Raw genomic sequence first — 121,896 nt, 5'->3', positions numbered from 1 at the left:
CCAGGCTGCTCATCACCAGGCACAACCACCCCTGAGCAATGACCTTGGCTTGGTGCAAGCCAAAGGCCTGGAGGTGAAAGGCTCCATTGCTATAGTGCAGGAAAACGTTACTCAGCAGTGCCTGATGTACGTTTCTATTCCTACTGCTCTTCCACAGCCCACATCCGAGGTGACACGATGCTGGGGATCTCGGGTGTGATGTACTTGTCTCCTCCATGTCCACTAAGTGTTGGTTTGGAGATTTTTCCTGAGCATACACAATGCTCTGGGTGTCCTATCACCTTGAAAGACCATTTACAATTGGCACCAGCATCAAAGTCTCAAATAGCCTCACCCAGACACTCTGCTCCCAGCAGCATCTTGTTCTCTGCATCCTCCTGCCTCCCAGCAGCTGCAAGCAGCACAATACACACGGTGTAAGTAAAGCAGTACTAAGGCAGCAGCTTCACTGCAGGTTTTTCTCCTTGCCTGTTTTTGAAGGTAGTCTTCTCCCCCAAAAGCCACAGCTCTCACAAAAAGGAGTAGTTACTGCTGCTTCCCGTGGTGGCTCAGAGCAGTGGAAGTATGTAGCAGTTTAGGTTGAGAGTATTTCAGAAGTTCCTCATGCAGGGAATAATCAGCTCACAAGGAACTGAAGCTGAGTGGCATTTAATAAAGATCAGGTAGGCTGCAGCACTGTGAGCTGTGAGGCTGCTGCAGGCAAGGCAGCAAGGTGCAGTGATGGCAGCAATGATCTTTTACCCACAGATCACATTTATAATGCATAAAGAAACTTCAGATTTTCTGGGGTGAAAGAGCCACTTTTAGCATATGTGAAATTAACATTCATACCTATGCTTCATCTGTTCCCAAACCTGTTCGTTGTATCTGCTATTGTTTTTAATAGCTGAATTAATGCAGCAGTGCTGAATGGCTGCACACTGAGCCCCTCAAGTAAGCGGCAAGTTCCACAGCCCTGGAAAGGTGTAAAATTCCCCTTGAGGTGTGATGGAGCAAATCCTTGAACCAAGATGAATGAAACAGGGATCATTTCTAGGAAGCGAAATACCTCCCACTTCCCACCCTGCTCAAACCTTCACCTTCCCACAGCTACAGAAACCCTTGGTATTCATTGTGTTGTCTTGCTCCCACAACGCTACAAGAGCTTGGGCTTTGAATGGAGAGTCCAAACTACAAAGAGCTTCCGTGCTGCTCATCCAGTCCTGTAGACCCAGAGTGTGAAGCTCTTGGGAGAGCTCAATCTGCAGTAACCACACGCTTGGAGCTTGACAGACCAAGGTGACATTTCCATCTCCTTCCTCCCCTCCTGCCTCCTGCCCCCCATCCCACTGTTTCAGAACTGGACTACCTCGAATCTCCATTTTGAACACTTCCTTTGCTGGAATAACCATCACTATTTCCATAATGCTGTTTGTCACATGAATTTATTGTTCTTTTTCTTTACACGGCAGACAGACAACAGAGCTTTCAGCCCTCAGAGGAATGGTCAGAACCCACAAACCAACCAGGTTCCACCACATCTCCACACGGTTGATTCTGTATAAGCATCTCAGTATCAGCCTTGTCCCGAGAGCACTGCGGAGCTACCGGTGTCACTAATTCCTACATGCAAAACCTGAGCTTGTTCCCCACCCTCTCCTTGGATTTTCATGAGAACCTGGGATATTGGTCAAGAGCAAAATTCCACGTTTCAGCAGCAGGCACGGGGGGAGCTTAAAAATTTGCTGCAAAACTGTGAAAATCTGCCTTGGGCAATAAAAAATGGCAAACTTTCCTGAATTTACTGTGGATAAATAGCAGAGCAATGACACCATTTGAACTGATCCTTCTTTTCTGCAAGAAAAAGCAATTCCCCCCCCCCCCCAACCTCCTGCTTTTGTTATCTGAGGGAAAACAAGGAAAAGTCTGGTGCAACCATGGGGTGTTTCTTGTCAGTGGCGTGGGTATTCTTCTGCCCCAGCTTCGACGCCTCAGACAGAGCAGTACAATATAAAGCTGTGTGCTCCGGTCTCTTGGCTGAGTAACCCGCGTTATAAAACTGTAAAAACAGAGCATTTACAACCAGGAAGGACATAAAGACGTGCTTTGAAAAGTGTAAATACATATTTACAGGCTGATGTGAGAAAGCAGAGTTCCTCTGGGGAAAACAAATGTTCCTATATCACAATTTACACACTTCTCTCCTTGAGTTTGTCCGTTACTGTAGTTAATACCACACTAAAAAAAAGCAGCAAGAATAAATTGCACAAAAGCGACCTCTTCTAACCTCATTGGTATGCCTTAAAGGCACTAAACTCAGCAGCATCCGTGCCAGACACTCTGTACTGAATTTCACTTACTGTTGCTGGAAGTTGAGGGGATCTCAGAAGAACGGAGCGTTCAAAGCAGGATTTGGGCTGCATGGCAAGAATGCTCTTCCCTGGCAACAATCCTTGTGTGACCAAGGAACGTTTATACACTCAGGGTGATCTCTGCACTCAGGAAAGCAAGGGAACATCATACCGGTGCTTTAAGACAGAGGAGACTGGAGCTAGATTTTATTAGCTCCGTATATTCAGTTTTCAGATGATCTAGATGCTGTCCACACACGCAGGAAGAGAATTCCTGTTTGAAAGAACAGGGTTTACCATACTAGTACTAGATGATGAGAGGAAGGAGAAAACATGGAGAGAAAATACATTAAAACTTCAGACATCTTGTGCAAAACTGAAGCGAGCTGAAGTGATCAGGGAGCTCTATGTACACGCCAGCTTCTCTGAGATACGCCTAAGGCCAGGAACTTGATTTCTGTGCTATTTGACCACGGTTTACCAAGCTGCCAAGCAGATCTGGATACTCGCTTCCAACTGGTTTGGATGGATGATGAGAATCTCAGTCTTCCCAGGCTACTGCGAACAGTTTCAGCCTTCTTTTGGGATTGCTACATCACATAGGGAAAGAGGAAATTATTGCTAGCAGAAAAAGCTCAAGAGGGGACAAATCCTAGAGCCAGAGCAGCCAGCAGTGGCAGGGGCTCCCCCCACAAAGCCTGCACTCAATGGTATCAGTCTTGAACTTCCAACATGGAAAGGGATGTAGCTTTTTATGGCTCATGTAGTTCTCAGCAGCTCAGCCTTCCCCCAAACCACAATTGCACTTAGAAAGCCTCCAGCAGGGGTTTATCCAAAAAAATCTGTATCTGGGTAATAGAAGATCCTGAAGACCTTTTCTTTCCAACTCAAACAACATGTAGCTAAAACGATTTCACAATGCACAAACCCAATGGTTCTTGTTTAAAGCTTTTGGATTCATGTTGAACAATTTGATTCTCAGCAAAACTATACAAAATTAACTGTTTTCAGTAATTTCATACATATATATTAATATATATGTCATATACATATGAAGATATATCTAAAATTGATCTCTTTTTTTTCACTTTTCCAGGGAAGGAGTATCAACCGGGCACTTAATTTTTCTTACCTAGCTTGTGCATACACAGATGTATGCTTATCTGTGTGGAGTGCAAAGGCAAGGAGAGGAATAAACTGGCTGAAATAGGGGAAAAGAGGGCAATCACCCCCCTGGACTCCTTGAAAAACCCCAAACCCGGATGCTACCTTAGCAGGGATCCTGCAGTAACTTATCTTGACAGAAGGAATCCTTCATCTTGTGTTGAGATGAAGGGGTCTGGGGAAGCACCCCTGGTAGATGATGCACCAGTGTGTGATTGTCACCATTTTGGAACAAGAGGTAAGAGACCTTTTTTGCACTGTGTTTTACCAACTGACCCATGTGGTTCTGCAACTTGTCTATCCTGGCTGCCAGCTACCTTCATGGATGTCCTCTCTGCTGGACCACTGTAACAGAACATGCTTGCATTGAGGGCTGCAATCACAAGCTCTGTATCTAAGGAGAGATGTCACTTGGTACTGCACAGCAACATGCAAGTTTGATACTCTAAATAAATCAATCCTGACTATGACAGGAGCACCAGGCCGGCAACAAATGTAATGGTAGCTTTTGAGAAATGGATGCTTATCCCTTTATGAAACTGGGTGACCAGTGCACTTCACAGGTGGACTTCCCAAAAACTAGTGGGTCCTGACCCACTTGGAAAGCAATGGCATTATGCCCATTAAAGCTAATGGTACAAAGTCAAGAGACTGGGATACCCCCAGACTTCAGATGTGGAAACCTCAGTAAAACCTACCACTCCCCTCATGGATTTCCATGGGATGCCCCATTCTTTACCCGTTAGGATGTAAAGCAGGAACTAAAAGGATGTAACAGTCTTTTCAGAATTGAATTGCATAGTATGTTAAACCCCTCTGTGTTCACCAGGAGGAGGAGACTCATCCAGACCCATCAACCCTCTGAACACGCTTCATCTGCCTGCAAGTGTCTGAACACTTCTCGACGCTGGATGGGGACATGCGGACTCCATGCACAGGGGACCCCGAGATCACCCCTCACCAGCAGCCACAGCTCATCACTCTCTGGAGAAGGCAGGAGGCCTGCTCTGTGCTCTCTCCCTCTGGAAGGAAGGACGATGTGACAGCAAGCAAGCCAGTGCTTCCAGCAGAAGAAACTACTGTCCCTGTTACCTGCTGAGGGACCTGTCTCACCTCGTGTGAGAAAAAGCAGGAAAGGATAATGCTTGAGGATCACTTCACCTCACCTTTTCCAAGTTCTTAGTACCTGAAAACACAGAGAGTTGCATTTAATCAGTGTCAGCTTTAAGAATCAGTAGTCAGAGCACCTGCCCCGTTACCCTGAGCTGGGAGCAGGGAGAAGATGCCCCCGATTTCACTTCTGTGTAAAGTCAGTTCTGTGTTAAGGCTTCCCACAACTGAACGGTCTATGCCTTAGGGGGGGACGTTAACATTTCCTTAGCAAACACCCCCATCATTCAGGAGATAATAAACTTCACAATCTCACTAATTTGTCCCCCAGAAGTTATTTTTCTGAACATACTTAACAAAGAATAAATTTCAGGCTGCAGCATCTTGATTTTGCTGGCACAGTTTTAGCTTTACACATGTATCATGTTCCTTAGCTGTTACAGCAGCATAAAGGAAGTATCTGTGTGTTACAGAGAGGGAAATGAAGCAGCAGAAGACAGTGTCTTGTGTAAAGTCAACCAACAGGAAATTCATTCAGCTTCACCAACGCCACTGGGCCAGGTCATTAATTTGTCCCAGCCCCTATAAGCTTCATTACATCAGTTTATCTCACCACAATCCCAGCTAGTGTTTTTGTATATTATTGTAACAGTGCAATTTGCATTGTAATAGTGGTCCTGGAGCTTCTGGCATCCAACCAAAGCAGCCAGGCACAACACACATTTCCCAGGCATACTTTCTTTTGGTCAGAGCTAGTAATTCATTCAGCATTTACACATCCAGCTTAAAAGATCTCAGAGCACTTTACTCTGTACTACGATCAGATACAAACAGCACTTTCTTCTAAGATGGGGACAAACCTCATCCTTACCAAAATCACCACCATCTTCCAGCCTCCTCCTCCAGCACCCAGAGGAGCAACAGAACACCTCATGTCTTAAAAGCTCACAAATGAATGAAAACTCTCCCCACATCTTCCATGGGGCTAAAGAGCTGACCCTGCCCCACCAGATCCTTTTGATCCAGAGTATACAAGTACACATCAGTAGCGAACACCGTGTCCCTTGTGCTGGATTTAACCCACTTCTGACACACCTCTCCTGCTCTACACCTCCTTTTGCCATCAGTGACCACTTACAACAAGGGCAACAACACTGTGGCTTTCCTGAGGCTCGGGTAATATCTGTATCTGGTATCTCCTGTATAGCATCTCCTTGCTCACAGAGGCACAGGATAGGCAGCCCTACGCATCCTCCCGCGGCAGCACCCAGCTGCATCGCCCTACCTGGTGTGGTTGGACATGCAGAAGAGTCTATTCCTTAAGGAAGTGGGGTGCGATGCAGTTGGATTTCTTGCACTGCCTGGTGCTGGTGTTATGCGAAGAGGAGGAAGGACATCTAGAGGCCATGCGGAGCCTGTAACTGTACAGAGAGGCAGAAGAAACCCATACACATCCATTAGGGTACTGGGGGCATAAAGCAGAGACTTGGTTTAGGGCCCTATAGGGGCTTTACTAAGGTGTACGTAAAAACCATACACTCACCCACATTGCGGGTGTTGAGAGGGGCTTCTGAAAGCCAGAAGGAGTTTTGCCTTGTTCTGAACTTACCCTGATAAAAGTTTTTTAAGCACAAAACACACAGTATCAACTGGAAGCAGCATCCAGGCTCCCACCGCATGTCCCAGACCCTCCAACTGGGACTGACAAATCCACAGCGATGTAAAGAGCAATGAGAAGAGTCACGGTCTGTTTGCTCAGGACAGCCCATGGGAGGTTTTAAAATACAGATTTACATAAAAGAAACGTCACTTTCCATAAGCATCATAGCAGAGCTGGTCACTTTTCCCAAGGTTAAAGCCTGCACCATGCTTCTGCCACTGCAGCACTGACAGAATTGATGCTGACACACAGAGGCCACTGCAGCGAGCGCTGCCCCAGGGCCTCTAGTGCATGATTATTTCACCTCAAATCTAAAACTAACTGCAAGAATCCCAAAGGGGAAGTGAAAACCAGAGGTTTTATTTGAGCTGCTTACATCTCCATTGACTGTGATGTCAATAAGCGTGAAAACATGAGTCAAAGCAAGGGAAACAGAAGGGTTTATGGCGCTGTTCGAAACATACCACCTCAGCTCAAATGCATACCCGAGTTCAACTTCTTACACTAAAAGACACAAAAATCACCCATTTCTTTACATATTCAGCATCTTTTGCCATCTTGGGCACCCTTGCGCCTCTCTGGTGTGTACAGATGCACGTCAGCTCCCCCCTCACCTCCCAAACCTGCTGTAGTTTCATCTCAACCTTCCATACACAAATCCTTTAGAAGTCCCACCAAACCCAACTGCTCACGTTCTGCCAAAGGAACAGCTTTGGAACATCATTTCATTACACACCACATCAAAGCAGAGGTAAAAATCAGGGGGTTTCTCCCGGTTATTTTTAGAGTCCAACGTGCAGCCTTTCAAGGAGATTCCAGTTGTTTGTCCTTACACCCAGGTTACACAAGCACCAAGTTTTCCATTACGACAGAGAAGCAAAACCACAGACGTTCTGAAGATTAAGCACTGCCATTCTTCCCAAATCAGAGTTTGTGGTTAAAATCCTCTCCCACTGTTTTGCTATTGTTATATGCACATCCTACTCCGCAGGCATTGTGAATGCAACACTGACGCATCCATCTGGACAGCAAGAACCACAAAGTGGTAACAAGGAGGTCACCAAAGGCTGGATTTTGTTGTCCCATGTAAGGGCAGTTACAAAGGGACACAGCAGAATACCCCAAATGAGTTAAGTTTTTTGGCTTCAGTTCTTCAACTACAAGAGAGAGATTCTGTGTTCTTTTTATTTGGTTTCCATTTAAGTAATGCTTCATGTCACAAAATTCATTCTGACTTGTAGAAGTCCTACCGCCACCAACATGTGTGCGTTTCTGCATGCAACGAGACCCTGTGGGACACCTCAACCAAAACAAAACCAAAGCCTCAAATCCAAAGAGACAAAGAGAAAACCTGACCTGCATTTTCAGATGCACATTCCTCATCCTCTCCCAAAGGGAGATCCTTCATCCCCTAATTCCATCTTGCTTTAGAGCAAATAGATCATTGGTTTATTGTTTAGAAGTCAAGGATTAGAGGAAGAAGACAAAGAGGGACTGTTTTTCTAGATAGAGACTGGACTTCTTCATGACAAAGCACTGGCAGAGCCGTGATCCTTGCTTTACCAGAGCAGTGAGGAAAACGGAGCCCTGCTCTGTCATGGCATTGAACTGGACTGAGAACTCCGTGTTTAAAGAGACTCCTTAAAGAAATGCTGGATTCCTGCTGGTTTAGGAGGATCTCCCAGGGTTTGCCAGGGAAGCGGATCCCGGAGCAGGGAGGGAGCTGAAATGCCCCCATCACATGCAGAAACAGCTCTTGAGATTACTAATTTTAGCAGTGTCACTTTGCACCTGCTTCCACCATCACCCGTGCAGGGCAACTGGAGACAGGCAAAGGCAGAGGAATTCCCAGGCGCCCTGTGCTGATGCAGCCGAGCAACAAGGATTTATCGGGAAGGGGTGAGGGGCTGTACCCCAGCCCCACTGTGCACCATTGTAGCACACCCTACACTACACCAGCTTGGCCAAGGCCATTGTTCAGGAACAGCCTTAGCCAGAATAAGCTGGGGGGAAAGGGTGGGAAAACAAAGGAACAGCATCAGAAAACATGCTATGCTAACAAGGGCACAGAGACACAATGTTAGACAGCAGGAAGGACTCATCTGCAGCAAGTTTTCTCTGTCAACAGGGTTTTCAATTAGGATAAACAGCTCTGGTAAATGCGGTAGCTATGCCGTAAGTTAAATCTACACCAAAAGTTAAAGGGTGCTATTATTTAAAAACATAGGGCCCAAGCTTCTCTCTCGATTGAAAGCACACCCCAACTAAAGACAAATCGATGTTGTGAGACTCACTACAATAAAAATACACTAAATCCCATGTTTTAGTCTCCTATCTTTGGACCTGAAAGTGTTTTGCTGTATGAGTCAGTCCTATAATCCCCGTTTTAAAGCTGCAGAACTGAGTCAGAAGGATAGGGATTTGCCAAGGTTGCCCAGAAAATCTGCAGTCTTAAAGCCGAGGCAGGAACAAAGGTGAAGGTTCTGCTACCACCCTTGGGACTCTGCAGTGTTAAACTGCCTACTGAATACTTAAGCTTCACCTTACTTGTCTAAACCAAATTCGTACTTCCATGCATCTTCCCAGGCCACTGAAGCAAGCAGCACACACAGAGTGCGCAGCAGTGAAACTGCCAGCTCCCAGCACACCCCCTTCCCTCAGCCATTCCCAAAATACATTTGGTATTTTTCATGCAGATCACCTTCTCTCCTACCACACTTGTGCCATCAGTGTTCTTCCCAGTTCCTACTTTAGGTCACTAGAAACGTCCCAGAAACATCAGCCATGCTACCATGGGGAATGAAGGCTGAAGGGATCCGATGTTGCTGGTCACACCAGTGACATTCAGTGAAAGTCAATGCATAAAACACTCAAGTAACTGAAGTTCACATTTTACCTCAATTAAAGTGTGTTTTTCTTGCAGGGCTTCTACACTCAAAAACCCCAAGCATATGGACAAGCACTGCAGACATGCACTCCAACTCACTGCACAAAAATAGATAGGGACGTGGTCTATCAAAAGTGTCTCCTACTCTTAAATAAAACTACATCTAAGCTGACACAGAAGAAAGCAGACTGGGAGAAAACAAAGAGATCTGGATGCTTGAGCCCGAGTTCTTGGCTTTGCAGAATTAGGGTAGGCAATTTTACAGGCCAAAGGCAAGGAAGGGAGTTCAGAGTCTGGATAACAGAGTTCTGAGCACTACGCTCTCAGCAAGAACTAAAGCATGGTGCTGCTACCACCACTGGCATGTACTCTCTTGCACTAGCATATTGCTTAATGGGAAAGTAAATACACAAAACAAGGACTTGGAAAACCATCAACCACCAATTACATGAACAATTCTTATTCTTGTTCTTATTTAAGTGAAACAAACTCTTCAGCAGAACAAAAGGTTTGTCCATAGAATTCCTGGAGGAGGACGTCCTGCCTCTGCGTACCAAAACTGGGGGAGCAGCACTAAGCTAAAAGGACCTTAACGTGCTGTACTGCAGCTATTTTGAGACATACATTTATGAAACGGGTGAAAAAGCTGGAACACGTCAGACTTTATCTTGCGGTCAGGTGACGCTGAAGGACAGAACATGAGTATTATGATTTTATGGTCAGGCCTTTCATGAATCTAAACTGGAAAAACCTGTTACTGAGATCCTTTGCATTCTCAGCTTTCAAGAAGATTCCTAGCAGCATGCTAACCACAGTGCTTCAGAGAAATTGAGAACTTTAAAGCACCACTGCTCCCCCACTGTAACTCCAGAATTGCATTGTTTCATGCATGTGCTCTAGAGTTCAAGTTTCTTCATTGTTGACTTACTTCCACTCCCACTAAAACCTGCTTCAGACCACTACTAACTGCAGTGACAAACACTAAGCCAACACTGACACTGCTGAGCAGAATAAATCCCACACCAAGCCTGAACTCAGCTAGGGAAATACCCCAGATTGGTACCATTTTACTTAAACATCCCTAGATTTTCAGAAGCTATATACAGTAGCCACTTTACAGAGATTCAGCTCCGGAGCTTTCAGGAAATCAGTCCTTGGTGGTACCTCAAATTGAGCTCAGACATTATTAGTTTCTTTAAGAGATCTTGGTCTAGGTCTATAAATTTAGATGAATAGTATCACATCCTCGATTCATCTTCCTGCCCTTTTAAAGCAGCACAGAGCATTGTGCAAGGCAGAAGGCAAAGAATGTTGCATTAAAAATAGCAGTACTCAAATACATGGTCTACACTGTCAAACAAACTACTCATTTGTTTAAAAGATTCTATCTACTGAATCACATTTATGACAGGAAAAGAATGAGAAAACTTTTACCATACGTAGGGAAGACTTAAGTAAATTTTATCTTTACACAGAAAGTTACTCTGAAAGAGCTCGAAATGATCACTGAAGGGCAGCAGAACTACTATGAGCCTTCAGTCCTGCACATCTCATTACATAGAGAAATCACAGAACAAAAGGTGCTTTCAATTTAAAAAGGGAGATGAATCAAAGCATTCGCTGTAATGAATGGGGAAAACACCTTCAAACTCCAGTGACAGCAGAGTTTCAGTGTGTAACCCACAGCAGCTCAATGATGGAAGAATTCAGTCTCTCTCCTCTTCCTGCCTCCTTCCACACTACGTTTAGCAGAAATCACAGCGCCTAAATGAAACACTAAGGGAGTTCTCCCATCAGGTCACAGCTGGAACATGACTAAGTGCTACTCACAAGATCTGCTCAAGAGAGGGTTTGCTCAGTCTGAGCACTTCCCAATGCAAACTGCCCCCAGGACCCGTGATGGAGCAGTGCCCGTGCCCCATGGTTCAGTGCCCTGCAGTGAGAACAAACTGAGCTCTTCTGTTCCCACTTGCTGCCAGGCCCTCAAATACCCTCAGCAGGCAGCACATCCACTGCTCTCTCAACAGAATCACCTCCCTGAAACAAAATCCTCGTGTTTACCATTGGCATCTAGGCACCAGCACTGCCTAAACTGCAGAAGGCCCTGAGGCAGGCTCTGCAGAGACAGACCCACAAATGAGATTAGTCTCCTTTTCTTGACTGACATGGGGCATTAGGAGCAGTGGAAGTCTCAATTCTCCTGCTCACCTGAAGGGCAGCACACCTGCAGTGTGCGATCCCACCTTGCATCACACGACCTGAATGCTGAGCCCACACTTCTGAGAAATGGAACATCACCCACCGAATAACCAAAGCTGTTTCTCGAAACCCTTTGGCAGTTTCATCCAAACCAGGACTGAGAGACCCTGTTTGGCTTGTGAAACATACAAATCTCACAAAAAAATAAGCAGATATACACATCATGCCTGTCGCTGCTTACTATACTATGTCCCACAAACCATTCCAGCTATGAATAAATTAAGAAGATGAAGCAGATACGTATCTCTTAACAAAAAAGCCTCCCTCCAACTTGATGCCTGGTCTAGCTTCCCTTTTCCAGTGTTTTACTGCCTTGTATCTGTGGAAAAAAAAACACAGCAGTATCTCAATGCTCTTTTTCAAACACATGCTTTGAAAAGCACACTCTATCAAAAGCATTTTAAAAGTCTTACTAGGAGAAGTAAATGTGCAGGAGCTGCAAAATGAGAATGCAAAGCAATGAAGTATGCACAGGAAGGAGTAGTCAGAAGTGCCTCAATAGCAAGAAAGCTTCCTCTGAACTAAGGAAGAGGTTTATAAGTGGCTGAAGAGATTGGTGCAGAGGAATAGGACGCAGGTACCTCCTTTCCGAGTTCCACCAGCGATCTCGCGTTAGACCCTGCTTATACCAGCAGTTTCCTTTCCCACTATTGGGTCCAATACCTATTTTAATCATTCGGGTGACCTCTGCCTGTCTGCAAGTGATGAGTGCACAGCAGCACCGACTTCAGCTGCACTTAAGTGTTAACTCAGTATTCATTTCATTCAAAAAACAACTTACGTTGCAAAGTCAATATCCCAAAGCAAGCTTAAGAAATGACATTGAGACACTCATGTATATGGCATAAAGATCCATCTTTAGTGACATTAACGTTTAGAATTGTCTTATTTGGTGTGTGTAACAGACCATTACTGTATCATGCCTCTCTTACAGTATTTTATTTGCCCCTTGCTCTGAAACACAATTACTTTCCTCACTTTCCCACTCTTCCACTGCTGGGAGGTCCTAAACATACCCCTTCTATTAAAGAGCTGCTATTCATTAGAGAGCAGCTCTGCCCTGTGTTATGTCATGGTTTCTACCCAAAATACAGTGTACAACTCTGGAATTAAAATCCATCCCATACATCAATAGAACACTGTGGGGGTTCAATGCCATCAGAACATCAGCTTTTTTGAAATCTCTTAAGCATTTTGATTTGTACTTTGTTTCCAAGTGTTTTCTATGACATCTCTTGAGCAGGTGTGAACTCTCAGTTCACTGATATTGCAACCGTCCATCCACAAAGCTTAGATGAAGCAATCTGCTTCAGAAAGTAACTCAGACTATTGTGTAGGTGAAGCTTTACAGGGTTCCCATTAGATGTCTGTGAGGTTTAAGCTCAACAGCTCCTAGCCATTCTCTTCAAAACCCGAGCTACATCCTAAAACCACCAAACACAATGTAGCATTAATTCTACAAGCATTGATATTCTGTTATAAATATTGCATAAGGGTGACCCCAAATCAGCTTTGCTCTATATTGGTATTAAAGTATCTTCAGTTACTACTATGAAATTTCAAGCTAGTCCCAAGAGTTTCTTTCTAGTTCTTTACCAGTTTAACTAAACAGCTGCTGTAGAAGTTTACCTCTTTTTCACAACTCACCACAAAGCTCAGATCCAGAACAGCATGCACTTGGTGCTCAGAACCTATCCTTTAGATCATTTTCAGCAGGAATAGAACATCATGTGACTCATTCAGATCACACATGCATTAAATAAAAGCTAGAATTAGTATGCGAGGTCTTCCAAGTTACGTATTTTAGGCCATTCACAAGCTATTTGTCTGTCACAGGTTATCACTGGCAACTCAGCTGAACTTAACTCCAGTAAAAGCTGGAACTGGCCCCATAATTTTGGAGATGAAGTCCCAAACCTCAGTAAGAGGAGTGCTATTCATTTCTGCACTCACACATCAAATTGCCAGGATCTAGTTTTCTACATTTCCATGAAGAAAATCATCAGGAACTAAACTAAACTTCAAGTAAGAGGCTTGTAATACCAAATGCTGACAAAACATAGTATCAGAAATACACTACCCTAATTCAATTACAGGTGCCTTACACAAAGGAAGGGTGAGGAGCTTGCAGATCAAGGCAGGAAACACTGTATGCAGGGTGTCAAATACCACAGTCAAGACATTCTCTGATATGAGCTGGTTTTAACTCCTTCTAGTAAGCTGGCTAATGAGTAATCACAATGTGATACATCTCCCATCTCCACACACACTGCAGCATTACTGCTTTTATTAAACTGACATTTGATCGCCAGCAGCATGTCAGTCTTGTGAACAGCACAAGTTTTATTGCTTTCAGTGCCCATCTGGATGCATTTCAAGCAACGTCAGCACTTTGCGTGCATCATTACAGCTTTATTGTTGCATTCAGATCATAAAGAGGCAGTTATAGAAGCCACAAAAATTCAACTGCGCAGATGAGATGCAACAGTAACTATAAAGTTCTAAACTTCCCATCTATGATGAGGTGCCTATTTAGGATTGAAACTTGTTCCCTGATTATCAGCTCTCACTTTGGAATAGAGATGTCCACCATACAGCCCTCCTCTTGAGAACTAGCACGTACAAACACATGTGAACATCTCAGTGTAGTAGCATCCTTGGGTCACCAGAGATTTAATATCACAGCAGAGAAACAGCAAAGACAATGGCAACAAACCTCTGCCATCATATTAAGGATTGAAGGATGGAAACTGGTTTATTTAGGATCAATTCACTGCTAGACATCTCTAAGAAACCCTTACATGGTGATCAAAACACCAACATTGCAGCGAGATCAAACACCAACCGGTATTTCACTTGTCAGCAAGAGATGAAAGATGTGGTAACAAGTAGGTAAGGGGAAGTTTAGACCCCATCCTCAGCAACTTCGAAACTATGGAAGAGTTTTTACCTTTTTATGTTTCCTAATTCTATCTATCCAAATACAACTATGGGTATGCAAACCAAAATGTTTTCACTTAAGTAAATATAGCAAAACCTAATCAATATAAAAAACCTTTACTGTGGCTGTCCTACCACGTAACCACTGCTGTGAGCTAGGATAGAATTCACCTTTTCCATCACACTGCAGCTACCAAACTGCAGTGTATAGTATCCCAACAGAGATGTGCCTGCAAAAACACCCAGGGAACAAAGTTAGAACTCCTGCCTCATTGTACCAGAATCTTCCTCTTTGCTAAAATTCAAGGAAAACTTGGCTCTGGAGAGGATAACGAGTTCAAGGAATACGTCACATCAGAAAATAACAACGGAGTTCTTGCCAAAGAATCTTACTCAAACAGAAGTATTAATTTGAACAGACAACTGCATAAAATATTAATTTACTACTGGATCAGTAATGAATATGTTAAGAAATTGGCTACTGTAATACTGATGGTGTTAATGATACTACATTATTCCATCCAACCAGACGCTTCCAGCTCCACTGCAGGAGGCAGAATGTACATCTTGGTGATGGAATACAACAATCCAAAACTCTCAGAACCAAAACTCTTCACACGTACCTTATAAATTAAACTATTTCACACGTTTCAAGCACATCAAATAGAACAGTACAGTACAAAAAAAGTTAAAGTATGTCATTTTAATCAATACAAATTTATTGTATCCTCAATTAAAAATAAGAATCCAGGCCTAACTCAGAAGTGTCAAGCTGCTATAAAGTTGCTCCAGTGACATGGGTGTAGACCATTCAGGGATGCAAGCACACTTAATTCCTTCTAGATGTACACTGCTGCTTTGCTCCTGGTCCATCTCATTTCCATACAAAAGGCAAGTTTCTCACAAGTTTGTAAAAAGTTGACTTTATTGGTTACAGTTATATAAAAATGTGTCAGGATAGTTCCATCTAGTTGGTCATTAAGTGCTTGCAACACCACCAAGACTTACATACATCTGCAACTCACTCGATGCATTGTGCTGGAGGAGAAAATCCCCCTTCAGTTGCTTACCTGCATTTACAGTACCTTCAGCAAGGCCACAATGTTCAAAAGCAATGACAACCCCACTTTTACATCAAGTTGTAATTTTTAATGTTTTCATTAGAATAGTCTTTATATCACTCTCCAATAAAAGAAACAATATAACTAACAGCAAACTTTAATACAGGAACATGCTCCAAGATTAACAACCCAAAAGGAAAACAAACTGAAATTGATGTAAAATGTAAATCACATATAGTACAATTGAAGTGTCCAAAACAATTTAAATAATTTTAAATATTTTATTTTTTTTAAACTTGCTACAAATGCTTTTATACAGTATTTCAACATAAAGTCCCCATAACAGAAATGTAACAAAATGGGAATGATAGTGAAAGTGAAAGTTAAAGTGGCACAAATTCACCAAACAAAGTATTAAACTACAAATTTTAAGAGGTAGATTACTTTTTTAAGTCAAGAACAAAAAATAAAAGGGGTGTCTGTGTAAAGAAACGAGTCACTTTTCCATCCATTCTGTCATTAATCTTGAAAGCTGCATGAACACGAGAAACAGCATTTCCACAAAAAGCTGTTATCAACAACAGACTAATTTGTTGTCTTAAGTTATTAGATAGAGGTGTACAACCTTTCTGAGTAATTATATATTTAACTTTCAAAATATACAGGTATGTAGTCCTGGTCTATAGCCTTCTTATCGATAAAAAGATACAATGCATTCATTATATATATGGTATTTAGAAATTGATATCAGTATTTCATTGCTATATAAAGTTTCATTTGCATGTATAAATAGGAATTTGGAAAAAATCCATAAAACATCCAAATCAGGCTTTTCCCCCATTGTATACTGGATATCTAAAAGACTCAGAAAGCAAGGAGGAGGAGGTGGGAAGGAGATTCTGTGGTGCTAGGTTGGCCTCTATTGATTCAGTTAGACAAAAGAGACTAAATACATGACAAAAATACTTTAAGTGCAGCAACATTTGTTGTCCCTGAATCTACACTGAATTATCAACAAAATCAAGGATCCTGCTTTGCCAAATACACCACTGACCTGCCTGCGCGCCACTCATGAAGGTACAGACAACTCCAGGATCTAAGCAAGCACAAAGGTAGATTTGGTTTAGTTAATCCCACTATTTTTTTGGTGGTTTCACATGGGTTTTGTTTTGAATAGTACCCTTCTAACTGAATCATCCATGAGCCAGCCATATGTGTCAGGCACGGAGTAAGACAACCTAAGCCTGACCCTGACTATTAGCAAGAAGCCTGAAGGCAATTTTACGATTGTGAGTCAGCTTCAGCTGGTTTCGCAAGCTTGGTGGATTTCACATCCATTGGCGTAGTGCTTATCCTAAGTTGAGCATGCAACAGCTCTACCATGTCATTAAGGGATTTTGTTTTGTTTTTACAGGAGATTCCTAGAAAATAGAAGACAAAAAACTGAAGATAAATGACAAAACAAACTCTTTGTGAATGGAATATGTTTACACAGAGAAACTGAAAGGTGGAAAACACATCTGGAGACAAATATTACATGAAAAAATATTAAGATTTCCTGGAAAAAAGAAAAAATACAGTGCCTGCACAGAGCAGAATCAAAGCCCGTGCTGACAATAGCGTATGAAGGCAAAAAAGTTCTTCATACTGTATACCTGATAGAAAACCAAAGTTGACTACACAATCTAGATCTATGAACATTACTTACTGCAGAAACAAAATGCAAGAGTTCTACTAGCATTAACTATTCATTAAATCAGTCAAGGCTGCAAGCTGCCAATGTAAACCAACAGCATTTGAGAGAGTCAAGGAAATCTTAACCCAGGTCAACTGTGATTTACTCCAAATACTATTGAATGCTTTCCATATGCACCAATTTCCAAGTACTCCATTATTCTGCCCAAGGCCAAATGATTTAATTTAGATGGAAAGATGTGTCATTTTAGCCTCAAATTCTACTGGTCTGTTCTGGCACCATGTAAAACAGAGTTTCACACAACACTAAAGGAGCGGCTGATGAGAATTAAGTAACATAGAGATGTTTATGTCCCAAGAGAACAGGCCTGGTAGATGTTTCTTGTTCCTTAAAGGCATTTTTTTTTACCCCATTAGTCTCCAAATTCCAGTAACATTTTTCTCTTTCAACACGTCCTAATTAGGGTATTGACTATTTAAAGTCAAGTTCCCCTTTAGCGCTTTGAACAATTCTGTTATATTGAACCTTTACTTTACAAAGCATTTCCTCAACATTTTCACCTAGGAGGTCTTCACCGTAAGACACACAAGCTGCAAAGGCTGGATTCTGACACTTGATAAATCCTCCTTGTTCTGAAGGAGGCTGCCAGTTCCTCCACTGTCAATTACTTCGATTGAAGAAATAATACCTTCAGCCACAACTCTAGTGTTAAACACAGCCACGCACTGCAATTACCAAAACCAAAAGAACTCCTAACTACCAGCGAGCTTTGTGGAGGTTACTGGGCAAATCACGCACCTGTATTCAACTCCAGCAGGCTAGGAGCATGTTACTAGCAGTTACAGTTTGGAAAGCACCCTACTGATCTGAGAGACTACATGAAGACGTAAGTCGGGACTCAGGCACATAGATTAAGAGTTTATTTATTTATTGATGTATTATGCTTTCTTGTGATTAAAATGGTTCTTCGCAAAAAGAAATAGAACTTTCATTATAAAATTTGTTTATACTGCAACGTAAGAACATGAAACTTCTAACAAATTTACATGTTCATGTAAGTTTTCTTACACATCTACTTCCCTTCTATTAAGTATTCACTGATCTGACTCAATATGCACATACATCTTTGAAGTATTTGGTCATGGTTCGGTTTTTAAAAGATATGCAGAGAATGCTTTTATTCAAGACCAACAATGCAAGTCATTTTAGTGAGCAAAAAATGCCATCATGATTTGTAGCTTAGCCAACCACCATAAACTAAATCTAGAAAGATTTTAGGCCCCCGTATATGCCAGGTATCAAATACAAGCTCAGTGTCTCCCATACCATTAAGTTTAATGACGTTCAGTTTATTTGCACTCAGGTACTGACATTTTTTTTCCAGAGTTTTCAATTCAGTTTATAATTAAAGACATTCTCTATACAAACTATGTATTATTTCATGACAACATGAAAGAATGCATCCAGTATGTACATCATACCTCAGCATGACAGCTATTTAACCAGGGTTTAAGAAAAAACTTTTTTATTTAAGTACGAGAAACTCAAAAACAAACAAAAAGACCACGAATTATGGCAAACCAGCAAACAACGTGCTCCTGTGCTGTTTCAACTTCAAATTAAATGCTTACCTGAAATCTTTCAGTTCTTGCTTTGTACTGCTTTCATCTCTTTTGTTTTCTGCTGCCTCTGCATTTGCCGCCTGCTGTAGGCTTCGTGTAATAGGTCCTCCAATCCTCTCCCTAGCTTTCACCATGAATCTGTCTGCCTTTTTCTTACTTGCCACAGCAGACTTGCTTGACAGAACAGCTTTGTTATTCCTTTGTATTCTGACGTGCAATTTCCGGGAGGCTTTGCTAGAGATTCCAGAGGAACTGTTCTTACCAACCCCCTTAGTCTTTTTCCCATCAACGTGGGACATTCGGGACACCCTCACAGGACTAGAGTTCCTCAGTGACGATGATGAATTTGGTTTTTTAGAGCGAATGGAAGGTACAAATTTAACGTTTTGTTTTGATTTGAAGGATGCAGAAGGAAGCTGGAGTTGGGCAGGTCCTGAGGTGCGTGCTCTGGTCTTGCCCAGGTGAGGCTGCATGCTCTGCATTTTGATTTCTGCATCTGCTGTCCGCCTGCGCTGGTTACTGCCTTTCTCACTGCTTGCAGGTGAAGGACTTGCACCCTTTTTAGAAGAATTCTTTTTAGAAGATGGAGAGATGGGTTTTTTGGGGCAGCTAAATGATGCGTGCTTGTTCAAACTGCCAATGTAAGTAAACTCTCTATTACAGTAGGGGCAGATGTGAGGGTCTGACTCGGACGGATGAGTTTTCAAGTCTGCCTTCTGCTGGGCAGCTTTCTTTTTTTGCAGAATAGCTTTCTGGACAAGCTGGTTCTTCTTTTTCAATGCACTGATTTTGAGTTTGTTTGAGGACATTTTGCTAATCTCAACATTGAAATTAAGTCTTTTAGGCTGACCCATACGTCTAAAGGCGTTCTTCCCAGGGCCAGCTATAACCAACATGCCATTCTTGGGCTGCACCGTCTGTTTGAGCGGTACTGGATTCTTTTTAGGTGTGTATCTCTTTTTATCACTGGCAGATGCACAGGCCAGTATGTGTTTGTGTAACTCAGGCATGTTATCAACACTCTTCCCACATTTTGTGCATCGAATGGCAGTAGTAAAAGTCTGCGGAATATTGTGGGTAGTGAAGTTTGTTGCAGTAACTCCAATCCCCATAGGATTACGATGGTGATACTGAAATGGAGGTGGTTTAAAGCTTGGGTAGTGTTGATTGAGACCCATACGAACATCTGGATCTTTAGATTTTACTCCAGAAGCCATTATTTTTATAGTAGTATAAAGCTCTTCAGAGGAATCATTCAGATCTTCATCTTCCTCCTCTTTAGAAGGTTCCAAAGAATCTTCTGACAGGCTCTGCATGTGCTCCACATTTGCCTTACTGGGGTCAGTAAAATTCTGGGGTCTCAAAGTCCCACTTTCAAACTCATGATGTGTGCACTCTTTGTCTGGATGGAGATCCCGCTGATGCTGTTGCAAATTGCACAAAAAAGCAAATTCCTTTTTACAGACCGAGCAAACAAAGATATTTCCTACCCCGTGAAGCAGAAAGCGATGCTCTGACAAGTCTGTTTTATCCCTAAAAAGCTGTACACAGAATTCACATTTGAAGGGCCATTCTTCAGCATGAATGGATAAATGCTTTGTTAGGTCTTTAATGGAAAGAAAAGGTGATTCACAGACATTGCACACAAAGCTTTTGTTGAATGTTTCCTGCACTACTCCTGATTCACCTGAAGTATGAGGATCTTCTCTTGCTTTCTGCTGTTCGGTTTCAGCTTCTTCTTGTTTTATTATTGGGAGAGTATTTTCCAGATTATCAGCAGAGGAAACAACAGAAGAAACTACAGAAAGAGGAGGTGGAGATGGAGATGACGAAGATGAAGAAGAGGAGAAAGAGGAGGAAGATGAGGAGGAAGATGAGGAAGAGAGTGTAGGAGGACCAGGTGAAGCAGCAGAAATAAGAGGTTCAACAGAAGGAACAGGAGATGGAGAAGGAGAAACTGTAGGTGAAAGAACTGGTAGCGGGGATTGGGTAGTAGTGTTAGAGAGTGGCGATGGACAAGAAGAAGTGTTAGTGGCACTGGCAGAGGCTTCTGGAATTGATAAGGGCATTGTGGGAAGGAGGGGAGGAGGCGATGTAGCAACTGTTAACATGGGTGGACAGGGAGGTGGGGAAGGAGGATTGGTTGGTGTTAACAAAGGAGGCAGCTGGCACATGGAAGGTACAGCAGATGCCTGTGGAACAGGGGAAACGGAAGAACTAAGGGGCTGAGCGTCAACAGAAGACAATGCAGACAGACGGGGATCCATGTCAGGTTCTGTCTGAGGCTCCAGGGATTTGTTCGGGCTCACACTCCTGTTCACCCCGAGTGTGCTGTCTGTGGCTGCATCCGTCCCATTATACTCATTCAGCAGAACTTTCTGTAACATGCAAGTGGTTGGTTTCTTCTTTTTAACACCACTACAGGTTGGCTGTATGGAATTTTCTTTATATTCCCTAATTTCAGCATCATTGCAAGGCTTCTTATGCACACTTAAATCTAAAACAGATTCCCAGGGAACCTGATTCTTATTCTTGGTATCAGACCTTTGTTTCACACCACTAGATAAATCCAGTGGCTGCTGGTTGCACACACTGCCAAAAGTCGGAGCTGCTGTCCAGTCTTTTGATATTTTATAGTCTTCAAAGCAAAGAGGGCTCAAAGTCTCTTTCTCCTCCCTTCCAGTCAAGCTCCAAGCAGGTGAGTTGCTGTGGCTTTCTAACTTTGGCATTTTTGAACCCCGAATATTATCATTCCACACAGTTTTTCCCTCACCTGATTTGACAAAGTCTCGAAGTACTGGACTGTGCTGTGGAGAACTGGGAGGGGAGCTGGTCCTTCTTTTAAATCTACTGGATACTGAAGGCAAAATAGGTGAAGATGTAACAGAAGGTCCCAGTTTAGGGATCTCTCCTGATGGATTTATCTTCTTACTGTCCTGTGTCTGAAGAAGCTGTTTTAATTTTGACGACAAATAAACACCTTTTTCTTTCTGAAAAGGTAAGCTTTCTGTTGAAAGGCTGAGAGGCAGATTTAAGGAACTAGTAGGAGTTACAGGTTCTGGGTTTATTTCAGTTTTTATTTTTGGTACAAGAGGAGGGCTGGCAGTTCTCCTCTTTTTGGATTCATTGCTCCCATTGCTAGAGGGTTCCTTAGGAGGTTCATTCACATGCGTCTGTGTAACCTTTAAAGTTGGGGAAATTTCCACTGTGACTGGACTGATGATACAATTTAGCCCATACAACTCTGCAGAGTTGGACTCCATCTGAATCACATCACAATTGCTAGTGCTGCTGTTGGACTGAATTTTACCATCAATGTAGTAATTTAAATTTTCAGAGATATTGCTGGAAATATCCATAATATAGACATCGTCTACCTCACCTTCCTCTTCTATTTCTGTACTTGCTATATATACACTCTGGACTGGTGGGGCCTGCTCTGTCTGAAGTGGTGGCTCTTCAGTAAAGAATCCTTTTCTTCTGACACCTTTGGGAATAAGATGACGCTCATGAACCCTACGCTGATGCCTCCGCATGTTGGTGTGAGTTCCAAAAACCTTTTTGCAGTATTTGCATGGATGTAATTCTTTGGGCTCCTTATTTTCCTCAGCAAAAGCAGAGTTTGACATTTCTTGGGAAACCTTCTCAGAATCTAAGACAACAGAGTCTTGCACAAGACTGGAAACATTCAGGTCATCTTTAAGACCATCATCCACAATTACTTGGTTATCAGCAACATTATCCAAGTGTTGTGAGGACGTTAGTGTTAAGAATGGTTTCCTTTTTGGCCCTGCCTCATGGCGTCGCTCATGTCTTCGCCTGTTAATCTGAGTACCAAAGGCTTTCCCACAGTATCGACACTTGAAAGCATGGTTAACAGTAGATATATGGATGTGCATGTGGCGTTCAAGTCCTTGCTTTGTTGTAAACTTCCTCTCACAATGCTGACAGGGAAACATGAATGTTTCTGGAACATCCCCATTTGACTCACCTCTTGCTTTTGGAATTTTCACAACCAGTTTTTTCTTTGGAGAGCTTTCTGGAGATTCTTCTGATGTACTCTTTTGCTCTTCCACGCAGTCTATCTTCTCTTCACATACCAAAGGCATTTCAGCATTTTCTTTAGGCATACTGGTATCTTCTATCTCCTCTTCATCTTCCTCCTCTTCATCATCCTCATCATCTTCATCATCAAAATCATCTGATGCACAGTTTATTGCTTCTTCTTGTTTATCTTCAGTTACCGTTTGTGGTTCACTGGTAGGACTGGGGATCATCAGCTTTGGAAGTACATCCTGATTTACCATTTCCTGAATTACGGCTGTTTGTTCCAGGGACAGTACAGCAGAAACAGAAGGTGCTTCATCTTCCTCTTTGTGACCTGACACACGGAGTAGGAAAAGAAAAGCATGAGACATTTTTACCAAACACTTCCAAGTACACTGCACCTTTCTTCTGCCTTTTCTTCTAACATAGCATAAACAGTATTTATATTATGACACCGATTTCCATTAAATAACAATAAATACTGACTGTATAACTAAGCTCCAAAGACTCTTCTGTTCTAAGAAGTCTGGATTTACATCTAAGTTTTACAGTACATTTGGTTTTCCTGTTGTCAGTCCTGCATGCTTAATGACATACTTCTGATACCAAAGTTCCCTACTAATAAAAAAGTCTGGGCAAAAGATAGAAACACGTTCACTTTGCTACGCTAACAAAACATGCTAACATACTAAACAGGACAAAAAGCATCCCCTATTCAAAAAGATAGTTAGAAGGATAAAAAATAAGATAAAATACTTAAGAACTCACCCTCTTTAGAGTCCTTCATATCTGCAGCAGTAGAATCCAAATCAGCCTTTTTCTGTTTTGTATCCACTGCCTTCTTTCCCTTTTTACCTTCCTGAGACTTCTTCTTTCCTGAGGAGAAGAGATGACCAACAGTCATTATTCCTGCTCAACAATATTTGCTTTTTGTATTTAAATGGCAGAATTAAACCCCCCAGCTTTGGAATATAATACTTCCCTAGAAACCCCATCTTCCTGAGGAATACAAATGATGGATCAGTAAAAAAGACAAAGAAACAAACCTCCAGAGCCCAAAAGAAATTAGAAGACAACAGTGAATGTCTAAAACCCTAAGACTCTGAAATACTTTACTCACTTTCAAAGCAAGAACAGACTATAACAAAAATGTGTTGTCCAGAGTTAACCAGCTCACACCATACAGTTACCCAATACCTCCATATGGCTACTGAATTACTGTATCCATAAAAGCATATGGAAAATGTGAAATGTCTTCATACAATGCTAATTGGAAGATCTGATGAAGTGAAACCCATGGAGGCTTCCCTACTTGTATGAATATTCTGAATAATGACTTGAAGAGCTGTAATAAAAGCAATGAAGTAATAACATTATGAGAAAACTAAAAGTAATCTTGACCAAAAAGGCAAAGACAATAAAATCAAACCAGATGGAACTCAGTAACAGTACAACATGAAGGTATTTGATCATGTCCACCAACACAAACAAATTTTCTAATGTTTTCTGTTGGCAAAATTAAGAGATTAGATTAGTTCCACAGGATGCTGAACACAAGGAAGATTAGGGGAGAATGGCATTACGCAAAGACTTGATCAGTGTTGCAAGACGTACGGACACTGTAACTTCTTTTACCAATGCACTGCACCGTTACATCTGCTGATTTTTTCCATTAATCTTAAAAATTCAGTCCTGTAACATATAGAAATTACAGGAAGAACTGCAGTAACAAATGAAACTTTAAGGCCTTCCACCTCATTCACTGCAAAGACCACATTCTCCAGATAGAATGGTTATTTTACATACATCAATGCGGTTGAGACATCCACCTCTTCTGAAACTTCACACTTCTACACAGTACCTCTTAGGAGTGAGAACTGTTCAGAAGAAGCAAGCAAAATTCCTCCTTCTAACACAAACTCCTTCTCTAACACTGAAAATGCTACTTTAACGCACTGACCCTTCCCTGTAATCAGAAGTGTGCATCACAGCCCCAAACCCATTTCTTATTTAGAAGCACATTCTTCCAACCCACAATCCTGTCAACAAGTTCCTCCTCTTTTTTTTTTCCTTGAAAATATTTTTTCACATCTTGAGCCAAGAAACTGAAATGCCTTTTAAAAAATGTTCCTCTGTTCAAACTGAAAATGTTCGAGTATGTAGCCCTCCAACAGAACAGATCAGAGACAGGTCAGCTTTAAAAGGAAATGCTTGGGTTTATTTGAACATTCTATTCTATCTAAGTAATTATCTGGATTTCCTCTCAAGGAGCTCAGATTTCACAGGCTCTCCCCACATTCTGGAGTGTTTCCATTTCATGTATATAATTACCCTTGTGTTAATTTCCTAATTCCAATTCAACGGCCTTTAGCCTGAGAAACTGGCAATAGTCACAGAATGGATTTATGTCACCTTTGCAAAATACACACACACCCTTCCTAAAGTGAACTAGCAATTATCATATCCTCAGATACTATAACAATCCCTGTGTCCAAACAGCCCATAATGAACCAATACTGGTTTATCTGATGATTCAACATTTGGTTGTATTTTATACCAAACACCTACAAGTTGTGAGAATATGCAGCGTGGATTTTAGTGTTCACACAGGTATAAGGAATTGAAGAGCATCTTTCTGTGAGAGGCTACTGAACGTCCAGCTTGAACAGAGCTTCTTGGTATCAGCACCACTAATGTTTGTAACTACAACTCCCAGTACCAAGCCTGAGTACGAAGTATTTCAAACAAGCTTCCAGAAGTCAGCTGAAACCACTCTTGCAATGTACAGTAACACAATCCACCTACAGTTCCATTTCTAGGTAAAAGACCCAAATGTGTCAATTTCAATATATCCTGAAGGAATAAAACATACTTCACAATACACCTTAGGACCAACCTAACAAAACTAGGTAAAAGATCCAAACGTGTAACTTCAATACATCCTGAGGGAATCAAACATATCTCACAGTACACCTTAGGACCAACCTAACAAAATGTATTCAATTGCTAGAACCCTTTAAGAGCTGACGTTTTTCCTGCAGACTGCTCAGCATTTCAAGACCAACATCAGTATCCTGACTTAAGTGACTGAAAACATGAAATTCTAGATTTCTCTCTCATCTCTATAAGTGAGAGTGGAAATAAGAAGGAAAAGATGGGTCCACAGGCCCCTCTCATCTGTGCCAAACTCAGCCACAGTTAGAGATAGTGCTCTACTAGACTGTGAAGCATATGACAGTATTGCAGATGAAGTCACAGGGCAATTCTACATTTAGTTCTAGAGCAGCACTGAATTTAAGCATAATGACGTGTTACCATTAAAGCCTTCAAATCCAGACCCAATTCTTTTTTCTAACAGGACTAGAAACAAATTGTGCTCTTTGAAGTGTGAGGTCAAGACCATAAAAGCAACAATAAAAATCACTCATAGGTGTTAAAGCATGCACAGGTTTTCCAAAGCACTGTCCATTTATGGGATGTAACATTTACAGTACTTCAAATCCAATTATAATCTGGGAAATCACTAAAATAGCAGGATTTGTACACAAAATGGAGTTACTCAAGTCACATACTTCCTTATGCTATGGAAGGAAGATCATCTGCAAGTTCTCCTGCCACACTCCAAAAAACCAAAGATGCAACCTGCTCACAATGCAGCCTGCTCAATTGTATGGCTGGAGGTGGTTTGATTTCTTGGCCCTGAAGCATAAATGCATTTGAAAATTCATCTAGCACCTAACTGCCCTTACTCAGAAGGGCAAGCAAACTTGCCAGTTAAGTGTCTGACAGTTATCAGCTAGAAACAACCACCAGTTTTCAGTGTTTTCCTTGGACCAGCTTTAGCTTGTTCATTTATAGGCTGCAGCATTCTTGTAAAGGTTAAAAGAATCCACTGTACTCAAGCATGGCAATGACTGTCCCAGATGAGTCCACTTCATGGCCCTGAATGTTCAAAAGCAGATGCCCAGGAACAGAATTTAAGACCAGAGTAATAGTAAAGTGGTAATTCATTGATATACTCTCCCAGCTTTCACAGATCAAGACTTCAGGAACTTTTGAAGATGTTTAATAGCTTTTGCTAGACTTTCTTCTATGAATTCCCAACATCCATACACACCTGAAACATTGGTATCATTTTCTTCCTGCAGATTTTCAATGAATAACACAACCTACTATTCTGATATAATGGGTACCACAGGGAGTAGCCAAGAAGGTCTGCCCCTTAATTTTCCTACTGTTTCAGATGTCAAGCACTAACAGAAGCCTGCAGGAAAGGGAAAATGCCTCAGAATACAGAACCTGGTGGAAGCCTGAGTATAAGTACACACGTGCACTTACCATCAGGTTCCTGAAGGGTCCTACATGGCTGCTACTGCCAGCTGGATCCTCCACTTGGTCTAAACAAGAAAGATACAGGAATGAAACACAGGGAAAGTGAAATGGAAACAATGACAAAAGAATAAATGAAGGGCAGAACTTCATATACGTGCACGTGCATTAAAAGAATTGCAAAAGAAAGATGCAAAGGAAAATGAGTGAAAGAAACAGATGAAAAGCTACTTGTCTACAGTGACAAAGATCAAAAGAGGAATGCATCAATTTGGCTTGCAACTTCTTTTTAAAATATAGTCCTTTTACGCCCTTTCCTTTCACTTATGCTGCAGATAGCTCAGCACAAGCATTATCTGCCTTTAAACCTTCACAATACTTGTATAACATTTAGCCCAAAAACTGCAACAGCCACAGGTGATCTCATGCTATTGCCAATGTCCGGATAATCATTAAGTCCCACTTACTACAGGAGTTCAGATGAGAACAGAGTAAGAATTCAAGAGAGAGGAGTAACCTTTATTTGGCCACACTTTATTGATCAAACCAAGATACCTCAAAGCAACCTACAGTTAGCTGTGCTTGTATTTTTGCTCTTAACCAGAATACTAATGGAACTGTGAAACCAGAGTTATTTCTGGTGGGATGGGATAAGCATACTCAGACAACAGGAGGCAAGAAGTTAAACACAGTGTTTCTATACACTTGGAGCTGAATTCTATAAGTAAATGCTACTAAACTATACAAGCTGCTATTATGTTTAATAACCATTAAGTGCAGCACCATGAGACACTGGCACAGGGTGCCCAGAGAAGCTGTGGCTGCCCCATCCCTGGCAGTGTTCAAGGCCAGGTTGGACACAGGGGCTTGGAGCAAGCTGCTCTAGTGGAAGGTGTCCCTGTCCGTGGCAGCGGCTGGAGCTGGAGGAGCTTTAAGGTCCCTTCCAACCCAAACCAGTCTGGGATTCTACATTCACAGTTACGATCATAAAGCAAGGATACTCACACCTGACCTCGAACAGTTTTGAATCACTTCCAAGAAATCTGACAGACACTGGCCTCCCCCAAAAGATTGTGTTTATAAGGGAAAAGAATCACTGGTGTAAGTTTCTGGTACTCCTTTGAAATCCGTAGCCAACAACTAACTGCAGCCCAGTAACGTATCTACCTCATACCCCACCTGTGCTGTCTCAAAGTACCACAGATACCTGCCCAAATCTCAAGCCTCCTGGAAAACAGTGCAGAACAGAACCCTTAAAATGCATTCTTAGGGCACAGGTGAGTGTGGCCACCTTGGAAAGGTATGGCCAAAAGGAAAAGGACAGATTTGCATTTTATACTCTGGCAAACAAGGATCCCCACATGGTTTCATGATGCAAATTACAGTGTAATGACATAAACTTGATAGTCAAATCCCTTTGGGACTGGTTCAGATTAGTGAGAGTTTGCATCAATCCCATTCTAGAATAGTATTTTGGCATTGAAGAGAATGAAATAAAGGATAAGCCTATATACAAGCTAGAAAGTCCTACAGAAAACTCAGCAGAAGACAACAGCATAATCATTTCCACATTATTCTGATTAATGAATTCTACAATACTGATGCCGCTTGATTTTTTAATTTGAGAAACTGCTTGCTGTGCACCAGAATTCCTCTGTTTCTATACCCGGAATGCTGGTAGATGTCCTGCTTTTCAAGTACATTCCTTAAACCTTCAGGCATCTGTAAAAATCTGACTACTTGTTTGTTCTGGAAGACAGGCTAGAAAATATGAATGCCCTTTGCACACAAAAGCAGCCATGTCCAAAATAACAGCATAAATGGCTCCAAAAAATTAAACCCAAGTTGTGTTGGCTGCAGGAGCATGAAAAAACACAGAAACATGTTGCAGTCACTCTCAGAATCTTGTCCAACTTGGAATGTCACAGCACATCAATGTTAAAGACCTTACATATTTAATAAATGGAATTTATTAAACAGTAAATTAAGTAAGCACCAAAAAAATGTATTGAAGTCAAGATGCCCATTATGAAGCTGTGAAGTCTGAGGCTGTTCTTTTAACGTGTTTTCCCCTGATGGCTTTTATGTGTCTTCATTTTGGGGTTTGATTTTTTTTTTCGTTCCCCCATTAGCCACAGTTCATCACAGAGTGAAATCCTGTTTACAAAACCTCTCCTGCTATCTGCCAGCACCTGCTCAGGCAGCAAAGCCAAATCATGAACTACTTGGCTGACTAAATAGCAACATACCTGTGTGTTAAGAGCTGCTTACAGACACTGGGAGGACTGAAGAACTCTTTCTAATATTCAGGAAACCTGGTACATATGACATGCCTGAGATATACATATATGTATATATATAGATATATATATGAGGATTATTCGTATTATCATTGGGATTACAGAAATTTGCTGAAAACACGATGTCATACTCACAAGGTTATGCAAATATTTTATTTCAAGATCTAAGCCAACAGCCACACATCAAAATAGACACAAGCTCATTGCACAGCTCCTCATCCACATTTGAAGAGTTAAGCACTGCAGACTTACACCTCTACCACATTACTGTGGCAAAGAATATTTGACTTTTAGCATTCACCGTCTCACAATTAATCCATTTTTAAACTGCTGTCCAAAGTTTAAAGTGATTTAGGATAGGTGAGTTTATTCACTATATTGTTCAAAGTGTCACACTGCAAATTACTGGAGAGAGAGGAAATGAGCATAGAAATAGCAGGGATAAGTCACAAAATAGCAGGGACAAGTCATAAAGCTAGCAAATATTAGGCTAGGGATTGAAAAGATTACACCCCTGAAAGAAAACACCCCAGCAATTCTAGTTTGTTGATGTTACTTAGGTGTTATAACATTAACCTCCAATATTTCTACATAATATTACTGTTAATACAATACCCCAAAGTTCCTTTTAACTACTTACATTTACATATTGATTTGAAACTTGACTAGAACAAGCTGAGCTGTGTTTAACTTCTTGTGTACTTCTGAACACACACACACACACACACGTTATTACCGGGGGGGGGAGAATGTCTTTTGAACTCAAAGCTTCCAACTTGAAACAAAACAGAACATGAAACCACTGCCCACCAAATGCTTTGGGGGAAAAATGCTCTTGTACTGGCAAGCTAAAGTACTAGAGAACCCACCAGGATGCTTCCTGAGACCCCAAGGCTCAGATACGCAAGTGATGCCAAAGAACAGCTTTGATGGTAGATTTTTTTTCCACAGGCTGAACTGGTATGAGTCAAGGCAGAAAAAAACTTTTATTTTTATGCCATTGTGAGTGTAAGAGATGCTGTATGAGTAATGTCTTCCAGTTTGGCTATATGTGTGTGTTGCACGCACACATGAAACCCTTTCTAACACCCTCTGGCAGAACTTTTCCCCTGGGTTGGAAGGTACCTATCCCTCTGATTCAAAAGCAAGACCAAGTATGAGAACATTAACTGACTTTTCCATCTTCAAGACTAAATCTTTCTAAAACTGAAATTAAAACAATGTAAAAAAGACACCAAAGCAGCACATTCTTATTCAGATTCCAGCAATTCTAAGGGTGAAATTCAAGCTACAGGAGGCACAGATCCACAGATCAATTTTTGAAACACGTGATTAAAGGGCATGTCAAATCTGAATGGACACACAGGATCATCAAGAGGCCTATTTCAACAAGGCCTATTTCAACAATGCTGTCAAGGATGTAGGAAAACCTGCAGAAAAAGGCAAAATTTCAATGTGGTTACCCTGGTTTCCTCAATCTATACGATAAAGAATTGATGGAGCATTTTCCTTGCAACACCATTACAAAAGCAGCAGATACAAGTAGACCCTGGAAGTATAATCTTAGGTACTGTTAAGAAAATGAAACACTAAAATGGACATGGGATGTTTCAGTGTCCAAAAACTACCACAATGTAACTTTAACTTCTGATTCCCAAGAATAATTTAAAGCCAGAGAAGGCAGCGAGGTCTCTGAAGAGAAACTGCATGCCCTGTTGTTTTAGATAATCTATTTTCCTCACTGTAATTTGAAACACAATCTCCAGTACCACTACCTCTGTTTGAAGACCACAAACAGCAGCAGCAGAGATAAAGGGCTGCTTGACAAGAATAAAGGCAAATGCAGTGAGCAAAGGCTCTTCTGCAATTTCTTCCAGCATCAACTCTTCCTTAAAAAGACACTTTCAAGCTTGCCCAGTAGAAGCAGAAGAAGAGGAACCAAATAAGCATGGAAGACAAACTTCACAATAATTCTATTAATATCAAACTGCTTGTTGTATAAACATAATGCTACACATTAACCATCACCCTGCATACAAAGAGTAGCATTTTAATCACTGCATTTTCCAACCAGATTATGGAAGTTGCAGTAACGTCCTGCCTTGAGAAGACATTTCAGAACACCTGAAGACAGATGCACATACACCCGTGTATATGTATTGAAATGGTTGTACCAATCACTAAACAGCCATTTTGCAGAAAAATGGAGTCATGCATTTACGGAGACTGTTAATATGACATTTGCATAACATGAATTTGTTGCCATGGAAAGCATAGGAAAATTCTGAGCTGGGCTATTTAAAACACCAATTCCTGCAAGTGTTTGGCAAAGTCTCCACTTCAATGATAGCACTGAAGATCCTGTTACTCTATCTCAATACAAACTTCTTGAATTATATAATAACCAGTACAAGAAACATTAGCATGGCATCATAGGGTATGCCATGCCAATGTAAAGAAATGATGCAACAGTTTGCAAGAAGCAAAAGGGAATATACTGCCATTATGTGGAGTTCTTCATGACCCCAGAAAAGCTCAGCTGAATTTCTTCACAAAATTCAAATGTAAAAAATCATTTAGCCTGAAAAATCCTATGAAGGGAAATCTTAGTATTACATATGTGATATTACACTAGTCCTCAAAAATTAAAATAGGAATTCTCTTCAGTAGTCTTCCTACACTTCCTGGTTTTTAAGTTAATTATGTACCATCTTCCTCTGTAACAGGAAGAGGGGCAAAAAGCAGTTTATATTATCTGTTTGCAGTAGTATGCCATCCACATTGGCAGCACCTCGTGCAAATTATTAATATGATATGCCTTTTGACTAAGCTGAGTATAAATCATAGGAAGTGTTAAGTTCATAGAAAAGAAGACTTACTCATCTGTCGTGGTTTAGACATTATCCATAATGACTTAAACGGTACAGAATGCCATCTAACAACTACCAAATACAGCAAACAAACATGTACAGGGTTTAATTCTGTGCAGTTTTCACCCACATGAGAGCTGTGATGACACTATTAAATGTAAATAATTAAACAAGGAGCTTTCATCTTCCCAAGATTTAAAATGTTATTCCTGCCCCATGCCAGTATTTCTAAAACTGAATTAGCAGAGCACACAAATATGCGCTCAGACTTGCCCTAGAATTTCTCCATCACTCAACACAGTTGTGTATTTCTACCTCCTACCCTCCCCAATAACACAACCTCCCACCATTCACTACAAATTCCTAGTAAGTCACTTGATAGCCAGCCGCCACAGGCACAATGACACAGCCAACCCTCACAGAAAACGTGATCAACAGCCTTCCCTCATTATAATCCATTAGGTTTTAGTTTGCTAAGCATTAAAACAAAAGCAGTAGTGAAAGAAATGACAGCTGGCATACAGATTTTCCAGAAATAACTGGTGCTCTCTATATTTAGCCAGTTTTTATGGACAATTCAGTTAAAAATAGAGCATCCAAAGTACATATTTAAATACAGAGAATTATTCAAAAGTTGAATTTATGCTTCAACAAATGTGAGCTTTTACTTGAATCCAGAAAATGGTGCTTCCCCATTCACTACATCTCTCCTTGATATGTTTTTCTACCCCTGACAGGAAGCTAAACTCTGATAATTAAGAAATAACATGCACTCTGACAGCATCATCTACAAGATAATGCAAATGAGAGACCTCACACAAAAACTTGCACCACAAAGTTTAACAGGATCACTATTAGATCAGCCTGCCTTGATCTGTAATAAATAACACAAATATTTGCCATGGCTCTGTCTGGATCACTAAACATTTGAGAGGGTTAGATTAAAAATACCCAGGGGTTTTAGCTCAGTTATCTTTAGCAGTAACTACTTAGGACTTTAGAACTACTGTCAAACTCTGCTGTTTGACACACTGGATAGATTCAAAAACAGTGGTGACCACACCAATAATGACATTTAGAAAGAGAAAATACTAATAAAGAAGAAAGAAAAATGAAAGGACTGCTGAGTCCACATGCAGACCCCAAAGCTGATGCCCTTCAGACACTGCTGCTAAAGGTGTCCTTCCCCTATGAAGAGCAGTTTCACTCCACCACACCAAACAGAACTCTTGAAAGGTGAAAAACTGCAATTGCTTGGAAGACCAAAAGCACGGTTTATCCAAACGTTTGTCCAGACATGGGCTGTGGCTTTACTTGGAGAACGCAGCTGTACAAGGGCTACAATTCCCAGGAAACAGAACTGCCTTTGTATCAAACCGGAGCATGGAATTACTACAACAGGAGTCTCTAACACTGAGGAAACAAGAGCAAAGCCTCTCACAGATGCAGGATCCAGACAGTGCTGCTACTGCCAGATTAAATCTCTATTATAAAATTAAACCCCTCAGAACTGCTACAAGGTCACACTCAACATTTTCTATTTAATGCTCTCACATTTGTCCAGTTATTTATATTGTTATTTTTTTCCAAATGAATTCTTTTGTTTACCAGACATACAACATGTCATCTGTCAGAAATCTTCCTCCAACAATACAGTAAAATATTCTCAGTGAAATCACCCTCTTCTCTTCTACAATGTATTTCATTCCCTCCTTGGCATTCATTCCCCATTTTCTTTCCTTTAACCTAATTCTCTTATTTTAATTCGGTACAACTTGCAGACATTATCTCTACTTTGGGGACTCAAAAGGGAAAAACACAGCACAGAGTTTTTGTTGAGGTAATTTTTTTTTTACTGTTATCAGCAGCAATCCAACAGATTTGTAATAGAATCCTATCCTGTATTTCAAGAAGGGAAAATTACTTTGGAAACAATATTCAGTGGTACTCCCCAAAGCACACACCCCCTTATTGCCCTCCTGTCACCAGCACACCCCAAAGTGCCAAGGTATCAGCTTTGGCATGCAATGCAAGCCTGCCTTAAACAGCATTTCTTCTGTACAGTTTTAAAGGCTATTATTTACTGCACACACAGCATTAACAACTTCCCCGACTGTTTTGCTCAAACACTAAGAACAGATGTAAGAACAACATATATCAAATGACACACACTCAGATTTGTACAAGGAAAACACCACAATTACCAGCTTCAGCAGAGATGACAGTAACAGAATTACCAACTACAAACTATAGTAAATATGTAGTGCGCTTTCATCAGTCCCCATTAAAAATCTTAGAGCATTTCATGAACTGGGTTTCCAACATAAGAAGGAACTGTTAACAAGCAGCTGCTGTCATGACATTTGCAGCATGAAAATTTTGCTTCTCCGCATCTGTTAAATTTAGGAAAAACCTCATGTCCCTCCAACTTTCCAACCTCAGAGTGACAATCCAAGGTCATGAGGCAGAATATCACTGCAGGTTCTTTCTAATACATACAAGTAGATAAAAGAAGAAGGTAAATATGTACAATTGTTATTTTAAGGTACAATACAGACCCCAAATCATTTTTATCTGCTGAGAAACTGAGATGTGCTTAGGTTCCTCTGTGAAACCAAGCTCTTCATTCACTTCAGCTGCAGCTCACTGGTAATTCCTTTGAGAAATGCTTTTCAGTCCTCTCTGATAGTAAAATATACTGACTTGTACTTCCAAAGGAACTCAAACCATAATGCTCCAGTTGCCCAACCAGAGCATGTCTCAAGATGCACAAGAGCATACCACAGAACAACAGCAACAGTTGGTGCTTAAGTTAACAGAGCCAACAACAGAAGTTACTAAATTTTTTGTTTTCCCCAAACCAGATGACAGCAATTTGGTACCTGCTTCATTTCTGAAACCAAGTCAGGTCTATAGGCTCAAAGTCACTACAAGGAATGGCAACTTCCTCCATTTTTCAAACAATGTGAAAAGAACCCACAGTCAGAGCACAAATGTATGTGTCTTCTGCTCAGTTAACTACTATATTCAAGATTAACCTGTTCAGATTAAATTTAAGATGGGTAAGTTTTTGGCACACATCTTTGCATAGCATAGGATATCAGCAAGAAAGAAAACTTCACTGAAAAGTAACCCGCATCTTTTCATTTGCAGGCAAGGAACTGGAAAAAACCCACAGCTCTGGACTATGAGCGTGGAGAGCCAAGAGACTGGAGGTCGATACTGAACAGTTAAGGATTCGGTAGCTGTAGCGAAGTTGCAGCACAAAATCCAGTTGGCTTTTGCATCCCCTGAGACAAGGGTCCGTAAGATTGGAACCACTGGACTCTCTGCTCTTCACCTGCAACACTGTGGGCAAGGCAATTTTTTTACTCAATTCACTGAAATGGAGCATGACCTACTTGGTAAAAGCCCCAGACAGCTCTAATTTGGCAGCAGTGTCACACAAATTTCCTTTCAAGAGTACGACTCTATGGCAAAGGTGTGTATTTTAACATTCTGACGCAAACTTAGTGCTAAAGAGAGGTAAGCTATTGCTGCAGTTGAGCGGTTTTACCCCAGAGCTTACTGTCTAGACACTTAGCTGCTAATTTTACTGGCAGCAGCATAGAAAGCCTGCATGGGACTCAGCTCTGAGCAATGGCAATGCGTAAGAAAGTCTACCAAAATCTGTATGAATTGAGTAACTTTCAGAATCATTCAGCCTTTCCCATTCAACAATCAAATTGTTTCAACTGCCAAATAAAACAAGATTCATATCTGACTAGACTCAAGTAAGACATCTGGCTTCCAATGCAAGCTAGGATAGATCTGTAGCTGATGGTTACCACTCAGATGGTAATCCATGGCATTCTGCAGTAATAATAATCCAGATGATTGATTTTCAGCTATTACAATACTCTCACTAGTGTCAATCATCACACTAATAATACTACTTCTTTGAAGTTGAAAGCATTAATCACAGTATATCAAATGCTCTTGCAGAACTCTGACACAAAGTGTGACAACAGCATTAACTCTTTAACAGCAACTCTAGTAATCTCCTGAATGCTCCTCAGAGTTTCATCCTAAACAACTTCCAGGCACTGGTGATCCAAATAAATACTGTGCTTGCTTAGTCCCGGGGAAAGAAGTGTTTAAAAGGCGAGTAAATGTTTGTCAGTGAATATCTGATGGTCAGACATTATCTGATTTCTTAGCTACAGATGATGAAATACCAGCGAGTCTTATTTCACTAAGCCAAGTAAAAACTTCGACTGCTGTAACATTTCCTTGAGGAACTTGACACAGCAAGTGAAAGCCAGTGAGAGCTCTTCAGAACAAAGTCATTCCTGTCAGCCTGTGTAAGGCTCTTGGCAGGAATAACAAAATAAATATGAAGGTTTGACATGTTAAAAAAAATACACACACTCCGGTCTGACAATGCTTTTCCATTTTGTTGATTTGGAAAATGAATTAAAGAGCTAATAAGTGGATTATAAAGTTACTTTGATATTTTGCAGTTTCATGATCCAGTGACATGAGAATCTGCAGAGACTTCACAAACACAAATTACCTTGCAGAGATCTCACAATTAAAAAGCTCTCAGACACACACACACAGATGTAGCCGGTATCTCTCCTCAGAAATAACCAGCTATCAAGACTTTGCATGCACACACGAGGTTAAACATGCTTTTTTAGCACTGCACAGTGAATTACAGAGGGCACCTGTAGGTAGGCCCTCAGTGCAAGATGATCCTCATAAACAATTCAAGTGAAATAAATGGTTGGTGCAAAATTAGGGTAAATTGTAATAAAAATAAGCACTGAAGTTTAGTGCCATAAATGCTACAGAATCAATATCAATAATATTTTTCAAATGGGTTGGAAGAGATGAAGTCTAAAAAGAAAGCAAGAAGAGAAAGGCAGTAAAACCAACTGCGAGGTAACAAAGATTCTCATTACAAGTAGAGCTCTGTCCTGGGTTCAGCAGCACCAGTCATTTTTCTCCTTCTTGGAAGCTGGTGCAGTGCAGTGTTTTGACTTTTGGCCTGGGAACAGAGCTGATAACAAGGATGTTTTGGTTTGGCCAAGGACTTTGTGAGCCTCACGCTCTGCCAGGGAAGCCAGGAGGAAGAAGACACAGGACACCTGACCCAAACTGGCCAAAGAGGTATTCCATACCACAGCACGTCATGCCCAGGACGTAACTGGGAGTTAGACGGAAGGGCTGGGAGACTGCAGGGTTGGAGGAGGTATCGGTCGGTGCTTGGTCAGGCTGGGGGGAGTGAGTTATCGGTCAGCTGGTGGTGAGGTGTTGTATTCTCTTCCCTTGTTATTTATCATTATTATTATTGGTGGTAGCAGCAGTGATTTGTGTTATACCTTAGTTACTAAACTGTTCTTATCTCAACCCGTGGGAGTTGCATTCTTTTCAATTCTCTTCTCCATCCCTACTGGAGCAGGGGGAAGGAAAGAAGGGGTGGAGTGAGTGAATGAGTTACCTGACTGGGTTTAAACCATGACAGTTCTTTTTGGTGCGCAATGTGGGTCTCAAGGGGTTGAGATAACGACAGATCTGACCAGATTAATAGTCACTCGTCACAACGATGATTTATTGGCTCTCAGAGTTGTTCCTCTTGATCTCACAGTTTCAGAATGTAGTACATTACTTAGAGCCGGTATTTGCTGTGTTAGTGTTTATCAAGTGTGGGGCTTGGGCTAAGGTTCTTGTCTCACTGTACTTCATGGCAATGACTTGTAACACGGGTGGGCTCCAGCAGCAGGGCGGGACGGACGTGGCCGTGGACTTGTACCTGGCCGTCCCGCTGCTCCTCACGGGCCTGGCCCTCGCCCTCGCCTCTGTCTTCATGAGGCCGCGGGGAGCTGAGGGGGTGCGGCCCCGGGAGCCGGCGGCTGCTGAAGCGGCCCGGGAGAGCGGCCCCGGGGACCAAACGGCGGCGGGAGCGGGGCCAGAGGCCGCGAGGGGACGGCTGCGGGTGGAGGAGGTCGGGGCGGTCGAGGAGAGGAAGGAGGCGGCTGCCGAGCAGCGGGAGAAGGCAGCGGAGGAGCCGAGCCCAGCCCCGCGACGGCCGAGAGCATCCCCCGGCAGCCGCCCACCGAGCCCCAGGAGGATGCAGGAGACCAGGCAGCATTTCCCAGCAAGGCAGAGGAGGAAGAGCTGGACTCAGGAAAAGAGAAGCTGGCGGTGGGAGCGCCGGCAAGAACAGCAGCTACACCAGCCCCAGTGACAAGTACAGCAGCATCGTCTGAGAGTTCTGAAGGTTTTGAATGGCCTTTGGGCATCCTTGGGACCTGCCTGCTGATTGTGATGGGGATCAGCATGTTGGCACGCACACAGACTCTGTTCTACCCACGACCATTTTGTCTGATCTCAGAAGTTAAGCAGAGTCAGGTTTGGGTCTTGTCTGGGGTTAGATGACGATATAGGGGGACCAGGAGATTTTCCCCAAGGCTGGACAGTCATGAGTGGCAGGGTGTGTGGGACAGTTTGGGCAAGTATCTAGTCCACTGGGCCCCTCCGGTGCTTTGGGAGCGTCAGAGGTGGAAGGCAGCTGTATGGAGTCCCCAGCAACAAGCTGCAGTAACTGCTGAAGAGGACAGTGAATCATTTTGATTCTGGTGGGCCCATGGCACTTCAGGCCATCAGAGCAGAGATGCAACACAGAGATGGACTCATGATCAAGGGGTGGACTTAGCAATGGACACTATTGCCCAGGTTATTCACGAGTGTGAACACTGCACACAGTCTCTCCTGCTCTGGAAGACTGTTACAAGAGATGGAGCCTGACATCATGGACCACATGGACTCAGCAGCTTTATAGGGACTGGTCCATGCACTTAGATAAGAGTGATGGTATATTGAAAATGTGGGATCTGAGCATGACGTGAATGGTATGGAATAAGGGGGGGATAATGTCCTGGGTTCAGCAGTAGCAGTCATTTTTCTCCTTCTTGGTAGCTGGTGTAGTGCAGTATTTTGACTTTCAGCTCGGGAACAGAGCTGATAACAAGCGATGTTTTGGTTTGGCCAAGGACTTTGTGAGCCTCACGCTCTGCCAGGGAGGAGGGGAAACCGGGAGGAAGCAGACACAGGACACCTGACCCAAACTGGCCAAAGAGGTATTCCATACCACAGCACATCATGCCCAGGATGTAACTGGGAGTTACCCGGAAGGGCTGGGAGACTGCGGGGTTGGAGGAGGTATCGGTCAGTGCTTGGTTGGGCTGGGGGGGGGAGAGTTATTGGTCGGCTGGTGGTGAGGTGATGTATTCTCTTCCCTTGTTATTTATCATTACTATCATTGGTAGTAGCAGCAGTGATTTGTGTTATACCTTAGTTACTAAACTGTTCTTATCTCAACCTGTGGGAGTTGCATTCTTTTCGATTCTCCTCTCCATCCCTCCAGGAGTAGGGGGAGGGAAAGAAGGGGTGGAGTGAGTGAACGAGTTACCTGACTGGGTTTAAACCATGACAAGCTTAAAGTCTTCACTAAACTAAGACACAATTCAAGCTAAATAGAATGAGAATACACTTAAAGTCAATGGCTGACTTTACCTTGCATCCACCATAAAAGCCAGTCTCTAAATACAGAACAAAAAAAGTGAGTAGGAGATAGCATAGGAGAGTAAGGAAACCATAGAATTTCTGGTAAAGCCCTTGACTTAGCATGAGGTAATGAAAAGGAATTCAAGAAAGGATTATTCATGTGAATAGACGTCATCCAGACTTATGGGAGAAAGCAAACCCAAATGCTTTAATACAGGTAAGGCAGTCAGGGACTCATGGAGCTTGCTCTCCTGTACAGGATTAAGCAACCTGACAATTCTAAATCACAAAATAAGACACACTGGAATAAAAAGGAAAAGTATTTGCTTCACTGTGGAAAACAGTGGCTATTCTCCTGTTCTGCAGGAATTCATCCCCTCCCTGGTTTGGAACGTAACCTCCAAATACGTTAACCTCGAAGCTCTTCCCTAAAACAGCAATCACAAGGTTTCCTGTGCAAAAGCAGTTAAACAGTTCTGTGATTCTAAAAAACTTTTGAAAAATCCTAATATAATGCAATATTCTTGCAAGGAAAGCTGCTTTTCAACAGAAACTCAGGAACCTTTAACTTATTTTCAGGAAAATTAAAAAAGTATTTTCCTAAGAAAGGAAGAGAATCGCTCTAAAACACATTGTCTTTATTAAAATAAAGACTGAGCAGTGGAACACTCATCCACTGTTCTTTCAGGTCACTCATGGTTTCAAACATAACCCTGACCAATAGAAAAAAATTGATAAATACTGGAAAGCTGCCTAGTGCCTTATTACTTCCCACTGTAGGTTATGTAACTGGAGACAGTATGTGCTTGAGATGTGTTTTATTTTTTTAGCTTGGAAAAAATCATGTAAGGAAGAGTGGCTGAAAGAAACAAAAGCATAAAGAAAAACATGGAAACCCAAGACAAATATTTTTCTTACATTAGATAAAAATATGTATTTGCTCTAACAGAAATACCTCAGTAGGTAGAAATATGCCAACTTGTTACAATCATGAAGGCCATATTGTTATTTTAAGTTAAGGACACAGAAACAGAGAGATAAAGTAACAGGGACACCATGGAAAGTGCTCCTAGTACTTAATTAACAAAGACCTGATGTCAGCACTGAGTCCTTACACTGCATTCTCGACCACCTTCGAGCCCTTTGCTGAATTCTTCTTATGGAAGTTCTGCTTTGTTGGTGGCATCACTGGTCAGAGGCTCCCACAGCAGACATGAGGATGTCTGACCCCACTGCTCCTACAAATACATACTGTGATGCCCTGTTAAGTCCCACACTGCCAAGGCTCTGATAGCACCTGGGGATCCATCCCCAGCTGCACATGTGGAAACTTCTAAAAGGAGTGTGTACACAATAGTACATCTGAGGCTTCTGAAGAAGAAACAAAGCACACGGCCTCCCCTACCCCTGTAATTACAGCATGTAAGTAAACACATTTCCCAATGTTCACATAAAGAAAACACAACCTGACTAAAGCCAAAACACTGATGGTTTTCAGTAACTTGGGAAACATCCGAATGTGCTAAGGCTTCATATGTCTAAAAATTTACACTAGGAGTTTAAGGGGTCAATACATGCAATTTAGTGTAGATTCGTCATTTACTTATTTTAATAAAGATTACTTATTTTTTCCCTCTGAAATGAAGGCTTATCTTCTATTCTTAAGCCTGTAGGCAGAAGCAGGGCTGGAATGAGTCACTGCACTCTGCTGTTTGGGAAAGCTTAGAGCAGCAACTCTCCTAGGAACTGGTGGAATTGCTATAGAAGTGAGATGGGAATTTAACACGAGCCTCCCATTCAAAGGGCTCCACTTACAATGGATAAAAGAGAATTTCCACTGGTTAGATGACCTCAAATATATTAAGATAGTCACCAGAGAGAAGCTGCCACAAGAGACAGAGCTGACCTTCTCCTTCCCCCCTCCTGCCCTTGACTTTTCTCGGTATTGGCTAGGAAATTTTGAAGCCTTAAGTTCCGATCTACGGCTTTCAGTAAATCTACTGGAAACAAAGCTTAGATAAGAATATCACTTCATATTATCCTTGCTACAAGTGTACAACTTGCCAAACTTTAGCACCCTTCTATAAGCTACATTCTAATTAATAAAAAATATTTTTTCTCAAAAGCTCTTTGGTGTTTGGAAATAGACTTCTAAACCTACTCCAAGTACAAGCCTGTCTAATAAATTCATGTAACTTAAAGAACAGACATCATCTGGCCATGATTTCCATTTGTGATGACATCCACACTGCAATCCAAGGCCTACCTTTCATAAACAGGATGCCTATTCATGTGACTCTCAAGTACAGCTCATTATTTGGAACTGAGAATGCCTATTAAAAAAAACTGTAAGGATTCATATCACCACAGAATTTAACCTGCTTATTCCATCTTTCAATTTCCCCTTTCTGCAGCAATTGAAGGCTCTTTCAGCAACAGTCATACTTGCAGACAAAAGAAAATCCAGTATAACTTTTGTTATGACAGCATTTATTTTATTTAGCATTTGGCTGTGGAGCCAAAACCTGAAGTTGCACTTTGCATTCAGACTGGTATAAACCAAGGCATAATAATTATTTATAGCAGGTGAGAATTGATTCATAATTCACCTACCTTGAGCTCACACTATCTCTGGGACACTATTACCAAGAGTTACCCCATAGTTCAAGCTTTCCCTGAAATCTGATAAGAACTATGGGAAACAGCAACATTATGACAGCAGTAAAGCCACTGAAGGTAATAAAGTTTGAAAAGATTTAGTAGCAATGGCTTCAGACTTTAAAACTGCACTACAATAAATAATCACCAGAGGCTGTCCAAGATACAGGTGAACCCGATTCAGGTGTTCTGCCCTCACTACAACAGAAGACTCTATTTTAAGAGGTGGGGTTTTTAAGAGGTGTTCTGGTTTCTTGACAGACTCCTACTCAATTCACCTTATGCAGCATGTGCTTTTGGTAAAATGAAATTACGGACTTTTTTCCCCCCTGCTCTTGACAGCATGACTTTGTACAGAGAAGATATGAAAGGCACGTGTAGTACTGATTCCAGGCCATAGTACAGATAATGCCACTGGGGTTTGTTGCCTACATAAAGTGCAAAGTGAAGCACAGCTAAGACACAACTACAGCTGCACAGCCCTGCATGGAACCCCTACCATAAATAAGCACAGGAAAAGTAAAACATCACCTTCTTCTCCCCCAAAAAAAGTTTTTTTTCTAAAAGGTATTATTCACGAACATGTAGCAGAGCAAACCTTTATCCTGTGTAACATCAGTATCTTTCTCCCTTTGAGAACACTTTCAATCTGCCACCTAATCCATAACAGAAACTGCCCAGACTGTTTTAGCTTTGTCTGACTGCACTTCAGAGCCTACGTAGCACCTTAAAGCAGATTACAGCCTGATCAACCACTGGACTGGGGTGGCTCTGCTAAAAATCTTTGATGCTACCCAAGTTCACGAAGCTGCTGTTGAATTCTCTCCCTCTCCCCCCCCCCCTCCCCTTTTATCCGACTACATTTCTTTCTAATTCTCAAATGCACTCATCAGTTTAGCAACAACATGCAATGTTTCAATGCATAAAAATAAATAAGAACTGCCTCTTTTCCTCAAGGTCTCCTAAGCTGCTGCGCATGGCAGAAGGAAGATGTAAAGGATTTATTCCAGCTCTGAAAACCTATGACCAAGCCAACCAGCGACTACCAAAATTAACACCTGGGAGATGTAAAGGAATTTGAATGCACACTACAGGAAGAAAAATATGGAAGACACTGAACTGCTGAAGCTGTACAAGCAAAGAGCAAGGGAGCTTTGAGAAACACATCTGAAGCCTAACCAAGATCCCATCTTCTTGGTGAGAACACACCTTGTTGGGCAAACATGTCAGAGAAGACTGGCGCACAGAGAATGCCCATGCCGCCCTAAACGTGCTCTAAAGGAGATTATGAACCTTATGTCAGTAATCACTTGCAAACAGAGGTCAGATCAAGGGCAAGGAAAACAGTTCAATCAGTACTTTGTGTCTAGACTTGGTCAGCTGCTGATCCTGAAATGCCATCTCAAATTCACAAGTTTAATAAAACCTGCCTCTTACAGTAAGACAGTTCGAACTGACACCACAGGAGGATTTAGTCAGAAATAAGAGTATTGCCACTGCAACGTGAAAAGTTTCACAATACTGACCGCCTCACTCGATCAGGCAAAGCACATCACATTTTTAATACCTGCGAAAAAATCACCTTTTCAGATATAACCAGAGTTCATTAAATAAACACTCTTTGTCAAATGACGGGTATCTTAACTTTCCAAGGGCAAGGCCTAAGGTGCATTAAAAATTCAAAAGGATATTTCTTTTACTGAACACAGAATAATTATGAGCTATTTAATAATTACATGCTTTAAGTAACTAAATTCTAATACACTTCTCAAATAATGTCTAGTCATTTCTTAGGTATTAAGCTGTCAGTTTACTTTTCTGGAAAATGTGTTTCTAAACGACACTCTCATTTCACAGGTGCTTAAACTTGGCAGTTTTGACTTAGTTCTATTTTCTCCCCAGTGTGTAAGACAACAACCTGCAACACAAGCCAAAGAAAAGTTTGTAAGAAAAAAGGGACTGATCTGATTAGGTAGCCAATAAATTCAACTTTCAGAGCCCTCTGGAGAAGCTGCTCTCCAGCGAGTTGTTTAAGTTGGTATTTAATCTAAAATATTACCTCTTATCCTGATTTTTCATATGCATAAACTTAAGCCACATCTTTCTCCTGCCACCCCCCTTTTATTATAGCTACATTAGTTTTTCTTAATCACTTTTTAACCCTGCTCATCACAATTTCCTTTATTTTCCCATAAAGCCCAGGGCTAAGAAACTTCCATATCCAAGAAATACAGCTGAATCTGCAAAAGAAGAAATATCAGTAGAAACCGTTTTGGAATCCTAACTGCAGCTACTGCCATTAAATCCGCACAAAAATACCATGTTTCTTACAAGAAAATTGCTGTGAATGGCAAATATTACCAGATGTTACGACACATACTAAAATAACAGAGTAAATATAGAAGAGTAAAAATAATTTTGATGAAACCTACTGGAACTAGAATTATATCATTTCAAAATATGCATCTATTACAAAAGAATAAAGTACATGCTATGAATTGACTTATCATTTACAGCATGGATATGGACTCTGTAATCACAACAGTTCAACTCAACTAAATATTAAGAATTTGGTCTTTCTGCTTCATGATACAAGTGTATAATCCCACAGATGAATTACTCTTGGTTATTCCCAAACGCTTCATCTCTATTGTGTTTGGGGTGGGGTTTGATTTGCATTTTATTTGGTTTATGTATCTGTGAGCCTTGGTAAGGAGCTCAGGTTTATAAAATGGGGGAAAAGGCCAATTCTGACAGTCTGAAATCTGTATACTCCATAACAGTTAAAACTTTAAACCTATAAAATAACACACAACTAAAACCCCTGAACCACCTAATTACTTCAGTGGTATTTTGATCTATTAACTTCATGAATGCAAATAAAATTTCTATGCCACGAAAAAATTACCTTAGCAATTACTCTGTCTGGCTTTTCTGATCTGCAATATAATCAAATTCTTTCAAGTTGTTTTTCTAGCCTTTCAGGTAAATCACTGGCACACAGATTTTATTTGCTAAGATAATGCACATTTAGGGAAAAGCACTATACAGCCTGTAATTTGCCAAGCCATTCCTTCTATATGTACTAAATATGCTTCTCATTACAGGCAGAAAACAAAACTCCGGGCTTGCATTTCAGTTTGTTCTCACCTAATCTACAAATTACTGTTGAAAAGAACAACTGTGTTGCACCACTTCTTTCCCCCAAACCCCTCCCCAATCTCTAAAATAGAAAAACTTATATAATTAACTGTTTTCCTAAATATCCAAGCTCGTTCCTAGTGTGAGTCCCACACTCAATGGCACTACAAGGAAGATCAGGCCCAAAATTTTAAGCTTAAAAAACCCACGGTGATGCCACTTAAAGTATTATCTCCTTTCTTCGGTTCACTTGTAACCTTTCAGAGAATTCCAACACACACATTCACCTACAAGAGGAATCGATTTCCTCCTGCTACGACTGTAAATACTTCCTTTTGCTATTTACTCTCTCCAAGTGGTAGTTTCTACTGCGATTCTGGCCTAAAACGGTAGTCAAAATGTCAGTTATATAAGGCCATGCGTGGAAGTACAAGCACTCTAAAACATATTGCTACTGAATTAGTCATGGAAAAATAATGGAGGTCTGGTCAGACATACATATTTACGTAAAGACCAGCATGTGTGTACCCCCCACCCCCGAAATCCTTCCCTCATCCTTCCTCCCCTCCCAAAGCCAGCTGGAAGCAGTCAGCCACACTGCCTGCAGGATTCCAGCCCCCACGAGACCGCCGCTACCCCAAAACAAGAAGAAATTAAAAGCCACAGAGCACAACAAAGCCTCAAGTTTTCCATCCGCACCGAGCGAAGTGCACAACCCCCGCGCAGGAGCAGCCCCGCTCCTCGGCTCCACTTGTTCCCGCAGCCTGCGAAAGGCTTTGGCAGCGGCGGCCGCACCCACACACAAAGTTTACAGTTTGGGGAGGCTGACACGGCCTCGCGTGCTGTTGCGCAAAGGCCGCTCCCGCACTCCCGCAGCCGGCCCCGCTCCTCCCTCCCGCGCTGCACGGAGACATTTTTGCTCCGCGGCCGCCCCGCCGCCAACTTTCCCAGCGGGGCCGCAGTCAGCACAACTTCCACGTTCCGCCCCGCGGCCCTCCCTCCGGCCCAGGAGGAGGCGGCGGCTGGGGAAGGTCACGGCGGCCCCCGCTGCCCACCCGGGAAAAGTTTGCAGGTCTCCCCCGCCCCACCTCACGGCCGGGCAACGCGGGAGGGCGGCGGGAGCCGGCAGCGCGGCCGCGCAGGGCTTTACCTTTCTTGGCTTTCGGGGAGTGCCGCCGGCTGCGGGCGCTGGCTCGTTCTTCCTCAATAGCGGCGGCTATCTCCGGGTCGTCCTCCCCATTGTACCACACCAACAGCTCCTCGCCGGGCGCGATTGGCTGCCGGGAGAGAAGAAAGAGGCGAGGCGCCAATCAGACGGCGGCTTGTTGGTGGCGGCGGGCCGCGGGGCGGGGAGCGGCGCGGCGGCGCCGTCGGCAGTGGCGGTGGTGTCCCGCGGAGCCCGCGGCACCCCGCGTGAGGAGGCGGTAAGAGGGGGCCTTGCCGACCGCGCCCCTGGCGGCTGGAGGACGCGCAGCGTGAGCAGCGCCGAACACCCTCCGTGCTGCGGGCAGCGTTAACAGCACAGAGCCGTTCAACAGCCCGGAAACCCCGATGTGGGGTTGTCTCAAACGTAAGAACGACATGGAGCTGCTGGGGCAAGTCCAGAGGAGATCACGAGGATGCTCAGGGACTGGAGCACCGCCGGTGTGGAGACAGGCTGAGAACATTGGGGCTGCTCAGGCTGGAGAAGAGAAGCTGCGTGGAGACCTCAGAGCAGCTTCCAGTGTCTGAAGGGGGCTGCAAGGATGCTGCAGAGGGACTCTTCATCAGGGACTGGAGTGATAGGACAAGGGGTGATGGGTTCAAAGTGAAACAGGGGAAGTTCAGGTTGGACATAAGGCAGAAGCTCTTTCCTGTGAGGGTGCTGAGGCGCTGGCACAGGGTGCCCAGAGAAGCTGTGGCTGCCCCATCCCTGGCAGTGTTCAAGGCCAGGTTGGACACAGGGGCTTGGAGCAAGCTGCTCTAGTGGAAGGGGTCCCTGCCCGTGGCAGGGGCTGGAGGAGCTTTAAGGTCCCTTCCAACACAAACCTTTCAATGATTCTATGATTAAACACAGCAGTGCACCCCTGGTGTGTGCCACTACTGCTCTGCACAGGGTCGTTCTTTCCACGGAGCTGCCAGCAAGATACAAGCTGAACACACCTACCTTACACAAAGCATTAAGCAGTGAGTTTAACTTCAGTCATCCACTAATGTTGGGGTTTGGAACAAAATCTAAAGGTACAGGAACAGGCTGTTGCAGTGAGTTAAAGGTAATACAGAGGGAAGGAGATCATTACTACATGTTTAACTGATCCACTTACAATAATGTTGGTTTGTTTGGCTTTTTAAATCTCAAACATTCTCTCTCCATTTCCTGAAACATTCTATCCAAAACCAAGAAAAACCACCTAAAATGCCCTCCTTTACCTGACCTACAATTCCCTTCTTCCAAGGGCTTGGCAAACATCAGGCTCGTGGAGATGAGACACTATTTTTAGAGTGATTTCATTCAAGTAAAGGGTATCACTGACTTCTTATCTCAAGTCCAAAGCCAAAGGGAAGTTTTGTTTCAAGAACAACAGTAATAGTAATATTTGTCTCTTCTAAAGCACTTATTTCTGGTAGGTCTCACAGCACCTGGTAAAGGTGATAGTTATCTTTACAGCCCCAGATTCCAGAACAGCAAGAGATTCAAGATCCCTCCAACTGTTTAAGTTATAATATAAGCGCAGCCTATGGTTTGGCTTCTGCAATACTTGTGGAGGCCTGACAGGGTAAACAGTGGTAAACCCATTTGCACAGTCCCGTTTCACAGCTGTTTAGCAGCAAGGAATGAAGAAGAGTTGTCCGATGCAAACAAGTTATCATCTAAACAAAACCTTGGAGAGAAGAGCTGGCAGAAACTGTAAGCAATGCAAACACGGGATGATAAGGAGCACATAATCTGTTAGCTGCATGGCTGGAGCTAACATTCGATGTGGTGAATTTAGTTCTGGTGTAACTACTTTAGAATCTAAATTAAGGCCTCTAACGTTGTGCTTCTGAAATGAGATGGAGCAGCAGCTTCAAAGCCAAGCAATTAAAACACTATCAATAGAGCTAGAAAAGGACTACACTGACCAAGCGCCACTTCTACTGCTACTACAACACTAGAGAACACATTTCTCTTACTGATGACACCCTCTAACACCAACCCCAAAACCCAACCTCCTCCAAACTATTACCTACAGATTGAGCATCCACATCAGGTTGGCATAGCCTAGTTAGATAAGGTAAGGATTCTGAAAAGGCTCATCACTTTAACAACTCCCCCACACTTTTTTGTGCTTTAATGCAACATTTCGCATTTCTTAATCTGAGTATTTTCTGTTCAAAAGGTTTTAAGTAATTTAAAAAACTGTTATTTTCAAGAGAAATATCACAGAATGGTTTGGGCTGGAAAAGACCTGTCACAGGCAGGGATGCCTTCCACTAGAGCAGGCTGCTCCAAGCCCCTGTGTCCAACCTGGCCTTGAACACTGCCAGGGATGGGGCAGCCACAGCTTCTCTGGGCACCCTGTGCCAGCGCCTCAGCACCCTCACAGGGAAGAGCTTCTGCCTAAGAGCTCATCTCAGTCTCCCCTCTGTCAGGTTGGCCTGTCCCTACCACATAAAAAGTCCTAGTTGCGTGTTTGACAGATCCACTTAGTCACAGTAATGAAAGTCGTAGAAGTCCTGAGAAAAATACGACTCACATCCTAAGAAGTTCTAGCACAGATTGTCTAAAATTCAGTTCACTCTACACATACAAGCACCACAATGTGTCTTGTACAGAGACATGCATTTGCCTACATAAAATATCTATTAGAATATATATTTTTCACCCCAGACATTACATTTTACTGTCATACTGTGCTTTTGCACCTCAATGTGGCCTTATCAAAGTAGACAGCTAGTGGCATTAGTACTTGTGTTTGGAACTGACTTTTCATTCCAATTCTGCTTCTTCAGGAAATACAAAGTCCTGTGCTTTGTGCAGAACAACACTATTCAACCGGCTCATTTCATTAGGAGAGGCAGGAAGAACTTCTGAAACTCCGTAATGAGTTTAAGCTGTTTCATCAAAATAACACAACTCTTATATATGCATCTTGGGGGAAGCATATGCAAAGCAGTCTCCAAATATCTTCAGTCCTTCAGTAAGGATAAAGAGAAGATGGAAAAGAAAGGTATTTGCTTGTGCTCACTTAAGTGTTTTATCCCATTACTATTCATTCAGGGCAGAGAAGAGGGAAGTTAAAGCTCTGTGCAGTTCTGAGGTTCTTTTCACCAAGCAAATTCGGACTTTGCTCATCTCAGCAATGAAGCCTGGAGATCAGCTTGTTTAACTTACAAATCAGCAAGCCACAAAAAGCTTAAGAAAACATTGGGAAAAAGATAAATAGAGAGCCATAACAATATTTCAAGTACTTTGAAGTAAAGCAGAATAAAATTAAGTATAAGCCACTCAGATTCTCTTTTGGGGGTAAATAAAAACAGTGCTGTTGATTTATCACTAAATGGAATTCCCCTGAATTTGTGAATCACGATAAAGATCAGGAAAGCACCATGTGTATGTACTTCGGCTGGTAAATTTGCAATAGTTTTGAAATGGCAGCACGTCCACAGAACACATGCAGAAAGACAGCTGTTATTATATGCTTTCTTTTGTCTCAATCATGAGTAAGGTGTGATGTGAATCTAAGGCTGATATGGACTCTACAAGAACAACACCTCTGTTACAGAAGCTGAGACAATTACAAACCTCTAAATAAAAAAGGCAGATATATAAGTAACCATATTTTGTAAAGAAAGCAAAAATAGCTCTTTTTTCCCCACCCCCAACACATGAATTTTCCCTGCAGTTTCTAAGGGTTGAGATAGTAAAAACCGATATGACAGACAATATTTAAGTGCTTTAATTTAGTAACTTGCCCTTCAGACCACACATTCAAAATCTCCTCCATTATACTTCTCCTACACTGTCAGTCACCTGTAGCTTAACTTCCAATTTCTTCTCACTACCTTTATTTTAAAAGCCTGTCACTAAATAATGAAAAATAAGTTTACAAAACACTAGACAAGATTTCTTAATGCCTTCCTTTGGTTTTCATATTCTTGGAATGGACAAGAAATTAAAGAGAATATTTGATTTAAAATATTCCTATTAAAGGACAAGAACAGTCCACTTGTGCAATTAAAAAACACAAAATGTGACTCCTAAATCTTGACCTGATTTATCAGTATGCTGACTGAATGCTGAATGTTTAAGGGGCCACGAGGATGATCAGGGGCTGAAGCACCTCCCATACAGGCTGAACCATTCTATGATTCTAATGGTAGTGAAAACTGTCCAATTTAACAATAAGCTTTCACTTTAAAAATCATCAGAGACTAGCAAGATCAGAATTTTCCTTATGTATCACTTCTCTATAAGGTGGAAAAAAAAAATATTCAATAGATGGTTCAAAAATAATCATAATATTAGAATGCACTTTTAACAATCATTCCTTATTACAGCTTTGTGAACTTTCTTCCCCAGCATAGGGCAAAGTTACACTTTACATTATAACCTAGTTTTCCCTAGTGAAGCAATTCAGACATTTCTACAGCCACCTCTTAAATTACCTGCAAGTTACCTGTGTCGTAGTTGTAGTGACAACCAAAGAACAGCAGGAGCACACCACTGAACCTTGGCTGCAAGGTTTCTTGGATTAACTTGGTCCTGGAAACTGGCTACTCCTGAGCAGCACGAAGCTGGAATTACTAAAACAGGCCATCCCACCCTAGCTCATGTGTAGTAGCTCTTTGAGCATGACTACACTGCCTTCCTGGAACTATGTCTACAGGGCAGAGCCAGCTCTGTGGTTCTATGCCCAGTGACCTCGGTGTGTGACACCCAAGCCCAAAACTACTCAGGGCTTCTGCTTCTCTACTGGCCTTGAAAAAATACAGCAGCAAGCCTTCGCACAGAAGCGGCCTTGAAGTAACACCATTCCCGATGGAACACTCCCTCCAACTAGCATACAGTGCAAACATACAGATGGATTTCCAGAGGCTTGACTTGGACTGGTACTGCCAACCCTGAGCTGAAGCTAAGGAACAGTCCCACAGTGCACGTATATATAAGTGGTTGCTGCAGGGGCAAATAAAGGCTGCTGAAGATGGCTCTTTGAAGAGCCCCTTCACATCCCAAACTCAAAACCTCCCATTGCAACAAATCCCAGACTGATTTTGAAACACTAAAACTGATCCCTATAGGCTGCTCTAACAATCCTCAGAAAGAGCTGCTTGGCAGCATGATCTTGTTGGCAAAACCTACTAGGATAAAATTCATCAGGTCGCAAGGGAAGACAGCCAAAGGAACAAAAGGATCTTTCACATGCTGAGGCAAAGTATTTGTTACTGTCTGCCTCTTTAGGGGTACAATTATTTTCCAAAGTGCAGTATTATCCATCAGAAAACAAGCCTGGAATAAGCAAATGCTTCTTTTTATCAGGACTAAAATCTCTGCTGAAAACATTGAATGAGAGAGAAATTTACAATGTCAGAGTGATTCCAAAAGAGCACTTAATGTTAATGAACTAGTGTGACTATGGGCAAAGGCAGAGGCAACCTGACATAGTGTCCAGAGAAAACTCAGCTGGCTACAGCTTCACATTGGGAGCCTTCTCTCAGTGGATGAACACTGAAGTCAATAGTCTGGCTGGCCACAGCAACCTCTACCAGAATGCTATCCCAAAACTACCAGAAAGTTCGGAACATGTTTAGAAGTTTGGGCTTTTTTTCAATCTAGTTTGAGTGACCTAAAATATAACAGTTTTACCTATTGCTGCATTGTCAACAGCTTCAAAACTGAATGATATCAAACTCATTCTTTTTAAACGAAGATCAGTTACTTATAGATGTTGTCAGCCTTACAAACAAATGTAAGAAACAGCAACAGCCTAACAGCAAGTCTGAATATACCCAAAAACCACTAAAGCATTTTAAACAGAAACAAAGTTGAGCTACTAGTTGTTATCTACTACTAACTGCCAGGACGTTCTTGATCAGAGATTCAAATAATAATTTACAGCCCCAATAGTCTAAAACTAACACACTCGACCATTAGTTAAACTAAAAAATTTTTTTCTTGGTTTGGGAGATACAATATCCCAGGAATTACACCCTTCTTCCTGCCTCCCACTCCCTGAATAAAATTGGAACGGTATAAAACCAGGCAAATTTGTTTTATGAAGCTACCTATGAAAAGTGTCTTGACAACCAATCTTTGACATTTGATGCAAAGACCATAAAAATAACTGATTTCTGCAAAAGCTCCTCAGAAGAAAGTGTCTCAGTATCTACAGAAATAGAAAAAACATTTATGTAATCTGCTATAGTTCTTCATTCATTTGTATCAAATTTGGTGCTACAGCAGATCATTAACATGTAAGATTTTCTGTTCATACATATCCTATATTTTACCAGTAGATCTTAATGTTAACTGTACTGGCATAGAAGAATTTAGACTGATGAAACGTGACATCTGCAATATTTTAATTATATTTCATAAAATGTTTCAAAATCTGTTCAACATAAATGAAAAAAAAATAGGATTTGAATAAAGGGAAATTAGAAGTATTAATAATAACAAGTAACGGAGCAGTAAGTGATTGTTCAGACATCAGTACCTTTAAACTTTTGTAGTATATGGTCCTGTTGATCTCCAGAGGAAACAGATTCTGCTCCTTCCCTGACCGTGCCCAGTTTATATACCGCAGCCAGTTCCCCTTCTCTGGATCAGTTGCATCGACACACATCCATCCCAGGTTTGGGTAATACACCTGTGAGACACAAATGGCACTAAGTGTGACAACTCGTAACACTGAAGTGTACACGTACTAAAACTCTATGTACTTTAAGGCTATACAAAGTAGTAGTTATCATCTAAGGATGGAGGTAACACAAACGACGTGAGCAGGGGTAGGGAAATGTTTCTGGTTTTCTACAAGGTGTTTTTTTTTTAGCGGAACTGCTGCAACCAAGGGGAAAAAAATCCCAAACTTCCTACTCTAGAGGTTTTGGGCTCAAAAGCCAGAATACTTGGAACATTTCATGCTTTCTTTTCAGTTTGGCAAGCCTGAAATGACCCTGTATATTTTGCATTTCCTAAGATGATTGATTTTAAGATATAAAGGCAAGAGGGATTTATTTTTACTTTCTTATGAATTGGGAAAAGTATATAGTAGTTAAAAGAATTTGCTTTATTTGGGAAGGTAAAGAAAAGTGTAATTTATACTTAATCTTTTTTCAGGGTATTAAAGAAGATCTTTAAGTTTCAGAAACCCTTAAAAAAAAACTGTCCATGTCAATGAACTGCTGCATGTTCCGAGATGTGTAAATTCTTTGGTTTACATTCTTGGACAAAAAAATTCAACACCTACTCCTGTTTTACATTCAAGACAGCTTGCACTAAAGCAAGGTTACTGCCACCTTCAGTGCTTCCTGGTGACAGGCAACTCTGCTTCTCTTTCAAGACATGTTCTGCATCTCCCACTCTTATTATAATTCGAGTTAGATGTCTATAAGAAGAGCCATTTGTGGATGAGGTACAGCATTTTTCCCCAAACAAGTAACACCCCACTTTGGCAACTGGAACTATCTTCCATCACTTTGTCTCTGAACACAGACATACTAATAGGTACACAACGTGTCAGGAGTATTGGGCAGCTCACATGTTTTAAGAACAAGAAAGGAAAAATATATGTAATTTTACTGTATTTTCTACTTGCTTTTTCCCTTTTGGTGAAGTATCTAAACAACAGCCTCTGCCTGGAAGAGCTCTTTTCAAAACCCATCCTCCCTAGCTCATTGACTCCTGCTACACTCACTTAGCACTACTGCACATAAGGAATACGCTAAAATTCTGATTCCCCTGTAAACTTCATATTTTGTTACACAATGTTGTAGCTTTTTATTGTTTCTGATACTTACAAATAATTATTTTCAAACCATCTTTTCATCAGGGACTATCGCAATAGGACAAGGAGTGATGGGTTCAAACTGAAACAGGGGAATTTCACGTTGGAGATAAGGCAGAAGTTCTTCCCTGTGACGGTGCTGAGGCGCTGGCACAGGGTGCCCAGAGAAGCTGTGGCTGCCACATCCCTGGCTGTGTTCAAGGCCAGGTTGGACAGGGCTTGGGCAACATGGTCTAGTTAGTACAAGGCATCCCCACCTATGGCAGGGAGTTAGAGCCACGTGAGCTTTAAGGTCTTTTCCAACACAAACATTCTATGATTCTATGATTTTACATTTTCAATTTCCTACAGCAATTTAAAAAAAAAGAAACATTAAATAATTTTTAATTTAATGATTTAGTAAGTAATTTTAATAATGATTTTAAGTTAATAGATTTCTTTTGTGTTGATAAACTGTTGGTCTAATAAAATAGAACTTTTGCAATAAAGTTTCAATAAACACTCTGAAATAATCTTAGTTTCCAAGCAAACAGAAAGTTACTTAAACTATTCCAGTATGGATTTCATCAGCTGACTTTTGAAAGAATGATCATCAGCACACCCAGCCCTTGCAATATGGAAGAGCATAAACAGCTGCACAGACCAAGACTGTAAAAGCAACTCGCAACTCTTTTGGTTAAAATGGAAGAAGAGAGCTGAATAGTGCTGTGGAAGAGTTAGCAGATATGCAATATTTGGCAAAACATAATGATTTATTACTTTTTTTAATGAATTATTTTATTAAATTGTCACACAACTTGATTATGATTTTCGCACAAAACAAAATACTTTATTACTTTGCAGTTCAAGCTTCTAATTCACAGATGACTGTTTACAGGACTCGTGCACCGTGAGAAAGGAACCAGCTCCAAGTCCTCTATAGAACACTGTGACTTTAAGCAATTCCTGAAAACCACAATAAAGATCCCTCAGCACAGTAGTGCCCGAATCCCGCATCGTCTGGTGGCATTCCCTCCGTTTTCAGTGACTTGATGTCATTTTCTTACCTGTGGCTTTTGTCCGACAGAGAATGAAAACATGTTCAAGTCTCTGTTTCTCTCCTCAGCCATGGCCCTCACACAGAACTTGTGGCTTTCAGAGGGATCCTCCAGCACAACAGTTAAAAACTATTAAAATTCATCAGAGATGCAGCTTTGAGAAGCTTTACTTATTCTTCAGTTTAACTTCATCAGAGAAACAAATGGGGTTCTTGTGGAAAAGGCTGCTCTGCTAGTTGGAGGTTTCTGATACTTACTTACAAATAATTATTTTCAAACCATCTTTTCCTCAGGGACTGGAGCAATAGGACAAGGGGTGATGGGTTCAAACTGAAACCCATACACCTAACTACTCCCACACACCACCATCCTTTCACAAATCCTATTTTCTAACTGAGAATATTCTGGAGTGGTTTCAGATATCAGCATATGGGGCCAACTGTTCTGGTCTCATTTTAGCTGCTTTTTTTCAATTCTAAAATCAGTATTAAATCAACACAGGATCCCTTTGCCATCTAGCAAAGGTTCCCACTGTCACCTGCATTGAAAAACTACAGAATTCTGTAGCAGCTTGTTTGCAACTATCATTTCTCAACATAAATTTAAAAAATATTAAGGTATATCCACTGAGAACACTCAAAATCCAGCACTGAGAAAAAACACCACAAGGTCAGTAACTTACTTGGCTGATACAATCTCACCAAGTGTTCTTGTATCTGATCAAAACTGGAGATACCTCATGCAGTGGAGTTTCTGATAATATCAGCTCAATGAAACAAACACTATTTGAACACTTTATTACTTTCCTGAATATGAATTTGCATGTAAAGTAAGTTGTTCTAAATTACCTCCTCTGATAAGAGTTAACAGTAAGTTTTCTACGTATTTGTATGTATCTAGTGGTTTATGCAGCTCAAGTTTTGCAAGCCAGGGGCCAGAAGGATGACTTCTATCAGTATCTTTGGCCTACAATGCCATAAACTGTCCCAGATCATGCTATGCCACAGCTCCTCAATCCCTCCCCTCCTCAACCATTCACTTTGCTAAAGCCATTTGCTCTATGTGTCTTTAGAAAGATTAAAATAGCTTCTGGAAGTAGTTATGAACTGCCTTGAAGAAACTGTAGATAAGATTCAAGACCAGATTAAAGCACCTACATTTTGAAATCTACACAATATCCAAATGTTATGACTAGCAGCAGAGTTTAAAGTGCGATTCCGCTGTGAAGATAGTATTTGCTTTAACGCAAGCCCAAACACAAGCAGCACAAGTGAGAACTTTTTATAAAAGTTCCAAAAGAAAAACCAATTCCCATAACCAAGCTGGTTTTCAAAGAGCTAAATGAGGAGGAGTGCTGGGGCTCCCTTAAAAGATTCCATATCCTCCTGATTTCCCTAATTTCATGAGCAGTTGACAGTACTCAGTTGCAGAAGGGATATTACTCAGGATTCAAGCCAACAAAGCAAAGCTTTAGCAACAACAAGCTCTTAAAGGTAGGTGTGATTCAGAGACAGTATCTAGGAAAATTAATACAGCAGTTTCAAACTATGTCAGGAGTTTAAAAGTAATTCAGAAAGGTTGTTCAATCCAAGTGTCTATAAGTAACTGTAATGGTAGACAAAGTCTGAGGGCAATTATTTCCCATCGTGTCTATTTCTAAAATCTCTAGAAAAAATAAAGGCTAAACAAAATCTTGTGCTAGTGACAGATACCTTTTTCCATTGACAAGCTGTTTCTTACCTCCCACATGTACACATTGCTCTTAACTTGAGATCTTTTTTTCTTGTCACCAATGAATGGTCCAAACTTCTTGCCTTTTAAAATTGATTTTGTTGCCCAGACACCTAAAGAGACACATACCAGTAGTTAAAACTTATCTAAGTTTAAGTTATCTCGAGTAAATCTTCTACTCACAATTCGTTTTTCTTCAGAACATCACGAGTCTGTCTCAGATGGGGGAGCATTCTACATTAAGATCACAATAAGGAATTTGAAGTTCACTAAAATAAATTCCAACAATCCTCTCCCCAAAAATCACTTCAACCGTGAAAGTTTTAAGCATGTATCTAGTTTCACTCTTTGCTCATGGGCTACTGCAGCTCTGAAAATAAAAACAATCTTCATTTTTCTTGTACTTCAGGTGATACTGAAAATACTGTAAGAGCATTTCAGGTTTTATATTGTAAAGTCACAGATTTCAGCTGTTTTGCTGAGTAAATATCTTATTAAACAAAAACTATTTGCTTTCTCTGAAACAATGCCAGGCAAATGAAGCCCTCACAAAAGTTTTACAACTAATGGATACTATACTTTAAAGGAAAAAACATCTAGGACTGGTTAAAATATGTGCATCTGCCCAAAGCTTTATTGACAGGATTTAACTGAACTGAAAATGGACACGTGTTTTTCACATTTACAGCATGAAAACTAAGAACAGATTGACAAGTAATTGGTAACTAAAAATAACATTCTCGTTCAAACCATGCTAGATCAGGTTTGTACCAGGAAAGATTAACCTTGCTCCAAGGAGCTTATAACCTGATACTAACAGTAACGCATCTATTGTCAGGCTTAGTCTTCAAACCACCAGCTTTCAACACCAACGTCTGCATACCCAGTCTGCAATTCTGACTTCCATCAAAGTTCTCCCATTGTGTTAAAAAAGCAGCCAAGCATTTTGGATATATTACAGAAACACCACTTTGCTCCACACAGCAGCTTTCACGTCTGCACTGAGTCTGTTCTTCTAAATAAAACCTTTTATATTGATTGGACAACAAGATGCAGCAATCTAAAGAGACAGAGTAAGACAGCTGCAAAACACAAAGCTGGTAACAGTTAAAGTGTTATAAGTGAAAACACAGCAGTAAAGGAACTTATCAGTTATTTTCATAATCTAATCTATTTGCATCCTGGTCTATCTTAGACCCCAATTCTGATGTTCCAGGAACATCATCTTAGAATGCTGGAGAAACTTGGAAGATGTCCACTCTTTCCAACAGAAATTATTTCAGATAAATGCACCAGACACCATCTCTACTCAGCACAGGAAGGCACCACACTTTCACAGCAACTGTAATTCATGTGATCTAGTGTACAGCTCTTCATTTCCTTTTCACAGTTGTAGCACTCACCAAGCCGTGTCTTGTCAACAGCAGATGGGAAGAGCCTCACGTCCTCGGGAAGCCCCCTAAGCACATGCTCAGGTACGTCATCCAAGGTCTCCACAGTGACAGTAGCTTCAGTTGTGTTCTACAAGTTAAAAACCCAGAAGGGCCACAACCATTAACAGGTAAAAACAATAGCACAACAGATTGTCAACTCATACAAGATATAAAAAACCCTGACCTGATATTAAAGCAAAATTTCCAAATTGCCATTTCACTGTTATTTTTATTACACTTGTTTATGCTTAATGCAGAGTTCTATGACCACAATAGAGATATACACAGAACACTGATAACTAAAGCTGCTGCAATTATTATTTTGCTTTTGTTAATGGATGTGTTTTGATCACAAGCAGTAACATTCATTTCCCTCTGGCCTCTCCTTACAAACAAAGATTCTCCTTTGAGTTACCTGGAGAACAGAGCTAAAGGTATTTTCCTCTTGCCATCTGAATATGACTTACCTGACAGCATTACTATATTATACCTAAAGATGTAACAAAAAAGCACTGCGGTCCTACACCATGGATATATGTGCATTTTTCAGAATATAGTTTTCATACAAGTTCAGGCTTTGTATTAAGTCTTGAAACCGCTCATTAATATGGTAATCTGAAGCTCATCCATGGAGCAGTTTTCAGTTGCATTTTTTTTTACTGGTCAGCTATGCCATAAGAAACTACATTTAACAAGTAATTATGTCAGTAACATTGTGTTGTTAAATGCTACGTTATTTTGAGAGAACATTCCTTTGTACTGTTTGTAATTAAAGTTCTTCCAAATTTCAGATAAAATACACTGTAAATTCATCTACCTGCTGAGATTTCCTTCAGAGAAGTATCATGTAAGTGTTCACAGAAACGGTCTAAGAGTTTTAATATCTATGAGTTATCACTATAAAAAACTCCAGTTCCTGAAGTATTCCACTGAAGACTTAGTTACTGATTACACAACAGATTTGTAAACAATATGCTTAATTCTGGTTTTAGGCAACTCAAAATTTTTCAACAAAGTAAGACATAGCATGAAAACACATTAGCCTGTATGTAACCTGCCTGGAAAGTCTGACTCCGGTTAAAAAGTAAAATAGGCAGATCAATTTCCCCCTGTGCCGTGGTTTAAGTCATGACTGTAACTCAGAACCACGCAGCCACTCATTCACCCCCCACCTCCCGTTGTCCTCCCTTACAGGATGGGAAGGAGAATCGAAGAATGTAAACGCCATGGCTTGAGATAAAAGTACAATAGAATACTAATAATGATAAGAGAAATAACAAGGGGAGAGAATATAAAACTGAAAGCAGAAAGGGAAAACAAACAATAAACCCAAGCAATGCACAATACCATTGCTCACCACTCGCTGACCAACACTGAGCCCAACCCGAGAAGCAATCTGGGTCTCCCAGGTGACTCCCCCCAGTTTATATACTGGGCATGACGTGCTGTGGCATGGAATACCCCTTTGGCTAGTTTGGGTCAGGTGCCCTGTCTCTGCTTCCTCCTAGCTTCTTGTGCCCCCCCTCAATGGCAGAGCACGAGGGACTCAAAAGTCCTTGATCAGAGTAAGTGCTACTGAGAAACAGCTACACCATCAGCATGTTATCAGCATCATTCTTAGACTGAAGTCAAAACACAGCACTGCACCAGCTACTAGGAAGGGGAAAAATAACTATTACAGCTGAAACTAGGGCAGCCTGACATTACAGACAGATACAACAACCGCATCTCACATTCAGACCTAAACTTCTCTGATAATAAGACACCAAAAGTTTTCATTATTTTCTGTTTCAGCTGTATACTAGATCTTAAATATTATCTCTTATGCTAGAAAATGTTTCTGCCAGCTTCTGAAAGGCTGGCATATATAGGAGCAACACATGATGCTTTTAGTGTAAGCCTTTTTAGGCAAGTGAATTGCCACTCCAAAGTACACTGATTAAAATGGTACGCAGCAAACCAGCCAGAGCACAGGAGGAGTAAAAGGTTTTTCACTTTATTTTATAACCATCCTATCAACAGTTTTCTAAAATCCTAGTTTTCTTAAAAAATAAAATGGTAGAAGTCCCTAAAACAGAGGTATAATGTAAACTGATTCTGTCCTGAAGCATCACCACCTGCATTGTTACTTTTCTTAATTCACTTAATTCTATGTGGCTTATCTTTATCAGAATTGACAGCATTAATGAAAAGGTTGACTGAAAACACACGTATGTCTTATCAACCAGCCATTTTGTTTTCTATTTAACATAAATATCTGTCCATAAAAAATAATGGTGATCAACAGGAAGGAAAAAATATATTTAACTGTTGAAGGCATGTCTATTAATAGAAAAGTAGGCAATTAAATGCTAAAAGTCATTAAATTTGAAAAGTATTTATTTGTACTTTTAACAAGTCTAAGCATTTTCCATTTTCTGTATTTGTTAAAAAAATCCTTCCTTCAAGGGAAAACTGCAATTTTCCTGAGCATGCCCTTGTGTTGTACTATTTGCGTTCATAATGAAAGCTAACTGGTATTCCCCCTTAGAGTAAAAGGCCATCTTAGTTTCAAACCAAAGGGCAATTCCAGCTCCAGAGCACTTACGGTCTGAGGGTCCAGACCTTCCATTTTGATTCTGCCAATCATTTCCTAAACATGCACATTGAAGTTCCCAATTAAACAACTGTGTATGCCTCTATGCACAAGGAAAAAATTACGTAAAGCATCGGTAACAGGAATAACTTGCCTAGAAACACCCTAGTGATGCCTTTGGAAATAGAGTTCAAAGCCGGGACATCAGCTACTCACCGCACTGAGGATAATTTCACATGTATTAGCAAGTCTTTATTTCTAACTAGTTTCTGGTATTGGCTTATGTGAAAAGGTATCTTTTGTGAGAAAGACTAAACAGTAATTTACGGAGAAAACCACACTCCAAGTTCCAAGAAGTACATATGGTTCATAAAAATGAGAAGTTTTGCCTATTGAATCGAAGATGTTGCAGTACAATAACTACTCCAATGTACACAGCAGAACTTGCACTTGGGATACAGCATCTACTCTGCCATAAACATGGATGTACCTGTACTACCCAGTACTGAATGTTAGGTGACAGAGACAAGCTACCCTGCACATCCTGGGGACTAGTAATGTGCGTAGTACTCTCATAGTAGAGCAGCTGACACAGCAAAGCTTTTAATGTACTTCACAGAGCTACTCTGTGTCTACTGTTGTCTTTCTACTGCTCTATTTACAACCTACGAACACGCCATTTCACTCCACAGATTGACACTGGAGTATGTGCATGTCAAGTCTACTTCTCTGCAACCAACAGAGTAAGATAAAAAAGTAGATTTTACAGATAATAAAAGGTTTTAAAGAATGTCGTAAAGCTTATTATTTCCAAATCCTTCTAATCATAATTCCTAAATAAATCAACCACTCAGAATCCTTAGCCAGCAGGTTGTAATTAATACAAAAGTTTTAAAGGTATTTTTATATTAAAGTTTGAAAGGCAACAGAAAGCTAGTAAATGATTTATGAATGTCTAGTGATTCATTCCAATTTAAGCAGCCTACAAGGTTCAATAGGCAACTTAAAATATCATTCACACTATTCTTTGTAGAACACAATAAATGCTACTCAGACTTGTCATTAAACAATTTGCTCTATTACCTCATAATAATCACTAAAACACTCTTCCTGATAAAAATTACCAGAATTTTAACATTACAAGCATGTATTTTCTCATAAAACCTGTCCACTTCTGAAAGAATCGTGCTTGGTGAGAATTAAGTCATACATCGAACCACGTACAACGGCCCTAAAGTACCTGCCCTCTGAAATCAAATTTCAATCATTCTGGTCAGAAACAATTCCTGGTGGTGATGAAGGATTGTCCTGGGTTCAGCAGTAGCACTCATTTTTCCCCTTCTTGGTAGCAGGTGCAGTGCAGTGTTTTGACTTTCAGCTTGGGAACAGAGCTGATAGTGATGTTTAGGTTTGGCCAAGGACTTTGTGAGCCTCATGCTCTGCCAGGGAGGAGGGGAAGCTGGGAGGAAGCAGAGACAGGACACCTGACCCAAACTGACCAAAGAGGTATTCCATACCACAGCACGTCATGGCCAGGATGTAACAGTGAGCCGGAAGGGCTGGGAGACTGCAGGGTTGGAGGAGGTATCGGTCAGAGCTTGGTCGGGCTGGGGGGGCGAGTTATCGGTCGGCTGGTGGTGAGATGATGTATTCTCTTCCCTTGTTATTTCCTTTATCATTATTATCATTGGTGGTAGCAGTAGTGATTTGTGTTATACCTTAGTTACTAAACTGTTCTTATCTCAACCCGTGAGAGTTGCATTCTTTTCGATTCTCCTCTCCGTCCCTCCGAGAGCAGGGGGAGGGCAAGAAAAGGGGGGGAAGTGAGCGAACGAATTACCTGACTGGGTTTAAACCACGACAGTTCTTTTTGGCGCCCAACGTGGGGCACGAAGGGTTGAGATAACGACAGATTTGACTGGATTAATAGTCACTCGTCACAATGCTGATTTATTGGCTCTCAGAGTTGTTTCGCTTGATCTCACAGCTTCAGAATGTTGTAACTTACGTAGAGCCGGTATTTGCTGTGATAGTGTTTATCAAGTATGGGGCCTGGGCTAAGGTTCTTGTCTCACTGTGCTTTATGGCAATGGCTTGTAATACGGGCGGGCTCCAGCAGCAGGGCGGGACGGACGTGGCCGTGGACTTGTACCTGGCCGTCCGGCTGCTCTTCACCGTCCTGGCCCTCACCCTACTCTCCATCTTCGTGAGGCTGCGGGGAGCCGAGGGGGAGCGGCCCCGGGAGCCGGCGGCAGCCGAACCGGCCCGGGAGAGCGGCCCCGGGGACCAAGCGGCTAAGATTGAAGTGGCTCAGATGGACTTAGATTGGCAACGTAAAGGTGAATTATTTTTGGCCCGGTGGGCCCATGACACTTCAGGCCATCAGGGCAGAGATGCAACACAGAGATGGACTCATGATCGAGGGGTGGACTTAGCAATGGACACTATTGCCCAGGTTATTCACGAGTGTGAACACTGCACACAGTCTCTCCTGCTCTGGAAGACTGTTACAAGAGATGGAGCCTGACATCATGGACCAGATGGACTCAGCAGCTTTATAGGGACTGGTCCATGCACTAAGATAAGAGTGCACTGAGATAAGAGTGATGGTATATTGAAAATGTGGGATCTGAGCATGACGTGAATGGTATGGAATAAGGGGTGGATAATGTCCTGGGTTCAGCAGTAGCACTCATTTTTCCCCTTCTTGGTAGCAGGTGCAGTGCAGTGTTTTGACTTTCAGCTTGGGAACAGAGCTGAGAGTGATGTTTAGGTTTGGCCAAGGACTTTGTGAGCCTCATGCTCTGCCAGGGAGGAGGGGAAGCTGGGAGGAAGCAGAGACAGGACACCTGACCCAAACTGACCAAAGAGGTATTCCATACCACAGCACGTCATGGCCAGGATGTAACTGGGAGTGAGCCGGAAGGGCTGGGAGACTGCCGGGGTGGAGGAGGTATGGGTGGTTGCTTGGTCGGGCTGTGGGGGGCGATTTATCGGTCGGCTGGTGGTGAGATGATGTATTCATTTCCTTTATCATTATTATCATTGGTGGTAGCAGTAGTGATTTGTGTTATACCTTAGTTACTAAACTGTTCTTCTCAACCCGTGAGAGTTGCATTCTTTTCGATTCTCCTCTCCGTCCCTCCGAGAGCAGGGGGAGGGCAAGAAAAGGGGGGGAAGTGAGCGAACGAATTACCTGACTGGGTTTAAACCACGACAAGGATGTTATATTTAATATCTGAGCAAGCTTCAGGAGGTGTTAAACTGAGAAGTAACAACAACTTGGGCAACACTACAGCTGTCCAAGTAAACCCTGGCTTTCCAAAAATTATTCTTGCCGTAAATATGCCAGTTTTCCTACAGAGTAGTACTCAGAGCATTGTCCACTGAGCACTTCAGAAATATGTCATGCTGAAAGTTTACTGAAATCTATTTAAAAATGCATCTCTACATGCTATCCAATTTCAGGGGTTTAGCTCTAAAGCAAAACTGAGCTCCTCAACCTTCTCTACTTGGCACCCCATCTTTGTGAGGGTGCTGCGTATGGTAATTTCTCCCTGCATTTCTGACTAAGTCACAATGTCTTCTGCCAGTTTTAACAGCAACAATGAGAAATATGATAAAACTGGAGTCATAGCAAGGTTATTCTGTTGCTGACTTGGTAAGCCCTAACAGCTGCACAGACACATCCTTGAGAGCTATTTGTGGGGGAGAAAGACCTCAAAATTGGAAACCATGGAAGGAACAGAATGCCAGAAATCCCATCCCATCCAAGAGAGTGAAGAGACCAGGAGGGACGAAATAAAAATAAATCCTTAATCTTTAGTTGTAATAGCTGAAGGCTATTCAAAGCAGAGCTAAGTGTTATTCTGCTCTTCCAACAATCCAAAAGAAAAAACAGGGATGAAAGAAGTCTGATTTTCAGACATCTGTTAGCCCTGAACTGATATACAAGAAGCCATGTCTCCAACAAAAAAGAAACAAGTATGTTTCTTCTTCTGAGTACTTCTCAGCATATCAAAGAAACCTAAATGTCATTCTAGCACATTATGCCATGATTTCATGAGGGAAGAACCAAGCCTGTTTTTCACTGTGGTTTCTACTAAATTATATCTAGGCACAGATGAGGGGGACTAAAGAGAGGGAAGAAGACAGCTATCAGAACAATGCTCTTCTAGTCTCAAGCTAACAAAAGCAGGGCGGGGTTTTTAGTTGGGTTTCATTTTGGGGTTTGGGTGGATTGTTTTACAACCATAGCCAGGCAAGCAATTGAAAATCTCAAGCCTGTGGATAAATTTTAACCTACCAAAACTTTAAAATTTAGACTCAACTGATCTAAGACAAGTGTAATCATAGAATCATAGAATAGTTAAGGTTGGAAAGGACCTGCACTGTGTTCTCTGATATGTCTGGCATATTCCTTAATAGTTTAGCCATTAATATCCCAAAACTGTTCCACCATTTATTTGTATGCAGTAATTCAGAATCAGAACTTTATTTTGCACCTGCCTACATAAATCAAAGACTAGCAGCTACATTCAGAGAACACAACACTCAGACTACTTCGACACCTGCCATATTACAGGATTTCACAAGTACTAGAAAACTGGCTATGGTCTAGGACATAATACATTTCACACCTCAAACGAATGGTAATAAGTAACCAAATACTGAATGGTAAAATAAACAACAGTTTAGTTTAGTCAAATCACTGCAATTTCATTTTATTTGCAATTTAAATGTAGCTACTTAAAACATTTTCCAGATCGCAGCCTGTCCCCCAGGAATGTCTGTCTACCAAAAGAAGAAATATCGTATTCCAATCACTTTTCCACCAACACTTAATCGCATTTTAAAGAAATCTCCTGTTGGTAAGAATGGTGCATGTCCTACAGCCAACTTTTGCATTTAACTGAAGTCCTAACACAGTATTTTTCACCCACTGTAGGACTGCAGTTTTGACTACAAAAGCATTTGAGGCTCATTTCACTTTCAAGCTTCATACTCTGAAGATCAACAGGAATATTACATTGTTTCAATCAAATCAGACAGGGTGAAGCGACTTAAGAACAATGCCAAAAAATCATCTGAAGGTGCCTTAACTGAAACTCTCTTATCTCCATCAGAGTCCAATCGCTTTGACAGTACCTTTCAATACATTCAGCAATTTTTCACACCACTTTCTACACAACTGTACCTATGGAGCAACCACAAATTAGATTATAATGTTACAAGCAGTATTTAAGCAGAGCAGGAACAGTACCTGTATCTGTAAATAAGATGTTTACAGATAACCAGAGATCAGAGCAAAAAGGAAAAAAAGAAATCATCCTGAACAGTGTAATGACAGTCAGTCAGTGTCATGTTTTGGTGGGAAGAGGATTAAGATAAATGAAAAAATAAAGGAAAGGATGCTACTGGGAGAGCAAGGAAGGGCAGATAAGTCAGAGGAGGTAGTTGTGAAAAGGAGCTGGCAGAAGAAGTAGCTGTGAATAGGAGATGAAGGGACTAAGACTGCCAACACAAACCAGACTGTACAAGGAAGGGAAGTCAGAAGCAGAAACGTCTCTCTGTCCCAAGACCCTTATCTAGCTACCCCTCAGCCACAATTTCACTGTGGGTACTTGAAAATTAAAAGATGTATTGGAAATACTTTAAAGAGTCACCGAAAAAATCAGAAAGAATGTGGGGAGGGAGCTTTAGTACAAGCGTGGGTGTCATTTGCTAACAGACACCACCCCAGTTTTTAGTTAAGTTCCCATGCAGTTTTCCAGGTAGCACACAACTGTTTTTCTAGTCTATCTTACTGCAGTCTGAGAGGCAATAAAACCCCCATGTTTGCTTGGCGTTTTTAAAATACATTACTCAGCATATTCAATGAAGGAGTTCACATGTTAAAGGAAGGCCTCTTTTAAAAACAGACAGGAAAACAAATCCTGTCTATCCTGAGACAGCAGTCTTCCTAGAAACCTAAAAATACTAATTCCAACAACAGCTTGCTTTTTTAAGCCTTCTCCTTACTACAAGGCGGCCATATGGAAGTACTTATGAAAAGGTTTTCTTTCCCTTCTTCAAGATTTCTATGGGATAAACAACAAAACTAACAGTCCTTTCATATAAACCCAATTAACAGTAGACCAATTAGTTTCAGGGTCACTGACATCACACCAAAAGCAGAGATAAGAAGAAAGAACACTTGAAAGACGTTTGGCATCATGCATTATACAGACATGGCACTACAACTTGTTAACAGTGAATGAAATGACAAGGGCACTGCAAGAAAAAACTCCACGGGGTTGATGCTAAATACAAACTTAATATGAATGGTAATTGAACAGTAAAAAGCAACATGAGCTCTGTGCACTTCAGAAACTAAATGTGAAAGCCCAAAGAGAAAGATGAAGGCTTTGTTTCAATTCAGAAATCTTCATTCTAGAAACAGTTTGGGAGCAGGGAAACACAATAGATAGGACATGATGGGACACAGATAGGTAAATGGAAAGGAAACAGTCAATTATAGCAGGTAAATATGAGGATCTACAGCTTTCAGAACTTTAGCAGAATACAAAGCTTATCAGAATGACTCTTAAGGCAGGTTTACTACTTAAGGAGACAGAGCAACAGGCACCGAGTGCATTCAAAACAAACCTTAGAGGTGTAAAGATTTCAAGCCTCTAGAAATAACTTGTGAAGCAACAGTTAACCCACCTACCCCAAATTAGACTGCTAAGGCTTAAAACTGTGCAAAAGCAAATGTCATTTTAATATATATATGTATGATAATTTCTATTTGTGTATATCTTACAAATATGTATTTTACAATACATATTTAAAGGATGTGATAGAGATAATACTGGTTTTTTACTTTTTTAATGAACATATATATTGAAGATTCTTTTTTAATTTTAAATCAGAAGAAAAAAATAAAAATAAAAGGAAACATCCTAACAACCCACTGCACACTGCATTTGCCTGTACTATGTATATACTCCTGTAATAACAGTGAGAGCAAAGTGCTAGCTGTATTCAAAGCTGCTGCTGATCAGAAAAAGGCACAAAGGGTAATAAAAGCACGTTAGAATAGATACAGGCATCAATAAAGAAAAGTATACAAAGCATTTCATATGACTTTTGTACATAACTGACGTTTTTCATAAATTCAAAATGGCATTCCTTCATGTAACATCCTACGTTCACATTCGCACACCAAAAAGACTTTGTAAGATCATTCAAAGAGGAAAGTACTTACAAGAGAAAATTAAGGCAAGATGTACTTTTTCCGCAAGTAATCTTTAAATAAAACAATTGTGCACGATATACACAAACAGATGTGTGATTCCTACTTGGAGAGACAAATGCAAAGTAAAATCATGTACACTTGGCACCGATTAAAACAACACCCTTCAGTCAGGATATTCGTGCATCCCTATAGGCACGCCACAGATAAAATATGCTTCCCCAGTCTTTTCATTCGATTCTAGGGAAAAAGCTTAGGGTGAAATGTCCTGATCAATCAATTTCCGTGACTGATTGTTCACTGCACATTTGAAATGGTAAAGTGGTTAGAAAAGCTTTAAAAAAATATAATGGAAGCCTTCAATTTTCAAGGCACTTTCATATGGAGTTGAATTATTACAAAAAGCCTCAGGATGAAACGGATTTTTCTGGAAAAGGTGTTCTTACAAGAGGTGCCAACAGTAGTAACTTACATGCTGCTAAAGGTAACTCATATACAAAAAACATCATGAAATGAAATAAAATACATCTCACAAACACACACGCTGTGGAAAGGAGGATTATGACATTTAAATACACTGAAGATTTTAGAGCGCATTTCTCTTATAGTGGATAGTTTACTTTTATTATTATTGTCTAACATCTAAGCATTTTGATAAAGTCTTACATTCATACTCACCTGATTCATTTTGAATTCCTGTTGTGTTCTGAAAAGACACACACAACAAAGAAACTCCTTTGATTACATGAGCCCTAAAAAGAAAAACAGACAATTGTAACATGTACCTACCTACAAATGTACAGTGAAAGCACATACAGACCTGGAGGATCCCTTCCTAAAGGTGCAGGGATCCCTTTGTCACAAAGGTGCATATTGCTTTATGAGAAGAATAAAATCTGCTCCAAGCTATGGATTTGTTGTTATAGCTCAAATGAACATGAATAATCTCAAGATTATTATCTCCCATTAATCTTTCTTCCAGTTTTAAATGATGCAGCAACAGAAATGTGCTCCTCTGATTGTTTCATCTGTTTTTAAACATAAGGGAGCTTGGTCAAGATTAAGTACCTTTAAGAACTTTAGGGGAGCAGAATTTAGTATCAAAGCATTATTAAACACCTTTAATGGATTTTGAATTAACAGAATGTATGCATTTGAGTCTCCAAGCTCTCGTATTAGAAACAGGAAATTCTTGCTTAAAATTAAGCCTTTTATTGAGGTATTTTGTTACATTAATGCATTTGGCATTCTTGTTTAGCAGAATGCCTGAGATTTCATAAGGTTTCCTAGATGAAGTAAGCATCAAATTTGAAACCCCAGGACTCAATGTAAAACTAATCAGAACAATGCTGTACCTAAAAGTCCAGTACATCAACCCACTTCCTTCACTTTAGGGTTTTTTTTTAATACCTACATAAAAGCATTATTGCGAGTGCCGGAAACCCCATCCTTCCCAGGGACACACAGAATTTTCAATACAGGAACAACCCCCTGTTTTGGATGTTAACTCGTACCTAATCACTTAAAGCACTTCATTGAAGTACTGCTATTTATTCCTCGTCTTCAGTAACAACAATTAACTGATTCTTCACCAAGTGCTTTGTATAAATACTAACATTTAACTTAAAATACATTCCAGGAAAACATACTCCAGAAATACATACTCCGAATAAATTTCATATAATCCTTCACATCTTTGCACTGTAAGAATTCTTACTGCTGCATAACAATGCCATACGTCTTAGAAACATTACATTAAGAAATTCCTCAGAAAAGGAAAAAACTCCTTGAAAAGGGTATTTCAGTTGTATACAGCTCTTCCAAGATTAACTCCCTTTTGCCCCGATATTTCCATATTGCATGAGCATTTACACAAAAAGCCAAAACATCTGTATTTCAGTTCCACTTTTGCAGCTGGTTCAGTGGGCTTTACAGTATGCCAGCAAAGTCCAGTTGCTGGATAAAACAGCTCCATCTGAACAGCTTTTAAACATCTGAAGGAAATCAATTCCTAGGAATAAGACATCCCAAGCATTTGATCTTCTAAGATTTTCTCTATTACTGAGAACATAGCCTACACCAAAGTACAAGAAGTAAGGAAGGCTCTACAGGTTTCATTACTAATCACAGTCACTTATGAGACAGTTAAATCTTGCCTTGACAAAAACTTCTGTACTTGAGATGAGGCCTGAATAACAGAGAAAAATCCAGTGCTCCTACTCATTGTTCACTGGGACAATACCCACACAGTGTCAATTTATAAATGAAATATTTTGGATAGCAGAAGACGCATCAAAACATTTTCTGGTGGGAAAAACAACTTTTTAGTAGCAAATGTCTTGGTTTGCTATACTTGGCTACAAAACAAAAAATGATTACTCACCTAAAGACAACGAAAGCAAGAGCTTTTTGTTGATGCTATTTTACAGCCCAGCCTGATGGGTGTAGCTGCCAGTTTACTATGGCTGTAGCTGCCAGTTTAAGTGGTTATTGTCTCCAGGTGCCTTTTGTACCTTTACTCCTCCCTCACAGTGAGGATTATTAGTCCCTCAATGACAAGAGATTAACTGTTCACATAACCATTTGCTGTTACAGTTCTGGAAGGTGATTTAGAATAACAGAATCATAGAATGGTTTGGGTTGGAAAGGACCTTAAGATCATCCAGTGCCAACCCTCATCCCAGATCATGTTGCCCAAGGCTCTGCCAACCTGGCCTTGAACACTGGAAAAACACTCGAAAACCTCCTGGAGGAAGCACACGTATGCTACATGATGGTAAATGACAGTCATCTTAAGTACACACATCATTTTCAACACTGAGTAAAAGAGGAAGACATTTAACCCATAACTCTTCAATACCATTGCTACTCAGCCACTAAACATAAAGAATTTGGGTCACAACCAGCAAATATCAATTAAGTGATAGGCTGAAGGGCTCAATGCTAAAACGCTGTTGTGCTGAAAGCTTCCTTTCTCACCAAGTTAAGCAAATTAGTCAAAGACTTGAAAAGCAGTCAAAACTTTTCTGTTTCATATGAGCAGTAAGAATACACTTTTCTTGTATTTCATAGACTAACTCAACATTATTTTGCTACGAATTAATACTGTTTTCAAAGAGGGTTGTTTTTTTTTTCAAAAAAAAATCCTACCATTTTTACAAATTTTATAAAGGCTTTATTCAGCTTTAATAGAACTGGTTATAGTCAAACATCTCAATAGCATTTCTTAGAAGATTACATCAAATCTTAACATCCTGATGTATTTAAACATCCACATAATACAATTTAGGTAATTACTGTACTATTCTATACACTTGCAGCTACAAGTTAGTAGAGGAACCAGCTGACCATAAAATAACAATTAAATGATAAATTAAGCTACAGTAAAGCAAAAGCTTCAACAAGTATTTATATTGCTATTAATTTAAAATACACTTATACCTGCAGTATACTGACAAGTTCATATATGAGCTCTGTAACTGAAAAAGAGACTAAAAATATTTCCCCATTTCTTCCTTCCTCTGTTATCTACTTCATTAACAATGAACTCAACGATGTGGAAAACAAGATTAACTGCACTGGGGGAAAAAAAACCCAGAACTTAAGAGTTCTTGCAGCCTTACGTATAATCGCTAGTTTTCTTGCCATCTAAATGAAAGATGACAGAGGAAGACAAAGTATATGTAACATTAAACTTGCACTTTAACTTCTAGTACAAAATTAAAAAAAAAAACCAAGAAAATATGAAACAAATATAAAAAAAAAAAGAAACTGCTATACAAATATTAGTGCACCTATGATCAATAACTACCAACAATGTACATCCTCTTGTCTCTGCAAGCAGAAACAAGCTTTCATTTCATAAGCTAATGACTTTTTAGCTACAGAGACAAGTCTTATTGAAGATCTTCCAGGAAAGCCCCAAAGAAAATGTTACTGCTCTGACTTGTTAGCCAGAGAAATATGATATATGAAGTTTAAAGAAGTGATGATGACCACATTAGATCATTTTTAAAGGTAGCAATAGCCTACAACTGTGTTAGTACTCTGGAAAAACTCACATCAGCAACTCCATCAGAGGTAACAAATGGTTCGATTCAACCTTTCCTCCTAACTCAGCAGTAACATTTATCTGCATCTGAGAGTGAAATACCTGAATATTGTTAGTAACATCTACCACAGTAAACTCCAAAGATTCACTAAGTACCTAAGAAAAACTAAATAAAGGTTCTATGCCAAAAATGAAGCACATTATGAGTACAGGAACTTGAATTTTTAATATTCATTTCCAGAAAACACAGCAAAGTCGCATTCATTTCAAACCACTACCTACTATTTTATCTCATGAGTACAAAAATACTATACTCTTTCTCAAGGCATTAAAGCATCTGGGAAACAAACACAAAAGAAAAAAGACCTACTGCATCATATAATCTTAAGAGTGTCAGAAAAATGTATTTAGAGGCACTGTTAAGCAACAGATTATATTTCTTTAGAGAAGAAAATACAAGGCATTTGTGTTTAAGGAAATACTGTGGTCACAGTAAAACAAAATGCTTGAAACAAAAAAAAAACATTTTAACCTTAGTTCTGAATTCTACACTTCAGAATTCTTAAATATTCCCTTACAAAGAAACAAAGACACCTGCTGGGAATACAGGCTGCAAACAAAAGCAAGCAGTTGTATACAAAGCTAACACTACAGATCATCTTTTTCAAACTAAATCCGATGGTACTTCTAGGTTTCACCTTCTGATTTTATAAACCACATTTATAATTTCTATAGGTGCCTTTTTAAAAAAATAAAAAATCTCAGAATCAAAAAGCACTTTGAATGAGAACTGGAATTGCTGCTTCCAGTTCAGAAAAAAAGAAAAAACAGACATAAGAGCATCAACACTCTTTTGGAAGCTGAAAATGGGACATGCATTATGTCACTGCTCCAGTAAAAACAAGTTCATTATAGAACCAGGAACAAAACTTGAAAGTCTCAACAGTGCTCTCTTAATGACCAGGGGCTCAGGCTGGGACACAGCAGGGCTCTTTTAGTTTTTAGTTGAACAGATCATTTTTTGGTTTTATTTTAACATCAGGGCACTTACATTTTTCCAATTCAATGGTATGCCGGTAATAGAGTATTTTGCTCTAATCCACAATTTTCAATGTATTTGGTGAAATAAAGTTTGCAAAAAAAAAAAAATAAAGTTCATGTTAACTCTTAAAGATTAACATATGCTTTTGATAGAAATGAAAGCACTATCTGTGGGCATTTAACTGCAAAACATGGTCAGTTATTCAAGACTGCCAGAATAAGGAGAAAAAAATGGGCAAACAACGATTTTCTGAACACAAAAATCTACCACCTATTGTCCATTAGGAAAAAAGCTTTGCTTACTTCTATGTAACCAAATAAACTGCTATACCATAGGAAGGTTTATTCAGATAACTGAGAAAATAAGCCAAGAAATCACAAACACAAAAACTTGACTTTATTAAACAGCAACTAGTCAAGAGAAGTCAGCAGAAAACAGGAAGTCTCCAAGAGCTGCAAATATAGAAAAATACCACTCCAATCTTCAGACCTAAATACACTTTTAATTCTACTTCCTAACAGTAAATTCAAATGAAATTGAATTTACAATTCAATTTACCAGACAAGTACATTGCTGATTTGCTACTATGTGAAAACATCCATTTCTGTCATTCATTTTTACAATACAGGACTGAGCCACCCACTTTTGTCTACAGGCATGTTTTTATAGAGAGACAAAAAAGAAGTATTTTTTTTTCAGAATACTGCCACAGAAAAAAAACACACTGGTACAGATAAATATGCTAACAAGTATAACAGCAAATATATTGCACTTCAAAAAGGTGTGCCAATGCAGATATCCGGCCCATGAGTTTATGAACCCCGGCTGTTTACAAATCCCTGATAAAAACCATACAAGTAGCAGTCTCTCATCTCACCAGTAACAAAGTGACTCACAGTGATCAAGGTACTGCACTATTCCCATAAGCTTATTTTTGCTTTTGTTTTCTGGTTCAGAGCTCCAGTCGAAGGTCTTGCAGGCGCACTGCAAATAAACTATCAACTGGATACTAACTGGAAAAAACATTACCACAGCGGTCACCTCTAAATCACTCTGAACTTCTGTTTTCAACAGACAGACATCCAGTAAGCAACAATATTCAGACCTCTTTTTTATATGCTCCTACTTGTTTACCCCTAAGGATCAAGCCTTTTATGTAAAAGAGTGGAATGAGGACATCACTGCACTGGAGATCGACTGCAAGAGCCATTTTAGTTTTTACAGAAAAACAGTAGCTCACTTTGACTTTCTGCTTTACTTCCATTTTCCAACAAATGCTCATGTAGAAAAATAAGGCTAGATTATACAAATGTACGTAAGTATTTCAACATCCTTCCCCCCTCTTCCATGCTACTCCGGAAAAAGGCTATTCTTCAGATCCTCATACCTACACTAAACAGGGATCAGCTCAGGAATCTCTAAACACCACACTCATCGGGACATTTCTACCCATGACATTTTATCCAAAGTGATGATCTGCCTTTTATTTAGCATTAGTAGGGTTACACTACAAGTGAAATTTAACCTCATTTTTATGCTTTAATCCATGGGCTCTTCACACTTCTGCCCTATCAAATCCTGGGAGCTAGATGCTTGAAGACCATCATGAACATGGTTCTCACTGCTGTCCCTACAAATCCAGTATTTCTTCTGGACTTAAAAGTCACTGTATCAATGATGCAGTTCTTTATCTGGAGAGTACCAATGCTCACATGGATCATCATCATATGTTTTAACACCTGAAGGCCTCTCTATACCAAGGAAAGCATAACTGAATCCTTAACACACACGTGATTTTCATTAAAACATGGCAAGTGTCTTCAGCCAACACAATAATTGCATACCACACTGCTGTGCATCTCCAGTTCTCCTGATCTACTTCATATGTGTGAATAAACTGAAAAAGACTTTGCATCCAAATAACATGCCCAAAGTCAAGAGCTTGGACTGGGAACAGCAAACTGAAGCAGCATCAGGAACACAACCAGTCCTGCTCTCAAGAGCTGTCCACTGTTGATTACTCAAATGTAAAACAAGAGAAGGATTTATACTGGCACTGAACAATCAGATATCAGGTGCAACCACAAAACCTCCCCTTCCTTCTGCAATGGCTGAAAGCAATTTAAAGTTTTCTTTACCATTTCACAATGGAAATGTTGCAGCTTCATGTGAATTTGAAACCACTGGAAATTTCACTGCAGGCTTCAGCCACCTACTCCTGAGACAGTTACCAGCAAAACTTCACTTACTGCTCTGGCTTCAAGTAGAAAACCTACTTGAAGATACTTCCCTTGATCTGTCCTAAACTTTCTCTCTCACCCCAGCCACAAAATCATAGAATCACAGAATGGCTTAGGTTGGAAAAGACCTTAAGATCATCTAGTTCCAAACCCGTGCCCTGGGCAGGAACATTCTTCCCCATGGTACTACTGCACCATCATGAAGAAATAAACCTCTGCTTTATGCGACATGTCCTAGGAAAGACATTTCCAGTTAGAAAATCAATCCTGAAATCCATTTCCCCAGGCCCCTCTCACGCAGTCTGGCAGACCCTTGACCTGCAGCGAGCTTTAAGGCATGTGAATTGCCAGAAGTTTTGAAGACGGTGTGTATTGCAACTATTGGGAAGACAACTGTTGTCTCGCAGCGTCGGGCTGGCAGCGGTTATGGAGCTCTGCTTCGCCAGCTGACACCTCCGAGGCAGCGATTTCAAGGAAAAAACATGGAATAACAGCCCAAGGGATGGAGCGCCTTCTCCCCAGTGGCCTCTGCCGCCATCCCCCTCCTCTCGTTCTCTCCCCGGACCCCCGCTCTCCATCAGGCTCTCCCATAGAACTCAAGTCCCTCGGTCTCTCCTCGCACTTGCAGGAGCCGCCCCCACCTTCCCCCGGATCCCCCCCGGGGCGGCTCCACCTCCCCGAAGGAGGCTCCGCCGCGGGGCCGCCGCCGTCGCCGCGGTCCCCTCCTCCCGCGCCGGGCCGGGCCCCTCTCAGCCGCGCCCCCGGCGCCGCGCGGCTGGCTCTGCCCACCGCCCTAACGGCCCGGCCCGCCCTGCGGCGCGGCGGCGCCCGGGGGCAGCACCGCGACTCCCGCCGCCTCCTTCTCACCTGCGCCGCTGCCGCCGCCTGCGGCCCGGCTCGGAGCGGCGCGGAGCGGCCTCAGCTCCGGCACCGTTCGGGCGCCATTTTGTCTCCAGCCTCGGAAGTGACGTTGGGGGGAGGCCAGCGGGCAGGTCCCCCCGCCGCGGGACCCCCTCCCGCCCGCTGCCCCGAGCCGCTGCTGCGGGGTTCGTCCAGACCCCCTCAGCTCATCCGGCTGCCTCCGGCCACCACCCTCATCCCAGACCTTAAGCTGTGGAGAAGAGCAGATTCTTTTCCCCTATTTTTGGTTTCGCGTCTGTTTTTTTTCTTCTCATACTAACGCAGCTCTGCAGGGAGGTGGTTTTCTCGCCGCTGCCTGAAAACGAGGTGTCTGAGGGGAAACGGTTTGAATAACGAGGTGCTGTGGGGAGGGATGCTCACCCCCGAGAAGGTGCGGGCGGTTTCTCTGGGCCAGCGCTCCGCCACAGGCCAAGACCTGTTTGCCTCACAGATTTGGTGCTGTCCTACATAAACCCTATCTTTCTCACTCTCATTTCTGAGCAAGTACCTGAAGAGAAAAAAACAACCCATAGTCACCTCCTGGGAGACGTTCGTATGTGTACTGCAGGAATAAGAATGTCTCTTTAATTTGGAGAGCAGAATACCTGTTATTTAAATTCTGTATTCATAATACTGCCAAAAAAGATGTAATCCTCCTTGGCTAGGGCTGTTTTTTTACAATGAAATGTGAAGAATTTGACCTTTTTTCCAGAGGAAAAGCCCCTGACTTAAACAAGTAGGAGATGGGAGGCACTGGTACAGTTACAGATTAGAAACTGAAAGCTCAGAAGTGTTTTACATGGCTTTGTTTTCATATTCAGTGTGAAACTGACAGGAAACTTGGCAGTAAGCCTGGACAAAGGACTCATACTGTACCAGGATGGAGAAATCCCATTGCATGAGCTAGAAGGCTTCTTTAACAAGTAGCCAAGTGAGTCCCCTGGCTACTCCTCCCTCTTGTCAAACTGAAGTATTTTTTAAAATCCACCGTATTTCGAACAAAAATAGCTACAATGACAACATTTCAGGCATCAGGAAGATGCATACTCTGAAGCCAGAGAATCTGAATGCCTGTGTGGCAGCAGGCTGAAAAATAACAGGACACAGTGATCTTCCCACCTCGAATACTCAGGATGTGTTTAAATTTTAAAACATTGCTTAGATATACCAGAATCAGTTTTAAACCTTCTGATTTTAATAGCAGCAATTTTCATATAAGCATGTTTAAATTAGCTTATTAGGCTAAATTAGTTTTAATTTAGCTGTATTAACATTTAATTTTATAAGTGAGCCTGACTAATTACACCTGGGTTAAGTTTGGAAATAATTGTAAGAAAAGAAAAGCCAAGACTCTTATTTCTCTTATTTGACATGTTAGAGCCTTAGAGAAAACAAAACCAAGAACACAGCATGTACCACATCAGTTAGAGTATGAACCTTTCTACCCTCAAAATGAAGTGTAAAGTTTGCCAGTAGTATCACAAGCAACACAAGTTGTAATTTTCTTTTACTTAGCATGTTTATAGCACCAGGAAAAGCTTCCAAAAGAGCTCAAACCTCCTCTTTCGAAAAAATACCTTCATCCATTAACTTCCTACTTCTCCTCCTCCCCCCCGCCCCGTGTTCTAGAAACAGTGCTATTGAGATCTTAAGTGAGGCAAGGTACATACCAACTTGCAGCGCTAATGACAAGAGTACACTGGTACTCTTACCATCTGCTTTGAGCTTCCTCACTTTATTTTGCTTGTCTAACCTGACTGTCACAATATTAATGTTTACTCGCTCATTTAAGGATGAAAGAAGTAAAGGCTTTTGCTCAAGGGCTGATGCTACCTTTCTGTTTCTCCCTTATCGAAGCTTTATTGGTTCTTCAAGATCTTAATTTGAAGGCTCACCCTGCTACTGATTGGAGGATGGCCCTTAAAAAGACATGGTGGAAGGGCAAAGAAATTCAAGGCTGAAAACTAGGGCATGGAGGTGAAGTTGTTTTCAGTGAGTCTGGTTATGTTTTGGTTTTTCTTTTCCTGTTGGTTTTCTTTGGCTTTTTGTACAGATGTCATACAGCTGAATTTGTTTTCTTGCCTTAATTACATATTTTTAAATTTTTTTTTTTATGTTTGCTTTTTCTTAATCAACTTTCCAGTGAATGGAGCTTAAACCTTAAATTATTTCTACTTGCTCCAAAGTATAATTTTTTTTTCTTATTATGTAGAAATATAGTCCTAAACCAATACGATACTTTCTATACCTGCATATTGTTTATGAAGACTGCCTAACTCCATGTTGCTTCTAACACTTCCTAGTTATTTTACTAACTTTACCCAAAAGAGGGTAAACAAGAGGCAATAAAGCTGTTTCTTGAATCCTGTATTGTTTGTGCAGTGACTTGTAATGTATTAAATACTAAAATCATCTTCACAAATGTCTGCTGCCTTTTGAGGCACAAGAATAGAGAGTCACGTGGTACCCACAAACACAAGCTTCTACTTTATCTGTGGAAGCAGGCTTCAAGATCTGGAGAAACTTGGGGGATACTTTGTCAGCTCAGTTTTACATCTATTGAACTAAAGAGATTCCAGTTACTCTAGCTTAGGGGCCTCACTGGGGGTTGTTTCTCGGCTGGTATATTTCTGGTTTATCCCATCGCTTTCGCTCTAAGCAGCTGTGCTTTGCTGAAGTGTTAATCGATGCTAGAGTTTTCCATCTAGCTGTCACTTTACCAAGTTCTGTATATCTAATTTACATGCTTTGAGTGTGAGTAAAATACCTCTGTACCTTCAGTACTTTTTGCATATGCTTCTAATATAGGAAGACCCATAATCCTGTAATCAAGTGTATTTTTGTTTTCTCATTGATTGTCCAAGTTCCAAACCATTTACACGTTTCTGTGCTGCTGTGATTCAGTTAATATATAGCTTTAAAAGTGAAAGATGGACCAGAAAGACACCAGTATTTAACACCCTTTCTTTTAAAGTAATGCAGTAGCTCTGTGAGGTAGTTGAATCTGGCATATGTCTTCGTGATTAAAAATATTTCTTCAATATCTGTTGTTTTTCATATATAGAGTGTTATGTGTTATTTCAATGCTTCACTTAAAGCACTACCAAATGGAAAACATGGATGAGATTCATTCCTATGTTGCTGTAAGGTATTATTAACAGTTGAGAGGAAATTTTGAGGACCTGTGTAGTATGGACAGCATGTTTTTAAAGCAATGGCAGGCTCCAGCATGGCAGAATTTTTCTCAAAGTTTGAGGCTGCATTTCTTTCTGGAAATCATTAGTGTTTCTTTCACCTGTGATAACCAAAGTACTGACACAAATGGATTTGTATTTCAGGAGTGTCGTTGTATGCTTATTTGCAAAAGGTGAAAAAGGATGTAGAAAAGCAAGATAATGTTTTCTGTCTAGCCTGAGATTAATATTGCTAGTTTAGAGTCATTAAATAACAGAAACATTAATATTTTAGTGTGTTGCACTTGATGTAGAGGAGGTCTGTGTATGAGTCCTAGGGCTCTCAGGCTGCTCTTTTAAATTATAAATGTCTCTACAAAGCTTACTGCAACATGCTACCCTCCCAGAGTGAGAAATGGTACAGCAGGCCAACCATTCCTTGTTTTCAGAGCTGTCCAAAACCAGGGAGGTTAACAGACTGGCAGCATTAAAAAAGCAGGTGACAGATTTTGGCTGGCTGTCAGGGAAACATGAAGGAAACATATATTTTTCCAATAAAAATACAGCTTCCAATATCAACCTTGTCTCAAACTCTCTTGTACTATACCTCAGTTGCTTCCTTGTGGTATTCTTTGCTTGTATTCAGGCACATCTGTGACTGTTAATCCTGTTTTTCCAGATCTTGTCACTCAGTCATACTGAACAGAGCAAGCTGTTCTGTTGGCATAGTCTGTGCTGGTTTTTTGTTCCTTTTTGCTCTGTTTATTGCCTGATAGCACCTCTTGGTTTTCTTTGCCTGGAAGGTTTTGCTTTTGTTGATTGTAGTGTAGTCATTTATTTGTGCTTGAAATTCAGCTACATCTGGCTATGGGTGTACAAGTCATCTTTATTTTCTCTGCCACCTGATGGTGTTCAGTTGACTTGTAATTCTGTTTACACTGTTTCTGGTGGTCAGAGAAGCCTACAAGTCTTTAGCTGAAGATCTGAACACTTAAGCTTTCTATATTGTGAAAATATCAGTATTGTTGCTGTTGTGCTGTCTAAATTTATGAATTGGCTTTTCAGGTTGCCTGGGTGTGCATAAGCACAGACACGTATCAGTCAGCCCACAGTAGAGACAAATACTAGCGAAAACTTGTAAATCTGGATATCAGACTCAACATATTCATAATGACTGAAAAAGTGACTCTTACTGCTTAGACAAGGAAATTCTTGTGTGTGGAAGCCCTAGTGAGCCATGGAAGGAAAAAATGCTTCTAGATTTTTCTCATGAGAGTCTAAAGCAGCCTTGAAACCAGACAGCCCTAAGTGATACCAGTATGGCCAGTTGCTGTCATGTTAATGGGAACAAGGTCTCTATTATCAAGTTTCTCTGCCATTCTAGTTTGTCCTTAAAAACAGGAGACAGTGTGCTACATGTTACGGCTTAAACTAATAGTTTCTCTGGGAGAGACTGGCACAGTTGAACTGCTGGGGTTACTGGTCATTTAATAGCTCTGAATTTTAGGAAAAAAATAAAAGGTAATATTACTTAAAGAGCTTTTTACAGGTAAAACAAAGAATTGGCTGAACTACTAAGATATTTACTTAGCTTGTGCTTGAGATGTCCTGGGGAATGAGACTCTTAAAACTCAAGCACTTAAGTATTCCTACTGCTTTGCTTCATTCTTGTTTATGTTATTCTTTCTGACTTAGGTGCAAAGTCCTTCAGAGTCTTGGATTTCTGCAGCCTGGGGAATTTGTACCAGTAGCACAAAGCACTGTCCAAGCTTACCATTTGAGTTTTCCACTAGTCACAGATGTCTCATGGTTTGCTTGTCATTCTTGTCAGAGTTCATTGCTTGCCAGTGATACTGCACACAAGCTCTTCTGCTAGGACAAGTGCTTCTTTTCCTGTAGTTATTGAGTTTCTCAGTTCCACTTTATTGAATTGATGATATGGTCATAACTAGCTAGTCTTAGATACTTGGCTTCCATATGCAAGCTCCAAGTGGCCTTCCTAAAGTCCCATAGGACTGACTTTAGCAAAAAGGTAACCAGCATATCTGATTGGCAGACTAGTGGTGACAGGTCAGTAAAGTCAATTCACTACCTCCTGATCAAAGGCTGTGGAGCCTAAGATGTTCTTCTCAATCTGCAGAACAGATGGCTTCTGTCTAAGACTGAACAGACATGTTTCACTTGAACATTGCCCTCTCCAGAACTTGACAGCTGCTGACGTCTTCAGTCTATCAGGTAAGTTACGTAGGATTAGTAGCCATTACCTGTGTACTATTCCTACTAACTGATTAAATGAGTCTGTGTCAATTTCACTGACAGTGATACAGGGATGAAGATAAGGCCCATTTAAATTTGGATAAATTTAGATTTATCAGGTGGCATATGATGGTATCCATCACAAACTAGAACAGATCTTGTAGGGCTGCCTCTGTAAACTGATTCAGACACTACAGGATTGGATTCCAAAAATGGATGACCAGCCAAGTTTCTTAGCTGGATTAATCACTTCAACTCAAGTATTTATGTTGAGAGAAGATGTTGACAATACTCTCTGGAAGAGGAAGTGTGGTAAGAATAATGTTTAATTATTCTTTTGGCTGCCTGCTACTTATGTAGTGATAACCTGGTTCAGAGGATGAAATAGCACAGAGTATGGAGAAAGCATCTATTGTCTGTACTAGTGCTGCTTTCAACTTCAAACAGCTGGAACAATCAAAACGACTTGTGATGCTGTGTAGATGGGGTAGGCATGCTTTGTGAAACCAGTAGTAACTTTGGTTTTGTTAGTAGCATTTTAAAACTAAAATCGGGTTTGACAGCTAGGAGGCGATATATAATAACCTGAAGCTTTTCATTTTTCTTGTAAAAATGCTTTCAATAATTCTTACCACTAGCTGGTGCTAGGGTACGGTTCTCTGTGCGCAGTTATGGTGCTTCTGCATTACTAGCCTATGGTGTGGACCGAGTCTTTTGTTCTAGTGTTCTGCTTGTGTATTTCTTTATACAAGTTGTTCTTGTGGTGCTTTAGTTTTCTGCATGAAAACTTACCTTCTCAGATACTTTATTACTTTCCACTCAATCAGTCAAGCATGCTTATTGTGAAAGTAAGCTAACGATTAATCATGACTAGATGAGCTGGAGAAAGCCATCAGGAAAACTTGTTTTCAAGGAGTGACTTCATAATTCTGGAGTTAAACATTTAAATTCAGCACTTGTAAGTTTAGATGAACAGTTGGCAGGGTTTGCCCCCCTGGGAGTTGTGGTTAATAGCAATGTATGTTTTCATAATCTCATTGATATTGTCTCTTACATAGAGGCAGATCTTAGTGCCAGGAGTAGTTTCCTCAGGCTAAGTCCAGCTCTGGAACACAGAGATAACTTTACACAGCAACTTACACTATGTAAATTCTTTTACTACATTACTGATAAAGCAGAGGCTGCTGTTAAAGCAAACTGTATCTTACTGTGCAAATTGCCTTTAAGGGCTGGTTTAGGTCAATCTCTTGTATCACCAATTTCTAAAACTATGCCTAAGATGTAAGAAGCAGACTTAATTCTCATTGTGTAAATGGTTTGTGTGAGTATAGGCAGGGAAATACAGTTCTGCTGTCCCTTAGTATTTCTTAGTGCATCTTTATTGCATCAGGGATAAGTGCACAGGAGAAGAAATTCCTTTCAGAAGGAAGCTAGTGTGTGTTTTGCTATGCTCAGTTATTGCTGTTTATTCAATTTTTCTGGGATTTTTTGCAAAATGGTATACAGGAAATGAGAAAGAGCTGATTTTCCCGTCTCTTTTCCCCTGAGTACACCTGCTGAAGCTGCTAATTCCTTCCTGCACAGGATGAATCAAAAATGTTGCAAGGAAAAATATCCACAGGACTCTAAAGGAATGTGTTATGTGATGATAATGTGGTTGATAAAAGCAGGAAATCGAGTTGCTTCCCAGCTCAAATGAGACATATACTACTAGTTTCCTAAGGCAGACATCAGTGCATTTAAAATTGCCTTGTCAAAAATGTTTAGCCATTTCAGAGGTCGGGAGGAAGTGCTTTAGGGGTTTAGGTTCATCCGCTTCTAGTCAATTATTTAACTCAGTTGCTGGTCAGTGTTATTTTTAAGTTGTTACCAGGTGGTAGTCTTATTTTAGGGAAAATTAAAGGGCCTATGTAGTCCAGAAAAATTGATTTTCTTAAAACGTCAGTAGTTTCCTGTTCTGCACAGGAGAAAAAGAGGGCTTCTCTGAAGATTAGGACAGATTCTTCCTACCATTTTTCACCTCAAAAAAGAGAGGGAGGTATATTTTTTGGGTTGGTTTTTTTTTTTTGTGTGTTTGTTTTTTGTTTGTTTGTTTTGTTTTGTTGTTGGTTTGTTTTGGTGTTTTTCTTTTTTTCCTGGATCTAACTTGAATTGTTGCTGTACTGCATCAGTATTGCTCTTCCTGTGCTTCCTTTCCTATTGGAAGATAAGTTTGCAGTTACTTCAGTTACTTTCTGCTGCTGCAGTGTCCACCTAGATTTTGTACTGTTAGGAAAACTAAAACCTGCTTTATACCACTGCTGCTGTACCATTTCAGAAGAAAATCAGTCCAGTTCTAAATTAGATGCAGAGCATGGAAGATTGAAGTTTTCTTTATAGAACTTCATTATAATTAATGATGCTTTCAGGAAGGTAAGCCATGAAAAATCCTTTGCTCCCTTTACGTTTTGCTAAGGTAGATTTAGCAGTGGGGAGGAGAGAGGTGCAAAAATTTGTTGCAAACTCAGTCTTTATTGACTAAAAGCAATTCTTCATTTGCAGAGAAGTGCATCCTGGGGCTTGTAACTGTAAAAACAAAAAAGCTCTTAGTGATGTGCATCCTGAAGTGTAACAAGGCTACAATTGATTGCAGTCTGTACTTTGTGTCAAACACCAGGAAATACTCAGCAGAAATCATCAAATCCATCTGACTTTTTAATGGGCTATAGGTACTATACTGTGGGAAGCTTGCAAATGAATACAGCTCTAGTCTAGCAAAACCAGCACATGGCTTAGGAATGTGTATCTAGAGAATCTGAACCTTTGTGGCAGGATGGTTCAGTATTGGTATGGTTTGCTGTAAGGTTTGGTGGGCTTAATAGAAATCTTTCAAAAGCCAATTTTATTGAAAGCTGTGTTCTCATTACACCAGTTTCATTTGAGATGTATCTTCTGGATTTCTAGATTAAAGAACAAGTAAGCTTAAAAGGAAATGATTATTTCTGGAAGAATCTCTATGTGAGCTCTTACCCATTCAACACTTGCTATAGAGACTTTGGTGGTCCAGGCAATTCTTTCCTACCCATCTGTCCCAGTATTCCTTTATTTCAACTTGGATAGACTTTGCGGTGGTTTAATGTAAGAAAATACCTTCTTTATCCTTCAAAGAACCTGTTTTGGAAGGTTTTAAGAGCAGTTGTGGAAAATATATCCAGTCATATCCAAGGGCATGTAAGTGAACTTCAAGGCTTAATATTTGATAATTCTAGGGATCCTGACTGCACATAAAAATAAGGATATTGTATGTCTATGCAGTGGAACACTCTAATACTGCAAGGGCAGCCCAGGATGAATTGAGTGGTTCCTTATCCTTATATTTGTGCTGTGGGATCCCAGAGGACACTTAGATCTATGGTTCTATGTTAACCTGAAACATAGCCCAGGAAAAGATTAGAGCCTGTGTATGCCGGACCCTGGACAAATGTGTTTGAGACAAACTTCTAATCTGTCAGAACAAAACATTTTTTCTCCTGATACAAGTTTTATCTTACTACTGATGTAGCTTCACATCTGAAATAGCCCCCACAGGTGGGCAAGTCCTTTTTTTTTATTTCAGCTCATTCTGGAAATGTGAATGAAAATTAAATGTTTACTTGAAGACAACGTTCTGCAGTTCTCCACTTTCACCTCGCCTATTTTCCACTTTTCTTTTGTGGATGGCACTGTTTGCTTTTGTTTCTGAGCTCTCAATCAATCATCCTTGCCAACTGCTGTCTGGAAATGCATCACAACCTTGAGAATGCATGGAATGTGCAGCACTCCTTGCCTGCTAAGACACTTGCCAATTTAGCACTTACCAGAGTCTGAAAATGTGACTTCTCCAGCCTGGAAGAGCCTTCCAAGCTGCATGATTGAATGGGGACTTTTGTGTTGCTGTCCAACTGTTTGTTGCAGAGCAGGGGGAGCTGTGGGTTTGGTCCAGTGCCTAAATCCACAAGGCTTGGACAAAGACACATGGCTGATGTGATGCTGCGTTTATTTATACATAAATGCCTTCACGCTGCAGCTGTGAGAAATATACAAAGCCCTAATTCAACCTTCTCATTATGGCATCTAGCGTTAAGTTACATATCCACTACTACCTTCTGTATCCATCAGTAGTTGCCTGACAAAAGTGGATGCTGGGAACTTCACTATAATTAATACTTTAGGATTAAAAAGATGGCTGGAATAGGATGGCTGTGTTTAATCTGACAAATAGGTATAACAGTGTCTTCAGACATGGTGTAGGCCAGTTAAGCTTTGAATTGCAGCAGTTCAGTAACATCTACAGTGCAAAACTTCAGGTGGTGGAGTTGTTTTTAAATGGAATGATTTTTGATCAAAACCAACACAGCATATTTCTGACCTGAAGGTTCTTGGTAGATTCAGTAAGTTTTTCTCCCCATTGTTGCTGATACTAAATAATGTTAAAGTTCATGCTAAAATAAACCATAATGGAACATTGCTTCATCTGAATTAGTATGGACCTGTGACAGGACTAATGGTTAAAGATTTCTGGGTTGGTGACTCTTCCCAAGGTTATAAGCCTTGGCAAGTCATGTAATCGGTGTATCATCCTCTCCTGAGCTGGAGGTACTTGCCATCCTCATGTGAATGATGTATCAGTGCTTTTGAGTTTGGCAAATGTTAATATGCAGGTTGTAGTTTATGAAATAGTACGTGGTTAGGATACTTGCAATAGCATACTGCAGGTGCTCTTAAAATAGATTAAAAGCAATTGCTGAATGTTTTAATTGGTATTTCACTATAAATGAACACTTTGAAAATTCATTGGAGTAATGATCTCTGTGATTCTTCTGGTTCATACTTAATTATTGCTAATTTTATTGAATTTGTTGTTCTGACATTTTCTGATCTTTTAGTAAAATCTCCTTACATGAATTCCTGTAAGAAGTGCTGTATGAATGCCTAGAAGTATTATAAATAATGATGCATCAAGTCATTGGTTTCATAGTATACTGATGTGTATCTTCCCCACAGATACAAACACAAGGGGACAACTATGTTTATGATACTTTTTAGTGACATCTGGCATTCTCACAGGAAGCCTGGTGCCTGCTTGTCTGTTGGGAAGAGCCACATTTATGACTCCAAGCCAAGCTGCAAAAGGGAACATTACTGTTAGTAACTATAAAGGAATGAATGTGATCAGGACTAATGGCTTTAAGTTAAAAGCAAGTGTTGATATATTTACTTTTGTTCCCTGTGAATAAAAATCAAAACTGGCCAGCTGTTGAAAGTACGGAGCTGTTGTTTCCTCGTACATGCTCATGCATAGGAAGTCTCCTGACCTTGGGCCTTGATTCTGCAAACATGTACTGATCATTCATTTCAGCTTACAGAAGTATTTGCCCTAAGATAATGTGCTGTGTGGCTTCTTGCAAAACAGAAAAGATCCCATCTTCCATGCAGATTCTACCAAAAAAACATGGCTTATGTTTGACCTACCTTTGAAGTCTTGAACTAGTAGTGGGAATATAGATCATACAAGCCAATAAAAGCTCAGTCACAGAAGGCTGCAGTAGTTTGCATATGGAATATAGACCTCTGCATAGATTTTTGAGTCAGTATTTCTAGAATGCTTATATCATGAAATTAAATTCTTGCTTAACAGAAGAAACTGGTGACATCTGTGCTGTTCCTTCCAGCGGCTGAATAATTCATAATTCCATGAGGCATGCATTTGGTCAGATATCGAGTGCATGTTACAGGGTAGTTTCCAGTACAGACAAGGAATTGTTAAATCTAGAGTAACAGAAATTCCTATTCTTTTATGTTGCCATGATAAGAAAAAGCTGTAATCTTCCTGCTCTTGTATGATTTTACATGCATTTTTAGCTAATTCACATACATCAAACAAGCAAATATAACAGTCGTGTGGAACTTGGTCATAATTCTCTTTGAAAAACCAGTGGTATGTATGGACACTTGGAAACAAAATATCTGAACTAATCTGGTCCCCTTTAATTACTATAACCTAAAAGTACAAGGGCAAAGGATGCTAATATGAAAAATTAAACTTTTTCTAGCCAAGTTCAGTCTTCAACTGAACTGAGTCACAGGAAGTGGAAGGTGATTAAGGTGTGTGTGAATTGTATCTCAGGGGTGGGACCTCGTGTGTTCATCTGTAAGACTTCAGACGTGCCTTCTTGGAAGATAACTCATTTGATGTACCAGAACTTTAAAAAATGAAAGTTTACCCTCACTGCATGACTTTGTTACATGAGTAATGCTGCATGCAGAGTGCAGTGAGTCAGAGGTGAAAAAATCAACTGTTGCTGAAGTTAAACAGCTGCTTTTAAAAAACAAGTTAAACTGAGGTCCTGTGGCTTTCATAGAGGTGTGAAAGCTTTTCAACCTATTTCAAGCCTACTTTGGCCCTTGAATTTTGTACTTTAAAAATGGTCAATACCAACTTGCGTTAGTAAAGGACTGACTTAAGATACACACTAGGCTTAAACTTGTTTCAAGTTTGTATATAGTGCGTTCATTGTACAGTGGTATCATTAATTTGTCCTTTACTTTTATGCAGCTTTTGAGTGTAAGCGGAAATAAGCCATATAAGACAAGTTGCAAAATCATTCAGGAAAATTGAGGAAGTTTAAAACATTTTTTTTTTTTTATTTTAAAGAGAATAAAGAAACATTGCAAAAAAAGACAGTTTACATTATAATTTTTATTTCCAAAGCTTGAAATGGTAGTTCGAGGCACATGAATGAAACAAAAGCACATATAGTTGACATGTTTAGCAATTATTGACCATATGGTTTATCATGATTTTTACACCAAACATTTAAGTGCCTTAAAGTTTAGAAAACATGATGCATATCACTTGACATACAAAGCCCTTTGCTCTGAACTCTGCGTTCAGGTATCGCAGCACTAAACGTGCCGCAGAAAAGCTGTGGACTCCAGAGATGCTTTATATCTTGCTAACATATTCTGTTCTTATTTTGCACACATTAACAAACAAGCCAACTATACAGTTAGGAAAAAAAAATGTATATGCTAATTCAAAAGCTTCTACATATCAGCTCTAAAGTGGGCTGAGTAACTGGCTAAAGTGACCCATCAAAACTGGGTATTTTCCAAGCACCCTTTAATTCAGGATGTGTATTTCAATCCCTGCATGTCTCTGCAACAGGAGAAGACAGGAAATTCCTGGTGCAGCAGTCAGAAGAGCAAGCTTTCAGCTAGTAGGTCAGTTCCAGCTGGGCCTACCATGTTTTGCCACATAATGTAAATATCAAGAGCAGAAAATCTGTATCAGTAGTGGAAAGATTTAGCTTCCAATATCTATCTTGTAAATAATTGGTTCTCTGTGAAGCCAATCCCTTCTTTTTGATACATCATTTGGTAGATAAACATGCCACAAGCACTTAACCAGCCAAAACCACTTAAGATTCTGGAGATTTTTTTAATGCATAAAATGTAATGTGAAATAATCTTTGGTAGTGTTTAAAAATAAAGCTAGGATACATATATTACCCGCAAATCACATTTCAGATGTAAATCTCATTGCTGCTGGGTTTTTTCTTACTGTATAATCATTTTGTGCTTCTACTAAACTCCTGGTTACTAAAAACCTTATGAAATATTCCACACTCTGTAGTCTGGGGCAGTGGGAGTCTGTATTGTGTGGGATCCCCATAGACCTGGAATTTTTCAACCGTATTTTCCATGGATCATCTTCTCACACAGATACAGGAATAGTCTTTAGTTTTTATAAGAAGCACTTGTATTTTTCTGGTGTAGAACAGCGTGGCTGCTTGTTTCAACTGTTTTCAGGGCCTGTAGGACAAAAACACAGATGTTTTATGTTCATACTTACCCAAATGTTACGCGGTCTTTACTCTTTCTTCTTGTATGTCTTATTTCACTTTCCAGTTCATAGTTGAGTACTATTGATACAATGCTGTATCAATAGTACTCAAGAAATGTAGTGTGGTTTTTTACTAGTTTGGAGTTTATAAGCACTTCAGATTTACATGGCACCAGTGAATCTTGTTGATACCAAAACAGCATCTACGAATGTCCAGAGAAATAAGATAAAGATCACTTGTGTCACATGTTATCCCACACTTCCAGAAGTTGGTCCTGTAATACTTCATACTGGATTTTACCTCTGTGCAGTGGAGTAATCCAAAACCCATGCACCTGATGACTATTATAACTGCATGAACACAGTGTCTGACAAACTTCTCTGAAGTATATGAGTGGGTTTAGATCACCCACCTCACATTGGTGCTGTGAGGTCATGAAACAGGTTATTGTGTCAAAACAGCATTAGAAATTCCCAAAGCAGTCCCTGTGACCTTGCTCAGAGGATGGTGCTTGTTTGAAAAGCCTGAGTAACTATTTACTTACGAGTACCTGCCTGACATCTTCCTTACAACAGCAATGATGATTCCTGCAAGGATTCCAACTGCAACTATGACTCCAATAATTATTCCAACCAGTGCAATTGTTTCCAGACCACCTGAAAGAATGTGGGGAATGTTAGCATGTTTCTAATGGAGACCACTAATAGGCTACTGATAGAACTGACAGTGTTCTGCTGCATCTCACTCTTTGGGGAAGGTTCCCTTATCTTGTGAACTCTGAATTAGGCTGGGTAAGTTAAGCAGGCTTTTTGTAACCTATAAAAGTGCTTTTGGGCTGAGGGGCTCCATAGAGATATGGCCATGGGGACAGCAATGGGGTGAAACAGAGGAAGAGTTCAGGGAGCAGCTTGTGACTCCTGCCAAAACTTTTATTTAAGTATAGCATGGGCATCACTAGTAGCTTTTTGAAGGGTATCACCTGGCAGTTATGTTCTCCCTTGTTTTTGTAATGGTTACTTCTGTTCATACCTTTTTCAGTTTTCTCTGGCTCCCCACTCAGTCCACCTGTAAAGCCAAAGAGAGAACAATTTTTAATTACCTGCTCAGCTTTGTATGGAGTTTTCCATCCCAATTTTTAATGCTGTATCCAAGGAAAACTGATCTACTTATCCAAGGAAAAAGTTTATCAAGCTTTTATTGCAGTGGTTTGAGGCTTGTGTAATAGGTTGTTCTTTCCACAGAAGTGAGCAAATGAGAAGCTTGAGAGAATGAATGCAAAGAGATCCCTGAAGTAACAGAAATTAAAATCTAAGGGACTGATTGATCTTATATATACTAGTGAAGCTTAAGTGTGATCACATCAAGATCAACAAGGATATACCTGGTAGAAAATGATTAAGACAGAAATCAGATTTTAATTGAGATGAAGTTATGTTGATAAGCTGACAGCAAGGCAGACCTTCATTTGCTGAAGTACTCTTTGTTAATAAAGGCCTTTTTTGTCAGTTTGAAAGATCCTCAAGTTCCTTAAATCTTTTGTGTCTGGAAGATTGTATAAAATCTGTTTAGTATACTTCTCTAATCCTGGAATTTTTAGCTGAGAACTCATCAGAAACAGATGAAACACAAATGCTGCTTTGAATTCATTACAAGTGTGTAAGATCTAATCTTTCATGTATCCTTTTAGAAACATCTGAAAATTCTCCATAAAATTCGAATCTGCTGAACAGTTTGTTATTTAATGCTAAGCTGAGAAGCCTACACTCAGCAGAGACAAGCAGGCTGGGAAAGGAGATAAAAGCATGTACAATTTTTAAACAAACGTGTCTGATTTATTGAGGGATATAAAACTGCTGTAGAACATGAAAGCTTCAAAAAGAAGCTAGCAAAAGAGAGGTGTTTGCTCATAGCTGCTGTCTAGAGGTAATTGGTTTGGGCTACTCTGGGGAGAAGCAGTAAATAATATACCTACTACAAGACTTTGTAGAAATCCAGTTGCCACCAGCAATCCAGAAATCCAGTTGATTTGAGTGTTTCAAAGCAAAGCCTATATGCTAAAACCAAACTGACTTGCAGTGGGATTGACAGATGCCATTCATGTGAATTGAGTTTATCGCTAACGTATTCTGATAGGGGAACCTGACATATCTGTGAACCTGATTGACTTCCAGTATTTCTAATCTGATTGTTGAGCTTGTACTTGAGGTAGAGTCCAGACTGAGCATCTGTTGGCAACAGCTACTACTGTTCACATTAAATGAAGAATGGTTTCTTTGGGTTTTCTTAGACACTCTGCTGAATTTGCATTTGGTTATCAGAAAGTTGGTCTGGAAACAAAACCACCTCTTTTCTCATAAAGGTTCATCTGACCACTTTAAAGTGAGATCCATTAAACTTAAGACTAAGTCAGTGGTACTGTTACATGACTGAAAAAGCAGAAATTATGATGATTGTGTTCTCTCCCTTTTTACTGGTATGAGAGTGAAGTGCAAGAACAACCACTGGTGAACAGAATGATATAGCTACTCTTTCCTATTATGAGTGCACATCTGTGATGAAGTTAGGATGCAGAGTGATTATTGAGTAATTTTAGCAATCTCTTTTCAGCAATGCTACCTTTGAGACCAACTTCAACTTAGTATTTGAATTTTCCAGGTCTTGTTTAGTAGGTGGCAGTAGAACTTTGATATAATAAAAGAAATTAAAGAATTTACCATCAGCATTTTCTGTGTTGCCTTCATAACCAGTAGAATTATCACTGTCTTCAGCTGGGGCAAATGCACTTTCTGTGGTCATCAGTTGTCCAAACTGCAAGAGATTGGTTACGCTCTGTAGTCTTGTGGGCAACTACAAGAATTTGGGGGGAGAAAGAGGGGAAAGAAAACCTCAGTACATTTGGTCTGTATGTATGAAATAAGCATTTTAAATCTCTTGGTCTGTCCAGTGGAGGATCTCTTAGCTATCATATGTCATCTTTGATTTGTGTACAGTGACGGGAAAAGTAAAGTGATTTGTCTTCCCAGCCAGAGGCTCTCAAGATGGGATGACCTCTCAGTAGCACTATGGAAGGTGTAGGGCAGCACTGCAGAATATTGCAGACCTGCCTTTTTCATTGTTTTTCTTTTTTACAGATTGTCAGTTTGGTTTCACTGAAGCTAATGGAAAGGTACTGTATTAAAGGTAAATGGCAGCACATAAGCAGTTATGAATGCTTTTTACAGCACAGAACTACTGTCAAAAAAAGTGTTTTCAACTTTATTACCTTCAACCTGATTGCTTGCAAAACAAAGATATTGGTGTTAGAGCTCTTATGTTAGAACTCAAGATTATTCTTTATAATGATTATTGAAAATGTAAGACACAAGACAATACCAGGAATATGAAATCAGGGTACCCTAAAGGGACCTCTGTTCAGAATGATACTCACCAGGGTTGGTGATTCTTCAAGTTCTGTGTCATTTCTGAAATCTGTTGTTGCACTTTCTTCTCCCTCTACAACTGTGCTTGCTGAATAAAATTTTAGGAAATGAGTTAGCATTTTACTTGGTAATCAGATGTCCTGCCTACACTGACATGGAAATTGTGTTAAACACGGGATCTGAGTAGTGTTCCATCTCCTTTTCCCTGTGCACTTAGGTTTGCAAAATTATTTAGATTACCTTTAAATTCTGCTATAGTCTTGTGCAAAGCTGTAGGATAAAGAGCTGAAATTCACATCACTTAAACCTGGCACAACCTTGAAGCTTACTGGTTACTAAACGCATTGTCTAAGAAGAGATTTCTTTAAGGAAAAAATTTCCCCCTTCCCTCTGGATGGAAGCAACTACTCCAGATCTAAAGTTAAGCATTAACTTATGTATTTGATAAATTACTTCAAGCATCTTCCACTTTCTAAAACAATAAGAGCTTTCTTCCATTTTTCAGCTCAATCCCAGCTACAACCTTTATTTTTAGAACTATCTTGAACGTTTATGGGTGTATCTATAGTTTAGAAAATATTCCTATACAAATCCATTCTGAGCTTTTTTCTAAGTTGAACACATTACTTGCTGAATATTGCTGAATGAGGATTTTTTATGTAACAATGTAAGGTCTCCCTTTTCATTCTAGACCTATGTATGTCACCTGTGTTCTTTGGTGTAACAGCCATGCAAGTTTTGACCTTCACGATGTTTTTACAAATACCTCAGACTTCATCAATAGGAAAAATAAGATGGAACAAGGTAGAACATTAAAGATGAATGTATGAAGACAACTGGTAATATCAATATTAAACATAAGTATCAGTTAAGTTTCTTGCTGATTCATAAAACTCTGACCATACACGGTATGATGCTACTGCAGTATGGTACCTCTTGGAGTTTCTGATTCAGTGTGTTTACAAAGCTTGGTGAGGCTGCTGTTATGCTGGTGCCTGGGGCATAAGGGTTTCTGCTAACTCCAGATACCGGTGTTTTAAATTTAAGCTAACAGCTAATAATAGCCATTGTCCTGAGCGAAAACTGCAGGCAAAACCCCTTAAACTTCTGAAAAATTCTTTCCTGGATTCAAATTTTGCATCTAACATTATTTTCAGCAATTGAAGCAAAAGTTTGTCCAAGTAAGTTGTTGCCAGGAAATACTGCAGTGATGGCTGAAGGTTAAAATAAAAATGTTATTTCAAGTGAAGAAGCCAATATTTAGTTTTGAAACAAGTAACGAAATTACACTGAGCACTTTATAGGAAACTTTTCATACAGAGGATGAATGATTTGACATTGGAAAAAAGCAATCTCTGGTTTTGCTTGAAACTCTCACCTGAATTCTACTGGAAACTTGCAAATATTTTTCCTTGCTCCCAAAACTCAGTTTTGAACCAAAGTAATGCTTTTTCATCCATCTCTGGCATTGTAAGACTGAGAGCTTTGTCCAATTGCCAGGAGCCAAACACTGGTCTAAACTTAAACTTCTAATTCCTGGTTTACCCAAGTAAATAGAGTTTTATATTTTTACACCTTTATAAACCCAAATGCAGATGCACTTTCATTTGAAGAGCCAAAAGGGTGTGCGAGTAGTACTTGAAACACAAACAGATGAAGAAAGTATATTTATATTATGCCAACATGAGGTCTAATTAAGCCAGTGAGTCTCCCCAAAATCATCTTCTAATCCATGGAAAGTCTGGAACAGGCTGAGATAAGTTATTTTTACCATGTATCTTAGAAATAGGATGTTTTGGTCATTTTTGATTGAAATATCCCAGGTGAGCAGCCTTGCATATTTTCTGTTGAGATAGCATAGAGGGGCCTGATTTAGGTGTCTTGCTTTAGCCACCGTCTAGCTCTCAGGGCATTTTTAAGATATGGCACTACTTTATCATATTTTTGTAAGTGTCTTTAAAGTACAATATTGTACCCGGAGTTTTTCCTTTATATATACAAAGTTAACTTCGTATATTAGCAAGCAGCTTCTCTGAATATACTCTTGGCATGCCAGTAGCTTTCAGCCCTGGAGAGTTACCTGACAGTGAAGGCAGGACAGTGTCACACAACAAAGGTGGAAAGAATTAGTTTGTCACAAAGAAACATGAAACCATTATTCTTTGTGTGATAAAGTTATTGCAGAAATGTAGAAAATCTCCTTCAGTGCATTTGCCCTCTGGGTACAGTGATTGATAAAAGGAGGTTGCCCAGATTAATCTGGCCTAATTTTAGGTTCTTAAAGGGGCCTAAATAAATGTCTGCTTGCTCTTATCTCCTTTCATAGTCTGTAGGGAAAGATAAATCTAGAAGGTAATTCAGCTCACCTGAGATTTGGGTCACCCTAGGTAGTGCTGCCTTGCCTTTACTGCAAAGGGAAATGAGAATAATATTGCTCCCCTATTACATGCCTCAATCTTACTGATTTCTGTCATCACATCCCAGTCCTGTCCAATCCACATAATTCTGTGTTCAAGCTGAGCTGCAGGATTTGCAGGGGAATAGTCCCTGACTGTATTTTTAGGTTTGTTTTTCTGGCAAGACAGTGGGGGTGGTAGTTAAACTGACACTACTAACTGACCAAAAGACAGACTGGGATGTAATTTAGCAGTGTACTACATTTGTAAGAAGGAATACTTGATACCAGACAACTCTTTGGCCCAGAAAGTTGTAATAGAGTAAAAAGTATTTAACTGGAATTGAGAGGAACTATTGGACTTGAAATGTCTTTCCTTCAACCTAGTACAAGGCACATATATCACTGACATCAAAGAGACTGTAAATAGGATGCAAGGCTGTATGTGCTTTAGTTATTTGTTTGTTTTGTCTAATGTGGGTGAGTGTAGCAAGAGCCATAGGGTTAAGTAGTGCTTTTGCATATGTTCTTGATATGATCTTCAAGGAGGCTGTAAATGAAAACATTGCCTCACAGTGCTGTGGTTGTCTCCAACCAGCATTATAGTCTCTTCTATTTGCAGCTGTATGTTGCTGCAGATGTGAATGATTCATTGCATCTCTTTCTGCCAGAGTTCCAGCTGGGTGTGTTTCAGTTCAAAGTCCTCAGCTGCTATCAGGCTGCTAGCTTCTCACACCAGGAGAAAATGGGATGCCTTTAAAAGTTTAATACTGCTTTGAAACCATCCCATGGTTAAGCATCCCATGACCCACTTAGGGGAAGATGAGCTCACTGCTCATTGTTATGCATGGAATGACAGTTTACTAGAAAAACCTCTTAGGGTTGCTTTCAAAGCACAGTGGTTGCGTTGAAAAGTGAGTGGTAAAACTGTTGTTCATTAGCATTTCTTTCAGATATCTCCAAACCCAACAAAGATACTTCTGAAGATGAAAAATGTTGTAGGATCTTGTTTCTTTCCTGGCAGCCTGAATAAACCCAGCCACTAGTGGGCAGAGGCAGCTGTAAGCCTGTATTTTAGCTTAGTCCTCAAAATAGGAAGCCCTCAAAATAGAATGTTTCCATCTCTGTGATAAGAGAGCAGTAGATAAAAATGGGTAACCTTAAAGGATTCCCTCTAGCAAGAGCTGAAATAACCTTTATTGCTCATTGCCCCTCTGTGCCTATTAAAATAAAAGCAGCTTCAGTTATTTATAACAGCTAAAAAAAAAATCTGCAGGTAAGCTGTTAAACTAAAGCTTTGAGCTTAGAATTCAACTTTATTTTTATGTGTATCTTACTGATATCATATTTTATCGTATCCAGCTGTGCCATATAGGTGCTTTGGGCAATGCTGCTCTAGAGAAGCAAGGGAAAAAATTTAGTGGGACAGGTCACTTGAGAGATACCACTTGTAAGTTACATCTGGACTTTACTGATGTTTTCCAGTATCTGCTTCCTGAATTGTTACAGGCCAACTGGTGGTTGAAGGACTGTGTGTGTACATGTGTGTTGGCTGTCATGTTTTGCCAACATTTTATTCAGCATTTGTCCTGATACAGGAATTCCCTTTCTGAGGAAGTACTCTTCACTCACAGATCTGAGCAAAGTAGTCTTAGAGCCTGTATCTTGTTATTGGAATCAATTCAGCTCTAGTTCAATGGAAACTTTTATTAATGGTGGTGGAAGCTGAACAAAACTCTGTGATTTGATAAGGTTATCTGCCCTCAGAATACAGAATGTCTCAGCAGCAGCTCTGTGATTTTCAAAACAGTTTTGTCAGTTATTTGGCTTCATCCTCAATTTAAATATATTCCAGAGTCAGGTCCAAAGCTGACCTCATCAGCCCAACCTTCTCTGGTAGGAGTTTTCCATTATTTCTCTATAATTAAGTATTTTCTGGGATTTATAAAAGCATATAGTTGTCTTTGTGTGTGTGAAGTAGTTTCATGCTGCCAAATACAGGCTACAGAACTTTTTGCACTTAGAAAATTTGAGGGTTTGAGGAATATAATATAGTTTATGCTGAGTTTTACCTTCTGGATTTTGAGGTTTTGGACAGTTAAAATTTTCAGGCTCTAGAAAGGAAGTTCTTCATGGAAACTGAAATTCTCATTGTACCTCTGATTCAAGCATTATTCATGACATCTGCAGTACCCTGAGCACTTTGCATCTTTACCCTCTTTGGGGCCACAGCATTGGCGTATCTTGTGTTAATTCCTTCTGGTAGTTGGACTAATGTATCATGCCACAATAAAGAAATGCCCTGATGTATGCTTAAGTGTCTAGGCTTCTTGTTCAGGAGAAAGTATATACTGTCTGTGTGACTCCTGCGATGCTTACTACAGTTTTCTTTCACAAAGACTGACAGCTTTGCTTTATGTAATCAAGGAAGCTGGATGACAAAATACCACGATTGTATATCTGCCAGTTGAAAAGTGGCCGTGATGCACAAGAAATGATTTAGTTCAGCCTTCTTCAGAGTATGGCTGCCTTTGTTCAGGTAATCCATGTAGCTCTTGATGACAGTGTTTTGCTGAATTGTCAGAAACATATCCTTTGGTCACCACACCCTACTACAGATGGTTTCTATTGCTATGACTGGCTTAGCCAAAGGAACAAAATCAGAGTTGAATTCTACGGTGCCAAGTGACAAAAAACTATGTCCTGGGTTCAGCTACTCTGCTGCTTCTGAAGGAAGTCACATGGCTTCTGAATGTTACAATATTCTACACAGCTGTATTTGATACCCACAGAAAAGCAAAGTATATTTTAACTGGGCAGATAGAGGGGAAAACAGCCCTTAAAGAGCAGTGATGTGTATATGACCCACAACCAAAGCTATGAAACAAAGCCACAGGAGGAAGTGGTGGTAACTTACTAAGCTTTTCTTGTGCATGATAAAATTGACCGCAGAGCTGTGGGCATTGAAAAGGAAAAGAATATTTAATTCCATTATGGGGTATTACTTGGAGAACTAGAGAACTAGAAGTGAATCTTCTAAGATTTATGGGTTTAATACTGTTGCTGTGTCAGTCTGTGATTTCTTACGTGATAATTACACTGAAGTCAGGGTTGTTATCCCATGAATGTGGGGTAAACCGACTTTCTTACAGTATTTTCTGCCCCATGACCCTGCTGCCCTGGTTGAGGTCTTACTAGCAACTTTGTTTTTTCCTCTGAGCAGTAAGGGTTTGACTGGGGCAACAACACTGGGCTCGTGATCAAATGTAAGTCTAAGAGAATATGTATTTGCTTGAAATGGTGTACACATCTGAATTGTGCCCTCACAAAGGAATATTCTGATGCAGTTTATGCTAGATGTTGTAGCGTTTGTAACCAACAAATAAAAAGATGGAAAAAACCATGAAGTCTTAAAGCAACATGAGAACATGCTCAGCATCAGCTTCTATTTGCTTTGAGAATCTTGGCCAAGCTTCTGAGAAAGTGAGTTAAAATCAGTAGTAAATTTAACATTTTTTCTCATTTGTTTCTCTGTAGAACATCCCAGCATACCTATACTCCCAATCCTACATCTCTTTCTGAAACGCTCTGCAGCCTGTTGTGCCCCACACAGCCATGGGAGCTTTGCTGTAGAATGAATTCAAGCTGAGGGTATGATATGTGCACACGCAACTTAGAGGAGGCCATTTTGGAGGCTGCCTTGCCTGCAGCATGAATCCAGGATGCAGTGAATAGTAGGACCTGGCAGCATTTGGGTTCCATCCTTTAGTCCCTAACCACATCCAGACAAAAAGCAAACAAACCAACAAAACAAAAGTGCAACTGAAACAGACCATGTGTTAGAGCTGGGCAAACGGTAGTTTCTGTGGCCTGCATGGATGTATGGCTTGCCTCAGATGACATGAGGAAGAAACACTGCATGCTTCTCTCAGAGCCCAACAGCCTGAATGCTGTGGGTTATCATTTACTGGCATTTTATTTTCTATTAAGACATGCTTGAGGTTCTCAGCTGCTGGTTTCTGCAGATGACTTTCAAGTTCTAGATCTTGGGTAAATGCATGAGTTCAGTGGAAACTGTTGAATTACAGGAGTGGAGAATCTGGGTGCCTTTTTTTCAGTTTTCACTGTGCAGCCTGAGTTAAAGTTTACTTGTAAGCTTTTAAATATGAATCTTTTGCCTGTAAAGTTACACAGATTCAAAACCCATCTTTTGTGATAGGGATGGGCAAGCCTCTCTGAAGCCTCTTTGCTTTCCCTGTGGAGTAAGCAAATTTCATCTATTCTCTGCTGGTCTTTTACCAAGATACTGCAAAACAGAGTCACTAATTTGCGGACTTACTAACTGAGATCCATTAAGATGTTTTTCTCTTCTTTGTGATGAATAAGTTTGGGGTATTGGACATGAAGAGCTAGATTCATCTCATGCTAATGTAGTTTTCCAGAGGCCTGTGTGGGAACACATGCACAAGTGCACTCATCATTCATGATGCAGCCAGATGCAGAGTGAAAGGCTTTGTCATGCTTACTGAGTACAAAACTGATCCTTGTGAGTCACATGTGACTGTTCATTTTGGTGGTTCATTTTATGTACTACCAGCAGTTACCCAGTTTGATTTTCAGAAGTGTTTGGAGTAAACCAAGATCTGTTTGAAACAATCCTTTCTTGTTATTTTGTTGATTCTAGTCTTCATGATTTTGAAAAATATAAAATACTTTTTAGTCTTTCATATTTGACTGTAAACTTCAGTTTTCTCTTACCATGTAAACACTTTTCATCTCAATTACCCTATGTGTTTACTTATAGTTCAACAGAAATATAATGTAATGTGACCTAGTATAAACCTGTTTAATGGAGACTTGCATAAGGAGATATAATCTAATATTTGCCTCTAGGTAAGATCAGGCATGTGGACAGTTGATGCAGCTCAGGTGACATGTGGTAACTTGTTAAACAATCTCGTTAGTTTTTGTTCATGTTATGTGACAGCCAAGAGAGTCATCTCCTTCCCTGCAATGATACCTGCACCAGGGGAAAGGTTTCAGACTAGGAAATGTCACCTCCGTAACCACTTGTGCCTTTAATTGTTTGATTAATGCTGTGCCCAGAAAGAATCAGGTTAACTTCCATTTCAACTCATTTGGTCTGATCCTGTGTGCAAAGGTTTGGCTGAGTTCTTATGTGCTGAACAGGATCACAGGACAACAATTATCTGCTAATCATTGATAGGAAACATTTAGCCTATGATAGTCTAAGGATTCATCAGCTTGTATAAGAGTGCTCAGGGCTCTCTTTGCTTGTAAGAACAAGAAAGGAGTTGACTGTTTCAGTGAGGATTTAAACCATGAATGGATAACACAAATAGAGTGTTATCCATCAGCAGATACTGATGAAACTACTCAGATTGTGGATCCCTTTTTGAAGGGTGAAAAATGCTATGCTTAAAACTAGGATCAACAGCTGAATTCAGTTTATTTGGCAGTTCAAGGAGGAATTTGGAACCAATAATCTTTTTGGACATACGCTTCCTGATTGAAACAAACCTGCTTTTCTTGAGTCAGTCTCAATCCATAAAAGAGTGTCCAAATATAACAGAAGGATGGCTGTAGACTTTTTTCCTTTAAAACCCTCAGGCCAAATTGTCTATTCCTGAGGTTCAGGTATCTGAACATACCCACTCCCCTGAGTATTGTACAAGCCTAAAAACTTCTATTTTCACTAGCAGTGCAGGCACAGATTGTCCAGGGTGAAACTGTCATTCTAAGTCTAGTCTAACTTACAATTGCTAATGGTTATCAGTAAACAGCACTGATACACATGCTAAATAATCAAGACTTGCTTATTTTATATCTGGAGTCTGTTTTCCTCGTGTTCCCTTTGGAAGTCATCTGAAATGACTTGTTCCACATGAAGTCATAAAACCTAAACAGACACAGAAGGCCTTAAATACTGTGAACTGTGTTCTAGATCCAAGTGTGGAGTTCAATGCAAACTATATCGGAAATAGAGGTAGAATCTTGCACGCAGGAAATATTTCAGCATTATTCTGGCTGGCAGGATTTCAACCTGAGCGTTGCTGGGCTCCTTCTCTTAGGGTTGAAAGAAAGAAAATATACTTAAAAATTCCCCAAAAGCCTGTGATGAAGATGAAAGACCTTTTCCTACAAGAAAAGGTATCTGGTATTATGGTATCTTAGAAACTGCTGGAGAGAATTCTATGAATTTGGGATGGTTTTTCCTCATTTCTCATGGCTTTAAGCTTTGGTCCAGGTAATACTGATACTTTTTCAGGTAAGCTAGCTCGGTAAGCCTAGAAAGGAATAGTTGGGACTTGCCTAATTTCTGTGGATTTTACATTTTCTGTGAAATTTTGAAGTGCAGCTCCCAAGCTTCCAGCCTCACATTCTGCCATCCAGTCCAGAGCACCTGGAATTACCATTAGAAGTCTCAAGCCAACATTCACACATCCTGTATATTGATATAGCCCCACTATTCCAGCAGAATGAGAGAGATTGACACCAAGCCAAAATTAGGTCACATCATTCAGTTAGGGTCCCTAGATCTAAGTCAGACAAGTAGATTTATGCTTTGGAAGACAAGCAGGCTGAGTCTCTGTTTATTGTTTCAGAGCACTAGGACTTGGGACATGTTCCATAGCAACAGCAACTGGATTTTACCACTACAGGCATACCTCACACCTCAGGCACGTTGCCTGACGGCCAATTCATTCATAATGAGTCAAATACTATGCAGAAAGAGTGGGGTTTTTTGAATGCAAAATTCCTGGGATCAAGTACTGCTCAGGGTAATTCTGATTTACTGTTAATCAGACTCTTCTTTAGCTGTAAAAAGACTTAATCTGTTTTACCTTAAAGTGTGTGGTTTATTTTTCTTAAAAAATTATAAATAAATAGTTTGCCAAATAAACTTCCTGAGTAGATATGTAATGCTCTTCAAATCTATCTTGCGTAATAATTCTTCCTGGTTTCCCTCGCTTGTATACATTGCTTACGGCTAAGTTAGTATTAGCAAAATCCTGCGTAAGGCTCAAATTCTAAGCTGTTGTAATGCCTCAAAGTACCAAACCTAAACTCTTGAATGGAAAGATTTACAAGTTACTGTCACAGAGTTTCACCACCTAAATATCAGTTACCACTAAATTATTGCTTGCAGTCATCTTTGCATATATACAGTGAAACTACAAACATTCCAAAGGCTGATGCTGTGCCTTCCCTGTCTGCTTGTACCCTTCTTCCTTTACACAGACACACAGAAAATGCTTTTCTAATAGAGCATAACTCATCTGAAAACTTTGGATGTGTGTCTTTCCCAATTACAGCCATAGTAGATGCCGAGGAGTAGCTTAAGGATTTGAAGGAAAGTTTCATAAACAGGACAGAGCAACTCTATTGGCTATGAGTAAGGACACAAACTTACATTACAGGAAATAACTGGAAATCATTGTAACCAACATTTCTTCTTACCTTCTTCCACAAGTGCTACGAAAGGTACTCTCCCTAGAACGAAGATGAAGAATTGAACTTTGATCATAATAAACATCTTTGATCTGCTTTGAGAATAGTTTTCCAATCCTGAGACCAGATGGACCCAAATTCAGATCAATTTTTGGAGAACTGAGATCACAGAAAGAAATCGCTGCAAAAAATACTTTGGTATTCCAAATATTCCTTTAACTGCTGTAGTCTAGAGGGGGAAGGTTTTCCCAGATGATAACTATACAACTAAGGAAAGCTGAGTGGAGTCAGCATTATTTGCTTTAGCGAAGGGGTGGGAGCATGCCTAAGGTGGTCCTCAAAGGGCCAGGCCCGCCCTCTGCACTCTGTTTGGTCAGTACTAAAATGATGATCTCAGCCCAGGTTTAAAGTTACAGGAGCTGTGGCTTTCAGAAGACTCTTATTTAGTAAAGGGGGAAAGGGTATTCAGGCAGAGGGAGGTGTTCAGGGAGTTCTCTCCCTTCTGCAAACTGTCCGTAAGAAATATTTAAGGAACGACACTAAGGACATTTTTCCTGTTATTTCCAGCAGGGAACTGATGTTTTTTTTCATTTCAAAGTGAGCGCCCATGTTTATCTGAGCAAGTGTGGTAGTGGATGTGCAGTTAGGGAGACTGAAATAGTTTTAGGACAGGACATTTAATTCTGCAGTAAATACTGTCTGAATTTTTCTGCACGCTGAAGCCTCTGTTGTGTCCTCAAGTGACATCTAGCTTCCTCCAGCATCGGTCTCTGCCCACAGGCTTGCTGGGCTCTTCGGCATGCTAATATGACCCTGCAGAGGTGGAGGTTTTTCCCTTTTCTAAGGGAAAGTATGTAGCTATTAGTAGTAGAGCTGTACAATGGTCTATACAAGACTAGATATTTTTTCTTGTGTATGTTTCTGCCCATCAGCATTCTATGGCATGAGTGCAAGACTAGATGAACACCCTACCAACATCTGTAACAGACACTACTTCTCACAAGTCATGGTGGTAAGACAGGAGCTGGGACTGAATTAGGACCTGGGAAGCAATGATTTATATTAATCCTTTTCTGAATCTTCCCTTGTCTTGGGCAAGTAATAATCTAATGATTGGCATCTGTTTAGCAATGTGGTGAGTTTTAATCAGGGTTCACATGTGCCAGTGTGCCATATGGCTGAGTGGAGGAAGAATGTGACCTCCTTGGGTTTCTGTACCTCAAAGTCCTGTGGTGCCAGGACATTAGGCTCTGAAGCATAGATTTGTTTTCTTTCTGCTGAGAGCTGTGGAGGAGATCAGCTCTGCAGGAGAGTGGGGCATGCTTATGGAAGAGGTTTTGACTTACAAAACAACTCTGAAACATGGCTACGTTGTTTTGCTCAGTGAGTGATAGTCAGAGCTGACCCCACAACGCTTTGTTGCACTATGAAGGAGCAAAGCAAGTCGAAACATAAGCAGTGGTAGTAATGTAAAGAGGGCTGCAGGTAGGAAATGCAACACCTTCCATAAGGCTTTTCTTTTGAAAGGGATAGGTGCCAAAGGAATTTCTTAGCTATAGATCTAAGTTATGGTGCTGTAATTGTACTCTTTGGATTGAAGAAGACTAGGAGAGAAGGATTTCAAATAGTCAATGCAAAGAAACAACAGGCAATATTGGCTCATTTCTTTAGAAAAACAGTGAAATATTACCATCTACTAACTTTCAGCACGTCATGGGTCTTAAAATCTGGGGTTAATTATTCCTCGATAATGCAGCTTCAGATTTACTTAAAGAATGTTTGCTTACTGGGCAATGCCATCATGTGAAGCTGAGATTTGCTGGGGGAGTATGTCAGTTTTAATGAAACTTACTTTGGAAAATGGAAACAAATCATTTCTACCATATCAGAGCAGAATATCTGGAATTCTGTCTGTATTTTCAGAACCAAAACTGAATGTAATACACTATGAAAGACAAGCTGGAACAAACAGTGACTTCTTAATGTTAACAAGTCAGTAGGAACAAAGAGAAGGTATTAGGATTTCATTCAGTTTCCTTCAGAGGTGCTCTGAAGACATGTCACGTTTATTCATAGAAACGAAATCTGCCTCAGGTTTAAGAATAAGCTTTTCTCAGGAAGGACAAGCTCTTTGCTGAATGAAATAATATTTTCCTTTAAACAGTAGTGTATTCTGGGTATAGAACCGGAGCTCTTGAGCTTTCAGGAATTGTAGATGTCCAAGTTCCAGTGGCTACTTCAATACTTTCTAACATTTTTAGTATTCTTCCCAAAAAGGAATCGTTTCTCCTATAGCAGTTATTTCTACTGCTGCTCAAAGAAAAAGTCTGTAGATAAATTTACTGAACTATGAAGAATTCAATAAAAGCAGCTTCTATCACGGCATCAAACTGATAGATATACAAATATAGATATATCAAAAGTATACAAAGGAAAGGAAAAGAATTTGCCTACCAAGTTGGTGAAAAAAGCTAGAATTGTCTTACTATTTGTCATCTTGCTAATTGTCCTTAAGGAACAATGCAATTGTTAGTGTTGAACCAATTGTTCCTTGGGGACAACAGTGATAGGAACTTGCCTTCTAATGGGGTCAGCATGTTGCTGAGTAAGGAGATTAAGGCTGGGAGCCATTGCTGAGCCATCTGATTTAAACCATCAACTAAATTCTTTCAAGAGAGCCAATACACCCTTGAAAGAGAGCATGGAGCCAGGGAGAGAGGAAGGAGCAGTTTTCCTCTGAACTGTAACAAATCAATAGGTTTTAATGAAACTATAGTTTAACATATTATCATCTGGTTAAGTCAATAGGGTTTGTGAAAATGAAGGAATTATTCTAGGTTCTGATTTAACAGTTCATCTGTGTTTAAAGCAGCACTGAACTATGTGCTCAGCTTGCTTCAAAACGCAAGTTAAGCACTTACTCTATGTAAGTGTATGTCTCTGGGAGTGGACTTGCACATGTGCTCCAGCGCTGCAGTGAGCTGAGGTTTAGGGCTATGAAGAGATGTTGGAATTTGGTATTTTTTGTTCTGGGTGTGTTCTGACAGTTCCCACAAATTGCCAGGATATGAGTGCATGGGCGCCCTCCTTTTGTTTTCTTCAGTTTTTTGGCCAGGCAGCTCTGTGTGGTTTTAATCACAGTGGTTTAAGGGAGGAGGTGGAAAGGGTCTTGAGTACAAGCAGCCCTCATGTTTTCTTTTCATTATCTGTCCTTTCTGCCTGACTGTATCAGTCATGTGCACAGCCTTGAGAGGCTTAGTCTGTCTCTAGTTCAGCAAGAGCAAAGAATGAAACAGAGCTGGGGGGTAGAAAAGTAGTGACTGTATCCTGCAAAGTGTTATGCCTCAGTGGGCAGAAGTGTGGGATGATGTTTTGTCCTGAATCAGTGTTGCAATATGAACCCAGGAGTGCTGAAGTCAATAGAAGTCTCCCTGTTGTCGTAAGTGGGCCTTTAAAGAGCAGCTCTGGTATGAGTGAGGGCAGCTGTCCTCTGATCCTGTGTAACTCTGCTCATGCAGGGTGTGCATGTAGGCAGCTCAATTTCTGTGGCTGTAGGACTGCTTTATGTTAGCATTGGTCCATCTGCCTACATACACCCTTCTGAAAGTGCAGTGTTTTGTTGTAATCTCTTCCCTGGTATTATTTGGCCTTATAACTGGCAATGGTTTGGCAGTTTATCCTGGAACTGGTTGCATTTTGCTGCTCATGGAAATAATCTGTATGTGTACATTTAATTCATCTAGCTCCAGATTTCCTTTCCCTGCAAGGAAACACTAGGATCCAGAAAGTAAGGAATGCTCCATAGGGCAGAGTGTGACAATGAGCTCTGGGGAAAATGCTGACTCAGCTCCTGAAGTTAATGGGCTGGAGGGAAGAAGGGATGGTTGTAACACAGCTCCAGATGTTGCATGAAGCTGTTAATTATACTTAGCCTAAGATGACAACAAACTTGTTGCTATTTTCCTGACCATGCTTCAGGAATAATTCCCCTTTTCACTACCACAACGAAATATATATGTAGAGAGAGAGGTCTAAACTTCTTAGGGCTGTGTTACCAGAATTGATATTTGATTTTTTCTTATGTTGGGCTGTTTTAGAAACCCTTTGAGCCCACCTGAGTCTTCTAGTATGGAAATTCAGGAGCGCCAAGCATGCAGAGCTCCTGTAAACTGTCTGAGCCTGGCCATGCCTGTCCCTTCTGCAGGCCCAGGGTCTAGTGTTTCAGACTGGGCAGGAGGTTTCTGCAGGTTTGCGTTATGTATCACAAGAAGCTGCCTAAACATCAGTTAAGAAAAATACAACCTATGGACAGAATTTGCATTTGATTTCTACCTCCAGAAGAATTTGGTTTGTGGATACTCTCTGCTTCTGATTTATTGTTTTCAAAGAGTAAATCTATTATATTATGTGAAAGATTCAAAAATGGAGATGGGCAGTTCTGTACAGCATGGTTTGCTCAAAGGTTACCTCACAGTAAAGCAAAGTTGAAAAACTGTAGCTGTCATTCTGGGTCTCCTCCTCTTTCAAGTCATTGAACATCTCCTAAAACTGAATTGTGTGTTTTTGTGTATGTCAGTACCTGCCAAAAGGGGTGGGGTTGGCCGAAAAGGGGAAACAGGAAATGGCTTGAAAATTAATAAAGCTTGCAGAAAACAGTTTCTGTGCTTCTGACCAAATATTGCAGGACCCACAGCTGCCCCTGTGGTACAGAAACAGGAAATCTGGCAACAGAAAGAGATGGTATCTTTTCAGTTCCAGAGCAGATTTGCAAGGGATATAATCAAATGGAATGCTTAATTTCCACATTTTGAGTGTAATTCTAGTGAAAGAGTAGGAAATACTGGTTTATTTTGTATGTGCTGGGGATACAGAAAACTTCTATGGGGCAGAGTTCTATGGAAGGAGAAATTCTGGCAGCGTATGAGCTGCATATTCATGGGAAATAGGGTTAGTCAGGCGCAAGCCCGGACGTTGAAACCCGTCAGCAGTGTCCAGTCTCTGACAACTTGTGAGACTTTGGGACAGTAGAGGGGTAATTTGGATATTCCTCTTTCAGAGATGAGGCATTTGTGTTCCCTTTTTACATGTGTGTATACAGAGAGAAGTCATCTCTCTATATACATTTGCAGGTCTACATAGTGGACTTGAAACTGAGTATGGATGATTATGTTCCCATGTTATGGGGTTATTTACATGGAAGTCAAAGATTCTTAAAAGGCTTTGCAGAAATACAGACTCTTGCGCTCAGAAATGGCCTTTACCTTCCCTTATTTACAAACTGTTAAAGTTGAAGTCCCTAGTATCTCTTCATTGATTTGTATAGGCTTTAAATAGGCATGGCTTTATGGTAGATTTTGGTTTAGAGTTAGTGTGTTTTTAGTTCCTAATGTCTTGAAATGCATTTGGTATGCAAGATATGAGAAAAAGGCAATCTAGAAGTTTTTCATTGTCAGGGAATGGGAGAACTTGAAGACCTGTCTGTGTTTCAGGCAGCCTTTTCTGACTGGTAGGAGCACCACTTTTAATGTGAAGTCAGCCTTGCAGCTGATGTAAGACATAAGAATTCACTGAAAGTAAAACATGTCCTGTAGGAAGGGATTCGTATTAGTATTAACAAACTCAAATATTTGTATTATGCATCAGTTCTTAAGATAAGCAGCTATAAATCAAATCCTGTTCCTTGACGATCTGTGCTCCTGATTGTAGTGTAGTATATGCAGAGATGTGTGAGCAGCCCTGGCTGTGTCAGATGTACAGAAGAGATTATTGATTTGAAAAATGGCAACAATGCATGATAGTAGAATATCTTAAGCTAGTATAATTATATTAGTCAGTTTTAGAGATGGTGCTAGGTTTTCAGCTGGTAGAACTCAGTTTCACCAACATCAATATAGACCAGTGTTCACAACCAGTGCTCCAATCTATGTGGCATTGAGGCAAACTAAAATACCTCATGATCTGATAAATGAGCTTGTGCCTCTGGGCTGTACAGCAGGATGGCTGATAGAGCAATTCTGAAGTAGCCAGGTTCCATCCAAGCCAGGAAATCATTTGACTCTCAAATGAGTATCTAACAAAAAAGGAACAAGCACCTACACTTGCAATAGTTTCATTTGAGATTTAGGGGCAATTGGTCTTTGTACAAGCTGCTTTTCTCCATGATGCTCCTTCAGTCAGTCCTCAAAAGACTTAACTAAGATGGGCTGGGAGAGGGAAAGGGTAGAGAGGGCTACACAATAGTTACATGTAAGAGTGAGTTGATCTATGTAAAATGTCAATAGTTCTCTATGATGTTTCAAAGACTGGTTTGATGTTAAAGTGAATTTATTTCCTCTTACAATTTCAGAATGTAAATTGTTGGTGGGTTTGGGTTTTTTTTGTTTTACTGTAAGGCTCTTCACTGGAAGTAGGATTTGGGCTGTTTAAGCCAAAAGCATAATTTATGATCTTTATATCTTTTAAGTAAGAGTAACACCATTGCCTGCGTGAAGGGAGTAGGGTACAATTGATAGACACTGCCTTTCTCAAGAGGATAGATACGTATGTTGTATGTAAAGGCCCTTGGAGCAGAGCTGCTCAACTGCTTTCTTACTAAAGGTTTCTTCTCAAAGTGAAGTTCTCAGGAGGAGCAGTCTTGAAAACATAAATTTTATGGGATACAAGAGGTTACCTATGGTGTAAGAGCTGGTTGCAGGGAGTGGGCACACTCCTGAGGGCTCACTGGAGCTGGGATTTCTGTCAATAAGCATTTTATTCAGAAAAAGTCCTTGCAGAGGCTGCCAGCAGTTGTCTCTACGTGACATACAATGGAGTGACTCAGAGTTAAATATGGAATGCCCACTCTTTACTACTTTTAAACCTGTGGATGACCACCGGGTATTTAACAAAAAATTATAAGGTTGATATAGGTTTTCTTAGGTCAGGAGTGTTCTTTTAACTAGAACAGTTAAATAAGGAAAGCAACACAGCGATGGAGCCAAAAGGGGGGTAAAAACCACACAAATACTGTGTATTCAGTCTCATTTATTACAGAATGGTTCTGTGAGTGTTTCTCAAGACTTTCAAAGACTTTCATTGCTTTCATAGTGAGTTTATACAGGTAAAGCAAGTGCCTCTCATTAGGAATTTAAAAGTTGTAATGGTTTTAAATACACATTTAAAACTGTGTTACTGTGCTGGAAATGCACCAAGAAATGCTGTAATCCTGACAACGTGGCTGAGATCACACTGCTTGGAATGCAGGCAGAACCCAGCATGGTCCCTGAATGTCCTGTGTCCCAGCAGCCTGGGCATCTTCAGCATGAAGCAGGATCCGCTGGGGTTTACAAGGAGGTGGACTGAGGCACACACAGCATATGTGTGCAGCCAGTTGGTCTGTAGATTTGTAACTGTCTCTTTGAATATGCTTATGTGTCTTCTAGAATAAATGAAATACACATAGATAAATAAAGGAGAAGTACTACCTCCATGAAGTTCCATGACAAAATGCCCTTTTTAACTCTGATTTTAGGGAGAAAATTTATATAATGTTTCTTCTCCTTTCTGTATACAAAGCATGTTCCCAAGAATAAGCAGCGTCATAAAGGAGGTGCAAAGATGGGGAGTTGTTTCAGATGGTGGGGCGGCAGGCAGGGGCAGAAACCCAGGCTGGTGTGTGAAGGGGTACTTACTGTGGGGAAGGTGGGAGTGCAGAGTGATGTTTTCCAGTGACCTTTCCTGACTGACACGTTTCATGTAATTGAGATTGATCCGGAAACAATGTAAGTGAATAAACAAGAGCCCATGTCTGTAGCCAGCAGAGGGAGGGATCTGTTCACAGGTACTGTTCAAAACGTGCTCGCTTCCCTAGTCCCGGTGAGGAGATGGAGCAGAGAAATGTGCTCCAGACAAGTAAGGTTTTGTACTGCAACCTCTCTGCCACGTCTTCAAGCAGCAGCATGTTTTCCCACCGTGCCTATATGTCCAAATGGGTATGAAACTACATGCTTCTGTGAAAGGTTTGGTGAGAGAAATAAGGCACAGCGATCTTACAGCAGTAGAAACCATGGGTTTGCTTGAAATGCCAGTTGTTGCGGTGACCCCCGGCTCACCTTCTGACAGACAAGCAAATTCAACAGCTAGCAGCCATCTGAAGCACTGTATTAAGGGCCAAAGCATACCTCAGCTGAAAATGAAACCAAGCCCTGAAATCAGGGCAGGGATCCTGGATGGTTCAGCTCTTTTGTAAAATCTGGATTCATTCACATATTATTCCACTGACATGAATCATGTAGTCTCTTAAAATGAAATAGTATACCACTGAATTTAATAAAGGGTCTCAGCTGCAAATGCTAATGCTTTGTCTACGAGAAATACCAGACTAATAGCATGGCTTTATAAGTATTTTAGCCAAAAGGTTATAAAACTGGATTGTTTTCCTGAAAAATAAATTGAATAAGTATCACAGGAATGGAGACAAAGCATCAGAGGACACACAAAAAAATCTAAAGCAAGTTTAGCATGCTTAAAACAGCCGTTAAATGCAGGGCTTGATGTATTCTCCTAACTTTGCTGTAAATCATGAATGTCTGGATTAAATGAAGTGATGACTTGAGACTGTGTAGGGGAGTGGAGTCCCAACCTGAGTGTGGAACATGGACCTAACGTAATGTGATTCAACTGGAATTCACAGAAAGACCTTGTATTTGTCTTATACAAACTGTTGCATGAGCTCAGGCTTTGTGATTGATGTTAGCTTGTCAGTAATAACTAGAGGGAGAGAAGGGAAGGTAGCTCAAATGCAGGATTTTCCTATGTAAGGGGAAAATTCAGTCATGCTTTAAATTAGGAAATAAATGTTTTATGCTTTGCTCTCTCTTTGCAAGACCCGTCTTATTCTAGAATTAGTTTATACACAAAGGAGAATGAGAGAGTTTCTCTCTTGGAGGCCTGCTCACGACTTCAGTAACTTCAAGCCATGTGTCTTCAGATCAAGGCACTATCATGTTGTTAAAGTATATGTATTAAAAGCCCATGCCTTTTAAAATGGAAATGCTGAAAGCTTCTGAGGTGAGTATCATCTAACTTTAATGTTCCATCTCGTTGCTGCTTCTTGTTATTTCTATATGAAACTGTGGGGAAACTGAGGCACTTAGCACCAGAGTGACTTTTCCAAGGTTCCACAGTAGATCAGTGTGGAAATAAGTGTTGCAGATTCTCCTTGCAGTGCCCACACTGTCTCTATTCTGTAAATTATTTCACTCAATGGAAGTAGTGAATCAAGAGGTTTTTTCTTTATTGGAATGTTAATATCTTCTTGGTTTCACTGTAGGAAACTGTATTAGAGCACCATGATTCATGTCTTTGTAGGCGTAGGCAGCTGTACACCAAGTACAATACCAGGAGTATTAACAATTTCAGTTGCTTGCAGGCATTATTGATAATGCAGCATCTTTCATAGCAAAGGAGATCCTTCCTAAAATCCGAGGTTTAGACCCATATCCCTTACACCCTGTACATCCTGTAATCCTTATAGCAATTTTATGCCTTCCCCCATTTAAAAAAGGGAAACTGAGGCCCTGAGGTATTATGCTGTAAGTAAAGGGATTTAGATGGAAGTGTACAAACAAGTAGTAAGACACCTCTAACTCCCACCACGAAGGGTCCTACTGAAGTTCCAGTATTTAAAACTACATGTACCGCTGTGGGTACATATACCCCTATGGTACGTTACATCAGCATGCAGGCTGAAAGAAGTTGTGTTTGAGAGACCAGCTGTGCTAATGGTTGCTAATGCACCATTCAGAGTGTGCCTGTAATAGCCTTCTGGAGGTTAGATGCCAGAGAAGTACCCCCAGTTCATTGTCAGGGAGGTAAGTAATTCCTGAAGCAATTCTGAAACTAGTCATTGTAATAATTACCATTATCTATCAACATCCTTTAGGAAAGCAAACCCAGAGGCAGCATTACAAGGCTCCAAACAGCTCGCGCTCGGGGATGCCTGCGCTCCCTGATATGATTCCACCTGACATTTTACTCAACTTATTACCAAGGCGAGTGAAATGTCAAAAGGCATCAAGTCAAAATATGCTGCATTCCCTAAGGGACACTGGATTTGTGTATAGCCAGAGCAAGTTGTGAGAGGATAGAAAGATCACTTCAGAGTGAAGACAAGTGACTGACGAGGATCATCTACCATAAACAGGGCTGTAGATATTTCAGTTATCATAGAATCACAGACAGGTTGGACAGGACATGGAGCAACCTGGTCTAGTGAAAGGTGTCCTTGCCTATGGCAGGGGGTTGTAACTGGAGGCGCTTTGAGGTCCCTTCCAACACAAACTAGTCTGGGATTCTATGAAGGAGAAAAAGAGACTTACAGCTGAAACCAGGACATCATGAAATATTTTTATTGAAAAGGACAACAGAGGACTGTGTAATAATTATTTCCATGATTTCTACTGCTCACCTGATGCTTGGAATTCTCGCTGACACAGATATACTTTCTGCACATTTAAATCCATGAAGGGTGATCCATTTAGGCTGCATGGAGACTTCATAGTAGCTTTCCAGTATCTGAAGGGGGCCTATAAGGATCCTGGGGAGGGACTTTTCATTAGGGACTATAGTGACAGGACAAGGGGTGATGGGTTAAAACTGAAACAGGGGAAGTTTATATTGGGTATAAGGAAGAAGTTCTTTCCTGTTAGGGTGGTGAGGCACTGGAATGGGTTGCCCAAGGAAGCTGTGAATGCTCCATCCCTGGCGGTGTTCAAGGCCAGGTTGGACAGAGCCTTGGGTGAGATGGTTTAGTGTGAGGTGCCCGTGTCCATGGCAGGTGGGTTGGAACTGGATGATCTTAAGGTGCTTTCCAACCTGAACTATTCAGAGGGTATGCAGCAACAATCAGTGTGGTAGATGGCAGTGACCACAAATTACTGTCTTGGGGACTTGGGGGGGGGGGGGCAGTGTTTTTCTGCATTCAAACAAAGGTCTGGAAGATCCAGCCTGTTTCTTTGCCCCTGTTGTGAGTAGCTTTTACCATGTCAAATAAATTAATAGAGCCAAGGAAGGTGGCTTTTAATGGCTTTGTAAAATCCCCTTATCAAAGCAAACTGAGGAGTCACGAAAAGCCTCTGACTTCCAGTTAAATTAGCCGTGCCTTTGTAAATGGAGCTGTTTTCTGGTACTGTTTGTATCTTTAGTACAAATTTGCATAAAATCCTCAGAAGTGCAGCATCTGCTTTGCTCTGGAAAAGACATTTGGCCCATTAATGTTCTGATTTTGATAGAAAAATCAAGCCAGGGCATGTTTTTGTTTGTCTGGGGGGATTTATGGTTGCCGGGGGGGTGTTTTTGTGGTTTGTTGGTTTGTTTTTCTCTGGTGTACCGTGCTGACCTCCAGAGAGGTTTTATACTCAAAGAATGTATAGGAGGTATTTTAATAAGCATTAGCTGTCAGTTGGTTTAGTTGCTATAAATGCATTTGCTGTTCATTAGAACAAAGAGAACTCTCCAAAGGGTTTTCAAGGTGGCACAGGGCACACATTAAAACTGTCTGCTTCCTACTGAGAGAACATAAATTTGCTTCCCAGATATTTCAGAATAATTTCTGGGTTTCCTTCCTTGAAAGATAACTTGCCTCCTCTCTGCTAGAACACGCACCATTTGTCACACTGCACCCTCTGCTCAGCCAGATTGCACAGGGGCACGTTCAGTGCTTTGATAGAGCGTTCAGCAGAGGGGGGCCGGAAAGGATGAGTATGGAGGGCATGACTTGGAGGAAATCAGTCCACAAGACTTACTAGCTTCCTGTCTTTTGCTTTATAGTAGCAGTCATGGGTTAAAAATAACAATCCGCTTGGCTTTACATCAGAGCTGGATTAAATTTTGTCAAGTCTTTGGGCTTTGAGAATTTGCTCCAGCTTCCTTCTATGTTTAGGTGCAAGTTGAAGCAAGTTCCAGATATGAAAGTTATGTTCTACTCCAACCACTACTTTAAAGTCATTGACTTCCATAAACCTTCCCCTACAACTCTGATGGTGAATTTTTTTATATGTATGTCATTATTTAGAAACCCTTAGGTTTGAAAGAATCTCTGATCTCCTCGAGGTTTTTCAGAACTTGACAGACCCATTGGTGAACCTGCCCAGATAAATAGTGTTTGAGAAGAAACCTGAGCCCAGCTTTATTTGTGACTCTACTACATACAAGTCTAGCAGTGGATATACATAAGCACACCTCTGTGCTTAGGAGAACTTCCACCTTCAGTCACCTTTAATTTGCTTTAAAGCTGCAGTAATTCAGGATCAGCTAAGCCGAGGGCGTGGGGCTGAATACACTGTAGTGGCTGGATGCAAACTCATTCCTGAGGGAAAAGGAAAATATAATTTACACTGTTCCATCTCTTGTGGATGCTTTTAGAGATTTTCAGTGGTTTACAGTAAGGCAGTGACCACATATCTGTGTGATCCACGTTCTCTAGAGCAGATGATGGAAGTCTTTTGATGGGGCTAGACTGGTCTTCTTTGGCTCTGAACTGCGGTGTCTGAAGTTTTCAAACTCAATCCTTGCTGCTGCCAGATCGATTAATTTTGATGGCATTTCCCTCCCAGTGGCATGGCGGCAGCACAGAAGGGCTGTGCAGGTGTAACACAAGCTTCAGTTGACAGTTTCTTACATCTCAGGAATTGTAAGACAAAGGAGTCTTTTGCTTTTTCAGCACTTCTTCTATGTAAGATCAGAGGGAACTGTCCAAAGTTGCCCTTTGGCTGCATTCATACAACATACCTGGTCATAGCAGGGGAAGGTTTTTCCCAAAAGAAAAAAAGCCCTGGAAGTGAAATGGTAAACATCTGAAGAAAAATGGGACTTGTGTTCAGAGCTGTTGTTTAGTGTTTTATTTTAGTGTTTGATGGATTAATATGCAGTTAATCATTCAAGTTTGAACACTGTTCCCCATGACACATTGCTAATGTATGAGGGTGAGGAGGAAAACTGTTTGCAGTCCTTGTGTGCACCTGGTACAGCAGCCTCGGACACGACATGTGCCTTAATGAAGCATAAGTTTGGAATAATAACCTCCTCCATGGAAGGAGGAAGTTTCCATTCTCAATGGGAAAATATGATCAATGAGCTCTTCAAAAACGTGGGCGGGGATGGACCATTTTCAGTCTCTTCTAGGTAAGGATGTGTTGGCTGAGATTGGGATCCTTCATGTTCTTTCTTTTTTTCTTCCATTACTCAAATTATTCCAGGAAGTTTTGAGCACGTTTTAGGGGAGTGCTGCAAGTTCCTAAGGTGAAATCTTTGTCATTTTCCTGCAAAGCTATTTCTTACTTCACTAGATGGAGAAGCAAATGGGTTTTGTTTGGTTCCTCCTGGTTGTTTCCTCCTGCTTGCCATGATGTAGTGCTACAAGCACACTAAAGATTGAGGACCAGTGGGGACTTGTCACTGTTTTATTTTAGAGGTTTCTCTTACCAGTATCCTGAATAGTAAATTGAAGGAATGAAAAGCCAGATCCTTGTTGTTTTAGTCCAAAGCCTGCCCACTGTTACTGTTCTGTTTATTCAGCTCCTACAACTGGAAGGTATGGAGAGAAATTGCTTTTGCATCTCCATTTTGCACATAAGGGTTTGTCACAAACTTCTCCAAAGTTCTTTGATTATGAAACTCTTACCCTGTTTGAAGTACAAGCATGTTCCTTGAACTCATCCTGTACTTCTTGCCTTAAGGGAGCCTAGAGGGCAGGACCACAGGTTTTGTATTTACCACAGTGGCAGGTGAAGCCAAACAAAATCCTGATATGCATGATACATTGTGAGGTACTGAAAAAATGTTCTCAGTGCAATCATGCAATAGGTGATTGGCAATCTGTGATTTAGGGTCCCTGCTCCTGTAACAAGGAGCCAAAAGAACACCACCAATTAGCACATAAGAACACTGCTGGGATTATATCTTATTGCATGGAGTGACTTAATAGGCCACTGGAAGAGGAAGAAGTGAAGCTCAGAGCGTAAATAAGCTATAGCAATACGGTAAAACTTGCTCCTAGCTCATCAGAAGAGACCAGGGTGGCTGTGGAGTGACTGCTGTCTTGCAGGGCACAAGAGGGTGCTGTGCACGTAGAAGAGAGCAGGCTAACCCCTTGTGTAGCAGAGCAGGTTACTGTGACTGACTGATGCAAATAAAGATGACAAAAGTAAAGCTTTATTTATTAGATAGAAAGCTGTGCTGCTGAGTCGCCTTCCTGCTTTCCAAAATTGCCTGAAATGTCTGGCAAGTGAATGAAGCTTCAGAATGATTCCAGAGAATATTTATGCTGTGAGGAAAATAGATACAGAAATAAGCAGTAGCTAAGGAGTGAATAAAGCTGAGCAGACAAAATGAAACAGGAATGTTATACAGAGAAAGACTGTTCAGGAAGAAGCTCTATGGAATCAAAAACAACAGGAGAAAGGTGCCAGACCATGCAGGTGGCCTGTGATAGCAGGCACTGCGCCTGGTCTGGATAGCTGGCACATGTTGGCAATGACACTCCATTTGCCTGGACGCTGAGGAGCAGGGCTGATGTTTGACAAACCTACAGGATCCCTATCCCAAAATATCCAGAGCCACTAATCCCTAGTCTCCTGCCAACCCCTTCACAGACCTCTCAGACAGGAAAGCTCCACAGGTTCTACAGAGAAAATGCAAACTGCATGCAAGTGTGCAGGATAAGCTGTGAAGATGCTGTTGCTTACCAGGCTTACCCTAAGGGGGTAAGATGTAAAGAGCACACATGCGTGCCTGAGCAAAAGGAAGGTCTGTTCTGTATAGAAAGGAATGGTGGTTTTAGCAAGGGCTGGGGGAATTTTTAGGAAGCTGAATCCTGCTCCTGCCTGTGCCACTAACATGTTCTTGGATCTTTCACAAATTGAGCCTGATTGTCTGCAGTCTCCCATCTGTGGAATAGGCATAATAAACACTGAGGCCTCTTGGAAAAGAAAATGGGAGAGTCTGATTCTGTACATTCGATAGGGAAAGGTGGGTCTGCATAGGAGGAGCCATAAGGAAATGATAATGTTGAATGATGGTTAATGTTTGAAATGATAATGTTGGGAATTCAGTTGGGCTTTGTCCTGGTGATTTATGGAGGCCGCTGTGGCCATTTCTTTGTGGATGGTGTTTTAAAAATGATTCAAGACATGAAATCTACCTGAAGCAGGATGTGTGGTTATGGCAGGGATGTAGAGGCTGGCTCGAGGTGGTTTAGACTTACGAATTAGAAACAAGGTGTTGCAAAATGTGCTCAAAGGTATAACTCTTCCTGGCACGTTCATTTCCTGACAGCTCTGAGGCTGGAAGGGATCTCTGGAAATCATCTTGTCCAATCCCCTGCTCAAGCAGAGTTGGAGCAGGTTGCCCCATGTACCGCATGGGAGAGATTTCTCTTCTTCAACATTTGTGTAAATGGAGGCTCCGCAACTTTTCAGGGCAACCTGTTCCAGTGTCTCACCACCCTCACAGGAAAAGAGAAGTGTTTTCATCTCTTCAGATGGTTTTTAATCTGTGCCCATAGCCTCTTTTTTCTGTTAGTGGGTGCTATTGAGAACAGTCTGGCTCCCTCTTTGCTCCCCCACAGCAGTTCAATGTTTCTACGTCCTTCCTGAAGGAGAGGTTGATAATCCTGCTTCCTTGTGTGAGTTTAAGTGCACTATCTTGGGAGGATAGGCTGTTTTAGAAGGAAGTTTTTATACCATGTCTTGGATGAAAGACACTGAATTCAGTGATGAAATACAACGTTAAATCAAGATTACTGGCCTCTCTTTGACATAGGAATGAGCTCTCCAAAGGTGTTTGAGTTTGTGCTCTGATCTTCAGGACACATGCACACAAATACAACCTGTCTTTAGAAAAATCTTCCTTCATAGGCATAGGTATGGCCCAAGCACCAGAGTCCCCTTTCTATCTGCTTGTACGACGTGCATGAGGAGGGAGGGATGGAGTTAAATGTTAAGCTTGCAGCTGGCTGAGGATTTGCCTTTCTGGGTGTGGATTTGGGAATGTCAGAAAAACACAGATACCCTGTTGCAAAATCATCTCTGCTGGCCCACAGGAGGCAGGCAGATGGATTGTCAAATACTGAACCCCCTGAACATGAAGAAAATCTGTTCAGTTTTAGCTCACTGAAGAGCTGAGCCACAATTTGCACTTCTCCGTGGCCCAACAGACTCTACTGGTGCTGTATTAGGGAGTAGCTGGTTTTGTCATTAAAACGCGAAGTAAAGACCCCGCGCTCTTCAGACCGTATTCCTTGTTGCTATAGGAGGTTATCCTTCTTGATTAAAAGATAATGAGTCATATCCAGAAACAGCACAAGTGCCTTGTCTGTGGGCTCCCCCTTTGCTGCTCTTCTGCTCCCTGTTTTACAAAGGAAAGGGAGAACAGTCCTTAGCAGTCAACCAGGATGCTTCCTTGGCCCTCACCTGCCTTTCCATAGGGCATTGCTCACCTTGAGATAGGCTCATACAAAGAAACAAAGTCAGTGATTTCATTAGGGTTTATTACCTGGAGGGCTTTTTAAGCATAAGCTGTTGCTGTCAGAGTCACCGGATCAGGTGTGATTTCCCATTTGCTGGAATACACAGCAAATATGCGAGCAGGCTCTCGGCTTTTTTTAGCTCACAGAAGCAAAGGGAGCCCTTTTGAAAGATCCACCGCTTGGCCAATCATCGCTTTCCCTTGCACTGTGCAGCATTATAACATTCTGACAGTGTAAATCCTCACATTTGCCTCCCTCCCTCCCTCCCTCCCTCCTTCAGTCATTCTCCCTCCCCTCCCAAGGCTGTGCTGCTATCGGATCTATGATGATATGTGATCTCCTGGATACAGTCACACACACACACAAATACCGGGCACTACTGCTCAGCTGAGCAAAATGTCTTTCTCTTAGAAGTGGTGCTCATCACAGCTTTCAGATCCTTGACGATGTTGCCATGCTTTCCTTTCTGCCTTCTGCCTTCTCCTCTCTTTGTCTGCCTGCTTTTCTTACCCGTGGGTCATTTTTGCCCTGCTGTCTGTAGCTGTATGGACTACCACACCATAGATTGCCGGGATCAAGGACTCCCAAGTGTTCCTAGTTCATTTCCATTGGATGTACGGAAACTTCTCATAGCTGATAACAACATTCAGGTGATACCAGCTGATTTCTTTATATTTTATGGAGATCTGGTCTATTTGGATTTCAGGAATAACTCCCTCACCTCTTTAGAAGAGGGCACTTTTAGCAGGTCTACCAAACTGCTCTATTTAGATTTAAGCTACAATAATTTAACACAGCTTGATGCTGGGATATTCAAATCAGCAGAAAAACTGGTAAAATTGAGCCTTGGCAACAATAACCTGGTGGATGTGGATGAGGCTGCTTTTGAGAACCTGGAACAGCTCCAAGTGTTAGAATTGAATGACAATAACTTACAAAGCCTCAATGTGGCAATCCTAGAAGCGCTTCCCTCCCTGCGGACTATACGCTTAGAGGGCAACCCCTGGGTCTGTGACTGTGACTTTGCCAGTCTTTTCAGCTGGATACAGGACAATGCATCGAAGCTCCAGAAAGGTAATGCTCGGTGCCTTACAGCACAGCATGTATGTTCTTTGTATGTCTGTCTTGGAGGGCAGGAGGGTTCTTGGTCAGGCTGTCTGTGTGCTGCCTGCAGTGTCCCACACTGCAGTTTGGTCCAGCCGTAATTGCATGCCTTCAGCAAAGGAGCCCATTAAAATGATGCTGGCTTTTTTAGCAGCAGCTCCTTTTCCCAGTTAATAAATACAAGTTAAAAATTAAGCCCTAATAGTTTTGATTTATAGACTAAGCTTACACAGGCAGTGAAAGAGCCTTTTCAAATTCATTCAGCCCCGAGCTGGTTCTCTTCCAGACTTCATTTTCTCTCTGGTAAAAAATGTTTTCTACAATAAGCCCTTTGAGAGCAGCTAAATATTCTGTGGCAGCTCCTTAAGAAAAGTGATTTTTCTCTCATCTTGCTGATCGGCTCGAAAGCTGCTACAGAAAAGTTAAATCCCCATTTTATGCAACTGTGGTTGTCAACCCTTTCCTGGAAGTATTTTGTTGCGATACTCTGTGTTTGAAACTCTCTAGCTTGATCTGGGCTCTTTTTCATTAAAATAGCAGTGCTTTCCATACTAGGAATAAATTGAATTGGCTCTGGAACACCCCAAATATAATGCTTGTATTTGGGCCAGTGATTTTCAAAAAAGCATGGGAAGGGAAAAAAACAGTATTAACACTGGAAACATAGGGAATCCAGACTCTTGCTCCACACATCCCACCCAACCCTAAAGCCTCTCTTAATCCAGCTTTAGCAGTAGATCATCCCCCAGTTCATGCCTCTGAACAAGCACCAGGGTATAATCTTAGACCACTGAGCTGCCCAGATGCAAACTGCTTGAAGCAAAGCACCTCTGTAAGAACTACAGAGGCTGTACAGGCATTGCCTGACAT

The 121,896-nt window shown here is 40.7% G+C and overlaps 3 protein-coding genes across 8 annotated transcripts in view; 1 reads left to right on the top strand and 2 right to left on the bottom strand.

The window, feature by feature from the left end:
* Positions 1-1,405: 1,405 nt before the first annotated feature.
* Positions 1,406-76,939, bottom strand: PRDM2 (PR/SET domain 2). Of its 4 annotated transcripts, XM_062622834.1 has the most exons (10): positions 76,805-76,939; positions 69,283-69,356; positions 58,763-58,880; positions 57,369-57,472; positions 53,302-53,454; positions 46,776-46,902; positions 23,545-23,652; positions 18,739-23,110; positions 5,890-6,025; positions 1,406-4,680 (listed from the first exon to the last, which is right to left on the bottom strand). In XM_062622834.1, exons 2-9 carry the CDS (start codon positions 69,289-69,291, stop codon positions 5,917-5,919), a joined length of 5,100 nt encoding a protein of 1,699 aa, XP_062478818.1. In that variant the 5' UTR covers positions 69,292-69,356; positions 76,805-76,939; the 3' UTR covers positions 1,406-4,680; positions 5,890-5,916. The 4 variants fall into 4 exon arrangements, with proteins under 4 accessions (XP_062478818.1, XP_062478820.1, XP_062478821.1 ...); XM_062622835.1 differs by lacking the exons at positions 1,406-4,680; positions 5,890-6,025 and adding an exon at positions 15,258-16,832; XM_062622836.1 differs by lacking the exons at positions 57,369-57,472; positions 58,763-58,880; positions 69,283-69,356; positions 76,805-76,939 and adding an exon at positions 55,638-55,875.
* Positions 76,940-88,964: 12,025 nt separating this feature from the next.
* PDPN (podoplanin) lies at positions 88,965-103,724 on the bottom strand. Of its 3 annotated transcripts, none has more exons than XM_062622857.1 (6): positions 103,428-103,724; positions 93,559-93,638; positions 92,846-92,939; positions 91,161-91,196; positions 90,676-90,787; positions 88,965-90,099 (listed from the first exon to the last, which is right to left on the bottom strand). In XM_062622857.1, the coding sequence occupies exons 1-6, from the start codon at positions 103,501-103,503 to the stop codon at positions 90,093-90,095; spliced, it is 405 nt and encodes a 134-aa protein (XP_062478841.1). In that variant the 5' UTR covers positions 103,504-103,724; the 3' UTR covers positions 88,965-90,092. The 3 variants fall into 3 exon arrangements, with proteins under 3 accessions (XP_062478841.1, XP_062478838.1, XP_062478840.1); XM_062622854.1 differs by having other exon boundaries at positions 92,846-92,978; positions 103,428-103,719; XM_062622856.1 differs by having other exon boundaries at positions 90,682-90,787; positions 92,846-92,978; positions 103,428-103,719.
* Positions 103,725-120,065: 16,341 nt separating this feature from the next.
* The window catches only part of LRRC38 (leucine rich repeat containing 38), a 14,312-nt gene continuing 12,481 nt past the window's right edge, over positions 120,066-121,896 (top strand). Inside the window, exon 1 of the mRNA XM_062622849.1 lies at positions 120,066-120,996. Coding sequence (XP_062478833.1) covers positions 120,369-120,996 — 628 coding nt within the window. The 5' untranslated portion in view covers positions 120,066-120,368. The remainder of the gene's footprint in view (positions 120,997-121,896) is intronic.

This window comes from Pezoporus occidentalis, unplaced genomic scaffold (genome assembly GCF_034315485.1).
Source record: "Pezoporus occidentalis ecotype Australia unplaced genomic scaffold, CSIRO_AGI_Poc_V1 ctg249, whole genome shotgun sequence".
Classification (NCBI taxonomy): Eukaryota; Metazoa; Chordata; class Aves; order Psittaciformes; family Psittacidae; genus Pezoporus; species Pezoporus occidentalis.
This window is presented reverse-complemented; position numbering and strand designations above follow the sequence as displayed.

Coding starts and splice junctions, on each gene's coding strand:
- PDPN (XM_062622854.1), bottom strand. CDS start 103,503: ATGTTTATTATGATCAAAGTTCAATTCTTCATCTTCGTTCTAGGGAGA. Junction 92,979..93,558: donor TTGAAGAATCACCAACCCTG/GTGAGTATCATT, acceptor AAATTCTTGTAG/TTGCCCACAAGACTACAGAG. Junction 91,197..92,845: donor CAACACAGAAAATGCTGATG/GTAAATTCTTTA, acceptor TTGGCTTTACAG/GTGGACTGAGTGGGGAGCCA.
- PRDM2 (XM_062622834.1), bottom strand. Junction 53,455..57,368: donor GCAATGTGTACATGTGGGAG/GTAAGAAACAGC, acceptor TGTGTCTCACAG/GTGTATTACCCAAACCTGGG. Junction 23,111..23,544: donor TATGAAGGACTCTAAAGAGG/GTGAGTTCTTAA, acceptor TCCGTGTGTCAG/GTCACAAAGAGGAAGATGAA.